At 48.5% G+C, this 144179-nt stretch overlaps 1 protein-coding gene, 1 non-coding gene and 1 pseudogene across 2 annotated transcripts; 1 reads left to right on the top strand and 2 right to left on the bottom strand.

The window, feature by feature from the left end:
* Window positions 1–32945: 32945 nt before the first annotated feature.
* On the bottom strand, window positions 32946–96537 carry SEC14L1 (SEC14 like lipid binding 1). The gene is made up of 17 exons (XM_039476295.2): window positions 96399–96537; window positions 94768–94871; window positions 93867–93959; window positions 55464–55613; window positions 55205–55336; window positions 52333–52461; window positions 50981–51215; window positions 49224–49333; window positions 45343–45532; window positions 44108–44196; window positions 42475–42545; window positions 41440–41611; window positions 40984–41118; window positions 38061–38195; window positions 35381–35632; window positions 33771–33949; window positions 32946–33278 (listed from the first exon to the last, which is right to left on the bottom strand). The coding sequence occupies exons 3-17, from the start codon at window positions 93927–93929 to the stop codon at window positions 33173–33175; spliced, it is 2148 nt and encodes a 715-aa protein (XP_039332229.1). The 5' UTR covers window positions 93930–93959; window positions 94768–94871; window positions 96399–96537; the 3' UTR covers window positions 32946–33172.
* On the top strand, window positions 84680–84811 carry LOC141581950 (U4 spliceosomal RNA; annotated as a pseudogene).
* Window positions 96538–136918: 40381 nt separating the features above from the next.
* LOC120367039 (small Cajal body-specific RNA 16) lies at window positions 136919–137102 on the bottom strand. Its single transcript, XR_005581539.1, has one exon.
* Window positions 137103–144179: the final 7077 nt, after the last annotated feature.

The following is a 144179-nucleotide window of genomic DNA, read 5'->3' as shown; positions in this document are numbered from 1 at the left end:
ATCTGAGCCAGGACATGGAGGTGACATAATTGACATGTGGCTGTGGCTGCAGCTGGGGACTTGGGAGAGACGCCACTGAGATGATTCAGAGGAGAAGGGCTGGAGACCAGGTTCTGGACCTGGGGTTGTCCACCTTTAAGGGGAAAGCAGAAAAAGAAGAGCTGGGAGAAGCCAAAGAGCCGGGAGGGAATCCAGGCAAGAACCGCACCGGTAATCACGGGACAGAAGGCGGAGAGAGTGACATGCCAGGAGAGCGGCAGCTCGCTGGGTTGGCAGAAGGGGCAGATGGTGAGTAGGGGGAGGTCATAGAGGAGGGATGGGGCGGAGGGGCTGGGAGTTCAGGAGAGAGAGGAAGTGGACCTGGGAGAGGAGACAACTCCTTGCTTTTGGTGCAAAGAGCCGTGAGCACCTATTTATGCCAGGAGAGACTGTCTAGGCTTGAAGCGGGAGGTGAGGGCTGACGGCACAGGGTTTCCAGGAAAGACAGGCTCAGCCTGGAACAGAGAGTGGTGCACAGCTTCCACGGAGATGGAGAAGGGGACACAGTCCTTCGTCTGCGATTAGATGTCAATGGAATCTGGGCACTGGGAAAGAGGGCCAGTGCCTGCCCTCTGGAGGCTTCCAGTCTAGTGGAGGCTGATGGGTGGGCGGCAGTTGCATAAAGATGGGGATCAGGCCTGGGAAGCAGCATGGGAGCCAGGAACACCCAGCCTTCTTCCCATCCCTGGGGTGCCCAGCACCTGGGAGTATGAGTGGTGACCAGAGGTGCAGGTGGGTCCCCCTGGTTAGCGGGGGAGTAGGGCAAGGCAGATAGAGTGGGGAGTCTTGAGTGACAAGCCAGTGTCCCTGGCACCCATCTGTGAGCATGGCAGACATGGTCCTGTCTCCACAGTGCTCCAGGCCCAGCTCAGCTTCTTCCCTGGAGGGACACCCCCAGAGGGGCACCCAGCCACATCTGGTAAAAGATGAGCTTCCGATGCACCCTCTGACCTGGCTCCTCCTCTGTAGCTCTCAGCCCCTGGAAATCAATTTAAAATTGTTCAGTTAAAGGTTTGGCTCCCTACAAAGGGCAGGTGAACAAGACAGACACAAATGATCCTTGGGCGTCCTGGACGAGGGGGAGGACACCCTTCTCCACACCCCCCAGGCTCCGGGCCTCGGTCCTCAGAGGCCACGGCAGGGGGCCCCTCCTTCCAGGACTGCTACAGCGTCGCCCTGCGGACAGCGCCCCTTGCAGTCCAGGCGCCGGGGAAGCGGTGGGGGCGCCGAGACCGGGTCGGGGGTCGCGGGCGCAGCCCCCAGGACCTGCGGAACCCGGCCCGGTGCGCAGACGCGCGCGCTCCAGCAGGTGGCGCTGTCGGCCCTGGAACGAGGCGGGTCCCGCGGGCGGCGCTGGCCGAGGGGAGCGGGTCGCGAGGGCGGGAGCGAGGGACGGGAGAGCCGGGCGCCTCCCTGCGCCCCGCCGGCCACCCCGGGAGTTCTCATTGCTGGCCCCTGCTCCCACTCCCGGCCGCTCCTGCAGCCGGGGTCCTGCACCCGCCTCGCCTGCGTTCCAGGTGACCTTTCATGCCGGACCAGCCCCAGCACCCGGCTCTCAGCACACCCGGGTCCCCGAGCTGGCCAGGTGGTTCCCTGGGGGCGGGTACCGTCGGCACAGGTGGGCTGGATGCCCGCACGCCTAGGTCCGGCCGGCTGCGGGTGGGTGTCCTGTTGGGCTCGGGTTCAAGTCCTGGCCGTGACACTTGGACCCCTCCACAGTCCGCCCCTCATTTCCCCCCTGTAATAAGATACCTGCAGGGCAGGTTAGAGGAGCCACTCGAACAAACGCACCTGGGAGGTAACTGGCTGTTAGCAGGAATAGTCCATGGACACCTGTCACCTTTGTGCTGAAGGACTCTGGGGACAAGCAGTCCTCATCCAAAACGTGGGGAGAGTGACCCACGTCACTCGGGGAAGAGGACTCGGTAGGGGCAGCCGTCACTGAGATGAGATGGAGAAGAGTCATGGGACCACCTATGACCCTGTGTCCCCAGAGCTACCTGCTGCCAGAAACACACGTACAAACACATACACGTATGCAGGGACACACATGCTCAAATGCACACATTCATATACATGTAACACACATGCACGTACACAGACACACGAAACATGCTCCTATGCACACATTCATATACACACATGTACACATACACACGTGTGTGGACACATGCATGCACATACATACTCATGTGCACATGCTCATACAGACATACAGACTCATATAAACATGCACACACACACACACACACACACACACACACACACACACACCAGAGCCACAGGGAGGCCCAGGGTTCCTGCCCGGGGCTTTGCGGAGGAGAGCGAGGGGCTGGGGCTGGGCAGGCTGTGCATGCCTCTGTGTCTTGCCAAAATGACCTGAAGCCCTTGTATCTCCTGGGTGCAGCGCTGTGTCTCAGTGGCGTTGCCTCCTCACCATGCGACCGACCTTTGCAGAGATGAACCGTGACACTCATCCCTCACCAGCGCGAACTCTCAGAGTCTGGCTGGACCCTCCACATTTTCTTCCCAAAGCTCTGACCACACTCCCTCATCTTTCCCCTCACCCTTCTTCTCCCTCCTTCTCTCTCCACCCTCGTGGTCTTCTCTGCTGTTGATCACCTCTGCCCTCCCCTCCCCATCCCCTCTAGTACCCTGCTCTGATTCTTGTCATTCTGCTCCTGGCTGAGTCCCCCAGCGGAGCCCACTCTCCACGCCTCACCACTCTGATCATGTCAAAACCCCAGCAGGCCACAAGCTTTCAAAGTGGATTTTTTTCTTTAATTTTTGTATCATACTAACCTCATTATGGGGATTTTTAAAAGTAATTAATTTATTTTTAACTGTGATGATTATTATTTTTGTAATAATGCAAGGTCTCACTGTGTTGCCCAGGCTGGTCTCGAACTCCTGGCCTCAAGCAATCCAACCACTTAGGTCTCCCAAAGTGCTGGGATCACGGGTGAGTCACTGCACGCAGCCTTCAAAGCGGATTCTTAGGGAACCAGTTTTATAGAATACTATACACAGGTGACGCTGAGGTTTGGAACTAAGGCTGTAAATGCATCCGGGGACCTCTTTCCATTAAGAAAATGCTTTCAATCCTGGAGGAACGTTTACTATGTAATGGGGTGACTGCCCTGAGCCCAAATGGGGTTCAGCCCCTGGCATGAGCGTGCAGGAAGAGATTGTGGAAGCCCAGCCACGTGTTGCCATGGATTTGGGGTGAGGGGATATTGCTGACAGACTGGCAGGGAGCTGGGTGTTGACCCTGTGCCAGTGTGTCCTCCCAGGTTTACCTGGTGCCCCCAGTAGGGAAGAGGTCAGCCTGACCACGGAGAGGACCAGCTCTTTCCACAAAACCAAGGACTAACCTTGGAACCCTGAGAGTCATGATGCGCCTTCATCTGTTTTGGAGACAGGGTCTCTGTCAGCCAGGCTGAGTGCAGTGGTGCAGTCACAGCTCACTGCAGCTTCAACCTCCTGGGCTCAAGAGATTCTATCTCTGCCTCCTAAGTAGCTGGGATTACAGGCATGTGCCAACACGCCTAGCTACTTTTTAACATTTTTTCGTAGTGACAGGTTATTGCTATGTTGCTCAGGCTGGTCTAGGAACTTCTAGGCTTAAGTGGTCCTCCTGCCTCGGCCTTCCAAAGTGCTGCGATTACAGGTGTGAGCCACCGCGTCTGGCCCATAGTGTGCTTCTAAGGACCTATGAGCCCCTCTGGCCTGAAAGTCCAACCTGAGTCTTATCAGACCTAGTTTAGCTCTAACTTCCACTTCCTAGGCCACATCGAGCCACCGAGTATCTATACCACTGCCAGGGGAAGCAGCAAGGTGACCCGAAGGTTGGCTGCCACACAAGTCCACACCACCCAACCCAGTCCCTTCCACAGTCAGCTATAAAAACAAAGGATGGCCAGGCTCGGTGGCTCACTACTGTAATCCCAGCACTTTAGGAGGCCGAGGCGGGCGGATCTCCTAAGGTCAGGAGTTGGAGACCAGCCTGGCCAACATGGTGAAATCCCATCTCTACTAAAAATACAAAAATTCGCTGGGTGTGGTGGTGGGCACCTGTAATCCCAGCTACCCAGGAGGCTGAAGCAGGAGAATTCATTTGAACCTGGGAGGTGGAGGCTGTGGTGAGCCAAGATTGCACCACTGCTTTCCGGCCTGGGCGACAGGGCAAGACTGTCTCAAAAAAATTTAAAAAAAAAAAAAGGGGGGGTGGCAGGTTAAAGGTGACTGAGATTAAACCACCAAATGCCATGTATGTGCCTTATCAGGATCCTGGTTTTTTGGTTTTTTTGTTTTTTTCTGAGACAGAGTCTTTCTCTGTCACCCAGGCTGGAGTGCAGTGGCGTAATCCCAGCTCACTACAACCTCCACCTCCCGGTTCAAGCAATTCTCCGGCCTCAACCTCCTGAGTAGCTGGAGTAACAGGCGTGTGCCACCACACCCAATTTTTTTTTTATTATTATTATTTTTTTAGTAGAGATGGAGTTTCACTGTATTGGTCAGGCTGGTCTCAAACTCCTGACCTCAGGTAATCCACCTGCCTTGATCTTCCAGAGTGTCGAGATTACAGGTGTGAGCCACCGCGCCTGGCCCAGGATCCTGTTTTGAACAAGCCCACCTGAAAAAGCCATTTGGGAGCCAACCAGGCAAACATGGACTGCATAGGATATGACATTAGAAAATCAGGGTTGTGCAAAGGCAGTTTATAAAAGTACAGAAAAAAGAAAATCAGGGTTAATTTTGTGAGCTGTGATGATGGCATTGTAGTTCAGTAAAAGGAAATGTCATTTTTAAAAGAAAAATGTCTAAAAAAGATTTAGGGGGAAATGTCACACAGACAGTAACTGACTCTAGACTATTTTAGAAAAGACCAAATGAAACAGACATGGCAGAATGTCAGCGATTGTTAAATATAGAGGCTGGATCCGGAGGCGCACGTAAGGCTACTTACTGTCTGTGCTTCCTGAGGCTGAGATTCTTCATAATAAAGAGTTGTTTTCAGGCTGAGCGCGGTGGCTCATGCCTGTAATTTCAGCACTTTGGAAGGGCAAGGGAGGGCAAATCTTGAGGTCAGGAGTTCGAGACCAGCCTGGCCAACATGGGGAAACCCTGTCTCTACTAAAAATAAAGGATATTTTAAACTAAAAATAACTGTTTTATACTAAAAATAAATAGCTGTTTGCAACTTTTTCTTTCTTTCTTTCTTTTTCTTTTTTTTTTTTTTTTTTTTTTTTTTTTTTTGAGACAGTCTTGCTCTGTCATCCAGCTGAAGTGCAATGACCCGATCTCAGCTCACTGCAACCTCTGCTTCCCAGGTTCAAGCTATTCTCCTGTCTCAGCCTCTTGAGTAGCTGGGACCACAGGTGCATGATGCCACGCCTGGCTAATTTTTAGTAGAGACAGGGTTTCACCATGTTCCCCAGGCTGGTCTCAAACTCCTGATCTCAGGCAATCCACCCCCCTCAGCCTCCCAAAGTGCTAGGATTACAGGTGCGAGGTGTCTGACCCAGCAGCGTCTCTTAGCAGCGTGGGCTCGCAGGGGGACGCTGTGTTACCCGGGGTGCCACTCATAGCCCAGGCATGCTGGGGAATGAACAATTCTGGGGTTGGCCCTTTGGAAATGCCAGAGGTGTCATGTGAAATCCTAACCTGGGGGCAGTGTCCCCAGGAAGGAGGCGTGATCCAGGAAGCTAGACTCTTTCAATTTAATGATCCAATGCAATTTTGCAATAGATACTAGAGAGTGAAGATTTTAAACTGTGACTGTTTTCATTAGCTTGCCTCTCAAATATCAGCAGAGCTTCTGGCGGGATGGAAGTTGATTGACGTTTGTTTGCATGGAGTCACCCCTAAAATCCCACCCAGCTTCAACCCTGGATGGTCTAGTGCCTTTTGTAGCAGAGGGAGTGGAACAAGCTGAGTCGGCCCCATGCCAGGCCCGCTTAGGAATGCCGGGGTGGGGGCACTGCTCGGCCGACCCCCAGGTCTGGGAATTCCCGGGCGGTGGTACTGCTCAGCCGACCCCCAGTTTGGGGAACACTGCGGTGGGGGCGCTGCTCAGCCGACCCCCAGGTTTGGGAACATCGGGGTGGGGGTGCTGCTCAGCTGACGCCTTACTTGGCTTTGCTGAGCAGGGTGGGCTTGCTAACAAAGGGGATCTGTCCAGAGGCTGGGTCGGGAAGAAGGGACGTCCAGCGGGGCTCCCTGGAGGGAAACCTGGTGTCCTCTGGGGCTTCCTCTCACCCCTACTCCCCCCTGCAGCCACCATCTTCCCAAAACCTGTTCAAAATAAATTCTCACCAATCCATGATGGAACTGGCTCTCCTGGGGACACATCAGAGCTGATAACCTCAAGGTAGATGCTGGAGAGAGGGGTTGCCCCTGCGGGCACCACCACAAATACAGGGCACCGGCCACGCCCAAGGGACTGGACGATGTGCTGCTCCCCCCACACCTGCGCCCCCACCTCCAAGCGACTCCATGCCCTCAGCAGCGGCTGGAGAAGGACTCTAGGCTCAGTAAACTCCTACAGAGACAGATGGCACTGCTTGGGAAAATGCAAACATGAGGCTCATGCTTTCATCCAAGTTGACATCCCTGTTACCCAAGCGCCTCAGCCCATAGGGGCTGATACCTCCCCAGAAGGCAGCATGGATTCGTATCATGCACGCGGTTGAGGCTGCACAGTTCTCCTCCCTTCCTCATGGAAGAGATTATTTGACTTTCAAAATGATACTATGTGGGCGTGGTGGCTCCGGCAGGTAATCCTAGCACTTGGGGAGGCCAAGGCAGGAGGGTTGCTTGGGCCTAGGGGTTCAAGATCAGCCTGGGCAACGTGGCGAAACCCCATCTCCACTTAAAGCGTGGTGGTGTCCACCTGTTTTCCCAGCTACTTGGGAGGCTGAGGCAGGAGGATCGCTTGAGCCCCGGAGGTCACGGCAGCAGTGAGCCCTGATTCTGCTGCTGCACTCTGGCCTGGGTGACAGAGCAAGACCCCTTTTTCAGAAAAAGAGAGAAAGAGAGAGAGAGAGAAAGGAAGGGAAGGAAAGGGGGAAGGGGGAGGGAAGGGACTTTGGAATTGGGATGGAGAAAGCGAGGGAGGTAGCGCTGGACCACCATGGCCTTTGCTCTAAGCTGGGACGTTCCCGCCACCGCTCCTCTCTTGGGCTGGAGCGCAGAAGTTGGCCAGGCTGCAAGGAGAGAGAAGAACGAGGCCAAGACGCATTCGGGAACCGGCTTCTGAAAAGGAGCCGCCGTGCAGGCCGCTTTCTGGCTCTCTGTTCTAGATCCTTCTGGAAGCCTGACTTATTCCCATCCCTGGGCCCCAAGATCTCACAATCACCATGTAATAAATATCCCCAGTCCCACGGACATCGCCTCTTCTTTTTTCGTCAAGCGAGTGCTCAGTTTCTCATGGCAGCTGCAGGAAATCACCCAGACCGAGGGGCTCACCGCGAGGCGAACGAAGCCTCTTTCTAGAGGCCAGAAGTCCAGAACTGGGCTCCCCGGGCTGGAGTCTAAGTTTGGGCAGGGCCGGCTCTCTCCGGGACAGCCGAGGGGAGGCTCATTTTCCTGCCTTTCAGCCTCCAGCGGCACCTGCAGTGCCCACCACAAGCACACGCTGGAACACAGAACTCACAGCGCCTGCTGTCAGCGTGAACCCGTCTCTCAACACAGCGCAACTGAGATGTGGGCCCAACTGCTCTTTGACATAAGGGCCTGTGCTGTGCATTGTGGCGTATTTGGGAGCCTTCCTGGTCCCTACCCATACAATACACCATTAGAAACACACAAACACACCACACACACACATACACACTCACATACACAGACACACAGTCCCACACTCAGACACATGCAGACACACAGATACATACACACACACACTCCCCCATATACACACTAACACACACACTCACACAGACTCACTCAGACACACTCTCAGACACATGCAGACACACAGACACACAGACACATGCACACACACACTCTCCCATATACACACACACTCAGACACACACGAACACGAACACAGGCACATCACACACACACATAGACACACAGACACACACACATGCACACACACTCTCCTGCATACACAGACACACACTCACACACACTTAGACACAGACACACATGCCCAAAAGCTGCGACAACCAAACACGTCTCCAGGGTGAGGAGCCCGAGATGGTAGAGAACAGCCCCTGCTCTCGGCGGCTTCAGTAAAGAGGGAGGCGGACGCTGTCGCATGCCGGACTCGGGGCTGAGTTCCTGGGAGCACAGAGGAGGGGAGAGAGGATGCCAAAGAGTAAGGGCTGCGTGGCCTGGGCGCTCACCCTGCTGGGTCCCAGTGGTCAGCGTGGGACATGGGGAGTGAGAGCAGGCGGGCGGTGGGGGGACCACCCGGCTGCTGGGGTGCTCAGGCCCAGGGCGCTTCCCTTAGAATGAGGCGAGGTTGGGCCCTGGTGACCCTTGTAGCTGCTGCAACCCCTGGCCTGGAGGAGGCCGCTCAGCTGGGCCTGGAGGGTCCACGTGGCTGCAGGCAGTGGGCCCTGGGCCGCTTTCCCTTCCCCTGGCCTGTCCGGGCACCAGCCTCCTGTGTCCTGGCCCCAGACCAGCTGGTACGGGGATAACCAGCAAGGCTGAGACCTTCATCTGGTTTTCTGCTCCTCCACCTGCCTCTTTCCTCTAAGACCAAATGGGCTTCCCTCTGGCTGTGAAAAGCCAGAGTGAGAGGAACAGCACCACAGCCAGCCTCTGTGACAGTTCCCAGGACACACACACACACACACACACACACACACACACACACACAGCCAGCTGAGGGAGGGACGGGGTCCCAGCTGCAGCTGAGTCAGCGGAAGATCCGGATCCATAGTGATCACCTATGGGAAGGGACTGAACCCTGAGCGTGTGATCGGAAGGGCCTTGAGTCAGGCCTGAATCGTCATTGTCCTCCTCCTCCTCCTCCCAGCAGCTGATATTCACAGAACACCCATTTCCAGGCCGGATGTGAGGCATGCGAGGTGTAAGCTGGCTTTATCCAGAGAGCAGCCACTGGAGATTTAAGGAGGTCTGGAGCTTCTTCAGGGTCGTGCAGCTGGCCAGTGGCAGAGCTGAGGACTGGAGCCCCAGTGCCCTGCCTGCAACGGCTCCCAGCAGGAAATCGTCCACGCCGGGCTGCCCTGCCTCAGTCCAGCCCGGCTTACAGTCATCTACAGTCAAGAGGTAGGACTGGGCACCCAGGACTCTAGGAGATGCTGGAGGAAGATAAGAAACTCCCATGGGGCCGGGCGCAGTAGCTCACGCCTGTAATCCCAGCACTTTAGGAGCCCAAGGCAGGCAGATCACTTGAGGTCAGGAGTTCGAGACCAGCCTGGCCAACGTGGTGAAACCCCATCTCTACTAAAAATACAAAAACGTTAGCTGGGTGTGGTGGCACACACCTGTAACCACAGCTACTTGGGAGGCTGAGGCAAGAGAATCACTTGAACTCAGGAGGCGGAGGTTGCAGTGAGCCGAGAACACGCCACTGCACTCCAGCCTGGGCGACAGAGTGAGACTCCATAAAAAAAGAAACGCCCATGGGCTCTGTGGCACACCCCCTGGGGAGGCTGGGGAGCCTGGCCTCGAGTAGAACCCTGCTGCTCAGTGCTCTCCGGTTGCCTTGTTTCGTGCCAGAGCCACTAACTCTAGGATTCTCAAATCAAATGCATGCATGAATTCACGCATCCTATCCTAGTACAGACAAACTCAATCCTGAGGGTACGTCTGACCCCCTAGTACACACACACCCTCCCTCCAGAACTCTCAAATAAATGCATTCGTGCTCTCGGAAAATTCCGCACTATGTGTAACTTCACGTATTAAACAGAAAATCAGAAAGCGATCACGAGAAATCTGGCATGACAGAAAGATTCTTACTGGGTGTTCTTTCAACAGCCTTTTCCCAGAACACATTTTAAAACAGGAGTTCACACACTGGAAAGGTGTTTATTGAACAGACTTGCGTCTGGCTGCCTCACGAGAGCAGCATGGTATACACTGGGGTGGGGGCCGAAGTGCTTGCCTATTTATTTATTTATTTATTTTTGAGACAGAGTCTCACTCTGTCACCAGGCACCAGGCTGGAGTGCAGTGGCGTGACCTCGGCTCACTGCAACCTCCACCTCCCAGGTTCAAGCAATTCTCCTGCCTCCTCCCCCACGCCCAGCTAACTTTTGTATTTTTTAGTAGAGACGGGGTTTCACCATGTTGGCCAGGATGGTCTCGATCCCTTGGCCACGTGATCCGCTCGCCTGGGCCTCCCAAAGTGCTGGGATTACAGGTGTGAGCCACCACGCCCGGCTGAAGTGCTTTTTTATAATCACAACGAAGACACCACGCTGAGTGAGATAAACAGGGCGGACACTGGCATTATTCGGAAGCAAGCCCTTTGTCATCTGGCCCCAGCATCCCAGGTCCTGATCCAGAAGCCTGCGTTCCCTGCCCCACCAGGACGTGGACCTTACATTACAGGAGAAGCTGCTCAGGTCATGCCAACGAGGGCAGGATCTGATGGGGTAGTGTCTACACCTGCCAAACCCTTGGGAACAGCTTCTGCAGCGGCCTGGAATTGAACTGTGCTCGGCACTTTGTGCCACCAAGGAGATTAACGTCTGTCCTGTCAGCATTCTGATCTCAGGGATGTCTGTGGGGGAATTCAACCTTAGGTGGATTCCAGTCTCACCTTTCAGCAGAATCACGCACACCACAACTGCTGCTGTATTTGCAAAGACGGAGCCCCAGTCTGGGAGCCTGCACTAGAGGCCCAGTCCCAGCCCCACCCCCGGGCTCACTGTGTGACTTCAGGCAAGTGTCTTAACCTCCCTGGGCCTCAGTTTCTTCCTCTCAGTCATCAGAGTGCTAGAGTCGATCAATGATTCTCAGCTACGGGCAGTTTTGCCCACACAAGGAGCATTAAACAGTGTCTGGCCAGGCATGGTGGCTCATGCCTGCAACCCCAGCACTTTGGGAGGCTGAGACAGGTGGATCACTTGAGGTCAGGGGTTTCAGACCAGCCTGGCCAACATGGTGAAACCCTGTATCTACTAAAAATTTAAAAAAAATAGCTGGGCAAGTTGGCGGGCACCTGTAATCCCAGCTACTTGGGAGTCTGAGGCAGGAGAATCGCTTGAACCCAGGAGGTGGAGGTTGCAGTGAGCAGAGATTGCAGGCGCCACTGCACTCCAGCCTGGGTGACAGTGCGAGACTCTATCTCAAAAAAAAAAAAGAAGCGGGGAGAGAGATCCAAGATGGCTGATCACTAGCAGCTCGGGATTGTAGCTCCCACTGAAAGCGCAAAGAAGGAGAGGACGCCACACCTTCACATGAATTCTTGTTGCTCACGCACCAGGAGATTCCCAGCGGAGGAGCCCCACGGGTCGCCAGCGCGACTCTTGTGACCGGCGAGGCGGTTTTGCCGGCGCCTCGGAGCGTCGGTTCTCGGTGCAGAGTCGGAAAAGCACCATCAATCTTAACGCCGCTGATTTAGTCGGTGCAGTGGGTTGCTCAGATTTCGGCGCTGAGAATCAGTAAGTTGGACGTCCACTCAGAAACCCAACTATAAAGACGGTAATTATAAAGACCACAGATGGATAAATCTACAACGAAGGGAGGAAAACGGTCAAAAAAGGCTGAGAATACCCAAGATCAGAACGCCTCTCCCTCAGCAGGGGATCCCAGTTCCTCATCAGCAACGAAACAAGGCTTGATGGAGAACGAGTGTGTTCCAATTACAGAAGCAGGCTTCAAAACGTGGATAATAAGAAACTTCTCTGAATTAAAAGAACTTGTTATAACACAATCTAAAGAAACTAAGAACTTTGAAAAAAGGTTTGACGAAATGTCAACAAGAATACAAAATTTAGAGAGGAAAATAAGTGAATTGATGGAGCTGAAAAACACAATACGAGAACTACGTGAAGTATGTACAAGTTTTAACAGCCGAATTGATCAAGCAGAAGAAAGGATATCAGAGGTCGAAGATCAACTCAATGAAATAAAACAAGAAGACAAGACGAGAGAAAAAAGGATAAAAAGGAACGAGCAAAGTCTCCAAGAAGTATGGGACTATGTGAAAAGACCTAATCTACGCTTGATAGGTGTACCTGAATGTGACGAAGAGAATGAATCCAAGCTGGAAAATACGCTTCAGGACATTATTCAGGAAAATTTTCCCAGCCTAGTAAGGCAGGATAATATTCAACTCCAGGTAATACAGAGAACACCACAGAGATATTCCTCAAGAAGAGCAACTCCAAGGCACATAATCGTCAGATTCACCAGGGTTGAAATGAAGGAGAAAATACTAAGGGCAGCCAGAGAGAAAGGTCAGGTTACCCACAAAGGGAAGCCTATCAGACTTACAGCAGATCTCTCAGCAGAAACCCTACAAGCCAGAAGAGAGTGGGGACCAATATTCAACATCCTTAAAGAAAAGAATTTTCAACCCAGAATTTCACATCCAACCAAGCTAAGCTTCACATGTGAAGGAAAAATAAAGTTTTTTGTGAATAAGCAAGCACTCAGAGATTTCATCACCACCAGGCCTGCTTTGCAAGAGCTTCTGAAAGAACCACTACACATATGAAAGGAACAAACAGTATCAGCCTTTCTAAAAAAATTATCAAAAAGAGCATCAATATAATGAAGAATTTACATCAACTAATGGACAAAATAGCCAGCTAATGACAGTATTAAACTCACATATATTATTATTAATTCTAAATTTAAATTGACTAAATCCCCCAATCCAAAGACAGGCAATTTGAATAAAAAACCAAAACCCATCAGTATGCTGCATCCAGATCCATCTCACATTCAAGGATACACAAAGACTCTAAACAAGGGATGGAGAAAGATTTACCAACCAACCAGAGAGCTAAAATAAATAAATAAAAAGCAGAAGTTACAATTAAGCAACAAAGATCAAAAGAAGCAAAGAAGGACATTATATAATGATAAAAGGATCAATGCAACAACAAGAAGAGCTAAAGATCCTAAATATATACGCACCCAATACAGGAATACCTAGACATACAGGACTTATAAAGAGACTTAGACTCCCACATAATAATAGTGGGAGACTTCAACATTAATATTAGACAGATCAATGAGACAGAAAATTAACAACGATATTCAGGTCTTGAACTCAGATCTGGAACAAGTAAATGTAATGAACATTTATAGAACTCTCCACTTTAAATACACAAAATATACACTCTTATCAGTACCACGTCATATCAATTTAGAAGTTTAAATGAAATCTTGGTTGGCTCCTTGTTTGTTATTCTCTTCCCACATTTTCTTTCATGTCTCCATTATTAAGGACAATTATAGGCATACCCATATTTAGACTGCATTCTAGCCTGGGCAATAAAGCAATACCCCCATCCTCTCTCCCTCTTTCTCTTTCTCTTTCTTCCTCTTCTTTAAAAAAAAAAAAGAAGAAGAAGAAGAAGAAGAAGAAGAAAAAGAAAAAAAAGTGTCTGGAGACATTGTTGGTTGTCACAGCTAGTGGCATCTGGTGGGTAGAGGCCAGAGATGCTGCTAAACATCCTTCAGTGCACAGGACAGCTTCCCCCACAAAGAATGACCCTGCCCAGCACATCAGCAGTGCCTGCTGAGAAACCTGCCATGGGCAAACCCAGCCCACTGCTGCCACGATGGTCAGGATGGCCCAACAGCACCAAGTTGGCCCCTGACTCTCCATGGGCAGGACTTGAACTAGAGAGGTGGAGAAGGCTCATTGCCAAGCTCACCACAGTCCTTGATGCCCTCCAGGGAGATCTGGTGATAGCCAGTAGGATTCCCTCAGAAATATCCTCCTGCTCTGCAGACACTGGAGAATACATGAGGCTCGGGTGGCTGAGCCCTGAGCATGTGATAGCCAGAGCTGGGAACTCTGTGGGACAAAATATCACATTGTGGCATCAATGTGACCAGGTCCTGGACCTGCCCTCTTTCCTCCATCCTGCCTTCTTTTTGGTTTCCATATGAGTCCGTTCTCACGCTGCTCTAAAGAAATTCCTGACACTGGGTAATTTATAAAGGAAAGAGGTTCAATTCACTCACAGTTCACATGGCTTGGGAGGCCTCAGGAAACTTACAGTCATGGCAGAGGGTGAGAGAGAAGCAAAGGCACATCTTACACGGCAGCAGACAAGAGAGAGTGAATGTGCAAAGGGGGAAGAGGCCCTTATAAAGACATCAGATTGCCTGAGAACTCTCTCACTGTCTTGGGAACATGGAGGAAACCACCCTCATGATCCAGTCACCTCCCACCAGGTCCCACTCCTGACACCTTGGGGTGATGGGGATTAAAACTGGAGATAAGATTTGGGTGGGGACACAAAGCCAAGCTAAATCGGATCCTTCCTTCTTCCCTTTTTCCTGTCCTTTCCCCTTTCCTTTCCTCATTTCTTCTCTTTCTTTGACAGACTCTTGCTCTGTTGCCCAGGCTGGAGTGCAGTGGTGTGATCTCTGCTCACTGCCACCTCCGCCCCCTGGGTTCAAGCAATTCTCTGCTTCAGCCTCCCTAGTAACTGGGATTACAGGTGCCTGCCACCATGCCTGGCTAATTTTTGTATTTTTAGTAGGGATGTGGTTTCACCATGTTGGCCAGGCTGGTCTTGAACTCCTAACCTCAGGTGATCTACCCACCTCAGCCTTCCAAAGTGCTGGGATTATAGGTGTGAGCCACCGAGCCCAGCCTGTTGGTTCTTTAAAGAGCCCCAGCCAGCAATTTGGAAGGCCAAGGTGGGCAGATCACATGGTCAGGAGCTCGAGTTCAGCCTGGCCAAGATGGTGAAACCCCATCTCGACTGAAAATACAAAAAATTAGCCAGGTGTGGTGGCAGGAGTCTGTTGTCCCAGCTACTTGGGAGGCTGAGGCAGGAGAATTGCTTGAACCTGGGAGGCAGAGGTAGCAGTGAGCAGAGATTGTGCCACTGCACGACGTGGGAGTGCAGAGGAGGGGAGGGAAGACGCCAAAGAATAAAGCCCCCAAGGCTCCTGCAGGTCGGCCTGGGTGCTCACCCAGCTCAGTCCTGGTGGTTAGCATGGGATGTGGGGAGTGAGGGCAGGCAGGCGAGGCAGGGGACTACCCAGCTGCTGGGGTGCTCAGGCCCAGGGCGCTTCACTTAGAATGAGGTGAGGTTGGGCCCTGGTGACCCTTGCAGCTGCTGCAACCCCTGGCCTGGAGGAGGCCGCTCAGCTGGGCCTGGAGGGTCCACGTGGCTGCAGGCAGTGGGCCCTGGGCCGCTTTCCTGGGCGTCTGCATCTCAAAAAAAAAAGAAAAGAGCCCCAGCCAGGATACTTGGAGACGGCCGGTCTGGTCTTTTTACCTCAGCTGGCTAACACTACAGTGTTCCTTGGATTGAGAGATGTTCAGTACCTATTTTGAGAGACAGAGAAACCAGTATTCTTTAGCTGATTTTTGTTTTTGTATTTTGGGTTTTTTGTCTGTTTTGCGTTTGTCGTTGTTGGTTTGAGACGCAGTTTCACTCTCGTAGCCCAGGCTGGAGTGCAGTGGTGCTATCTCGGCTGTCTGCAACCTCCACCTCCCGAGTTCAAGCCATTCTCCTGCCTCAACCTCCCAAGTAGCTGGAATGACAGGTGCCCACCACGACGCCCGGCTAATTTTTGTATTTTTAGTAGAGACAGTTTTGCCATGGTGGCCAGGCTGGCCTCAAACTCCTGACCTCAGGTGCTGCACCACCTCAGCCTCCCACACTGCTGGGATTGTAGACCACCGTGTCCAGCCTGCCTGTTCGTTTTCTGAGACAAGGTGTCTCGTTCTGTCACCTAGGCTGGAGTGCAGTGGCATGATCTTGGCTTACTGCAACCTCCACGTCCTGGGCTCAAGGGATTCTCCCACCTCAGCCTCACGAGTAGCTGAGACTACAGGCGCTGGCTGCCAAGTCTGGCTATAATATTCCATTGAGTTATTTAAGAATAAAAATCTGCATGCCTCTTTCAGATCCACAGTGCGAATCAGACCCTGCACAGGAAATGTCCATCATCTCCGGGCCCAGACATGGCACTGGCCAAAAACACGTGCCTGGCAGGGCCCAGCTGCTTTCCGGAAGAACGTCGCAGCCAAGCAGCCCCACTCCTCTCCAGCTCGCATTCTCTCTTCAGCTTTCTCTTACACTTTTCCAAACCACACAGCTCCTTGGGAGGAATGTTGAAGCATTTAAAAATGATGCAATAAAAATAAATCACTTGTTCTCGGAGGCCAGCCAGTTGGTTATTTAGCTGCGTGTTTCAACTGACTACATGCTGACACAGGGTGTTACCCAGGTCTCTGTGCCTGCAGACAGGGACAGGGTGCCTCAGAAAAGACCCTTGTCATATCCACCAAAGGACATCCGCTGCCTGCGGTGGCCAGAAACCCCATCCCACTGGGGCTTTGCAAGGTGATGGTATTCTTGGGATATTTCCACACTCTTTTTTTTTTTTTTTTTTTTTTTTTTTTGGAGATGGAGTTTTGCTCTTGTCCAGGCTGGAGCGCAATGACATGATCTCGACTCACTGCAGCTTCTGCCTCTAGGGTTCAGGTGATTCTCCTGCCTCAGCCCCCCAAGTAGCTGGGACTACCAGTGCACGCCACCGTGCCCGGCTAAATTTTATATTTTTAGTAGAGATGGGAGTTTGCCATGTTGGACAGGTGGGTCTCGAACTCCTGACCTCAAGTGATCCGCCCACCTCAACCTCCCAAAGTGCTGGGCTTACAGGCATGAGCCACTGTGCCCCGCCCAGATTCCACCTTCTCATAGCACATACCATCTTCAGACAGGGTGTAGTGTGGCCAGGGAAAGCAGAAAGCCCATTAGAGCTTTAGAGCAACCGAATTTAGCCTAGAGTTGTCAAGAGAGGTTTGGAGGCTGGAGGACACACTGCATCACCATCTTTGGGAAGCAGCCATACTCTAGGGCTGAGAGCGCTTGGGAGAAGGGGTGTGATGTGGGGTGGGGGTGCGGAGGGTGGGCCTTGCTGGGGGCTCGGGGCTTTGAGGGGATGCTCTAGGTAGCTCTGGGCCTCTGGGAGGGGGTACAGTCATGGACGCTGAGGTCTCAGAGGGTACAGACTGGCAGGTTCCACAGGCTCAGAGTGTGGCCTGATGGGGATCGCACTGTCCAGGGCACAGCCTGGCTGCTTCGGGTGTCCCATGGCCATGTGATGAAGCTGGGGACACAGAAGCTGGCAACGGAAGCCCTGGGTGGCTGACCTTGCTGGAACAAAGCCACCAAGAGCAGGAGGTAGCAGGTCCCCTTTCTCCTACACTCCTACCTCCTGTGAGGGCCTCCCACAGGCAGGGCAGAAGAGGCTGGGAGGCATGGTGGGCAGAACCCCAGGCCCAGCACACAAGCTGAGGGCAGAGGGCAGAGGGCAGGGCTGCTCAGGCCGGGTTCCTGCTACTGCCCGTCCTCTCAAGCCAGGACGCAGGCGCCTGGAGGGCTGAGCTCCTTCTCGCTCACGGCTGAGTCCACCCTCTGGGACCCGGGGACGCAGAGCAAAAGCTCCATAAACACAGACCCGAAGCAATGAGTAAGTGTGGAATAGAAAAACATCTGCACACAGTGAGGCCCTGGACACGCTCCTGGAGTAGAGAAAGTGTTCCCAGCTGGGCCCAGTGGCTCAAGCCTATAATCCCAGCACTTCAGAAGGCCAAGGCGGGCGGATCATGAGATCAAGAGATTGAGACCAGCCCGGCCAACATGGTGAAACCCTATCTCTACTAAAAACACAAAAATTAGCTGGGCATGGTGGTGCACACCTGTAGTCCCAGCTACTCTGGAGGCTGAGGCAGGACAATTGCTTGAATCCCGGAGGTGGAGGCCAGACTAAGAGGAGACGGGCAGCTGAGACTGATGTGGCTCTGGCTGCGCCCACATGGAAAGACCCCTGAGACATGTGGACGGGGTGGACAAGGGGCAGGCCCGCGCTGGGGGCAAGCAGTCATCACACACGTGGGTATGCCTCATGAGCCTAGGAGAGGCTCAGAGCCTTATTGCTAGTCCTCTCTGGGAAGTGGGGCAGGCACTGGTCAGGAGTCACAAGGGGGAGGGAGGGGGACTGGGTGGGAAGGGATGTGTATTTCTGCTTTACCTCCTTCATTCGGTTTGAAATTTTCACCATGAGGAAGTACTTTCTTATGATAGAAACCAATTACTTGGCCGGCACGGTGGCTCACACCTGTAACCTAGGACTTTAGGAGGCGAAGGCAGGTGGTTCGCCTGAGGTCAGGAGTTTGAGACCTGCCTGGCCAGCATGGTGAAACCCCATCTCTACTAAAAATATAAAAATTAGACTGGTGTGGTGGCGCATGCCTGTGGTCCCAGCTATCCAGGAGGGAACCTAGGAGGTGGAGGCTGCAGTGAATTGAGATGGCGCCACTGCACTCCAGCCTGGGCAACCAAGCGAGGCTCTGTCTCAAAACAAAACTACTTCAAAGAAAGGGAGGGAGGGAGGGAGGAAGGAAGGAAGGAAATCAGGGAAGGAGGACACTCAAATTACTAAACTAAAAAAGAGGAAATTGTCCCTCAAACCTAGCATTTGTAGTCACACATCAAGTGTGACTCACACAAGTCCACAGGCACAACCTGTAATTTGCATGTGGGGTGGTCTAGAAGCTCAGGGCCCTATCAAGACTTAAATGTTATCTTTGGAAACACAATACCACCATCATCCGAGAACACCCACCCGCAATTTTAAAAGAAAAGGGGGTGAGCCGAAGTTATTTACATCTTTGCAGTCTTTCAGTTTTGATTTACCAGGGGAGTATCAGGCAACCGTCAGGTAGTGTAACAATTGGTGGCATCTGGTGCCAGGGAGAGGCAGCCTCCTAATAGACAGAAAACACCTGAAGCGGGTGACCAGCCGCCTCCAGGTAAGATCTCAGGAGTTGCGTGAGTGGGTTCAAGCATGCGCACTGAGATGCAAAAGGCAGCGCTTACTGGGATCAGACCTTCCCCTGGGAACACTTGACCGATAAGGGAAAAAACGCTTCCAATGAGCATGTGCGGAACTTCAGGAAACAGACTGCGCATGCGGCGCCCCCCACGTGCTGGCTGCGCGTGCCGACAGCTCGCCCGGAGGGAAAAATCAAGAGAGACGAAGCGCAAACCTCAGAACCCCGTAAAACCCAAGTCAAGGGTCGGGCAGGGCACTTGGATCTCTCAAGTCACCAGCCTGGCCCTCTTCCAAGGGTACCGTACTTCCTTTCATTCCTGCTCTAAAACTTTTTTTTTTTTTTTTTTTTTTTTTTTTTTTTTTTTTTTTGAGATGGAACTTCATTCTTGATGCCCAGGCTGGAGTGCAATGGCGTGATCTGGGCTCATGGCAACCTCCACCTCCCTGGTTCAAGCAATTCTGCCTCAGCCTCCCAAGTAGCTGGGATTACAGGCACGTGGCACCACACCCGGCTAATTTTGTATTTTTAATAGAGACGGGGTTTCTCCATGTTGGTCAGGCTGGTCTCGAACCCCTAACCTCAGGTGTTCCGCTTGCCTCAGCCTCCCAAAGTGCTGGGATTACAGCTGTGAGCCACTGCTCCCTGTCTTAAAACTTTTTATTAATAATAAACTTTAACTCTTGCTCTAAAACGTGTGTTGGTCTCTCACCTTGCCTTACGCCCCTCGGCCAAATTATTTGCTCCAAGGAGCAAGAATCAACTTGCTGCAGATCCATATGGATTAGCCGCTGCTAACATGTATATATTTAGAGATGGGGTCTCACTATGTTGCCCAGGCTGGAGTGCAGAGGCATAATCATAGCTCACTGCAGCCTTGAATTTCTGGGCTTAAGGGATCTTCTGACCTCAACCTCCTGAGTAGCTAAGACTACAGGCACTCACTGCCATGCCCAGCTAGTTTTTAAAAAATTTGTTTGTAGAGACAGAGTCTCACTATGTTGCCCCAGCTGATCTCAAACTCCTGGCCTCCAGTGATATTCCTGACCTCAAGTGATCCTCCTGCCTTGGCCTCCCAAAGCACTAGGCTTACAGGCATGAGCCACCATCCCTGCCGCTTTTCTATATTTAAAACCAGCTAGGGTCAGGCGCAGTGGCTCACACCTGTAATCCCAGCAGTTTGGGAGGCTGAGGCGGGCAGATCACCTGAGGTCGGGAATTTGAGACCAGCCTGACCAACATGGAGAAACCCTGTCTCTACTAAAAATACAAAATTAGCTGGGTGTGGTGGCGCATGCCTGTAATCCCAGCTAATGAGGAGGCTGAGGCAGGAGAATCACTTGAACCCAGGAAGTGGAGGCTGTAATGAGCTGAGATCACACCACCGTACTCCAGCCTGGGAGACACAGCAAAACTCCCATCTCAATAAATAAATAAATAATAAGATGGGTGGATTGTTCTAACATTGATAGCCTGGTCGTTGCAGTGAATTAAAATTTTGCAAGATGTGGCCATTGGGGGAAAATGAGTAAAGAAAGGGTCAAAGGATGTCTCAGTATGATTTCTTGCAATTGCATATGGATCTACAGTTAATCACAATTTTAATTAAAAAATAGATACAAGGCTTTTTCTTCATTATCGTGAAACCTGACTCAATTGCTTCATTTTGGTTTTGCTGTTTAAAAGAACAAATACACCAGGGTAACATTAGTAGCAAACTTGTAATCACATAAAATCCACTTCCGGCTGGAAGATCTGGCTTCTGTGCAAAGACGCTGGAGTCCCTGTTTTAACTGACTCTGGGTCTTGTGGCAAGAGAAGCTGCTGCGACGTTGTAACCATCTGAGCACGTGGAAACGCACGCGGCCCAGCTCCTCAGCTGACTCCTAATTAGCTTCATCCTGTGGTTGAAAGACCAAATTCCACAGCAGTGGCGATTATCAAGAGGCGGCCGTTCACAGAATTCTAATAGGTCGCTGTCCATGCTCTTCTTGCATAGCTCAGATGCTCTCTATTTTGCTTTCAAAAGCAAAGGGCCTTTCATCCATTCCATCCATCGATCTCTCCATGGAGTCAGCAAAGAGCAGTAGTTCCTAAACCGGGAACACAGCAGCACGTGGGTCCTTCACTCATCGACACCCTGAAAACGTTCTTGAAAAGGTATCAAGCAAGAAGCCAACTGCTCCTCTTCCTGTGGTCCCAGCAAGTCTCAGCAGCGCCCCAAAGGCTGGAACCAGACAAGTGGGTCCACGCACCCCCATATCCTAGAGCAGGAACCTGGGCCACCCCTGCAGGAATCCCTGAGGATCAGGAAATCGGTTCAGCAGTGTGGCTCGTCACCCACCCCCCACTACAGGCAGGTTTCATCAGTGACATTCCCAGAGGTATTTCCTCTCCATTTCCAGATCACCCGCTGTATTAGTCCATTTCCACGCAGCTATAAAGATACTACCCAAGACTAGGTAATCTATAGACAAGGAAGGTTTAATTGACTCACAGTTCTGCACAGCTGGGGAGGCCTCAGGAAACTTACACTCACGGCGGAAGGGGAAGCAGGCGCCTTCCTCGCAACGCAGCAGGAGAGAGAGAAGGAAAAGGATGGGAAAAGAGACCCTTATAAAACCATCAGACCTGGTGAGAACTCACTCACTATCACGAGAACAGCACTGGGGAAACTACCTCCATGATCCAGTCGCCTCCCTCCCTCCCTCCACAGGTCGGGATTACAATTCAAGATGAGACACAGAGCCAAACCAACAGGATCGCCCGGCCCACGCAGCCTGGGACCTGGATGGCCCCTGACTTCTCAGTGTCGGGCTCTTCCTCCATAAACAGGCATCCAAGGACCCTCAAGGACTGTCGGTGGCTCCCTCCCTCTTTCCACCAAGCCTTCACCTGGTGGTTGGCCCCAAGGCCCCTGCAAGGCCCCTGCAAGGCCCCTGCCTGCTGCTGTCTCCTGGGTCCCTGTGCTCGCCTTCTCGGAGCTCCCAGCCTTCTTGCCACGTGTCTCAAAGTCTGGGGCTGTTTCCTCCCCTCGGGGTCCCGGAAGTCTCATCCTTGCACCTGTCCCCACCCAGGCAGGCAGCTCTGAAGTCCCCCCAGCTGGGGTCTCTCATGCTCCTAGGGCTCCTCTCCAATCCACTGCCTGCTGGGGGAGGGACGCATCTCCAGGAGCCCCACCTGTACCTGGCTGGGCCAGGCCACCATGAAGGCCCGTCTCACCTTGCATAGGTCTGGCAGACACCAGCTGGCCATGGCACCACTGAGCCTTCCTCCCCACAAGCTGGCCCGGGCAGCATCTGCTGTTTCTTGCTCTGGCCAGTAGGCAAAGAATCCCTCCTTGAGCCCCAGGAAGGGAGGGAAGGTCCAGACTAGCACCAGGAGATCCTGACAGCTTTGGGGCAGGGAGGGCACGCAGGGGAGAGGCTGACCGACTCCCTTGCACGGCTCACCGCTTCCCTGCTGTGTCTCCCAGGAGCAGGAGTGACTGCGGCAGGTCGTTCCCTCCATCTTGCTCCACGAGGGCAGGGAAACTGGACGGTTGATGCGCTGTCATATCCCCGTGCCCACCGTGGGAGCAGCTGAGAGGAGCTGTGGCCTCTGCTGGCTGGGATGGGCCTGCCAGGGAGGCTGCCGGCTGGCTCCTTGTCCCAGCTGTGGGCACATCCCCAGTCCTGCGGTCTGGCGGAGCACCCCATCCTCTGGGCCCCAGGTGGGAAGATGAGGTCAGCCGAGCAGGGCTGGGTTGTCCAATCAGAACTGTAGGAGGGCTGGCCCAGTGGCTCACACCTGTAATCCCAGCACTTTGGGAGACTCAGGTGGGTGGATCACCTGAGGTCAGGAGTTCAAGACCAGCCTGGCCAACATGGTGAAACCCCCATCTCTAATTAAAAATACAAAATTAGCTGGGTGCAGTGGTGCGTGCCTGTAATCCCAGCTACTCGGGAAGCTTAGACAGGAGAATCGCTTGAACCCAGGAGGAGGAGGCTGCAGTGAGCCGAGATTGTGCCACCGCACTCCAGCCTGGGAGAGACAGATTGAGACTCCGTCTCAAAAAAAAAAAAAAAAAGAAAAGAAAAGAAAAGAAATGCTCTGGCCTGTGACTGCAGCCTGAGAAGACTGGACTAGAAGCAGTTCAGCTTCCTGCACGTCCCAGGCGCCTACCCATGCCATGGCAGGACCTGCCCTTCTCCCTCGGGGAGGGAGGCCCTTCTGACCTCCCCCCTCCACACACCAGCACCTTCTGAGAATGAGACAGACCTGGGGCAGGTCGGTTCCATGAACATCACGGGGCCTGGCAAGGTGCCTTGTGCCTGTGCCTTTTGGGAGGCCGAGGCAAGAGGATCGCTTGAGCCCAGGAATTTGAGACCAGCCTGGCCAACATGGTGAGACCCCATTACTATAAAAGATAAAAAATAAAATGTAAAATAAATCTCATAGCATTGCACAAAAGTCTGTGCTGGGAAAGTGGGACGAAGGGAGGCTGGCCAAGCCCCACAAATGTCTTCACAGTCAAGCTTCCTGAGTTCTCCTCGAGGGGCTGGAGCATCCCAGGCAGAGGAAACAGCAGGAGCCGAGGCTGGAGGTGAGGAGAGCGGCGTGGCCACCCAGGGACCTGTGTGGAGTTCCCACTGCCAGGTGACACTCAGCAAACTCAGATCCTTTTGCAAATAACCAGGCACTTCGAGGAGAGAGATTAGTCCAGATTCCCTGGGAGCTTTAGACTTTCAGAGTCAACAAAGAATAAATTAATACATCACTCTCTGCTCCTTCAGAGAACACGTGTTTGCCTGGACCAGCTGCACCTCTGAGGCTGGGATGAGAGGGAGCAGCTGAGGACCCAGAGTGAGCCCGAATGAGTGACTCCAGGGGCAAGTGAGACTGGACAGCAGGGAGGGCGCCCGCCACCCATTATGACCCTCTGGCCTTCCCATCCAGCCACTTCCCACACTGTGGGCCCCCCGAGCCCTCCTTGCTCTGGGAACAGCAGGGAGGCTGAAGCCAGGAGGTTGTCAGGTATGCCATGAGTCAACCTGGGCAGAAACGTAAAATGGAGACAGGAGCAGGCGGGCAGGAGAGAAGACCTGGATGGCCGTGGGGCAGGTCAGGGCAGGAGTGGCCTAAGCCCATCACCGGGCACCTCACTGAGACTACGCGAGGGCTTTGTTAGCTCCCCCGCCCACCCAGGGCAGAGAATGTGGGCAGCCCAGGCAGGGCTGACCTGACGCCGACACCCTCAGCGCCCAACCCTTCCAGCTATGCCACGGGAGGCCCATTGAGCGGTGGGGAGAGAAGTGGGGAACAGGCCACGACTCACTGAGGGTCTCCAGAGGCTTCTCCCCACCAGCTGTGGAGCCTTCTGGAAGCATTCGGTCCACGTGCTCCTCTGATGCTGCCGGAACTAGGGGCTGGCACCTCCCACAGAGCAATCAGACAGCCTGCGTCTGGAGGGGCAGGTGCCAGGCCTAAGAAAGCAGCAGCCCTCCAGGAAGCTGAGCCCCGTGAGCAGCCCGTCCCACACCCCGACAGTCAGGGAAGCACTTCCTCCTCTCCTACAGAGCCTCCAGGCACCGCTCACGATGGCATCCAGGCACAGATCCTCCCGGGAACTCCACAGGTGCCGGATTCTGCCCCATCAGGGACGCAGAGGGCGGGCACAGCCCAAGCACCACTCCACACTGACGCCCACGGCAGGGGCTCAAGGAAGTGGTGCCCTCCCTTTAAGGAAGAGCTTATTCTTGTTCACCCAGAATAATGTCTGACCACACATCTGGGAACCCCGTGGCCCAGTCAAGCTGACAAATAAAAGTACTCAGGTAAGGCTGGGCGCAGTGGCTCACGCCCATAATCCCAGCACTTTGGGAGGCCGAGGCAGGTAGATCACCTGAGGTCAGGAGTTTGAGACCAACCTGGCCAACATAGTGAAACCCCATCTCTACTAAAAATACAAAAACTAACCGGGCATGGTGGCAGGTAACTGCAATCCCAGATACTCAGGAGGTGGAGGCAGGAGAATCACTTGAGCCCAAGAGGCGGAGGCTGCAGGGAGCTGAGATCGCACCATTGCACTCCACCCTGGTGACAAGAGTGAAACTCCGTATAAAAAATAAAATAAAGAAGGACCCAGGTAACACACTAATGGGCAATGCACACAGGCTGGAGGATTTTCCCCTGTGGCTCTGACTCCAAGGGCAGAGCTGAAGGGGCCAAAGCTGTCACTGTCCCATTTCTGAGAGCCTCAGCCAGGTCACAAGAGACACAGGGTTGTGCTGGGGAGGAGTGGCTCTTGGCAGAGCCGGGACCACCTCCAGAGGGCTCTACCTCGGGGAGCTGTTGCTTGGCTTCACTCTTGGGTGTAAACCAGCTGATACGGTTTGGATTCATGTCCCCTCTCAAATCTCGTTTTGAATTGCAATCCCGTGTTGAAGGTGGGGCCTACTGGAAGGTGACTGACTGGTGGCATTCTCATGAATGGCTTAGCACCATCTGATATGGTTTGGCTGTGTCCCTACCCAAATCTTAGTCCCCACCTGTGGTGAGAGGGACCCAGTGGGAAGTAATTAGATCATGGGAGCAGTTCCCCCATGCTGTTCTCATGATATTGAGTTAGTTCTCACGAGATTTGAGGGTTTCCTAAGGGGCTTTCCCCGCCTCCACGCTGTACTTCCCCTTCCCGCTGTCATGTGAAGAAGCACATGTTTGCTTCCCCTTTCGCCAAGATTCTAAGTTTCCTGAGGCCTCCCCTGCCATGCTGAACTGTGAGTCAATGAAACATTTTTCATTGGTAAGTTACCCAGTCTTGGGTATGCCCTTTTAGCAGAATGAGGACGGACGAATCCACCCTCCCTTCTTGGTAACAGTATAGCGAGTCAGTTATCAAAAGATCTGGTTGTTGAAGTGTGGCAACCTCCCCCTGCTCTTTCTCCTGCCTTCCACCATGAGTGAAAGCGCCCTGAGGCCTCTCCAGAAACAGATGCCGCCATGCTTCCAGTAGCCTGCAGAATGGTGAGCCAATGAAACACCCCCCTTTTTTTTTTACTGTATTTTAGGTTTTGGAGTACATGTGAGAACATGCAGGATTGTTGCATAGGTACACACATGGTGGTGTGATTTGCTGCCTTCCTCCCCATCACCTGTATCTGGCACTTCTCCCCATCTCTCTCCCCCCAACTCCCCACCCCCCACTGTCCCTCTCCTATTTTCCCATGACAGACCCCAGCATGTGATGCTCCCCTCCCTGTGTCCATGTGTTCTCATTGTTCAACACCCGCCTATGAGTGAGAACATGTGGTGTTTGATTTTCTGTTCTTGTGTCAGTTTGCTGAGAATGATGGCTTCCAGGTTCATCCATGGAAACCCCTTTCTTTAGAAATTACCCAGGCTCAGGTATTTCTTTATAGCAATGTGGGATCGAACTAGTACACCGGCCTGGCAAGGTGGAAAGGGCAGGGCTTGGCAGCCAGACAAGGACTTAACTTTCAATTTGGGACTGAACATGCACTCAGTAAAAATGAGATGGCTCTACACACGGAGCCGCAGGGTCCCCCTTGTCTCTGCAGCCCCTGTTCTCTCCATCAGGAGTGACCCCAGGTTTCTCGTCCCTCACTGGTTCTCAGAAGGAGCCCTGAGAGGGCAGAGAGCAGGTTCTTCTCTCTCTCATGTCTCTAATTGGACATAACATGGCTGGGGGCAGTGCAAAGAGACACGGTAAGGGCTCATGATGAGTTTTTTGTCACTGTCAAAAAACTGGGTCCTGCTGGCAGGTTCTTAAGCCCAAAGGCAAGGTGGGAGTGGGAGTCTGGCTGCTTCTGTTTGAAGGCAGGACAGGTCACAGACAGCACACCACAGGGGACAGAGCTTTCACTGGAACCACCTCAGATTCTCTCCTGGAGAAGAGAATTGACCAGGAACATGGAAGCTGCTGTCCTTGGCACAGCCACCACGCACACCGGACCAGACACTAGTCAGTGCAGGGCACATCCCCGATGGCATCTATGCCACAGGTCACAGCAGCCCCATGATTTGGATAGAAAACCTGAGCTCCTAAGTAAATAACCAGTTACTTTTCTCCAAGGCAAACTAACCTAAAGCCGTTAACTAAAACAAGAAACAACCGAACAATAACAAATCTTTTTATTGTAAAACAAAACACAGAAATGCACAAGCTGCACAGAGGACCCCAAAGCCAGGACTGCCCAGACCCCACACCACACCGCAGGCTCTGCCCTGGGAGGAGGCACCTTCCCTGACTGCTGTGAGGATTCCTTCCTTGTATTTTAAAATTTACAATAGATCTGCTGTAAGAAAAAGAAAGAACTGGGTGGGGCATTTCCTGCAAATTAAAGAGACTGAACTTTCTGGCTAGGCGTGGTGGCTCATGCTTGTAATCCCAACACTTTGGGAAGCCGAGGTGGATAAATCATTTTAGGTCAGGGGTTCAAGACCAGCCTGTCCAAGACAGTGAAGCCCCTTCTCTACTAAAAATAAAAAAGTCGGATGTGGTGGCAAATGCCTGTAGTCACAGCTACTAGGGAGGCCCAGGCAGGAGAATCGCTTGAACCCAGGAGGTGGAGGTTGCAGTGAGCCGAGATCGCACCATGGCACTCCAGCCTGGGTGACAGGAGACTTCATCTCAAAAAAAAAAAAAAAAAAAAGGATAAAGGGCCTGAGCCTTCTGACTTCAGTTTCCCATAATGCAGTCCAACGCTTCCTTGGCCTCTGTATTTTTGCAAATTGGCACCTGGATTCAGAGACTGGATCTACTCAGGTTGGATCATAAAACTCCGGTAAGACTGTCGATCTCTGAGACACAGGGCATCTGGTTGTCTTTTTGTGTGTGTGATCTTAGCAGCTGATGCTTAATACCTACGTCTATTTATTAATCGGGATTGCAGAATGATGTTATTCTATCAGTTTTATAGTCACTAAAAGTTGGAATAATTTTATAGGTACTAATCTTCATATACTATGCATTTAGGAAAGGTCAGGATAAATGCTTGCTTCTTATTTACCAGTTTTCAAAGTAATTGGTTCCTTATCATCCAAAATTGTTATATATTAAAACTATAAACTCATGAATCTTAACATTCAATGGTGTCCTGCAATTATCATCATAAGACAATGATAACTGGGACAAGTTGAACCCGTCCTGTTCCTGGCCAGTGAAAGCCTCTTTGAGTCTGCTACTGAGTCCTTTTGACGTGACCTGGCCTGTATCAGTGCCCTTTATACTCAGAGGTCAAGTTTTGCTGGATGCAAAATTTTTGGCTTACTCTTTCCTTGAAAAATCTGTATTTTCTTCTGGCAGAGAGCTCAGTCCTCAAAATGCCTGATTCCCAGAACGCCCCAAGGACTTTTCCTAAAACATCCTCGGTGCTCCTCCTTCGCAGGCCCCCGCTCTTTCAATGGCGCCCATGGGCTGGATCGCTTATTTTCAACAGCAACACTCTGGAAGGCTTTCCATCCCCCTCTTTTTTTGATTTATAACATCATCCTCATTTTCACTTGGCATTGTTTTTCACTTTGCATTCCAAGTTGTCTCGATTTCTGAAAGGATTCCTGCATTTCTAATTCTTTCTTGAGTTCTGTCACTTCATTTCTGAGGTTCTCTGATTATGCCTTTCACGTTTTGTATCATTTTCTTCATGGTTTTCAGTACATTTTAAGAATTGGTTTTAGGCTGGGTATTGTGGCTCACACCTTTAATCTCAGCACTTTGGGAGGCCGAGGTGGGAGGACTGCTTCAATCCAGAAGTGTGAGAGCAGCCTGGGAAACACAGCAAGCTTTCTTTTAAAACAAAATAAAACATGGGCAGGTGCAGTGGCTCACACCTGTCATCTCAGCAATTTGGGAGGCTGAGGTGGGTGGGTCACATGAGGCCAGGAGTTCAAGACAAGCCCGACCAACATGGCGAAACCCCATCTGTACTGAAAATACAAAAATTAGCGCTGGGCGTGGTGGTGCACACCTGTAGTCCCAGCTACTCGGGAGGCTGAGGCAGCAGAATTGCTTGAACCCAGGAGGCAGAAGTTGCGGTGAAGAGAGATCACACCAGGACAGAGTTAAGACTGGGTCTCAAAAAATAAACGTAGTTTTTAAACGTGTTTTTTGGGTCTGTTTTGCAGGCAGCCTTTCTGGCTTGCTCTCACTGTTGGTGGGAGTATTATTCTCTCCCTATTCTCAGCCTTCTACAGATTTGACTTTGCTCTCTTCCCGCTGCTCATTTTTATGGAAAAGTATTTCATAAGCATTCAGAATGAAGCATGCTTGAAGCGAGCTGCTCGAATGTTGCGGTGCTCCCTCGCTGTTATTTTGTGACATGCTTAAAACCTCGTGTCCGTTTGCTTTCATGGCTGCCCTGCCCATAACCCTCCCAGGCGCTGTGTGGACCTGGCCTCCATCCTGCTTGACTTTCTTCCACTCCAAGCAGTGGAATGTGCTTTACTTCCTCAGCGAGCGGTTCCTTCCAGAACTGAGCCCTGGCAGGTCAGTCCAGGGAGTCCAGAGGGCCTGGTCTGCTCCCCTCAATCCAATCCTGTCCCCAATGTGGCCTCTGTACCCAAGCCTCCAGGTGTACCCCAGCTGGCCTGTGTCACCTGCTGAGCCACCCACTGGTGTTCATGGGGCCTCATGGCTTCTCCTGCTCTCCCATCCATCAGAAGTCTTGAGTGAAACCTCCGCTTCCCCCCCCAGGCACGGATAACCTATGGGTCAGGTCGGTCTTGCAGGTATTGGTGGTTTACCCCAACATGCCTCTAGTTTAGGGTTTATGGGCTACTTTATCACCTAGTTTTATTGTAAATGATGTCCATAGGTTTTTCTTGCTGTTGTGCTAAAAAACATGTAACCAGCACTGCCACTTGAACCATCTGAAAATCAGTCCAGTTGTCCACGGGTTTGAGGTTTCACAGTCTAGTTGTACTGCCATCTTCCCAGCAACGCTGGCTTTCCAAAGCCCCAACTTTTCCAGCAGAACTGACTCAACTGGTTTGTTTCATGATGACATTGATAAGAATGCCTCCACCACAACTCCGGAACCGGAAGACAACCTACGGTTTGGGCTCTGCCGAAGTTCTACAGAGATGGGGAATTGCCGGGTGCGGTGGCTGGCGCCTGTAACCCCAGCACTTTGGGGGCTGAGGTGGGCGTTATCACCTGAGGTCGGAAGTTCGAGACCAGCCTAATATGGTGAAACCCCGTCTTTTAAAAAAAAAAAAAGAGATGGAGTATTAAAGGAAACATGATGTATTACAGAATCATCACACTGGCCGGACTTGGTGGCTCGTGCCTATAATCCAAGGACCCCACAGTGCCTGGTGAGTGGGAACACTGGCTTCTGTACCAAGCTGCCCTGAGCTGCTTTCCAGCCAGCCCTGTGCTTTGGCGAGCCAGCAGCCCGCTCTGCCCACTGGGCTACGACCCCCTAAAGGCCCAGTGACTGGCAGGGACGTGGAGATAAGGTAACACGCTTCCAAAGATCCAAACCTATGTTATTTTTTTGGAGGCACCTGATTAAAGCAATCCTTTCTATTTAGAAAGAAACATCACAGCAGGGATCACACCGTCACCGTGATGTTTGATCCGGCTGCATTTAAGGAAAACCACGTCATGTCTTCCTATAAAAGTGAGGATTACAAAAACTGGGTTTGCTTCTGCATCAGCGAACATACAGCTGTGACCTGTCTGAGGACGGTCTACTCACCTGTGAAACAATCCCACACAAGCGAAAAGCTTTTCTTCGACTCTAGAGTATCAGTACTCTGGCTTCCGAAGCTCTCTTCTTTCTTCAATCTCTAAATTCTCCCAAGAATTCCAAACTGTTCAAGGAAAACTGTTGTTTCACGATAAGAAAAAGCCATTCTTTTCTTTAAACAGTTCACATTTATTATTGATAACAATAAAAAAATCTTTTAAAGACTATCAGTATTGTATTACCAAGAGTGAGGTAATATGTTTACAAAACATTTACAGAATTTGATATGCAAATCACAAGTTTAGGAAGGAAAGTGAATAGAGAGACACTAGTAATAGAGGGAAAATCGAAGAATCGTTAGTACTAAGAAACGGGAAATGACAGCAGCATTTTAAAAGAGTGGCAAGGTACTAAAAGTAGAAACGCGATGCAAACGACATACTCAAACCACAGCTGCCCCAGCTTCCCTCCCAGGGAGAGTGAGACTGGATTACTCAGGAGACCTGGACCCTGTGAGCATTTGTGCAGCCGTGTGCTGGGGGCTCTTAAAGATGCACTCAGTTCTCTGGGGATGAAAGAGTGCCACTCCCGAATCAACTTAAAAAGAACAGATCTTCAGCCTGGGAGGGGCAGGGGATGGCTGCAATTCAAACAGTTCTATAAACATCTCTGGGCACATGAGGACTGTTGAATGAAGCATTTTCTTGGCAGCTGTCAGCAAAATCGCCATCTGAGACACAGAGAAAGAGAAAGAAAGAGAAAGCAGGGACCATCTTCAGGTCCTTGTGATGTGGGAACAGGAGGCACCAAACGGGGGCAGCACAGATGCGCTACTCGCCCTGCCGTACTTCCTGGAAGCAAGGCTTCGGGTACAACTGAGGAGCTGGATCTCTAAAAGCAAACACACCAACGTGGACCAAAGGCAGGTGACCGCGGAGGCCCAGGACAGCTACAGTGTGCAGGGAGCCCCTGGGGCTGACCTGACCGGGCGGGAGGGCTGCTGGGTCCCTCCCCAGCCCTCCTGATCCCTGCACAGGGCACACACGGCCTCCACACAGCCCTCCGGTGACGCGGCACCGACCCAATGCCTCAGAGCAGCGCTGAGACGGCACCACCAGGATTTCCACGCTTACCACGCACACGGGTGACAGCCAACGTGGGGTTTGGCATGAAAAGCACGGCCTCTGCTGCACAGAGACACACGCTGCGTGTCTACCATGGAGGCCGTCCCTATGCGGCTTCCAGACAGATTCTCAAATCCCCTGCTCTTCCCATGAAAAGCTGAAACCTGAGGGCCTGTACCAGGTACAGCAGGCTTTAAAAATCAGGAATTAAACAGAAAATGTAAAAGGCAAACAAATCCCACATTCTGATTTGCTTCTGTAGACTCCTCTGTTACTCAAACTAAGTTTCTACACGCCCCGTCCCCCCAGCCCCTCCTGCCGTCATGCACACACACAGCACATGCACGCACGCACACGCTTGAGTCCACCATTCCCTGTACAAAGATGCAGGGCTCCTACAGGCCACAGGCCACAGGCCACCCTGACGTGGATGTGGCAGATGCTGCTTAGCTATGAATAAAACCCTGTGGACGGTGTCAAATGGCAAATGTGACTTGCTGGTTCCAACGGCCTCTAGCGGCCGCAGGAGGACACAGAGGAGAGATGCCTACGCTGAGCTGACTGCAGGTGAGGGGGCGACGCGTGGAAAGAAAAAGGGTAAGAACCCTCCCCCCACCCAAGTTCACACACAGAAAAATCCAGCTCTAAAAAGTATTAAAAAGATTTGAAAAGGAGGAGAGAGGAAGTAACGTTGAATGATGGCAGCATTTTCCTGGAGTCCCCCGGAGTCCCCCAGAACCCCTCCTGAGCCCCCAGCCCCACTTCAGGACAGCACGTGGAGTGGGGGGGTCTGCCCACGGGACAGGGTGCTCCGCAGGCGGCCTCTGAATCCTCAGAGGAAGAAGGACCTCACGGGCCGTCCCTAAGTCCACAGACCATCTCGACAGTGACAGGAGGTGTGAGGGCCACGATGCAGCTTGGGGGACATGTGCTGGCAGCTTCTGTCCCAGGTGAGGAAGGGCCATCTCTCGAGGATGTCACAGGAATTCATTCACTAACGGACAATGCAGAGTTCGTTGGAAAAATTTTTTGCATCAATATCTGGGACCGCATCAATCTTTTAACTGGTATAAAAGCTACTGTTCTTTCAAGAGAGCCCTTGTGCTCTGGTTGGATTTTGTGCACAACGTAACAAAATCTATGGCTATTGAGTTAAGTTAGGATCAGAGTTAAAACTACCTGCCAAGAGAGTTTTGGGATCAAATGACTACGTTTACCATCCGGAGAGCTACTTGCTATCTAGAGGTGAAAGGAGTCTGTACAATGTCGCGCTGGGTGGGCGGGCGGCCGCAGCTGGCTGTTGGAGGAGGGGCGGTCATCCCCTCTGCACACTAGGCGCGGCACTACCTGGAGATCATGGAGCTGGAGTGGGACTGGCTGGAGGAGGTGGTGGCAGCACTCAGCTGCGAGAAGCCACTGTGGCTGGACTCCAGGCTGGTCATGGAGCCTCTGTAACAGCACAGGGAAGGGCAGGTGAGGACTACCCTGCCCGCCGCCCGCCGCCCACACTGCCTGCTGGACTTCACGGCCCACCCGGCTCTCTGCTCATCTTTCATCCCCATCAGCACTTGCAAACGGGGGGCGGACATGAATAACCACCGGGGGACCAGCTTCCCACAGCCTGCACACAGATGGCATCGTGAGCTAAAGCAAAGGCAAAGCTGCTCGTTCCTGACGCTCTTCCCTCTGCAGACATGCAGGGAGTCACAGTGCAAAGAAATGACCCCAAAGCCACTCCCGCTGCCCTCCCCCGCCAGCATCCCTGAGGCCCACCGACACTGCCTATCCTGCACATGGCACGGGACTGAAAGTCCCCCCGCCCCACCCAGCTCCCCGGCAGCGCCTGCGTGCCGATCCTGCACACGGCCCAGGGCCGCAGGCGACCCCAACCCACCCAGTTCTCTGGTGGCACCTGCTGTGCTGAGGCACGGGCGGCCGTACCTGAAATCCTCGGAGCCGATCACCTCGGTGTAGTACATGACTTTGCACTTGTGCGAAGACACCTGCAGGGAGGCGAGCACGTCGTCCACCCGGGGCAGGCTGCTGGCGGCGCACGCAGGCATGCTGTGGAACTTCCACTGCAGGATGTAGAAGCCCGGCCACCTGGTCACATGGGAGCCCTAAAACGAGGAAGGCAGTGGCAGCTGGCGGCGACACACTTCTCACCCCCAGCCTAAAGCAGGTCTGACAAGAGCCAAGGGGACCGTCTGCAGGATTCCATGTGGCTACAGGACCATCTCAACGCGATTCAGAACCTGCTGTTTTGCTTCACCAGCAGGTGGGAAAATGTCCACCTCTCTACTGAGTGTGGTCACTCCCAGGTGCTGGGAAGGCACAGGAACAGACTCCATGTCTGTGGCCCTCATGAGGCCACCCTCACCCCACCTCCACCTATGGAGGCAGGAGCCTGAAGGGATGGTAGCACCGAGCTGGAGGGAGGGCTCGGCACAGCTTCTCTGAACTGGCCTCACTTTCTCTGACATGCTGACAATCATCCAGCATGTTTGGGGCTAAAGGCACATCACCCTAAAGTGAGGCATCAATCCGCAAAAATCACTTTCTCCATTCGTTCTGAAATTCATGACTGTGGTAATATAGCTTAGAGGTTCATTTTTTTTCTTTTTTTTGAGACGGAGTTTCACTCTTGTTACCCAGGCTGGAGTGCAATGGCGCGATCTGGGCTCACCGCAACCTCCGCCTCCTGGGTTCAGGCAATTCTCCTGCCTCAGCCTCCTGAGTAGCTGGGATTACAGGCACGTGCCACCATGCCCAGCTAATGTTTTGTATTTTTAATAGAGACGGGGTTTCACCATGTTGACCAGGATGGTCCCGATCTCTTGACCTTGTGATCCACCCGCCTCAGCCTCCCAAAGTGCTGGGATTACAGGCTTGAGCCACCGCGCCCGGCTGAGGTTCATTTTTTTTAAACTGGATAAAGTATTCCTTTACTCTGCCTCTAAGACCATTGAAACAGTGACAAGGTTTACCTCTGAAAACTGAAAAGGCAGCAAAATGCTGCATCTATTATGAAGGCCGAAAGCACCCTCCCGCCCTCACCCCCGAGAATTACTGTGAGCGCAGGCACCCAAAATAACAGGCCACAATGTTAAAAGGAACTGAAAGCGTTTGAAACAAATTAGAAGGTTTGGTAATGAGAGTTAATAGCTCCCTAAGTACTCCTGCCTCTCACTTCTATTTAGGGTGATTTTCCTTTGAAAAAGGCAAATGCAACCCAGTGAAATGAGGCCTGGGGGAAGGTCCTCTGCAGCCCAGCTGGCCATGTGCACGCCATGCCTTCCCTTCCTGTCACATGCTGCTTTGGGGAAAAGTCACAGATTCTGTCCAAAAGCACTGCTAGGCTGGACCTCTTTCCTGTGAGACCCGATCGGCTTCCCGAGTCACTCTGCTCCTCCAGGCGAGATGCTCCTCTGCAGACGGCATCTCAAAAGCGACACAGGCTGCTCAAGGAGTGACGCAAAGACTCCCACTCAAGACAGAGTCGCCCAGCTGCACAGTCACGGACGCGCGATCAGACGTGCGCGTGACGTTACCTGCACGCTTTCTCCTTCTTTGCAGATCAGAGGCGACTCCACCATGCTGTAGTCGCGGCCCAGCTGCCAGACTTTGTCTATGAGCTGCACATTGTTCCCGCCTGGAGAGGTGATGCTGTGGGCCCCCAGGGAGTCCTTTTTGGGTGGCTGTGGCGACCTCTTGGAGTGATAGATGTTGAAGACAATGTCCCCTTTGCACACGTCGAAATCCCAAGTGATGACTGAAGAGGCATCCACAATCTGAACGAGAATCTGAAAAAGAGACGGTGTCAGGCAGCCACACTCCACGAGCACAGGCCGTGTGCTGGCGCACACCATCCCCGCCAGGGGCTCCAGGCCCAGGTGCCCACGCTGGGGAGGGAAAGGCTGAATGGGCACGGGCGGATGTCTTTGCCCAGAGTCACACCACCATCCGTCTCTCAACCGCTGGCTCCTGCCACATGTCGTGCACCAAGCTCTGCGCTCTTTGTGACCTGCACCTACAGGCCCAAGAGCCCCTGTACACCATCTTCAGACACACGTGAAGAGACCAACCAGGTCTTAGTGTAACACCAAACGCTGAGCTTGTACACGAGTGGTTCAGAGGACTGGCCTGGGCTGGAGAGCAGCAGAAGGCCCTGGAGAAGGTGAAAGCTGAGGAAACAGAAGGCGGGGGAGCCTCAGGACAGTGTTCCAGCAAGGGGAAAGAAGGGGCACGGCACCAGGCCTGCCGTGTGAGGCTGGCACGAGAGCAGTGGCAAGGCTGGTGAGTGGGATGAGCCCCTGGCATGGTGGAGGAAGCGGCGGGTCAGCCCCCCGGGTGCTGAGAACCAGTCGGAAACCTGAACATATACGGTGCCGACAGAGCTCCTCGGCAGGGAATGATCAAAGCTGGTTTTAAAGATTAGTGTGGGAGGAACGTGAGAATTAAAAGCAGCTGTGCAGAGTTCTGCATTCACTGAAAGCTCCGCCTAAGGAAGCAGCAGAACCAGGCCCACGGCCCTCTGCCCTGGCGCCTGCCCATCGGCCCACTGTGTGCCATCTCCGTGCCATTCAGCACTTGGCTGCTCTGCAAGCCGGGCTCCTTTTCCAACCCCACTACTGCCACTTCACCACCGAAACACCACTCTGGAATGCCCTTCCACAGCAGATTCAACGAGGTACAAGAGTCCTGTCTAAGGACAGCAGGCAGCACTACGCAGCACGGCCCACTCTTCAGCAAAGCAGCTCCCAGGCGGCTGCAGCCCGAGACCCTGGCCCCTGCGCTGGCAGGCACCTCTTTGCTGCACTCACAGCTGGGGTCTCTGCTCTAGCCTGCATTTAGGTTTGTTACCATCTCGGATCTATGCTTTATTTAATACCCAAAGCAGAACTGAGGTTTTGACCACGTGGATGTTTACAGATGCCCCCTGATTCACATGAAACACACTGCACCCCAAGTTCCTGAAACATGGATAGGAGTGACAGCACATACTCAACAATGAGTAAGGACCCAGCCTCCTGGAGAAAAGAAATGAAGACGGATAATCCTCAAGATGTTAGGAAATGTGAGATTCCCCTGTGTATCTACAAGTAAGGCATACCAAATCTGTCTCTGCTTGTTCAAACCATGGCAATTGTTCCCTGATCCACCTGCCAGGTGAGGCGCTCAGGAAGACAGTGCAGCAGAAGCCATTGGCCGACGGCTGACCCAGGTGCCGCCATGGCAGGAAGCAGGCTGGAGTCAGCACCACTGCCCAAGCCAGCACCGTATCCTCACCGAACACCTGCTCCGCATAGAGCCCCACCATCCTCTCCGGCAACTCTGGGCCACGAACCTGGCCCTTGAGCTGAGAAGGGAGACTCTGCTGCAGGCCCCTCCTGCTTCAGGTCACTCGTGATGCTACAGGGCAAACACAAGGCGTGCAAAGCACATGGAAAGCTCCTGCTTCTGCACCAAAAGTAACAGCAAGAAAGGAACACAGACTTACAGAAATCAGAAAATTCCCAAAATATCTATAAATAACCAAAACCCAGTCAAGAAAGTAGCAAATGGGCCGGGCACAGTGGCTCAGGCCTGTAATCCCAGCACTTTGGGAAGCCCAAGCAGGTGGATCACCTGAGGTCAGGTGTTCGAGACCAGCCTGGCCAACATGGTGAAAATGTTTCTACTAAAAACACAAAGATTAGTCGGGTATGGTGGCGGGTGCCTGTAATCCCAGCTACTTGGGAGGCTGAGGCAGGAGAATCACTTGAACCCGGGAGATGGAGGCTGCAATAAGCTGAGATCGTGCAACTGCACTCCAACCTGGGTGACAGAGCAAAACCCCATCTCAAAAAAAAGAGAAAGAAAGAAAGAAAGAAAGAAATAGTAGCAAATGAAACTTGTTCAGTATAACCAAGAAATAAACTAAGTTCAGGAGTTAAGTGCTTCAACAAGGAAAGATGAGTTATTCCTATCTCTGTGTTTGGTGTCTTTAGTAAAATGGAGGTCAAGAGATCCAATTTCCTTTCCAGGCACTCTGATCAAGCACTTTTCTATTCTGAGAGACCTGTTCTTCCACGTTGACATTTACTGAAACTAGGTATCAAGTGTCAACAAAAGCCTAAAGACAAAGACCAGAAAACTGAGCACTGTTCTCAATGGAAGACTGCCAGCAGCCCTGCGGGGGTGGGGGGACCGGCTGCCCAGGTGCCCTCCGGTGCAGGAAGGCGGGTGTACCTCATGCGGGGCTCCTTTGAAGACGCTTGCAGACTGGTAGATGGTCTCGGTCCAGAGCTTGAGGTCTTCATTCTCTAGCTCCTCTGCAGTCCGGTACAGAGATTTGGGGACCAGTCCACCCTCTGGCACTTCGCACTGGAAACAGAAACACAGCAGTGAAAGCTGTGCAAACACAAACCAACCCCACGATACACAGCCGCCAGCCAGCACCATCCCGCTACGCTCCACTCCTGGAAGTTGCTGAGAAAATGGAAAACACTGGCAGGGTCGTAAAATACTCTGCACTGCTGAGCGGTATGTTTTTAAACCACTTCAACATGTATTTCACTTTGCAAAAATGAGAACAAGTCCAAGCTGATTTACCACAGAATCACAGCAACATGCATGAGGCACTACACCCAATTACTAAAGATGGCTCCTTTAAGCATTAGGGGTATTTACGTTGCCCTGTAAAGGAAGAGCATTACTTTAAGAAGAGTTTTGCTCTCAATAGCCACAGGCGTTATTTTTATGCTATGAAATTATAGTCAAGATACAGCATCAATGAATGATGTTTTGTGTCTAAAGTCGAACGACTGGTCCATAACACCAGACAAAACCTAATGAAGAACTTCTTTTGAATTTGCCTGAAACAAGTTGAATTAGAATTTGTACATATCGTCAATCTCCTAATTAACCTTGATACAATGACTCCACACTCAAGTTCATAAAATCCAAGTCCTCCCTTTATCATCAGCCCTGGGAAGCAACTACATAGAAAATAAACGTCTCTGTCTTCAGCCTGCAGCACAGCATGAGTGGAGAAGAGTCACAGCAGCGAGAGCATGCTGGCAAAGTCCCAGCCTGGCCCATGGTTAATAAACTCTGCCAGCAGAGAGCAGACGTGCACAGCCTCCTTTCAACAACCAGCCCGAACAGCAGCTCAGGACAGCGGTGAAGAAGTCTCAGAAGGCCCACATTTTGGGAGAGCTCAATTAACCACAGAGACATTCAACACGGCAAACACACTCTGGAAGTCAGCATGTGACAACACAGCTGTGACTGGCAGTCGGAGTCAAGTCTCCTTGTGTGCCAGCTCAATTCTTCCCGTCGTAATCGCTTCGGGATGGTTAGCTCACATAACGAAAGGAGTTCAGAGGTTTCGACAAACGTGAGGCCATGTTAATTTAACCTCAGAGACACTTGCTAAATTCGGGTCCCATGACTTTTAGTATTACTTACTCGCTCTTTGCATTGCACTGTGATGATGCCTGTCACTTCCTGAAACTGGAACTGATAAAGTAAAAGCTACATTTGTTTTCTAAATTTCTCTAACCATTCAGAAAGTCCGAAGTCCCTTGAGTGTCCAATTCACTAGCTAAATATGTGAGTCAAACCCAGTGGGTACACATCTCAAACGGGTAACTTTATATGAAGGATGACTAGAGCCCTTGGATAAGAAGCTTCATTCCCTGCTGAGTTCAGCTGCCACCACGTGCCACGGGACAAGTCACTGGGACTTCCACAGGCTTTGGCTTCCTTAACACTCCTGTGGCACAACGTGCACCGTGGCTAGAAGGCTGGAAGGAGCCCAAGGTTCCGAGCTTTTCAGAGCACAGGGTACAGAAGTGGAGGCCTCTGCTTGATTACCCAGCAACTCCGTGTATTAAAAACCCCAAACATATTTTGAGAGCCATTTCTCTTCATTCTTCTACTTTAAAAATGTTATCCAGACCAGGCGTGGTGGCTCATGCCTGTAATCCCAGAACTTTGGGAGGCCGAGGTGCGCAGATCCCTTGAGGTCAGCAGTTTGAGATCAGCCTGGCTGACATAGTAAAACCCTGTTTCTACTAAAAATACACAAATTCAACGGGTGTGGTGGCGCATGCCCGTAAGCCCAGTTACTCTGGAGGCTGAGGCTGGAGAATTGCTTGAATCTGGGAGGTGGAGGCTGCAGTGAGCCAAGACTGCAACACTGCACTACAGTCTGGGGGACACGGGGGAGACTCCATCTCAAAAAAAAAAAAAAAAAAAAAAACACCCAAAAATGTTATCCAGCCTGGGGCAACATGATGAGGCTCCGTCTCTACAAAAAATACAAATATGAGCTGGTTATGGTGGCGCATGCCTATAGTCCCAGCTACCTGGGTGGTTGAGGTAGGAGGATCACCTGAGCCCATGAGGTCAGGACGCAGTGAGCTGTGATCTGTGATCACACCACTGCACTCCAGCCTAGGTGACAGAGCAGGACCCTGTCTCCACAAAAATAAAGGAGGGGGAGGGGTGAGTGAAACATTTTGAGAACTGATTCAATTTAACAGTATTTTTAAAAATACGGCCGGGCGCGGTGGCTCAAGCCTGTAATCCCAGCACTTTGGGAGGCCGAGGCTGGTGGATCACAAGGTCGAGAGATCGAGACCAACCTGGTCAACATGGTGAAACCCCGTCTCTACTAAAAATACAAAAAATTAGCTGGGCATGGTGGCGCGTGCCTATAATCCCAGCTACTCAGGAGGCTGAGGCAGGAGAATCGCCTGAACCCAGGAGGCGGAGGTTGTGGTGAGCTGAGATCGCGCCATTGCACTCCAGCCTGGGTAACAAGAGCGAAACTCCGTCTCAAAAAAAAAAAAAATACGACAGCTCCTCTAAAATGGTTTAAAGATCTGATTCACACAAAGCCCTGTGAATAAAGCGAGCTGCAATTGTATCTGATTCTACAACAAATTCTCATTTTTATTTAACCACGAAGAAATGTATAGTATCAACAATTACTTCAATGGTCCTCTTTAGCTTGATCCTGGATCAGAGAAATGGCGGCCAAAAGAAACGAAACAGAAACAAAACATCCCAATGTAAAGTTCTGAAAATCATCTGTGCAAATCAACACTGACCTCTCCCACCTGTCTAAGGAGCCAAGTGCGCAGTTCCTCCCCTCGCTACATACCATGCACTCCCCGCTCAGGAAATCTGGAATAATCTCTTTGTCAATGTAATCCAGCAGGCCTCCCGGACCCTGGTAGTCGTTTCCTGCATAAATGAGGAATTTCCTTCTGGTGTTGTCATCAATGAAGGGACTCACCTGTGACAAAGAGAAAAGACCATCGAGTCATATCTGATCTGAGGCCTGAATGGCAAAGATTAAAATGACAATAAGGTTATGAATGGGGGGGATTTCAAGTTTATATACTTTTTCTGTAAAGTCTGTTTGCATGGCATTAGGACACTCAGACAGACTTTGCTCTTCTTCCCCCTTCCCTAAACAATTTGAGAAATTTTTTATCTTTGCATGTTGTTTTTTTCTAAGTAGTTAAGGCTTTGGGTCACAGACACGTGTGTATGAATGCATGTGTATGTGCTTTCCAAATGGCTCACAGTGACTGCAAAAGGCATCTCAACCCACCAGCGTCCAGAGCACAGGAAACACCCTGGGTGCCCGCAGGATGAGAAGGCGGCCCAGCGTCTCGGGGTAATTGGCCTCCACCACCTCGATGATCCGCAGCAGCGCTTTGACGCCGGGTCTCCACAGGTGGCGCATGTTCAGCCCTTCCAGGTCCACCAGGCAGGTCCAGGAGCTGCGGGTTGTGCAGAGACGTGTTACACTCAACAGACGGCAGCACACTTAGTAAACCGTGTCTTAGGACCTTTTTCCTTTCTGGTCATTTATAGCTATTTCCAAATACACAATTATCAATTTCTTAAAATTACAGTGCTATGAACTCTGTTTATCTGTATTTGTACGAAACACACAGGATCAGTGTGGTAGGACCAAGCCTGAAACTGCAGGGCTGATTGGGAGCACATGGAAATCCCTCTCAGACGTGCTCAGTGAACCGGCAGGCAAAGCCACGGTGTGCTGTCCTCCACGTGCTAAACCACCCCTCACCTGCCATCAACAGGGCACACAGCTGCTATTTTAACACATACTGTGTCTGAACTGCAGTGAGCTATGCTTCAACAGCGAGGGGCAAGCAGTCTCAGGAGCTGAGAATACAGCAGTGAGCAAAGAGCCCTCAAAATCCCTGTTCTCATGGAACTTATAGCCCAGTGAACCATCTACACCCTTACCAATGTCAACCTTTGAATCACTGAACATTTTTAGAACTGTGGATTGAAACTGAAAGCGTGGTTTCAGAACAGAGTCATCTGGGTGAGGAGGAGAGGCACAAACAAGGAACTGACGTGCAGCCCTGGGCCCACGTGGACCACACCAACCAGGCAGGCAGGCCAGCCCACCCAGGCTGATCGACAGCAATGCTTGGGACAGGAAACAGTGACTGTCTGTCCCTCGCCACTGGCCTTATTACATGTGCACCTCCTTTCCTCCTTTTAGAGCATCTTGGAAAATAAGAAGCAGATTTTACTTCCAAAAACTAACTAGAAATATTTAATTTGTTTTCTCAGTAAGTTGAAAGGAAAAGCAAAATCCCACAGCTACCTGATAGGCCGTCCGAAGACTTTTGTATTCTCTTCACATCGTCTTAGCCCTTCTTCATTTATGGAGAGAACCTACACACACAAGAGGATGAAAATTTCCCATGATTAGTCTCAGGCTGAAACTAACGCGTCCAGCTATGGAAGAGGGACACAAGCAGCATGTTACAGGTTAAGTGTGTAAACCAAAAAAGTGACCTATGTAGGTTTTCTTACACATTCGCATGTGCTAACCACATCACCAACAACAAAAAAATGGGACCCTTGAAAGAGAACAAACACTGTCATGTACAGCAAAGGTAACAGCTATCCAAAGAGAAGTGCAGGCCAGAGGAATCACAGGATGCACAGGGGCCTCACACTGCGGCTCTGTCTTCAGAACGAGTGCATGGGAACAGTAGATAAGCGTCTGTGAGTGTGCAAACACTTTAAAACCACATGCCAGCCAAGAGAAAAGGCAGCCTTACAACAGACTTCAGGCATGGCTCAAGAGATCCTGTGTTTCAGATTAATAAACCCTTTCCCTGCAGATGAAGTCCATCCATATCTTCAGGTGTGAACATGTGCATGTGTGGATAAACACACATGGCGGTGGGGGCAGACTAACAGCAATACACCAGGGAACGCCAACAGTAAGCCAGGCTCAGCGGTGGTGCTTGTAAAGGCCCAGCTACTCAGGAGGCTGACATGGGAGAACCACTTGAGGACAGGAGTTTGAAGGTGCAGTGAGTGATGATCACGCCCATGAATAGACCCTGCACCCCATGGGGGTGCCTTTAAAAAAAAATGCTGGCCAGGTGCAGTGGTGCATACCTATAATCCCAGCACTTTGAGGCAGGTGGATCACCTGAGGTCAGAAGTTCGAGACCAGCCTGGCCAACATGGTGAAACCCCGTCGCTACTAACAATACAAAAAAATTAGCTGGGCATGGTGATGGGCACCTATAATCCCAGCTACTCCAGAGGCTGAGGCAGGAGAATCACTTGCACCCAGGAGGCGGAGGTTGCAGTGAGCTGAGATCACGCCATTGCACTCCAGCCTGGGCAACAAGAGCGAAACTCTGTGTCAAAAAAATAAAGAAAAAATAAAGCCCAAAGTGCGTACTTCAGGGTAACGGGGTCATAAATGTGCGTTTTAAGTTTGTTTGTTTTCAAATTAAAGGGCCATCTTCTTCTCTGGGAGGGGAGGCACAGCTACACACTGACCGCAGCAGCGGAGCGGGGGCGGGCCGGAGTCAGGGAGACGACGGGTCAGCAGGGCCTTCAGGATGGTGCAGAGAAAGACGCAAGAGCGCGCCTCAAGGAAGGGCCAGCGGAAAGAATGCTACCAAGAGGTCTGCTGTGAGCAGGAGCGTCCCAGGAGAGGGCAATTCCACGTGGGAGTGCATGGAAGATAGAACCACCGCCACGCAGCATCTCGGGGGAGACCCTGACTGCTGCACTGACGTGCCAATGAGACACACTTTCACAACTTCTGTGTCTTCTTTGCAAATTTTAAGACTACATTAACATATTTTCAGTTCTAACTACAAAAGCAATTCACGTTTGTTCTAACAAGCTGGTTAACACCCCCATCCTGCCGGCAGAAAGACAGTGACACCACAGTGGAGCCTGGGGTCTCTCAGCCCCGCACTTACGTATCTCAGCAGGGCCTCCTCCCCGAGCGCTCTCACCAAGCCTTTGGTGTCCATCTGCCCCAGCCTGAGCACGTAGAGGGGCCGCCCATCTGCAGGGGAGGGGAAGGAATGGGTTATCGGCACCGTCCCAGCTGGCACTGAGGATACGACTCTAAGACCCTCAACAGGAAGACGCCTGTTCGCCTACGTTCTGGGTGCGCTTGAAGGTCTTTCTGATTCTTAGAAGTGGCAACTGACTTCTGTGTGGGGTAGGGAGTGTGTGTACAATATTTTTCCCCAAAAGTTGTAAGCGAGAAAAACAAAAACCAACGGACAGAGAGAGTAGCTGTGCAGAGTCCTGGAAACAGAAGGCCGTGCCAGGATGAGGGGAACCCGTCCGGGGCTCAGTCTCCTCACTTTGAACAACTGGGGCTGCCCAAGAGCTCAGACTCTCAACAGCAAGGGAACATCAGACTAGCCAGACACTTCCGTGACTACAGACGACTTTCACATCTTCTTTCTTAGAAAATAGTTATTTTTCATGTCATAGATCACTACAAACTGAACGCAAGATTTTTAAAAGCCAGCTTCCCTCAATTCCCACTCCCGAAGAACGGTCAGTTCTACAGTGCTTCCCTCTCACTGATGCTTCCAATTCCTCCCTGCCCAGCTGGCAAACTCTGGCTTAGGAAGGAGTGTATTTCTGACAGTGCAGGTCTTCCTGCAAGGCGGGGTATGGAAGGCATTCAGGGGAACTGTGTTTCCGGTTCTCATTTAAATCGCTCTTCATTTGAGGTGCATCGCCACCCTTCATCCACGCCCTACTCCCAAGGCAGAACCGAAGTGCTCACTGCTGATGGAAGAAAACCTGGCTGAACCATTTTCAGCTATCGTAGGGTTTAAGTCATCGAAAATTCCCTTAATTAACACTGTGCTCGCTGTCTTTTCAACAGGTCAAAACAAACTGTACTGCACTGAAGAAGCCAAATCACTTGCCCAAGGATGGCGTGCGTCCGTGGGGAAGCAACAGGCCCAGGCCCCTCCTGGCTGCCCAGGGCGGGACGGGAGTGTGCCCGTAGTGGAGTGGAGCATCAGTCTGTTCAACGTGGGAAAAGATGCCCAGTTCTCAGAGTGAAGAGAAACGCGCACTCAGCAGGGCCCCACTCAACCCCATGGAAGGAGGTCTTAGAGGATCTCTTCAATGGCACAGCAAGACAAATGACGGAAACACAGACGGTTTCAACTCCATCCGGTACCTTTGTCGTGATGATGCCAGCCTCCTGCGTAGTAATCCTGAAGGACCTGTGGAGGGGTCCAGGTATCGAGAATGTAGTCTACCTGGTGCTGCTTCCGCCACGTCAAAGATTGACACATGATCTCTCTGGCTTTGTCAATATTAAAATCCCGCGCACGTAAGAACCGAAGAATATGCTCATCTTTTGGAATCTATTAAGAGAGAAAGATGTTTCTAAACAATGTTAAAAGTTGCAAAGGGCACTTTGGGAGGCCAAGGCAAGCGGATCACTTGAGCTTAGGAGTTCGAGACCAGCCTGGCCAATATGATGAAACCCCATCTCTACTAAAAATATAAAAATTAGCCAGGCCTGGTGGTGCATGCCTGTAATCCCAGCTACTCAGAGGCTGAGGCAGGGGAGGATCACTTGAACCTGAGAGGTGGAGGCTGCAGTGAGCCAAGATCGCACTACTGCACTAATAAAAAAGTTGCTAAGGGAGTAAGACTCTAAAATTTCCACTTTTCTCTGGGAGACAGGCTCTCTCATTCTGTCACCCAAGCTGGAGTGTTGTGGCGCCATCTCAGCTGACTGCAGCCCCCGACTAGAGGGCTTAAGCAACCCTCCCACCTCAGCATTCTGAGTAGTTGGGACCACGAGCACACGCCACCACACCCAGCTAATTTTTGTATTTGTAGAGATGTGGCTTCCCCGTGTTGACCAGGCTGGTCTCAAACTCCCGAGCTTAAGCGATCCTCCCACCTTGGCCTCCCAACATGGGATTATAGGCATGAGCCACCACATCTGGCCTAAAACTCCCACATATAATCAACAGTGAGCTGCATTATTATACTACTTTAAATGAGCTGGTACCAGAAAAATCTCCCTTACTACTCTAGAGAAAATCAGCATTATCAGTTTGAATAATCTTTATAGTAATCCATTTTGGTTTCCGCAAAGTACAGCAAAGGCATAAATGACACCCTAAACACCAAATGCTTCAATTCTATGAACGATCAGATCTATGAATTATGAAATACACTTTTCTGTATACATACTACATTTAAATAAAAAGTCAGAATAAAAGTCAGACACCTGGCTTCTGAATGGAAACCCTTGCAGTGCGAGTGACTAAGGAGAATTAAACATGGGCGATGTTGAGAAAGGCAAGATTTTTGTTCCAAAGGGTGCCCAGTGCCATGCCATGGAAAAGGAGGCCAGCACAAGACTGGACCAGATCTCCACAGTCTCTCTGGGTGGAAGACAGGTCAGGCCACTGGACCCTCTTACACAGATGCCAATAAGAACAAAGGCATCACCTGCAGTGAGGACACGCTGATGGGGTATTTGGAGAATCCCTCGAACAAAAATGGTCTTCACTAGTGTTAAGAAGGAGGCAGAAAGGGCAGACTTGAAAGTTTATGTCAAAAAAGCTACTAATAAGTAATAATTGGTCACTGCATTATTTATTACAAAACCGAAATGTCATGACTTTTTTTTCTGAGACGAAGTCTCACACTGTCACCCAGGCTGTAGATGCAATCTCGGCTCACTGCAACCTCCGCCTCCCGGGTTCAAGCCATTCTCCTGTCTCAGCCTCCCGAAGCTGGGACTACAGGCATGCGCCACCACACCCAGCTAATTATTTTGTATTTTTAGTAGAGATGGGGTTTCACCCATGTTAGCCAGGATGGTCTCAACCTCCTGACCTCGTGATCCGCCCGCCTCGGCCTCCTAAAGTGCTGGGATTACAGGTGTGAGCCACCGCACCCAGACTTTGCCATGACTTTTTAATGTGTACCATAATTTAATACATCTATCTCACACACCAGAATTCAGATCATGAATGATCATCAGAATATTTTTGTTGGGCAATCCTGATTCAACTAAGGCTAGCTTCCACTTAAAGCACTATGTTCAGTTTTTTGAATTTTAAGAATTCTGATTCAGAGGCCGGGCACAGTGGCTCACACCTGTAATCCCAGCACTTTGGGAGGCTGAGGTGGACGGATCACGAGGTCAGGAGATCCAACATGGTGAAATCCCATCTCTACTAAAAATACAAAATTTAGCTGGATGTGGTAGCGTATGCCTGTAATCCCAGCCACTCGGGAGGCTAAGGCATGAGAATCACTTGAACCAGGGAGTCAGAGGTTGCAGTAAACCGAGATCATGCCACTGCACTCCAGCCTGGTGAAGAGTGAGACTCCATCTCAAAAAAAAAAAAAAAAAAAAAAAAAAAATCAGTATGACAAGAAATGTAGCAAGTTAAACTTTACTTCTGAATTCTTTACTACTTAAGTTAGACTAAGTTATAATTTAGCATTGTCTTTTAAAAGCCATTTGAGGCTGGGCACAATGACTCTTACACCTGTAATCTCAGCCTTTTGGGAGGCTAAGGTAGGCAGATTACTTGAGGTCAGGAGTTTGAGACCAGCTTGGCCAACATGGTGGAACCCTATTCTCTACTAAAAATACAAAAATCAGCCAGAAATGGTGGCAGAGCTAATCCCAGCTCTCCAGAGGCTGAGGCAGGAGAATAGCCTGAACCCGGGAGGTAGACGTTGCTGTGCGTCCAGACTGCACCATTGCACTCCATCCTGGGAGACAGAGCCACTCTGTATAAAAAAAAAATTCTAAAACATAAAACTGTAGAACTACCATGTGTCTATGTGATTGGCAATGGTGCCTTTGCCAACTCATTAGAAAGATTAGACGAGATATACACAAAGTTAAAAATTATGAGTGATCATAAGACTTAAGATAATTAAAAACAAAAATAACAGATTAAAGAAAAAGTTAGAATACAAAAAAGCATGTTGGGCTTTCGTAACGTGGCGGTGTTGCTAACACACACAGGAATCTTTTCCAGATTCCAACACTGTCAATCAACAGGCCGGCTTCCTTGAATAAAGAACAAGGCCAAGGCCGTGTTCTGAGTGTCACATGGACTAAGTGTCTTCCTCCGTGGCCATGTGCTTACCAACTCAGAGGCTGGTCCATGAGGAGAGTAAGAAGGGAGTGGGAGCATGAGCTACTCACAACCCCAACTCCTGGGAAATAACTCAAAAGCATGTGGCCTACTGACGTGGCGTCATCTTCACTCAGAAGGGAAGTTACGTGACGTGGTTAAGAATGTAGCTTCCGAAACAAACGGCCTGGGTTCAAATTCTGACCCCACCACTCGCTATGTGAGACCCCAGGGAAGTTAGTTCACTCCTCTGCACCCCAGTTTTCTCACATGTAAAGCCAGGGAGAAAAACAGCACCAGAGAGAGCTGCTGACAGGGCTGAAGAAAGACCCTGAAACAAGTGTCTAATAATGGTCAGTATACAGCAAATGGCAGCCATCTGACTGCAGCGTTCTCTTGATGACTGGTGCTGAACAGTACTCGGTGATTTGGTCTCGAGTAACCAGACTGACAGAATTAGAGATTAGGCCGACTGCATGCAATGCCTAGTTTCCCTTTACTAGATGACGTCAACAACTCGCTTAGACACACACCAGGCTCTGCTCACTACATAAGGCTTATACAAATCTACACCCTTATGAGGCTGAAATTTCACTAAAATCCTGAAAATTAAGCTCAAACTTCTCTCATCTCTGATAAATCTCTGAACTCTTTTTACGGCTTCCAAAAATCTGAACGTATGAATACTTGGAACACAATGTTGCTTCGTAACCTGACACTGTCAGCCAGACCTTGCTCTGTGAAGTCTAAAAACATGCAGTTAATCATGCGTTATCACTAGCTTAAGGACGCAGATTCCACAGGGATACATATTCAACGACTTCTAGACTGGAAGGAACAATGACTGTGGAAGCCGGGTGACTACGGGCAGGAAGAGATTCCATGATTTCACGTAGCCCCGGCCCTGCACGCTGGGCGTGGAGCCAGCACTCACTTTGCCCTTGTGAGTCTCCTGGAGCCACTGGCGAAGTCTAATGAGGCAGCTCTCCTGCAGTGGAGTCAAATCACCCAAGTATCTCTTGATGTAGTCGGCATCTAGTTTGTCTGGAATGTAAGCAACATTGATTTACAACAAAAAACACTAAAGCTCTAGGCTCCCAAAGTCCTTCTGCTCAGCGGAGTTAACGTGTAGCCCTAGAGTCTAGAGGCAAATGAAACCGCAGAGATGGCAGATGTAAACCAGATCCCTAGCAGGCTTCAGGGACAGGCCTTGAGAGAAGTCACCGACTAAACCACAGGTAAACTTTCTGCCTCACTCATCTTTCCCTGATTACCGCTGAGTTACCTCTATCGCCAAATTACTATACTACTCATGGCTATAACAGACATTAATGACTGTTTTAATTCTAAGAGAAACATAACACAAAAAGAACTTACAAGATACAAAATTTAAGAAAAAACAAAAAAAACAAGCAAATCTAAATCTATTTTGAATAGAGCTACTGTGTTCAAGAATGTAAGAAATCTGGTGGCTCACGCCAGTAATCCCAACTATTCAGGAGGCTGAGGCAGGCAGATCACCTGAGGTCAGGAGTTCAAGACCAGCCTGGCCAACATGGTGAAACACAGTCTCTACTAGTAATACAAAAAGTAGCCAGGTGTGGTGGTGCATGCCTGTAATCCCAGCTACTCAGGAGGCTGAGGCAGAATCACTTAAACCCAGGAGGTGGAGGTTGCACTGAGCCAAGATGGCACCACTGTACTCTAGCCTGGGCAGAGTGAAACTCTGCCTCAAAAAAAAAAATAATAATAATAATAATAACGTAAGAAACTTTTTTCCTGATAAGGTAAAATAAACTAGACGAATGAGACAGCAAAGTAAGTATAACAAAAATTCCCAAGTTAAAAAATAAAATACATCCCCAAACCATCTGCCCACCCCCATCACTTGTTGAAATCTCACAAATGGCACAGTTTGGCTGTAGAGAAAAATGTACAGAAAAATAAACACCCAGCTTGGGCTACATAGTGAGACCATCTCTACAAAAAATTTTTTAAATTAGCCAGGTGTGGGCTGGGCACAGTGGCTCATGCCTATAATCCCAGCACTCTGAGAGGCTAAGGTGGGTGGATCACAAGGTCAGGAGTTCAAGACCAGCCTGGCCAACATGGTGAAACCCCATCTCTACTAAAAATACAAAAAATTAGCTGGACGTGGTGGCGTATGCCTGGAGTCCCAGCTACTTGGGAGGCTGAGGCAGGAGAATCAGTTGAACCTGGATGGCGGAGGTTGCAGTGAGCCAAGATTGCAACACTGCACTCTAGCCTGGGTAACAGAGCAAGACTCCATCTCAAAAAAAAAGAAAAACACCTTCCTTAGGTCAGGCATGGTGGCTCATGCCTATAATCTCAGCATTTTGGGAGGCCGAGGTGGAAGGGCTGCTTGAGCTCAAGAGTTCAAAATCATCCTGAGCAACATAGTGAAGACTCCCCTCTCTTAAACTAACAAACACCTTCTGGTATCAATAAAATAATAATTTGATATAACCCCTTTTCCCTATTAACAAAAACTCTAATAAGAAGTAAAATGAATGTGTTATAAAAGCTAGAGGGCAAGGCCCAGAAACGAGAGACGGGTCTTTTCTTTATGAGTTACCTAATGTCTCAAGGAACAGGCAAAGCAAACAGAGAGAAAATGGCCATGCAGATGTCCCCAGCCTTGCTCTCAGGATGAAGCCCCGCCAGACCCACCATCAGGGGTGCCCACCACGGGCTCAGGTGCGCTGGGGCTGCTGAGGGCATCGCCGCTCAGCCCCTCCTTGAAGGCGGCATCTGGGATGACAACGGCCATGGACGCTGCTTGTTTCTTGCAGGAGGATGAAGATGTCTCTGAAGAGGGCGTGATGGAAGGCGGAGTCCAACGGGGCACAAAGGTTACGCCTTCTTCTTCCAACTGGCGAAGGTAGTATTCAATGATTTCCTTTCCCTTTACAACAAAACCAGTTCAAAAGTGAGTATGTAGTCAACATTCAAATTATTTATCCCTCCCAAGATTTTTCTTTTTTTCTAGCCAAGAGAAGATGGTGAACCTCACAGGCTTTTTTATTGAGACAGGGTCTCGCTTTGCGGCCCAGGCTGGAGTGCAGCGGCATGATCACAGCTCACTGTACCCTCAACCTCCTGGACTCAAGCCACCCTCCTACTTCAGCCTCCCCAGTAGCTGGGACTACAGGCATGTGCCACCAAACCCGGCCAATTTTTGTATTCTTTGCAAAGACGGGGTTTCGCAATGTTGCCCACGCTGGCCTTGAACTCCTGGACTCAAGCATTTGCCCACCTCAGCCTCCCAAAGTACTGGGATTACAGGCATGAGCCATTGTACCCAGTCTCTCACAAGCTTTTAAAACACCAATAAAACTGAATTTCTACAAAATAAACAGGAAAATAAGGCCAAATGCTTTTGTGTTTTTATTTAACTTACTCTTTTCCAAGGTTTAGGAAATAATACCTAAAGAGATGGGATTTTTATATGACTATTTTTAAATGCTGATTTATGGTACTTGTACTCAATATATGATTTATGTCTCAATTCAAATTCTTTCCAATGCAGTACCCTGAAAATGAGCCTTCAAAAACCACTCCATAATCCCACACTGAAACATTTCAAAACCACAATTCCTTAACAGTGGATAAGCAACAGCACAAAAACGAGAAGGGAAGGTCTTCTGTGAAAGAGCTAATAATCCAAGGTGGGCAGCCTGCCCAGCAAGCCCCTCCCCAGGACCCAGGCCGCCTCGCCACCCTGCAGCAGAGCCTGGGCGCTGTACGCCAGCTGCTGCTGCCTCCCCGCAGTTTCCACCTCTCTCAGCAATCCCAAGCAGACAGTGCCATGGCTGGAGCTACAGACACCTCCCTCGTCCATCAGCAGCCAGCACAACCTGAACCCCTATACCCAAAGATGAGGCCGGCGGGAGGGATCACAGCGTCTTCCACCCAAGAAATGCTGCATATCTCTCGCTAACCAATCCCCAGCCTTCCAAAAAGACAGGTCATCTCAGAGACTCCTGCCCACTCCCTGCCATAAGATCCCAAAATATACTCACTTTTTTAATGTTGCTGGTATATTGTTTCATTGCAATTTTTTCCACTGTACTTTCAAAACCAAAGAAAGATTTAATATCTAAACTTGCAGACTGCTCAAAACAGGTCCAATCTTCATTTTCAGGGTGAACCTGCAGATAAAGAGAAAGCATTCTCACTGACTGCACTGTCAACAGAATGTCACTTGTCTGCTCCCCAGTTTAACCAGTAACCAGAAGAAACACTTCACTAACAATGCTACTACCATATAGACAGCAGACGGAAAAAAATGCCAAAATCATGTTCAAAATCACACCGAAGTCACGTTCTAAATCATGATGAGATCCAAGTAATTGTTCAAAAACATTTCAAAGATGACTATAAAAGGAGAGCTTCATTTTCTTTTCTTTTCTTTTTTTTTTTTTGAGACGGAATCTCGCTCTGTCTCCAGGCTGGAATGCATTGGTGCAATCTTGGCTCACTGCAACCTCTGCCTCCCAGAGCGATTCTCCTGCCTCAGCCTCCCAAGTAGCTGGGATTACAGGCGCCCACCACGCCCACCTAATTTTCATATTTTTAGTAGAGATGGAATTTCACCATGTTGGCCAGGATGGTCTCGATCTCCTGACCTCGTGATCTACCCGCCTCAGCCTCCCAAAGTGCTGGGATTACAGGCAGGAGCCACCATGCCCTGCCTATTTTCATTTTGGGTTCATTCATTCATTCAACGTACTCACTGAACAGTCTTCCGTTATGAACAAAAAGGTACTGGTCTTGGAAGCGTTCAACCACCTAACAGAGGAGACAATCAGCCATAAAAACAGTATGTAAGAAAATTAAACATAAGTAAGTGCTGTTGAAAAAAGAAAACTTGCCGGGCGCGGTGGCTCAAGCCTGTAATCCCAGCACTTTGGGAGGCCAAAGCGGGTGGATCACAAAGTCAACAGATCGAGACCATCCTGGTCAACATGGTGAAACCCTGTCTCTACTAAAAATACAAAAAAATTAGCTGGGCATGGTGGCGCGTGCCTGTGATCCCAGCTACTCAGGAGGCTGAGGCAGGAGAACTGCCTGAACCCAAGAGGCGGAGGTTGCAGTGAGCCGAGATCGTGCCATTGCACTCCAGCCTGGGCAACAAGAGCAAAAACTCTGTCTTAAAAAAAAAAGAAAAAAGAAAAAAGAAAACTTGGAGCAGGCTAAAAGAATCAGGGGTGAGAGTCAGGCGTGGTGGTTCACACCTATAATCCCAACACTTTGGGAGGCCAACGTGGGCAGATTGATTGAGTCCAGGAGTTTGAGACCAGCCTGAGCAACAGAGCAAGACCTCATCTCTACCAAAAAGAAAAAAAAAAAAAAAAGAAAGAAAGAAAAAATTAGCCAGGCATGGTGGCATGTGCCTATAGGTGCAGCTACTTGGGAGGCTGAAGCAGGAGGATCACTTAGGTCTGGAAGGTGGAGACTGCAGGGAACTGTGATTGTGCCACTGCACTCCAGCCTACGTGACAGAGCAAGATCCCACCTCTGAAGAAAAAACAAAAAAAAGACTGGGGGTTGGGGTGTCAGGCTGCAGAATTAAATGGGTGGCTGGGGCTGGCCAAGAAGGGGAGACCTGAGCCAAGACGGGAGGAGGTGAGACGAGAGACTAGGGAGGCCCAGCGAGCGCCTCGGAGCCAAAGCCCCTGGGGGAGGCTCACCGCATGACAGCAAGAAGGACAGGAGAGGCGTGATCAGGAGATAACTCAGGCCCCTGCAAGCCACCATACGGACTCCGGGCTCTTACTCTGGGAGAACTCTAGAGATGTTCCATGGTTTTGAGCCCAGAGAAGTGACTTGATCGGACACAGTTTAAATACATCACTTTGGATTCAGTGTTGAGGATACACTGCAGGGGAGGAGGGAGAAACAGCTATCTGGTAAGAGAGGGTTCTAAAAATCTGATAAAAAAAAGTTCTTGAAACACAGTAGTAAGCAGTGAAGATACCAAGACAAACACTCTCGGCGCTCATCTTAAAGGCACACGTCTTGGTCCTTCATTAGGTATCTCTAACGTATTACAGTGAGACTAGAAAAGAAGTGGCATACGCAAGTAATATTTAAGGCCAGGTGTGGTGGCTCACACCTTTAATCCCAGCACTTTGGAAGGCTGAGGGCAGGTGGATCACTTGAGGTTAGGAGGGCACTTGAGACCAGCCTGGCCAACATGGTGAAACTCTATCTTTACTAAAAATATAAAAATGAGCTGGGCGTGGTGGCGAGCACCTGTAATCCCAGCTACTTGGGAGTCTGAGGCAGGAGAATCATTTGAACCTGGGAGGCGGAGGTTGTAGCAAGCTGAGATTGTGCCACTGCACTCCAGCCTGGGCAATGAATGAAACTCTGTCTCTAAAAAAAAAAAAAAAAAAAAAGAATAAAAGAAAAGGAAAGTAATATTTAAAAACAAATCAATGGGAGGCCAAGGAGCAGATCACGTGAGGTCAGGAGTTCCAGACCAGCCTGGCCGATATGGTGAAACCCTGTCTCTACTAAAAATACACAAATTTAGCCTGGTGTGGTGGTGCGTGCCTGTAATCCCAGCTACTCTGGAGGTTAAGGCAGGAAAATCACTTGAACCTGGGCAGCAGAGGTTGCGGTGAACAGAGATCGCGCCACTGCACTCCAGCCTGGCAAGAGAGTGAGACTCTGTCTCAAGGCATCAATTAACTGCCACAACAACGTGATCCACTGCAGGAGACCACATCTGCCACCCTTCCCTCCTACACAGGAGAGGTGAGCAACAACATCTCATGACGAGCTGCCCTCTAAGACAACAAGAAGCACCGTTTAAAATGGTGATCAAACAATCCCCAGAAGTCCTGCACCAGCGGAACATCTTCCACCAAATGACAGGTTACTCACGGTGTAGCAGCAATGCTCGTTAATGATGACCCGATTGGAAAACGTTTCATTATGAGCCTCGATGTGCAAAGTACGTTCCCGAGAATTCAGTGAGTTTTTCTGGACAAAATAAACAAAATCAACTCCTGCGATCTTTAAAAAAAAAAAAGAAATAAAGAGAAAAAGCGTTTATTAATAACATCCAGTTACACAGAAGCTGTAGCGTAAGTTCGTGCTGTCTCTGAGGCCCGCGCTCCAAGACATCGTTTCCCTGCGTTACCTTCTTCAGCAGCCTGGGCGCATCCACGTCCAGCTTGCAGCGCCTTTCGATGACGTGAATAGCCCCATCTTCACTCTTGAATTCATTCACAGTGTCACTGCCCACGAACATCGGAATCAAGGGACATGTAGGGAACCTCCTTTCATAGGCCTATACATTTAGAAACAAACAAAGCAGAAGTGAGCCAAGACACAACCTGAGGCCCTGCCGCTGAGCGCATAATCCCTGGAACAGCATCTCTCGGGGCACGGCAGCAGCCGGCGCCACAACCATCTGTCTGTCTTCATGTCTGAAGCTCTCGCTAAAGAAGAAAAAGACACTCGATGTCCATGGATTGACTGGAAGATTCAACCTAGTAACAATCTCAATCCGCTCCATTACTAACACCATTCCTCACAAAACCCCAGCAGGATTTTTTAGTGGCTTGAGACAAGATTGTTTTAAAATTTACATGGAAAGACAAAGGATCTAGAATAACTTTGAAAAACAATTTTGAAAAAGATGAATAAATTGGGAGGAAATCAGTCACCCTGGTATTAAGGCTTATTATATAACTATGGTCATCAAGACCACCCAGTATTAGTAGAGGGGTAACTGACATACAGATCAATGGGGCAAAATATGCAACCTAGAAATAGACCCAAACAAATACACCCAACTGATTTTTTTTTAAAATATCTGCAGCTTTGCCAGGGAACCCCAACTGATTTTCAACAAAGATATAAAAGCAGTGGGGGAAAGAGAGGAGGCCAGCCTTTTCAACAGGTTACTGGAGCAATTACACATCCATCCACAAAAGCAATAATAACAACAACAATGAATCTTGACCTAAACCTCACACCCTACATAAAAATTAACTCAAAATGGGTCAGGGACTTAAATGAAAAACATAAAACTAAAACTTTTAGGGAAAAAAAAAATAGAAAATCTTTGGAATCCTGGGCTAGGCAGAGTTCTTAGAGGTGATACCCAAATCACATTCCATAGGAGGAAAAATAGATAAAAGGAACTTCATCAACGTTAAGAACATTTGCTCGGCTAAAGACCCTGTTAGGAGGATGAAAAAACAAACTACAAAATGGGAGGAAGTATTTACAAACCACATATCTGACAAAGGACTAGTGCCTAGAGTACATAAAAGACTCTCAAAACTTAACATAAACATAGCGAACCAGGAGAACACTCGTTTGGACTGAGCTCCCGCACCAAGCCAGCAGACCAAACCAAAATGGAGGCCCTCTTGCTAAGCTCCACACCACCAAGCCAAAAGTAACCTGCTTATCTGACTTTTCCAAGAAATCAGGAGAGGGAGAGAAGAGCAAATCCCCAAATGGGCCAATTTGGGCCAGCGTGATAAGGAAGTCCCCCCTCTGAAACCACCTATCTGCTCTCTGTTCTCTGTGTCTGCTTTCCTCACCCTTTTTCTGTCTACAAAGCCAACTTTCTCTGCTCAGTTCATGAGAACACTCATTCTATTTGACAGAATTCTACAGAATGAGGTGTTGCCTGATTCTGGGATCACAAAAGCCAATTAAGATCCTTACATTAAATTTGTTGTAATTTTGTCTTTTGACACATGATTGAACTTAAAAAATGGTTAAGATGATAAATTTCTTGTACTTTTACCATGATCGAAAAAATAAAACAAAACTCAGAGAGTTTTAAAAAGTCCAATTAGAAAATGGGCAAGAGACAGGAACAGATATCTCACCTGAGGACATACGGATGGCAAATAAGCACAGATGTTCATTAGAGAAAGGGGCCATTAGGGAAATCCAAATTAAAATCACAAAGGGGTATCACCGTACAACTATCAGAATGGCTAAAATAAAAAACAGAGACACCACCAAATGCTGGTCAGGATGTGAAATAAATGAATCCCTTACAAAACATTGGTAGGAATGTAAAATGGTGCAACCCCTCTAGAAAACAGGTATCTTCTTAAAACCTAAACACAATTATACAGCCTAACAACCGCACTCCTGGGCATTTATCCCAGAGAAATGAAAGCTTACGTTCACACAAAACCCTACATATAAACATTCATAGCAGCATTACTCATAATGAGACAAAAACTGGAAACTACTCAGAGATGTCCTTTGTGCGCGAGGCTAAACAAACTGTGCTGCATCCACACCACGGAACGCTCTCAGCAAAAAAAAGGAATGAACTATTGATGCACGCGAGGAACTGGAGGAATCGTGGGAGAATTATGCTAAGCTAAAAAAAAAAAAAAAAAAAAGCCTCAGCCCTTACATACTGTATGATTCCATTTGCGTAACATTCTTGAAAAGACAAAAGTATAGAAACCAAAAACAGGTGAGTGGTGGCCAGGGGCTGAGGAAGGGCTGGGGACAGGGGGGAAGCAGGTGTGGCTGCTTCTCCCACAGGAGAGAGCCTGGGAAATGCGCTGCATCCTGACCAAACGCATGCACGGCAACATTCTGATCATGATGGTGCATGCAGCTTTGCAAGATGTTATCACTGGGGGAAGTGGAGTAAAGACCACATGAGAACTTTCAATGTGATTCCTTGTGAATAATTAAGTTATTCAACATTATTCTTTGTGAATAATTTAATTTACTCTGTAGCTATCGACAAAGATTACCGAACTAAAGACACTGCAGAATTCACGTTAAAACCTAAGCAATCCAGAGGCCCAGGCGTGCAGATCACTTGAGCCCAAGAGTTTGAGACCAGCCTAGGCAACATGACAAAACCCAATCTCTACAAAAAATATAGAAATTAGCCAGGTGTGGTGGTACAAGGCTGTAATTCCAGCTACTCTGGGGACTGACGTGGGAGAATCACCCGAGCCTGGGAGGCACAGGCTGCAGTGACCTGTGATTGTACCACTGCACTCCAGGCTGGGCAAGAGTAAGACCCAGTCTCAAAAAAAAAAAAAAAAAAAATCCAATAGCTCACAGTGCACGTGAACAGGAAACTATAGGATCTAGGGGGATAAGGCAACGGCTCACACTGTAATCCCAGCACTCTGGGGGGCCGAGATGGGCAGATCACTTGATGCCAGGCGTTTGAGACCAGTCTGACCAACGGGTCGAAACCCCATCTCTACCAAAAATACAAAAATTAGCCAGGCATGGCAGCACACACCTGTAATTCCAGCTACTTGGGAGGCTAAGGTGGGAAAATCACTAGAACCCAGGAGGCAGAGGCTGCAGTGAGCCAAAATGGCGTCACTGCGCTCCAGCCTAGGCGACAGATCGAGACTCTACCTTAAAAAAAAAGGAAAGGGGCACATAGGGTAATAAGAATCTAGGCTTTAAGAAAGGAAGTCCAGTGCCTGCCCCTATGTTTGGCCCCATAATAAAGGAAGGTACTGCAGGATGACTCTTGCTTGATTGATAGATGTCACTCCTCTGGAAGGTCATATGGGTTGAGCATCCCCATCTCCAAAATGCCCAGGACCAGCAGTGCTTCAGATTTCAGACTTTTTTTTTTTTTTTTGGAATATTTGCATTATACTTACTGGTCAAGCATCTCAAATCCAAAATGCCTCAATGGGCATTTCCTTTGAGCATCATGTCTGTGCTCTTTTGAGCACATTTCAGATTTCAGGTTTTCAGATTTGAGATGCTCAACCTGTACTAAAAAGGGGTGGGTGAGAATATAAATTCCCATCTTAAGTTAATCACAACCAAAAAGAGCGAAGGAAGAAACTTATGATGTTAAAGACATGAATGGAAATGGCAGAAATGGCTTTGATCTTACTTCTGACAGGCACAAACGGTCTCAGAGCATCATCATACTGAAAACATACTCTTTCTGGCAGAAATTCCCTGATGTTTACCTTCAATAGGACTGCCCTTCTGAACAGAATACACAGATCACAAACACTGTCATGAGGCTCCCAGAGGGACTGGAGGATCACAGGAATTCCTCCACCTGGGTTTTTACAATAATTCCTTCAAAGTCACCCTCAGTTTTCTTGTCTGTATCTCACTTTCTCTCCATGATGCTACAAAGTTAAATCGATCTGAAAAGCATGCGCCCCACACCAGCTGCCTACATATAAAGGGCCGCGCTAGTCAGTACAGGAAGGAGCAGAGTAAAGGGAGTTAATGGCATCCGTGAGGGTCATAAGGATAAGCAAGTGCCAGGAGGCAGACGGGGAAGAACACACTTTGCATGGAAGGGCAGCGTGGGAAAAGCCTTCGAGAGAGAGGAGCACACACGCTGGGCCTGTTCACAGTCAGTGAGGCAGAGAGCGTTTCCAGGGAAGAACTCAGGAGTGCGACTGCAAGGAGACCTCAGGTGGCAGCAGGGACCCACAGCCCCAGGGGAGGGAAGTGGTGGGAGGTGAGGCCAGGGGTCGATGTGGTCCACGGGGAGGTGGCATAGACCATGCCTTGCCAGGCACAGACAGAAGGCCCTGGCCTTCTCCTCTCCAGGAGCGAGAACAGGTGGCCAGAGTCACATTTTCAGAAAATTAATATGAGAGTCATGCGCAGGATGGTCTGGAAACGATGCAAAACCCGCATGTGGTGGCCAATTATATTTGCTTTTTAAATGTTCTTACTTTGGAAGTTAAAAATATATTCTTTATATTTATCTACTCCCCTCTTCTACTCCAACATATTCTGAATCCTATTACTGCCAGAATCTTGAAAAATTGTGCAGTATGTCTCTTCATGCACTTTATGTAAACAACACTTAAGAAGTTTAATCACCTGCTCAGATCCCACCACAGTAAGTCCCATTCAAACCCATAAGAATTTATTAAGTACTGAACGCATGAACAATTCCTAGGAAAAAAATGTTGACTACCATTTGCTCTACACTGACACTGAAAACCAGCTAAACTGACTTGAACTGCACTCTATTAAAATAAAATAAAAAAAACAAACAAACAAAAAAACTGGCTTTGTACATTCCAGTACTAAGATGTACCAAGAAATAGAGACTTAGAAACATTTCAAACAAAATGAGTCTTTTTAAGAGACATAAAGGGCAGAGTGAGCACTTACTAAGAGGTAGTCTGAGCTTCTGTCCTATTTCAGTACATGAACTAGACCATTTTCAAAATACACACACCATCCTTCCAATTCTTGAAATAGAGTGGTCAGCATAAGGCGTCACCCATGCAGACTCACCTTGAATTTAAAACACACTAAAAACTTTCCCTTCCCTGTAAAATCATCCATCCATGTAGACTCTCATTTGCAGAGACATTCACTTTACCTTGGCATGCCCAGACAGATGGCATTTAAGGTATCCAGGCTAAGGAGCAGTTAACTCAGAGCTGCAGGGACCTCTCCAGAGCCCAGTCAGTATCGGGGCAGTTAGTAAGCACCTCCCTTACTCTCTCCAGGTTCTGTTCTCTGCTAGGCCACAGGGCAGAGACTTTTTATCTCACTTCTCTTTTTATCCTCAGGAGAATAAGGACTTCAGTGCCTAAAGCTGTTGTTCAATCAACATTTTTTGAAGTACAGAATGCAAGCTTACTCAATAAAAAGATAAATCCTGCCTTTTGTTTCTGCACTCTTTTACCCCAGCCCGTGTTTCAGAGATATGTTAAGGTCAGTGAATTCTGCATACTGTCAGCATACACAATTCTAATTGTGGAGGGTTCTGGAAGAGCACAGATGCAAAAAGTAGATGTAATTTTCATCTCTGGGATGGCTTAGGTACCAGAACCTGAGTTTTTCAGCATGAGCTACAAGCTACAGAAGTTTCTACAAAGTCTGTAAGCAGGCCCTGAAAAACAGAAGCATTCTAATTTTATTAAAAACATCAATCGATGTCCTGACTCCCCTAGCTCTTTCCATTGGAAGGGACGAAAAGCAATGACATCTCAGTTCATGATAAGCAAAGCTGGCAGGCAGATCTTGATTTCCAAATACCATTCGCTATTAAAAAGGAACCCATGTTTCTTGCAGAAATGGTTGATTACAAATGTGGAGCAAGGTAAGGTCAAGGTGAGGCAGAAACATTTCTTTTTTTTTTTGAGACGGAGTTTCGCTCTTGTTACCCAGGCTGGAGTGCAATGGCGCGATCTCGGCTCACCACAACCTCCGCCTCCTGGGTTCAAGCAATTCTCCTGCCTCAGCCTCCTGAGTAGCTGGGATTACAGGCACGTGCCACCATGCCCAGCTAATTTTTTGTATTTTTAGTAGAGACGGGGTTTCACCATGTTGACCAGGATGGTCTCGATCTCTCGACCTCGTGATCCACCCGCCTCGGCCTCCCAAAGTGCTGGGATTACAGGCTTGAGCCACCGCGCCCAGCCTGAGGCAGAAACATTTCTTACCAGGAGGCGACGGAGTGCTCAGTGATAGATGGGGACATGCCCAAGGGACAGAGGAACTAGCCTGAAGGAGCTCCACTCACCAAGTCTGGGATAATTAGAACACCAGAAAGAAAAAAGGTGGCAAAGCATTACAAACCACATAGTGATACTCAACAGGGGAGAAAATGTTACAGAAAAAAAAAAAAAATCTAATAAACACAGAAGTGAAGATGAGGAAATCACCATTTTCTAGTCACCAATGCACAATAACGGATTCAGACAAGGATCATCAACGAATGCTAATGAAGGCATTCAGAAGAGACAGAGTCTCAAATTATCATCCTGCAGGTTACAGATAAAGTTAACAAAGGGACAAAGGTGCCTTTATAATGGGAAGATCTCGTGCCCACCACCTTCACCAAATGGCTGAACTGAGCCCCAGTAACAGGACACCGGATGGCCTGGCAGATGCGCTCCCACAGGTGCTGCGGCTCTCAGGACAAAAATGGCTGACCTTTAGGTAACCATGAAGAAACCATCAGACAAGCCCAAATTTCAGAACATTCTATACAACCACCCTAGACTCTTAAATGAAATTTTAAAAGTCAGTATCTTGAAAGATAAACAGAAAAAGCAAGGAACTGTCTAGAACAAAGGCATCTAAAGAGAACAACCAAATGCAATGCCGCACGAGCTCTTGGACTGGAATAAAAATAGCTATATGACACCTGGGGACAGCTGAGGAAAAGCGACCATACGTTGCACATTAAATAACATTTTTATTTTTTGTTTTTTGAGACAGGGTCTCACTCTGTCGCTCAGGTTGGAGTGCAGTGGCAGTCTCGGCTCACTGCATGCTCCGCCTCCTGGCTCAAGTGATCCTCCCACCTCAGACTCCCAAGTAGCTGGGACCACAGGTGCACACTACCATGCCCAGCTAATTTCTGCATTTTTGGTAGAGATGGTGTTTCACCATGTTGCCCAGGCTGAATTCCCAAGCTCAAACGAGCCTCCTGCCTTGGCCTTTCAAAGTGCTGGGATTACAGGTGTGAGCCACCACGGCCAGTCTTAAATAACATTACTTTATCAGCATATAATTCTTTGCAAGTGATAATAATCACAGCTAGGTAGAATTATAACTGTTCTGAGGCAAAACATGTTTTAGTATCTCGGGGTAAAGTAAAGCAACTTACTTCCAAATGTTTCTACAAAATGTATGTGCATATGTGTTTGTGAGAGACACAGAAAAGCAAACGTGCTCATTTACCTAGGGGACATGTACACTGGTGTTCACAGTACTTTTCTAGAAGTTTTTTAAAAAATGAGCGTTACTCAGAAAGTTTGGAAAATCATTAATAGTTTGAAAAAGGTAGCTTTAGGTGAGAAAGTCCACATACAAAATAAAACCTGTGGCCGAGTGCGGTGGCTCACGCCTGTAATCCCAGTCCTTTGGGAGGCTGAGGTGGACGGATCACCTGAGGTTGGGAGTTCAAGACCAGCCTGATCAACAAATGTAAAGAAACCCCATCTCTACTAAAAATACAAAATTAGCCAGGCATGGTGGCACAAGCCTCTAATTCCAGCTATTCGGGAGGCTGAGGCAGGAAAATGGCTTGAACCTTGGAGGCGGAGGTTGTGAGTCAAGATTGCGCCATTGCACTCTAACCTGGGAGACAGAGTGAGACTTCATCTCAAAATAATAATAATAATAATAATAAATAAATAAAACCTGCTTTTATTACACAAAGTCAGAGCCTACACAGATTGATACAAACCAAGAAATCAACTTACAGTTTTCATTGTCTTTTGCAATAACTGATTAAATACAACTTTGCCACATTTTATATGTCAAAACTATACAAATTTTAGGTCTGTCTGCACCTCTAGCCAGGGTGGTGGCAGGCCTGGTGTGCAGCACGCAGGACGGGGCCTTCTCCCAGGGGCCTCAGCACTGGCTCCAGCATCTTGGGGCTTGGAGGGGCAGCAGCCTGGGGAGCTCACGCTTTTCAAGTGAAGCCAACAACCTGGACTTTTATGGAAAGCTTCTCTATTTTTAAAACCGCATTTGAGTCAAAGAGCCCACATCAGCAGGCCTTCACGTTTTATCTCTGCAGATGAAGAATGTGGGAAGAGCCCTTTTTCAGCTCTCACCAGGTTCAAATCTCAGCACCAGAGGAGCGGCAGCAGTTTCCAGGGATCTCTGCAAACCACCCACAGTGTCACCCAGCCATTGTCTATTAACGCCCAACTTTTACCAAACACACAATCATGAAAGGCCGAACAAAATGAACACTCCCAGAAGTAATTTCTTCAGAGAGGGAGAAATGTTCTTTGTTGTATCCTTTTTAAAGAAAAAATTACTTCTGTAAGACAAATAACTACTGTAATTCTTCGCTCATTCATTTTTACCTAGCAATTGTTTCAATAATAAAAACAAAACCAGGGCCTCCTCAACACCACCCTGGGAGGAAGCTGCTTCCTCCCACCCTCCCACACCCACTCTTCCTCTTTCAAAAGGGATTTCTGAGCCTGCAAGTTGGAAGGCTGGCAACAGCACTTTCAGTTTTTAACCAACCTTTGAATACAGTTTTGACATATTAAAAGCTAGTACTGTGCTAAAGAAAGCCGTATTTTTGTGAAGTCATTTCAACTTGAGAATTAATGAGCTGAATGCTGCACTCTGCCAGAAAAAGACATTTGAAAGAAATTCAATCTAAAGAGCCTACCTTTAAGGTGAACTACGTTCACACCCAATTTAGCCAACACACCAAGCCAGCTGTTTTCCATGCGACAACTGGGGTATTCTAAGGCATCAGGCATGACCCTCAAACTCATTTATACACAGAGCTGGTTTTACGCTGTGAAGAGTCAGTAAGTAAAACAACTAACGTGGCCTAAGTCTCTCTTACAAGCTGCCAGTGCACAAAGAAACAAGTATTCAACTTCTCAAGAAAATGTGTCCAACTCTGTAGGCAAAGAAAGAGGAAAAAAAAGAAAAAAGGAAAGGAGAGGAAAGGAGGGAAGGAGAGAAGGAGGGAGGGAGGGAAGGAGGGAGGGAGGGAAGGAGGGAGGGAGGGAAGGAGGGAAGGGAGGACGGGATGGTAAAGTCCCTCTGCGTAACGAAGTAACAGCTGTTTACAGAGGGCCTACCACATGCAGGCCCTATACTAAGGATTCTAAGGAATATAAACGTGGAAGGCGCAGGAACATGGCTATTTAGAGAGGCAAGACATAAAAACTCATAACTAGCTGAGCAGGGTGGCTCAAGTCTATAACCCCAGCACTTTGGGAGGCTGAGGTAGATGGGTCACTTCATCTGAGGTCAGGAGTTCAAGACCAGCCTGGCCAACATGGTGAAACCCCCATCTCTACCAAAAATACAAAATTAGCTGGGCTTGGTGGTATGCACCTATAATCCCAGCTACTCAGGAGGCAAGGCTGGAGAATCACTTGAATCCTGGAGGCAGAGGTTGCAGTGAGCTGAGATTGCACCACTGCACTCCAGCCTGGGCGACGAGAGTGGAAACTGTCTCAGAAAACAAAAGCAAACAAAAAAAACCTATGCAACTATATTGTTATGTAACTATACACAAGAATAGAGAAGACGACTGAGAAAGGAGGTGATTAGCACCAAACAAACTGTACTAACAAAAAAGCTGCTGAGCTGTTCAGGGGGAAACCACTTCAGGCTGGGATGGTTAGCAAAGGCTTTGCTGGGGAGGTGATGTCTCAGGCTGGGATGGTTAGTGAAGGCTTTGCTGGGGAGGTGATGTCTGCAGAGGGCTCTGAAGAGAAACTAGGAGAGAGAGGGGCACATTCCTGGCGGAGAGAGCATCAGCAAGAGTGAGCCAGGGATGGGCCGGCTCCAGAGAAGCCTCTCAGACCCACTTACAGAACGTCCATGAACAGCTTCAAGCACCATGGTCTGCTGCTGACACTCCAAGCGAATAAACACCTAAGCTAATTCTAGACCGTAAGAGTAACAAGGACCCAGGAAGACGACATTTAATCACAATCCAGTCCTCTGCAGGCTCCTTATCCCACCTGTTTCCTCACTGGAAGGGTACCAAGAGAAACGGCTTCCACTTAGTCTGCTGGTAAACCCAGGTTTCAAATTGCATGATATCTGTGAATACGTGTTCGTACCTAATAAGGCAGTTATAAAAACTAAAATTCATAAAAACTTGAGCCCTTTCAAAGAAAAGTCGGGATCCCAGTAGTTACAGCATACCCATGCATTTGTCCAAATACTTACTGACAGCCCAGAGCATCGCAGCTGGGACTGAAGACCGCTTCTGGCGAACACACAACGGTACATGGTGTGCACGCTATACCAGGAAAGAAGTCCCACATCTAAACCAAAGTCATCTGCCTCGGGCGCAGTCTTCAGTGAGACAAACACATCAAGTCACAACAGCAGGGTGCTAATCTGCACTTGGATCAAACCAGAAAATAAGGCTGAGGTGGGAGGATCGCAGGAGCCTAGGAGACGGAGGTCACAGTGAGCCATGATCATGTCACTGCACTCCCGCCTGGGTGACAGAGCCAAACCTTATCTCAAAAAAAAAAAAGAAAAAGAAAAAGAAAAAAGAACATACAATGACTATACTAAAATTAAAAACAGGCCAGGTGCGGTGGCTCACGCCCGTAATCCCACCACTTTAAGAGGCCAGGGCAGGAAGATCACCTAAGGTCAGGAGTTAAGACACCAGCCTGGCCAACATCTCTACTGAAAATACAAAAATAAGCCAGGTGTGGTGGTGGGCATCTGTAATCCTGGCTACTCAGGAGGTTAAGGCAGGAGAACTGCTTGAACCCAGGAGGCGGAGGCTGCAGTGAGCCAAGGTCACGCCACTACACTCCAGCCTGGGTGACAGAGTGAGACTCCATCTCAAAAATAATAAAATAAAATAAAAAACTAAAAACAAACGTAAAAATTTGACATACTCCAAGCCATTTATTCTAAGATCAAATACATATAAAGCTTAAATTATGAATTTCATCTTTAAAAACCTCAAATTCCAGCTGGGCGCAGTGGCTCATGCCTGTAATCCCAGCACTTTGGGAGGCTGAGGTGGGTAGATCACCTGAAGCCAGGAGTTCAAGACCAGCCTGCCAACATGGCAAAACTCCGTCTCTACTAAAAGTACAAAAATTAGCCAAGGGTGGTGGCGGGTGCCTGTAATCCCAGCTACTCAGGAGACCGAGGCAGGAGAATCGCTTGAACTCAGAAGGCAGAGGTTGCAGTGAGCTGAGATCGTGCCACTGCACTTCGGCCTCGGTGACAAGAGCAAAACTCCATTTCAAAAAAAGAAAAAAGAAAAAAGAAAAGAAAAAGAAAACCTTAAATTCCATGGCTCTGATGATACACTTTCTTCCAAGCTAACATTTAATATGGAAGAGTAAGTTCACCCTAAAATGTTGTAAAATTTAAGGAAAAGGCATCATGATAGGCATGAAGCAACCCAATAAAAGGTTGGGTTTCTTTTCTGGGGCCTTCTCATTCAGGTATGATTCTGATGAGTATCATAGACAGCACTAATTATAGCTGAAAGAACAGACGATAAACATGTTGCTCATATACCATGCACCAAAACATTTCCACTTCCAAGTATTTTGGCATTTTTCACCAGGAATAGGTTCTTTTTCCACCCCTCCGTCAATGCCTGCCCTCACAGTTGACCACACAAAGGTATAAAGCAGCTATGTTTACTTTTGATCAAGGAGCCATTTCAACCCACATACTACACAACAGACAGGGATGGGCGAAGACCGGGAGGGCTGTGTGATATTCTGCATCAACCCACCAGCAACTCTTTGCTCCAAGAGTTCCGGGCATGATATATTTTTGCTAGAGGCAGGAGAAAGAAACTTCAAAATCTCTTTCAAAATCCACGTTTTCGCCGGGCGCGGTGGCTCAAGCCTGTAATCCCAGCACTTTGGGAGGCCGAGGCGGGTGGATCACGAGGTCGAGAGATCGAGACCATCCTGGTCAACATGGTGAAACCCCGTCTCTACTAAAAATACAAAAAATTAGCTGGGCATGGTGGCGCGTGCCTGTAATCCCAGCTACTCAGGAGGCTGAGGCAGGAGAATTGCCTGAACCCGGGAGGCGGAGGTTGCGGTGAGCCGAGATCGTGCCATTGCACTCCAGCCTGGGTAACGAGAGCGAAACTCCGTCTTAAAAAAAAAAAAAAAAAAAAAAAAAAAAAAAAAAAAAATCCACGTTTTCTCTTAGGAAACAGCACGGCTCAAGGTATCCGTGCCACCTGGGCTGTCGGGTCTGTCTCAAGGAAAGGTCACTACATCCAGTGACTACCTGTGCCTTCCGCCCTCCAGCCTACGCTGAGTTTCACCTGTACTACCTTCACTTAACATAGGGGTCCCCAACTCCTGCTGGTCCGTGGGCTGTTGGGAACCGGGCCACAGGGCAGGCGAGCCAGTGTTCCTGCCTGAGCACCTGTCAGGTCAGCAGAAGCAGCAGACTCTCATAGGAGCGAGAGCCCTACCGTGAACTGAACGTGTGAGGGATCTGGGCTGCAGGCTCCAAAAGAGAATCTAAGGCCTGGTGATCTGAGGTGGAAGAGTTTCACCCGAAGACATCCCCTCCACCCACTCCACAATAGGTGGAAAAACTGTCTTCCTCAAAACCAGTCACTGGTGCCAAATAGGTTGGGGACCACTGCTTTAATAGAGCTTCACGTGACTTTATCAGCAGGCAACAGCGACACAATCCTAAAAGACTTGGGAAAAATTACCCCTAAAATCAAAAACTTCACATGTAAAAAGTTTTAATTCTACAGAGAGGTCACTCATCTGATTTATCCACACGACGATATTTTTAAACAGTGTTAAAAAACACACAGTAGTAGGGTTTTTTTCTGACCTCTTAAAATAATTCAAGTTAGTGACACCCACACTGTGTTTAACTCTATTCTGGAAGGCTGTGTTCTTGCAGATCTGAGTGGCAGGTGGGATGGAAGTGCTCTGAACCAAAATTACTGAAGACAGGCTCCTCCTCAAGAGCAAGAGAAGCTGCTACTAAATACAGCTCCATCAGCTTTAAGATTTTCTGCCATAAATTTCCCTTAACCCTTGAGTCTTAGAAACAAGGGGTACTACATGAACACTGCCCACAAAAAAACAGGTAACAAAGGGGAAAAGCCACGGGTACAAAGAAGCAGGCAAGCAAATCTCAGCAAAGAACTGGGACATTCCCACAAACCTAATCTGACAGCTCTGTGACACTCCCAACTCTGTCCCCCAACCACAGTGGTTGTGATTTTATACTGTTCATATGACAGCCATGTGTCCTGTCAAAATTGTTCCTGGTCCATACAGAAGACCAGGCATATGTCAATACTCCACAGTATCCAGCAGAGGATTACAGCTTCTAAGTTTCGAACCACTGCTATAAGCACATAACAAAGAATTATGCTCAACAGAAAAATAATCATCTACTAAAACATTAGCATGTCTACATTTGGCTAAAGCAAGACTACTATTCAGACCTAGCTTTGGATACAATGTTTTAATAGGAGGACAATTTCAGACTCTTCCAGTTAAAGACTAACACTATTCCTTCTCTCCCTGCTGAAACTAACATATAACATATATGCAACTAACCATACTTAAAACTGGTTTAACAAGGTCTTCTGGAATAATTTCTCTTTTTTTTTTTTTTTTTTTTTTTTTGAGACGGAGTTTCACTCGTTACCCAGGCTGGAGTGCAATGGCGTGATCTCGGCTCACCGCAGCCTCCGCCTCCTGGGTTCAGGCAATTCTCCTGCCTCAGCCTCCTGAGTAGCTGGGATTACAGGCACGCGCCACCATGCCCAGCTAATTTTTTTTTTTTTTTGTATTTTTAGTAGAGACGGGGTTTCACCATGTTGACCAGGATGGTCTCTATCTCTTGACCTCGTGATCCACCCGCCTCGGCCTCCCAGAGTGCTGAGATTACAGGCGTGAGCCACCGCGCCCTGCCTGAATACTTTTTCTTAAAATACTTTTAATGTATTCTTCTTCAAGAATTTCCAGGCAAGACCACCAGGAAACTTCTGTTAACACGATTTAATAGACTGGCATAGAGACACTGAGCTTTCACATAAAATTCAAAGTATAATCTAGTACGCCTAATTACATCTTTTGATTTTAATTTAAATTAGAAAAATAAGGCCTATTATAGTTCTATTGTCTGTTATATTTCTGAGATCTCAAGATGGACATCTCAGACATTAGCCTGGGGGCTCTGTGTTTTCAGTTTGCTCACTGTCCTGAAGATAATCATCTCAGACATTCCTGACCGACTCATCTGGGTACATCTGTCCTTCAGCACTGTCACGTGTGTTCCCTTGATGTCTCAGTAACTTTCATGGTGCCTCAAGGCCAAGAAATTTTTACCATTTATTAAGTTATTAGGTCCAAACAATTTAAAAAGCATTTTATGTCCCAATAACTTAGTAATCATTTGAAAAAAAAATAAACTTAAGTTGAAGAAAAAATGTCTTTGCTTCACTTTTAAATAACCAGAAGTGGTCAGGCGAGGTGGCTCAGGTCTGTAATCCCAGCACTTTGGGAGCTGAAGTGGGTGGATCACCTGAGGTCAAGAGTTCAAGACCAGCCTGACAAACATGAAAAAACCCCGTCTCTACTAAAAATACAAAAATTAGCCGAGTATGGTGGTGCGTGCCTGTAATCCCAGCTACTCAGGAGGCTGAGGCAGAAGAATCGTTTGAACGCGGGAGGTGGAGGTTGTAGTGAGCCAAGGTCACACCCCTGCACTCCAGCTTGGGTGAGACAGCGAGACTCTGTTTCAAGACAAAAAACAACAACAAAAAACAAACATAACTATTGTTTAAGAGACATCCTGTGGGGAAAAAAATGTTATCAATATTAGTCCGTCAATTTTAACAAGCATACTAATCAAGGCAGGAGGCAGACAAATGCCTAGGCAGATAGGGGCAAGGTCCCTGGTGAAATCCAACCTTCAAGCCAGAGACAGTCCTGGGTAAATCCTTGGACGGGATTGAGAACCCACCTTCCTATTCGGTTCACTTTCCTCTGATTGATTTCCATCCTTCACCTATTTTAAATGTACCCACCTTTTCGTAATTGGTTTTCTTTCTCCCCTCAACCCTGGGACAGAGATTCGCTCTTGTTGCCCAGGCTGGAGTGCAATGGCGCAATCTCGGCTCACTGCAACCTCCACCTCCCGGGTTCAGGCGATTCTCCTGCCTCAGCCTCCTGAGTAGCTAAGACTACAGGCGCGCACCACCATACCCGGCTAATTTTTGTATTTTTAGTAGAGACAGAGTTTCACTATGTTGGTCAGCTGGTCTCAAACCCCTGATGTCAGGTCATCCACCTGCCCCAGGCTCCCAAAGTACTGGGATTACAGACATGAGCCACCATGCCCAACCTCCTAACTGGTTTTCTACACTATCATGCCCACCTCTGAGTGGTGCCTTCTCCTTAACGTTTTTTGCACATACACAAAGCAATCAGTACACACTCCCTCTTCTGAGCCCATAAAAAGCCCTGGGCTCATTCCATCCTAGGAACTCTCTTGCCCTTGCATAGGGGGACCACCCCCATGTCCCCTCCCCACTAAAAACTGTTTCATCATTCAATAAAACTCCCCACCTTGCTCACTCTTCGAGTGTCCGTGTGCCTACTTCTTCCTGGTCATGAGACAAGAACGTAGACCTAGCTGGGCTATGGAGCCAAAAGTCCTGCACCGACACCACCCAGGATGTTAGCAACAGAAATCTGTAAGGTGGAAGGAGAAGGTATATGGAAATTCTCTGTACTAGCTGCGCAACTTTCTATAAACCTGTAATCGCTCTAAAAAAAAAAACTCTATTAAATATGAACAAAAGAAATAAAAGCAATCAAATAACACACTGGCCAACGGTAAAAACCAGTTGTGCTCACGCAATAAGAAAACTGGCCAGGTGCAACGACTCACACCTGTAATTCCAGCATTTCGGGAGGCCAAATCGGGTGGATCACTTGAAGCCAGGAGTTTGAGACCAGCCTGGCCAAGATGGTGAAACTCCTTCTCTTCTAAAAATACAAAAATTAGCTGGGTGTGGTGCTGTGCACTTGTAATCCCAGCTACTCAGGTGGCTGAAGCAGGAGAATCACTTCAACCTGGGAGGCAGAGTTTGTAGTGATCACGACACTGCCCTCTGGCCTGGGTAACAGAGGGAAACTCTGTCTCAAAAACAAACAAACAAATAAAAAACAAAAAGAAAACAGAAAGACAAGCTTCTTTTAAGAACCTAGAAAAATTCCTAACATTATTTATTCAACATTCACTCCCTTCTCCAACAGGCACGGTGCCGAGGACACATGAGCACAAGACAAGGGGCCTACCCATGAAGAGCTTTTACCTGGGGAGAAACACATCAGAGACATGATCAAACCAACATGTGTATATGGAGAGCCTAGTACACATGCACCATAATCAACTTCACAAAGATTACTGCATTTAATAAGTATAATCTTTCTTTTGTTTGTTTTTTTGTTTTGGGACCAAGTCTCATTCTGTCGCCCAGGCTGTTGTGCAAACAGCACGATCTTGGCTCACTGCAACCTCCACCTCCTGGGTTCAAGACATTCTCCTGGCTCAGACTCCCAAGTAGCTGGGACTGTAAGTGTGTACAACCATGCCTGGCTGATTTTGGATTTTTAGTAGAAATGGGGTTTCACCATGTTGGCAAGGCTGGTCTTGAACTCCTGACCTCAAATGATCCACCTGCTTCAGCCTCCCAAAGTGCTGGGATTACACCGCACCCAGCCCTTAAGAGGTATAATATTTCCATGAAATAAGTGTTTCTCCCATTTTAAAATGAGAAAACAGAGGCTAAGAGAAGTAAAGTAAATTTCCCAGGATTTGAACCCAGGTCTGCCCCACTCCAGTTACCACTGTATTTCAGAACACAGACTTTAGAAGAGGCAGATCCGGCTTCAAATCCCAGTTCCACCATTACGAGCAGTCCTTTGGGAGGTTATTCAATTTCATTAAGCTTCGATTTCTTCATCTTCTTCAACTTACAGCATTGTTGAAAGATTAAATAAGAAAACATAAAGTGTTTGGCTGGCCCTGACACAAAGTAACCAGGCACAATGGCTCAGGCCTGTAATCCCAGCCCTTTGGGAGGTCAAGGTGGGAGGATCACTTGAGCCCAGGACATCGAGACCAGCCTGGGCAGCAAAGCAGATCTTATCTCAAAAACAAATAAACAAAAGAATAAATACAATACTCAGTAAGTGTGGCTGCTGCTCCATACCGCACAGGAGCTTCTCAGGGAGGAAGGAACTGTTGGCAATGAAGTGAAGCCGCCGTCAGGTCCACAGTCCGGGAACCAGCTGAGCTAAGCACAAGATGAGGAGGGGGACCTTCCGAGCACAAACAGCTTAAAACACGAAACATTTTCATCTGACATTTATCTTTTCGATTGAACTTTGGATAATGCACCAAATAAAATCCACGTGGTCACCAAACTAAGACAATTATCTCACTCGTGACCCTAAAACCACAAGACGTAAATCTCACGAGACTTTGTTAGAAACCAGTTATTTTAAGTATGTAATTAGCCAACTCAAAAAGGAACTAGGTATAAATAAGAGCATATAGGTCTCCTTCCTTCTACAGAGAAAAGAGAAGGCCAAAGGAAGATAATGGCAGAAAAACGATCACGCTTCAGTTTAGGCACTGAGAATAAAACACTCCCTTTATAATATGAATTGTGAAAGGAAAATAAATCTTGGGGCCCCCAAATCAGTAAGTTAAAGAGAAAAGTCAAGCTGGGAGGCAAACCTGCCTCCATTCCACTCAAAGTCATCCCTCTGCTCACTGAGAAAAGTGCTTCTGAGTGCCTCCTTTGGCAAGTCTAATCGGAAACCTGAAAGAATGCCACTGTCTGTCTCTCCCGTACCTGTGACCTGGAAGCCTCCTCCCTGCTTGAGTTGTCCCGCCTTTCTGGACGAGCCAGCGTTCGTCTTACATACACGGACTGATGTCTCACGTCTCCCTAAACTATATGAATCCAAGCTGGGCGCGCCCACCTTGCACACATATTGTCAGGACCTCAGAAGGACACAAACCAGGGAGGCACACGGCAGAGCAATTAGAGCCTGGGCTCGTGTCAGTGGACCGCAGAAGGACCTCAGGGGGCTGTGTCCCAGGTGCACGTCCTCAACCCTGGCAAAATAAACTTTCCAAATTAACTAAGACCTGTCTCAGTAATTAGGGGTTCAAGGAATACAGGAAATGTATGGATTCAGTTACCTAATTTGTTGATTATCTAGGTATATTATATGCGATTGACAGGAGGAGAAAATATGGCTCTGAAGATAAACATCCGCCAGGTGAAAAGAGAACTTTCATCAAATATACGGGGAGAGGGGCTACTGAGTAACAAGATGCTCTCTGCCACAGGCTTCCGGCTACAGGTAGCACTGAAGCTGGCTTCTAATAGCATTAACGTTTTCCACAGAATAAAGAAACAGGATCTACTTGGAAGAGAAAGAATTCACGTCAGGAAGCAAATGCTCAGCTACATTGTGGCCTGAATAAATGTAAACATGAGAGTGTTGTTCCCACAGTTCTGGGAGGTCATCTACTGTTCTCAGGACAAAAGCCTTCTCTGCGGCACCAGACTCCACACTGCACCAGTATCTACCGCCTGGAGCTATTTTAAACTCAGCTTTCCTAGCAACTTCCTCCCACTCCCCTACCGCCACCACCCTCACCCGCACCCACCCAATCATCAGGTCTGTGACTCAGCTAGCCAAGTGTCCTTTCCCTCCACTCTTCCAGCACTGGAATTCTAGGACTAAGACACAAAGTGGGGAGGCATACGGCAGAGCCAATGAGAGCCTGGGCTCCTGTGTCAATGGACCTTGATTTGAATCCCAGCTGGACAACCCAGAAGCAAAGGCTTCCTATCCAAGCAAACAGAAAGCAAGCGGCCAACAGGGTGGAGTGCTGGGAAAAGGGTCACTGCCCAGCAGGGGGGCCAGCTCAGACCAGACAGAGGGAAAGGGGAAAAGGTGGTGGGAAATGGGGAGGCTTTTGATATTTACTTATTCTTTTTAAGACGGAGTCTCACTCTGTTGAGCAGGCTGGAGTGCAGTGGCACGATCTCAGCTCACTGTAACCTCCGCCTCCCGGGTTCAAGTGATTCTCCTGCCTCAGCCTGCTGAGTAGCTGGGTTTACAGCAGTCTGGCAGCATGCCAGACTAATTTTTGTATTTTCTTTTTTTTTAGTAGAGACAGGGTTTTACCATGTTGGTCAGGCTGGTTTCGAACTCCTGACCTCACATGATCCACCCACCTTGGCCTTCCAAAGTGCTGGGATTGTGCACGTGAGCCACTGCGCCCGGCCAAAGTTTTTCAAAAAATTGACTTTAATTAACTAAATTGGCAGTCCCCCTCAAACCAGAATTGGTTCAGAGTGACTCCCAAGGAGATGTTTTAAAGCAAAGACTGCAACTGGCCCCTCGGGGAATTAGAAAAGCCAAGTGCCTGAGCCTGTGGACTGATGGTCTCCAGGTGGGCACAGGTGCTCTGCCTGCTCGGGGCCCCACCTCGGGTCAGCTCACATCGCTGTCAGCAGGCGAGGCAGCCAGGTCAGAGCAGTCACTTGGTAACCAATTTCAATCTGCTTCCTCACTTGTAAAGCGGGATAAAAGAGCCTACCCACAAAGTAAGTGTGAGCAATAAATGAGATACTGCTGCACACGCACTCTCTAAATGTTGTTCTTAGACCTTTTATATGTTATTTAAGTATTCTGCAAACTGTGGTTCACTGGCAGGATCTCTGGCTGCCACTCAGGAGCCCAGGCTCCTCTCCAGGCCAAGCAATGTCATCGACACCCTGGGCTTGTCAAGGCCAAATAAAAACATAGAGATGAATCCCTACAACAGTTTCATTTGGGTAAAGAGAACTGCAATTTTGAGACGTACAGGAAGACCAGAGTGCTCTTCAGCATGTGTGAAGAACAAACAGAAGGTTGGCGGTTTTATTAGAAAGAGAAATGCCCCTCATCTACGTGGCCCTGCTGCGAGCTGCTCCTTTATCTTAAAGAAACTGGACAGCATATGAAGACTGGATACCACACGTGAACGCAAATGAAGAACCTGGTTAGCGTCTACTCTCTGCAAGTGAATAGGTCTGAGAGGCTTTCTGAATGAGCTTAAAAATACTGCTTGTTAAGAACAAGTTTAGCTCTGGTAACTGACCTTCACAGCTAAAGTATAAAACCAAAGGGGAGGGGAAGGGAGGAGGAAAAGAAAACACAGCAGAGCAGAGCAGAGAGAAAAGAAAGGAACAGATGGTTTTAAAACCTTGGTACTACCGAGAAGTTTTTGGGAGCTGGTAAATTCTGACTGATGAGCAAGTGACGGTGCTGAGAAAACCAGTCTTAGAGTCACAGCAGTTCATTTCAGCAGCAAGGAGGTAACACTGGTCTTAAAGCTACAGCGGGTCGCTTTGGCAGCTGGCCTTCAGGATCATCCCTGGGCAGACACTCTGTGCCCCAGTTTTTCTTCTCCCCTGGTCTCTCGACTCTAGTTGGGTGTAACAAGGTAAGTCCAACTCATATCATCGATTTTCAGACTGTATACTCACTGAGAGCAGAACCCAAGGAGCCATTGCAAGCTCCAGACCAAGCACAGTGGCAGGAGCTACATCAATCCCCCCCAGGAAATAACAAGAGCCCAGGGGGCAGAAGCTGCTGGAGCATCATGTCCTATCAGCAGGTGGCATATAGAACTCCCCTGTCCCCCTGGTACATGGCCGATATTCTCAAACTAAATAGCTTTACAAGTGTTTTAAAATTAAAAACATGATATACTTTTATGTGAGGATCCTACCACCACCTACAAAGCACTCTAAAATGTCCTTCATGAAAAGGAAAACATGACCATGAGAATCCACAACCTGTTTTATAACCTTTCTACCGTATGGTAATAATGCAGTCAAAACATACAACATGCTAACTTCCATAGCTCTAAATTACACCCAGAAGAAACTGAAGACACTGTCATTCCTATTTTCCATTCTCATCTCAGCCTTGCTAGTCAATATCAACTTCAATTAAACTGACTGTCAAATCAGTACTAATTTGATTCCTTGCACTGAAGGGTTGGCTGTATTTTAAAACACTCGAGCCACAATGAGGAGCCAACGGGGCAAAGCTACCATCTGTAGGATTATGACTGAACCCCTTCAAATCAGAATCCCGCCCAGATGGACGGATGCGGCAGTGCCCGTGGAGCCTCAGCTGGCCTCAAGACAGCCAGTCCCCTCCACCCGATGCATGCCAGGACCGGGGTCCGGTGCGGAGAGCCCCTCGTCCTGGGAAAGGCAGGTACCTGCTTGCCCGTCGGGCAATCCACGTTAGTGTGGAACCTGGCTCTAAACCGTTCTTAGACGACCTGCTTCTGAGTGGAGACTTTATGCACAGCAGAGCTGCTCCCTCGAGATAATCTACTGAAAGTCAGTCCTCAACACAAGGGTTTAAAAAAAAAAAAAAAGAAAGGCTGGGCACGGTGGCTCACGCCTATAATCCCAGCACTTTGGGAGGCTGTGGCCAGTGGATCACAAGGTCAAGAGATCAAGACCATCTGGCCAATACGGTGAAACCCCACCTCTATTAAAAATACAAAAATGAGCTGGCCGTGGCAGCGTGCCGCTGTAGTCTCTGCTACTCAGGAGGCTGAGGCAGGAGAATTGCTTGAACCTGAGAGGCGGAGGCTGCAGCAGGCTGAGACCGTGCCACTGCACTCTAGCCTGGTGAAAGAGTGAGACTCTGTCTCAAAAACAAAACAAAACAAAACAAAACAAAACAATACTTGAGTCAACCAGGCACTTGTGTTAAAACATAGGATAAAACAAGGATGTTTATTCCCTTCCCCTCCTTAACCTCTGGTTTTCAAAAAAAACAAAAAAACCACAGAGAGAGGATAATACATTATTTATTCCCCTCCCCTCCCTGACCTCTGGTCATTTTAAGGACCTGGCTGATTTGGATTCATGAAAGTAAAGCAAAATCTCTATGACAAAGAAATCTCTTATGAAGCTTGAGTAATGTACAAACCTTCCTTTTAAAAGAGAAATGTCTCCTTGAAACTTTAATGTTCACCAGTTATTTTTTTCCTTTGTAGAACTCAGTTTATTGATCACTTATTTTAATTTTAATTTTCTTTCTTTTTTTTTTTTTTGAGACAGAATCTCGCTCTGTCACCCAGGCTGGAATGCAGTGGCGCAATCTCAGCTCACTACAACCTCTCAACCCCCAGGGTCAAGTGATTCTCTCGCCTCAGCCTCCCACGTAGCTGGGATTACAGGCGTGCGACACCAGGTCCAGCTAATTTTCATATTTTTAGTAAAGACAGTGTTTCACCACATTGGCCAGGCTGGTCTCGAACTCCTGACCCCCAGTGATCTGGCCACCTCAGCCGCCCAAAGTCTTGGGATTATAGGCATGAGCTATCTCGACCAGCCAGTTATTTTTATTATAACATTACTTAAATAGGGCCGGGCGCGGTGGCTCAAGCCTGTAATCCCAGCACTTTGGGAGGCCGAGGCGGGTGGATCACGAGGTCGAGAGATCGAGACCATCCTGGTCAACATGCTGAAACCCCCGCCTCTACTAAAAATACAAAAAATTAGCTGGGCATGGTGGCACGTGCCTGTAATCCCAGCTACTCAGGAGGCTGAGGCAGGAGAATTGCCTGAGCCCAGGAGACAGAGATTGCGGTGAGCCGAGATCGCGCCATTGCACTCCAGCCTGGGTAACAAGAGTGAAACTCCGTCTCAAAAAAAAAAAAAAAAATTACTTAAATAGGTGCAAACAAACTAATTTCAAAAAGAAAAAAACAAAACCAAAAAAAAAAAAAAAAAAAAAACCTCATATAAGTATAAAATGTGAACAACATACATTTAATGGAGAAAATGACAATTTGTTGAAGACCAATTTCCCCTTCAAAATGAATATAGAAATGAACAGCAGGGCACAGCTTCTTTCAAACTGGGCAGAAGCTGTTTTATGACTCACTGCTCCCATTGCTCTATTTAAATCTTTATTTGTACAGCTCCCCGTCTGCAAAGTATGTACCCTGGGCTATAGCTGGCCCAAACACATCATTTACATATTAATTTCAACCCTATTCTTTTTGTATTTACTGTCAACCATTAAAATAGTATTATTTGTTGTCCACAAAAATAAAAGCCAACCATGTGCTCATAGAGCTCAGCTGTAAACGTGATATCCAGATGATTTCAACGCATCTATGTAGTTTTTCGATTAACAAAATAAAAGTACAAAGATAACCAACCCGTTAGAGAATTAAAGACATTCATTAGAAAAAATGGAGGTATACACATCTTTAAATAGATCTTTATACTTAAGACATCTGTTCTCCATCAATAAATCTTGAATGTCAAATGCTTTACATGCCACAATTACTTAAGCCCTAGGCAAATAAGAATGTCTACAGGGCTATGAAAGGTTTTACTTCTCTTTACTTTTCTTGAGTTTAATTTTGTGTTTAAAGCAATCACATGATGCTGAAAGCATCCAACAGAAACTAAAATATGCCATGATTTTCAAAAGCCATTCCTAAATTTTTGGTCTAATAAAGAGCAAATTGAGTATAAATCTCTGACAACAAAATAGCCGTGTGCATATTGACCCTCAGATTCAGCTGGACTTGGCAGAGTATGGTTTTACTTTCCAGAGTGTAAAAGATAAATCTGTGGACTTCAGAAAAGCATTTGGTGTTCTAGGGAATTGTAGCTGTCAGCTTTTAAAGATGCCAAGTGTTTGCCCACATAAAAGAATGCAATGAGCTATGGAAATATTACCTGGTTTCATGAACCAGAATAAAAACTCCAGAGTCAGTAGGCTGCCAGTAAGAGTTTGTTTAATACATCAGGAAAACATTGATCACTATTTATTAAATATCTATTGTGCAGGTTGTACTTCATAGACCTTGAAACACTCACAATTTAAATCACACTCTGAAGAACAAAGAAAAGAAAGCCAGGAGTAATAGTATATGACTTGAACACTTAACAGGGGGCAGGATTAACTGTAGAATTCTCTATCTTCTCTACCACGTCCCTTCCCTTAGCACAGGAGTTCACTCTTCTATTTAAGTGGGTCACCACTCAGCTCATCATTCCACACCGGCTTTTACACGCAATTCTTTCTTAAGAAATTAATAGCAATAGCAATCATGAGATGTAAATTAAAGCTGTATTTTCAACCGATGCAATAAAATAATGGTTGAATTCCTCAAGGAACTTGTCTTTTGGATCTGTCATCTGTCAAATATAAAAGACAAGAGGCCGGGCATGGTGGCTCAAGCCTGGAATCCCAGCACTTTGGGAGGCCAAGGCGGGTGGATCACAGGGTCAGGAGTTTGAGATGAGCTTGGTCAATATGGTGATCTCTACTGAAAAATACCAAAATTAGCCAGGCATGGTGGTGCATGCCTGTAATCCCAGCTACTCAGGAAGCGGAGGCAGGAGAATCACTTGAATCCAGATAGTGCCACTGCACTCCAGCCTAGGCAACAGAGTGAGACTCTGCCTCAAAAAAAAAAAAAAAAAAAAAAGTTATAACAGAAACCACCCTCCTTTCCTCCTCCTCCAATGCACATCCACACCAGTGGTTCTCCAGCCTGAACAGGCTTAAGAATCACCTGGAAGGCTTGTGAAGCCACAGACTGTGGGACCTACCTCCAGAAATTGACTCAGTGAAGAATCAGAATTTGGAGCTCTTAGAATTTACATTTTAAACCAACTCTGTGTGAAGAAAATTATAATGAAGATAATAGGTGTATGGAGAAGAGCTTTCTAAATATTAATCCTGCAACACACCAATGACCATTTAAATCAATTTACTTCTTAAAATATGTACCTTGTAGCTTTTAGTTCTGGCCTTGATTTTTAATACATGCACAGGGATTAGAGTAGGAAAAAGAAAAGAAACACATATTTTGTGATTAGGCCTACCTCATGTTATAGAATAACTTATTCTTTAAGAAAACAAGAATTATGTAATAACCAATCTCTTGGGTTTTAAATTTGGAGAACTCCTAAAAAGAAAATCAGATTACCATTCTACCGGAGTTAAGAAGTTTACTTAAAATAAATTTATGTTCTGTAGGAGAACCAAAGAAATAGCATTTTTTATACACTTTGCATTCATCACTACAGGACAAAAGCAACTCAAAATGCTAAGTGACACATATACCAGGACATGCTCTTCAGGCAACTAAAAGAATTATAAGCTTCAGTTCACTGAACTATTTCACTCACAAAACATGATTTGCATCGAATTCTTTTGAACCATAAATAGTAAAGACATCTGAACAAAAGAATATGTTTCCATGGGACTGTTTGTCAAATTTTTCATTATGTCATGGGACTTAAAAAAAAAAAAATCACTCACAGAGTAGACGTGACTCACCTACACTCCAATCTTTTTTCTTTGAGACAGAGTCTTGCTCTGTTGCCCAGGCTGGAGTGCAGTGGTGTGATGAAGCTCACCGTGACCTCTGCCACTGGGTTCAAACAATTCTCGTGCCTCAGCCCTCCCCGTAGCTGGGATTACAGGCACACACCACCACGCCCGGCTAATTTTTGTATTTTTAGTAGAGATGGGGTTTCACCATGTTGGCCAGGATGGTCTTGAACTCCTGACCTCAAGTGATCCTCTCATCCCAGCTTCTCAAAGTGCTGGGACTGCAAATATAAGCCCCTGCGCCCAGCCAAGAAGTCTATTTTTGAGGGCAAGATGATTTGATCATCACCCTGGAACGCTGGCAATTGCAGGGAGGGTGGCAGTGAGAGGCAGAGAGACCAGTGGAGTGTCAGGGCCCTATAGGGGCTGCCAGCGCACAGAGAGGGCCCTCCACCAGGAGCAACGGCACGCAGCAGCTCGAGTCAGCCGGGTGAGGAAGCGGAAAGGTATTCCAGGCAAGTATGTGGTCAAGGCACCAAGGCCATGACAAAAAATGGTATTCTTAGGAAACAGCAAGAAATTCGACATGATTAGACTAGGCGATGGATGTGAGGGGCCTGGCCATAGAAAGGAGGCTGCAGGGACATGCAGAAGGCCAGTGACAAAGGGTTACTGGAGCCAAGCTCAAGCTGGGAACTTCATCTTAAAGATGAGATGCTGCGCGCAGTGGCTCACACCTGTATTCCCAGCTACTCAGGAGGCTGAGGCAGGAGAGAGACGAAGGCTGCAGTGAGCTGAGATTGCGCCACTGCATTCCTGCCTGGGCAACAGAGCAAGATTCTGCCTCTAAAGAAATAAACAAAGATGAGGTGCAACCACATCACTATTTGAGGCTTGCAGGTGGCACGGTCAGGTTTACAATGTACTCATCTCTCTGGCAGCAGTCCCAAGGAAAAGCAGAAAGGTGAGGGGGGTACTCAGGGTCCAGAGGCTGTTGTGGGGAGGAGTGGTCCAGGGCTGAGCCACCAAGGCTAGAGAAGGGCAAAGTGAGAGCCCATCCAGGAGACATCTCTGCCAGCTCCCATCTGCACACCAGCAATACTGAGGGGTGAGGAGGGAAGGCTGCCAGGGAGGCCTGGGTTTCTGCTCTGAGGGTAAAGTACCTGCAGGGCCACACATCAAAAGCAGCAGCTCAGGGGAAAGAGAGAGCTTCTGAGTGGCGTTTTATTGGTTGGTTTTCACTGGGGTGGGTGGGTGAGTGTGGGTGTGTGTCTGTTTCTGTCAGGGTGTGTGTTTTTGGTGCAGGCAGGACTGTTTCGGAGGCATTAAATCTGCCTGGGCCAGTGAGATGGAGCTGTCTAGCAGGCAACTGGCTCAGAGTCTGGAAGCTCCTGGGGAGCATCTAGGCTGAGGATAAAGGTCTGAGATCTTTATAAAGTGAAAAGTGAAGCCACAGGTTTAAATGAGGCTGCCCAGGAAGTGCTGCCCAGGAAGAGAGCCAGATAGCTACACCTAAAACAGCATTAGCTACTCATTAAAACACCTATTATTGCCAGAAAATGCAAAATATACAACTGGGGGTCACCAGACAGCAAAACCAGAGGAAAAGGAACAACAGTGGCATTTTACATTTGACACACCCTCTCATGTACACAGACACACATCTCTTAGAAACACGTAGAGCCTCGCTCTGTCACACGGGCCAGTGGCAGGACCACGGCTCACTGCAGCCTCAAACTCGTAGGCTCAAGCCATCCTCCTGCCTCAGTCTCCTGAGCAGCTGAGACTACAGGCATGCACCACCACACCCAGCTATTTTTTTTTTAGTTTTTCATAGAGAGACAGGGTCTCACTATGTTGCCCAGGCTGGTGTCAAACTACAGGCCTCAAGGGATTCTCCCACCTTGGCCTCCCAAAGTACTGGGATTACAGACGTGAGCTACCACACCCAGCCCTCCCACATGCTTTAAATTCTCTCTAGATTACTTACAATACCAAATACAACATAAATGCTATGCAAACAGCTGTTACATGTGTTTTATTTGTATATTTCATTACTATATTATTTTTGTTGTTCCTCCTGAACATTTCTCATCCACGGTTGGTTTTCTCTGTGGGTGCAGAACACGAGGGTACAGAGGGCTGCTGTTCTCTTGACATTAAATTGTACCTTTCAAGAGAATTACACTGCAGTTCATGCTCCTTGTTACAACATGCAAAATAACTCCACTAGAACTACACAAAAGTGTCTGCCTCTCTAGCATACAGGTCAAAAGTCAAGAGAGATGAATTAATGATAACATCTGCCAAGCAACACTCTCTCTACAGTGAACAACTCTGGGGAAGCTTCTCCAGGCAGCCCAACAGCCCTATCCAGAGCTCTAACAAAAGAGACAACAGAAAAGAACAAGGACAGACTGACCAGCACAACTGGACACCTTGGACACGAACACCATCCGCCTCCTCAGCCCCAGGCCAAACTGCTGCCAGGCACCTGCTTCGTGTAACACGCAGAAACACTATCAATAAATTAATCCCTTTCACCTGCTTTCAGTACTAAATAGGAGGATTCATTCAGTGCGCTAAAAAGTAACTATAAAAATAAATAAATAAGGAGTAATCATTAATAGAATGACCTAGTTTAATTTGGGGAAAAAATATTTTGCATCTTATTTGCAACTCAAAATTACATAGAATAATCCTAGGAAGAAAGAGGGAGCAGCTGGTTTTAACCATTAGTTTCCATCTCTAGCAGCAAATGTTTAAACAGAACTGCCAGCCAGGCACGGTGGCTCACACTTGTAATCCCAGCACTTTGGGAGGCTGAGGCAGGTGGATCACTTGAGGTCAGGAGTTTGAGATCAGCCTGGCCAACTTGGCGAAACCCTGTCTGTATTAAAAACGCAAAACTTAGCCAGGCATGCTGGTGCTAGCCTGTGCTACTGGGAGGCTAAGACAGGAGAATCAATGGAACCAGGGAGGCGGAAGCTGTAGTGAGCCAAGATCGCGCTACTGCACTCCAGCCTGGGCGAAAAAGAGCGAAACTCCGCCTCAACAACAACAACAACAAATAATAATAATAACAATAATTTAAAAATAAACAGAACTGCTAAAGAGTGGCTGAATGGATTGAATTTAGGTCTGCACCTTCTCCTTGTGCCCACTTGCTGTAACGAACAATGAAATCAGCAAAGGTTAAGGTAACTGAACAGGACAAATGACCCAGTTTCTCTAACAAATCAATGGCGTGAAAGGAAACAAAAGGAGAGGGAGAGTGTTAGAGAATAAAGGAGACCTGGGAGACATAATAACCAAATACAAATGGTTTTATTTGAAGCAGGACCCAAGCAACTTATAAAAGACATTTTTCAGACCAGTGAGAAAATATGAACATGCACTCTGAATTAGAGGATGTCAGGAATTATTAACACTCTGTTAGGTGTGACAGCAACACAGTGACTGTGTTTAAAGAGGAAACAGGCTCTCTGCACAGTGGCACTATCACAGCCAATGAGGTTTACCTGAGGCATGATGATGGCTAAATGAAAACTTCCCAATGCCACATGCAATAGAGTTGGCATTGGCCATTTCTTTCTCTTTTTTTTTTTTGAGACGAAGTCTTGCTCTGTCACCCACGCTGGAGTACAGCAGCATGCAACCTCAGCTCACTGCAACCTCCCCCATTTCTGAATTCAAGCAATTCTCCTGCCTCAGCCACCCAAGTAGCGGGGATTACAGGTGCCCGCCACCGTGCCCAGCTAATTTTTGTATTCTTAGTAGAGATGGGCTTCACCATGCTGGCTGGGGTGGTCTCGAACTCCTGACCTCAAGTGATCCACCCGCCTCGGCCTCCCAAAGTACTGGGATTACAGGCGTGAGTCACTGTGCCCAGCCAGCACTGGCCATTTCTGACAGTCTCTATGGCGACTGAATATCTTGATTTAAAAAAAAAAAAAAAAAAAAAAAAATCCACCTTAGTAATCTTAAGCAAGAGGAATATAATTTTACGTTTAAAAAAAATAAAAATAAAAATTAGCTGGCATGGTGGTGTGAGCCTGTAGTCCTAACTACTCAGCAGGCTGAGGCAGGACTCTTTGAGCACAGGAGTTCAGGGCTGCAGTGAACTATAATCGTGCCACTGCACTCCAGCCTAGGAGACAAAGCAAGAACCTGTCTCAAAAAAATAAAAATAATAAAAGCAAAAGGTTAGAGATAGATGCTGAAGTCAAGAAATTAACAAAATACCTGAAATCTGCTTTAATACACAGGAAAGAAAAAAGTAGGGAGAACTGATAAAAATATTGGCAAGATTTCTTTTTTCTTTTATTTTTAAAGAGGGTCTTACCATGTTGCCCAGGTTGGTCTCAAACTCCTGGCCTCAAGCCATCCTCCTACCTTGGCCTCCAAAAGTGCTGGGATGACAGGTCTGAGCCACTGAGCCAGACCCAGCAAGATGCTGATAACACTGAAAGTGGGTGATGGGTAAATGGCATGTATTATGATTCTCTCTACTTGTGTATGCTTGAACTTTTCCATAATACCAAGTTTTGGGGTTGCTTGTTTTTACAAAACTAGGTGAATCAGAGAGCCAAGAAGCTGAATCTGATCCCATTTTATTTCTCCTTGAAATATTTTCCTACGGCACCACAAGTGCCTTCACTCCAGCATATTAAAAACACTTGGATACAGCTCGGAAAAAGCACAGAAAAAAAAAAACAACAATTGGAATGCATAATGTTGAGAGAGGAAGTGCAAGGGAAAAGGTCTGGCTCTGTACAAACTAGCACATAAGGAAAGCTCACGCTAACTGTCCATTTTCAAAACCAAGGAAATCTAATTACACCCCAGCTTTGATTAACTGCCATAGGACTCACACAATGGCATTCATAACTTTACAAATGAGAACAACACAATCTCCCACTAATTGACCAGGTCCCTTTACACATCATCAGAGAAACTGGAACATTTCCCTCCATGTCCAGCCTCGAACAAAGTTGGGTTTTAAGTCAGCTACCTGCAAAAGTAGACTGCTTATTCATTTGTGTAAAAACAAATTCTACCGCACGGTAGGCTGCTAGAAGATCTAAGAATACCTTGATTAATGAAAAACATGTATTTTAATATCACACCTAACCATCAGAAACTAAAAAAAAAAAACAGAATGAGAAATACAAAAAGGTCCAAGGAATGAAATCTAGGATGAGAGAAAGAAGATGTGCTCTGAGCCGATGAACGACGGACTAAAAATATTTCCTAATAACGAAAACAGTGCTCAAAATCTGATGTGCACGGGGTCTCAGTCAGAGAAAGAAACAAACTTAGAGAAAAGGGGACAGGCAGCTCAGAGAATATTCAGGCAAGGAACGGGTGGGTGGAAGGACAGTTTCTGATGGGAGCTAGCTGCCACAAAGACAGAGGAAGACCAAAGCGGGACCTGTACTCTTGCCCAACCAACCAGAGGAGCAGTATGGGCACCTCAGAAAACATTCTCCCTCAGGGATGCTGCACTCCACGAAGGCCCGCCCCCACCTAGGAAGAGCAGGATCTTCTCACCCTGAAGTAAGATACGTGAGTCACAAGTCCATCCTGAGATCCCTCACATCTCCCTGATTTGTATATCAAATTGGAACAGATGGAATAGTTTAATATAAATGCCTATTTGATCCAACAGAGATATACATTCAAAGTGATTTCCTGACATATAAACTGGTTCAGTTCCCCTGGAATTTGGAGGTGGGGAAGAGCAGGGTACCTGGAAGGGAGACGGGGAGGCTGTGGTCCCACCAGGTCCCCCTTGCTCCTCTCACCCCTGTTGTCTGTTTCACTCCAGCACTCCTCACAGCAGTCTGACACTAGTCACCGGCCTCGTAGGTTACAGAGCTGGTCTGTGGCAGGCACGGGTTTGTACCTGGCCTCAAAGCAAATCTCTTTCTCTTCCTTCCTCTAGTCTTAGTGGGAAGACATGAGGCACCTGAGAGGAAGGGGGAAAAAACCCAAATGCCAGAGTAGAAAAGAAAATAAAAGCAAAAGGATCAGGAGAGCGCAACAAATTCTGCTGCCCTGGGGCTATTTAATCAACCGCAGTCACCCCAAGTGTACTGCCTGTGGGTCAGCCCTGCCCCACCAGGAAGTGTTCAAAAACAAAAACAAAACCTATACACTGGTAAACAGGTTTCTGGTTATTCAGTCTGGAAAAGCACACCACTTAAACTGCCATGACAGTGTTTGCCAACAAGGTTTTGCAAAATTTATGAAAACACTTTTTAAAAAACACAAATTAGCCAACTTTATCATAAAAAGGCTTTGTTCCCCGGTGAAGCACTAGTTAATTGAAAGATCATAGCGTGTTACTTCTGTTCTATGTAGAAAACACAAATCCCTTGTCTGAAAACAGGATCAGAGATGTATTTTATTTACTTATGTATTTTTGAGACAGGGTCTTGCTCTGTAACCCAGGCTGGAGTATGTGTGGTGTGATCATAGCTCACAGCAGCCCTGAACTCCTGGGCTCAAAGGATCCTCTCTCTTCAGCCTCCTGAGTAGCTGGGACTACAGGCACACATCACCACAACAGGGTTGCTATGTTGCTATGAGACAGGAGCTTGCTATGTTGCCCAAGTTGGTCTCGAACTCCTAACCTCAAGAAATCCTCCCACCTCACTCTCCCAAGTTCCCAAGTAACTGCACTACAGACAGGCACCATCATGCCCTAGAGATACATTTTAGATGTGAATTTCCACCATTCACCAGGTCCTCATCCTCACAGTGGTGTGAACAAGTCACACACATCTGCATGCCCAAAGACTATGTACTTAGCACCTGCACTTGGGAGAACAAGAGACATAACAGGCAAGGTCACCGCCCTGGAAGGACACACAGTTGGGAGATCAACAGTCAAGAGCCTTTGTGAACAAAGGAAACTCCCATTCCAAGTGTGAGTACCTAATACCGACTACAATGTCAAGAATGTGTCCGGGGAAGGGAGAGAAACATGAATGGCATCTTCAGAGGCATCAGGGAGGCAGGAAGGACAGGATGGGTTAGATCTGGAGAGACAGATGGGGAAAGGCAAGCATCTGAGACAAAGAAGTATGAAAAGAATAAAGAAAAGAGGGGCAGGAAACGGCACTGTGTGTTCCAGGCCAGCGGGAACAGGAAAGAAACAAACGTTCAAGTTCAGGCTGGGAAGTGTGCATGATTATGAAGTAAGGTTAAACAGGCCAGGCAGGACACAGCCATAAAGGGCCTTGCCGGAAAAAGCACAGGAGCTGCGACGTGCAAGGGCAGGTAACAGTAAACCCTTCAACACAGGACAGACACAATGGAAAAGTATGTGGCAGGGGAACGCAGAGTGACCTAAAGGATGAAAGATTTAAGTGTGCAAAGGTACAAGAAAGTCCGGTCTTTCCCTGCAGAGAGGGGCAGTGCTGGGACAGACAGGGACAGGACCATGTGCCTTGATTCCTGAGGACAGTCTAAAGGGTGTGTCTGCTGAAGGGACAGAGACACTGAAGGGGTTCCCAGAGAACACCAGCACTCCTGGAGCACGGTGAAACCGGGACGAGGGAGAGGAAAGGAGAGAGCAAAGAATGAGGTGACCACATCTGCTGTGTCATGGAAAGCCTAGGCAGAATCGGCACTGGACGAGGTGACGAGGTGACGACGTGTAGGGCGCACGGGAGCAAGCGGAGCCTCCTCTATCGTGTGTGCCTGCCGGTCACAAGGAGGGCAGCTGTCCTCAGGAGAAGAAAGACTGGAGTCAAGGTCATCGTCTGGCCTGTGGCCATCACCACAGAAATCGGGTCCGGAAGGCGGCCTCTCCAGCTCGTCCCTCTCTCCCACAACTCTCCTCACGGGCTCCAGACCTTGGCCTCTCCCACGCTGCCCTCCTACACGAGGTGGCCTCCCACCTCTTTCATTTTCCCTTTGAAGCCTTTATTAGGGCGCCATTAACATGGGGGGAGAGGGAGCGGCACTTGAAAATATTTAACTTTTAAAGCTTGTGTTTTATGTTAGAAATTTCAAAAAGAAACACTTTGACTCAAGCACCCTAGAATCATACCTCCCATTCCAAGTTCCTTATCTGTGGGACCTTATCACTTATGCCCCCGGGAAACTGTAAATCATTTAAGGCACAATCAGAGTGTCCTTACTGATCCATTTCTCTCCCCACAAGCCAGGAAGAACAGCCCTTTTTGTTAAAATGGATCAAACTGTACACCTGACCTGACCATACCACTATATGTAAATTAAAACTCAATTTAAAAAAAATCAGTCCCCCACATCTTTGTCAAAACACAGGACGTTTGCAACCACCGCCTCAGAAGGTTCCCTGGTGCACCTTCCCTGTCAGGGGAAGGGAAGACCCTTTCGTCTGTGTGTGGGCAGGAAGTTCTGTATTTCTCTTTCACGAAATGTTTCAGGTGCACAACTTGAGAATCAGATCGCTGCACTACCTGTGTCAGTTTCACCAGCTCGGAGTCTCAGATTCCTTGCCCTCCAAGGGAGGGCTGAGCTAGGTGGTTTTTCCAACTCAAAGCTCTGACATTCTGTTTCTAGGCTGGTAGCTAACAAAAGAACATGCCTCGAGTGCCTAATGAAAACCACCACTTCGGCCGGGTGCGGTGGCTCAAGCCTGTAATCCCAGCACTTTGGGAGGCCGAGGTGGGTGGATCACGAGGTCAAGAGATCGAGACCATCCTGGTCAACATGGTGAAACCCCGTCTCTACTAAAAATACAAAAAAAAAGTAGCTGGGCATGGTGGCACGTGCCTGTAATCCCAGCTACTCAGGAGGCTGAGGCAGGAGAATTACCTGAACCCAGGAGGCGGAGGTTGCGGTGAGCCGAGATCGCACCATTGCACTCCAGCCTGGGTAACAAGAGCGAAACTCTGTCTCAAAAAAAAAAAAAAAAAAAAAAAAAAAAAAAAAAAAAAAAAAAAAAAAGAAAACCACCACTTCATTTTTGCTTTTATAAATACCACTTGAGTGAGTTAATGAGAACTTCAACATGATTTTTTAATGGTACTGACCTCAAAACAAATGGTAAACTTTCATTAAATCAAGTGAAATGCAATTCACATATCTGACCCAACTGTGTTACCTCTTTATACTAGGCACTTTTTACCTAAACAATTTTCTGGCAATACAAACAAGGACATGAAGCTGAAAGAGGGGCGTTTCTCCCACTCTCTCTTCACAAGACTCACAGAAACCAGGAGTCGGACCCACCTCCCGCGACTGCATGCCGGGCACCTGCCAGCCACTGACACCATCCTGCGTTCCACTGACGTACATTTGCTTTCTGACATGCTCACAAATTCATCAGCTACAGTTCCATTCTCACCTCCACTGTAACTATACCTTTTTCCTCACTCTGAATGAGGAACTGTAAAGGGCATTTTCAGGTTAGCTTATTATACTATTGGTTTTCCTCGATAAGAAAAAATAAAGCAAATATTGAGGATTTTATACTATACAATTACACTAAGAAACGGCGGCAAAGGACACCACACAAAAGTCACTCTGCTTTTGGAAGGAAAAAGGCAACATATTTCATTTTCAGATTTTTTTTTTTTTTTTTTTTTTTTTTTTGAGACGGAGTTTCGCTCTTGTTACCCAGCCTGGAGTGCAATGGCGCGATCTCGGCTCACCGCAACCTCCGCCTCCTGGGTTCAGGCAATTCTCCTGTCTCAGCCTCCTGAGTAGCTGGGATTACAGGCATGCACCACCATGCCCAGCTAATTTTTTGTATTTTTAGTAGAGACGGGGTTTCACCTTGTTGACCAAGGTTGGTCTCGATCTCTTGACCTTGTGATCCACCCGCCTCGGCCTCCCAAAGTGCTGGGATTACAGGCTTGAGCCACCGCGCCCGGCTCATTTTCAGATTTTAAAATGTTTTCTTTATACTACAGGGTGGCAAAATATACACCTATGTGTGTACATCTGTGTGTCTCTTTTTTTTTCCTAACAATTCAAAAGAAAATATCCTGAAGCTGGTGAAGCAAAAAAAAAAAACTTTCTAGCTAGTAAGTTTTAAATTATAAAAAAGAAAAATTAAAAAAAAGAGGAGAGAGAAAGAAACAGAAGGGAAATTAACCACGACCTCAATAGTTTTAAAATGGTTTAATTGTAAAAACTTGGTGGCCGCTCAGAATCTGAATTTCAAGTTCTTCTGTAAAGTCCTGCAGAAACTGGCAAGGCAAACGTCACAATTTTGAAAATAGTGAAGTAAGGGAAATAAGGAAGTCTGAACGTTAAACAATCCAAACATCCCTTTATTAAATCTAACATTTGGCAAAGAAACCAGCCTTCTACCTCAAACTATCAGGGTTGCATTAAGCTTTTTAAGTCACATCAGTGTTCTGGAAAACATCCACCCCCTCACCCTCTGCCCTGTCTCCACCTGGGCCCCATGGGCAGCCACTCTGCTTCCCCAGCGCTGCCCAGGCCCACCACCCACGCCACCTTCTCCCCAGCTCACTCAACAAGGGTCAGGCCTCCCACCCAGGGCAGACAATCCACAGGCTAGCCAACATCCTCAAACTCAGGGCCAGGGCAGCGGTGAGTTGGGAATGAACGAGATCAAGCTTCTCTCAAGTAAATGTGACAGGAATTGGTCACCAAGAAACTGAAAGAATGCAACAAGAAATGCCACAGAGTTGAACTGGGGCCAGACGGCTTTCTGACAGCTACACAAGTCCTCAGGCTGAAGCCACAGGGAAGGGAAACCAGGAGTGAGTAGAGCAGCCAGCTGGTGTGGGGGAGAAGGCTCCAGCACATGGAGCCAGGCACTGACCCACCGGGCAAAATCCTAGAGAAAGCTGTGGCTGAGGCCCCCAGAGCAGCCAGAACCTCCCTCCACCACCAGGCTCTGGAGTTCAGCCCACCCCAGCTCAAATTCCCAGATTCCTGTGCAATTCCTATCACACTGTACATGTTCCCACTCACAAAACTCCTTCCCAAGCTGGCTGGAGTGGGTCTTTGCCCCATACAACCAAAAGCCAAAACAGCACAGATAACATACAAATGGCAAACATGGTAAGTCAACAACATAAAATACGGACAGTCCTAGTTACACATATTTCTTTTTTTTAAACAGCCATAACAAGGAATGAACCTAGTTACACATATTTAAGAGAAATACAGAACTTCTTATCCACACACAAACCAAAACCTCACACTTGACAGAGAAGGCGCACCAGGTGACCTTTGGGGGGATGGACGCAAATGTCCTGTGTTTTGAGAAATGTGTGGGGGATTCTTTCATTAAAACTGATCAAACTGTACACCTGACATGTGACCATTTCACTGTATGTAAATTATACTTTAATTATAAAAATGGGATCAGGTGCAGTGGCTCAAATCTGTAATCCCAGCACTTTGGGAGGCCAAGGCAGGCGGATCACCTGAGGACAGAAGTTCAAGACCAGCCTAGCCAACGTGGTGAAACCCCATATCTACTTAAAACAAAACAACAACAACAAAAAAACATAAATTAGCCGGGTACGGAGGCAGGAGCCTGTAATCCCGGCTACTTGGGAGGCTGAGGTAGGAGAATCGCTTGAATCCGGGAGATGAAATTGCAGTGGGCAGAGATCAGGCCACTACACTCCAGTCTGGGTGTCAGAGTGAGGCTCCATCTCAAAAAAATTAATTAGTTAATTTAAAAAAAAAAAAACCGTTGCATGTAAATTGTTCCCTTAAGAGGACTTTTTGTTTTTCAAAACTATTGATCTAGGTAAATCCCACAAACATACACTGAGCAGAAGCGGCCAGCTGCCAAAACACCTGCATTTCTACTTAAGGAAAGAACAGAAACAGGTAACAAACAGTCCCCTGTGTGTTCTGAGTCAAACAGCGACTCACTTGCACAAGGGTGGACTTCTTCCTGAGCTGCTTATGTTCCGGCTCCTGACCGTGGTGCCAGTATTCCAGGTGTGTACAGTCTGACAAACATGTTTTCAGCAGGTGTACGCTCATGAAAGACACATTCTCCTGTCTGTATTCTATTTTCTAGTATGTATATCTTAATAATAACACAAAAGAGAAGGAATACCCTACAGTCATTTAAAAATGACTAGAAAAAGTTTGCTTTGCATCTAGTAAAATGCCTATTTTCAGCCAAATTCTTCAGGTAAATAACAAAGATAATTAAGACTTTACCCCAGGTGTGAAATTCTAACTGAACTGATGGATTTATTCAACAGAGTCATTTGAATCATGTAAGTAAAACTCCAACCCACGGTGCTCAGTTCCAACAGTACCTAAAGTGAAGTCACCCACAAGCAGAGCGCTCCTTCCACATTAGCAGCAGAGACCACACTCCACGTCCCTCTGCTACTCTAACAAAGGAAAAAACAGAACATAATCCCGCAGAAGAAATGCTTAGTTGGAATCCCACTCCCATGTTCAAAGGGAGGATTAACTCCAATTCACACATTACCCTGAGGTGCATTTTTCTTAATGCACAGATTTTTATTTTCGCAGGCTTATGTTTTAAAAACATTTTACAGACTCTAGATACAGTTCATAAGCATAAAAACAGAATAAGTAAAAGTGACAAAATGGAGACAAACCATAAATGTTAAATTTATAGACCATCAAATTCTAACGCTGTTCTTGAAAAATAAGAAGCCAAAGAATAAACTGAAATGTCAAGTACTTACAGCCATAATTAATTCAAAGGGGTATTTGTACACCCTCACTGGTGACTGGTATTTTTGCACCATGATTGTAATATAATAGCAATCCTCTCACACCTGCAAAACATAAATATATGTGATAAATAACCACAATACGGAAACAAATTATTAGTAAGTCTGCACCAACACATCATACCAGGTTCTAACGACAGAAAGAGACCACGATGAGTCATAATTCTATGCACACAAAAATGAAAAGATGATATTTAAATACACGAGGGCAGAGGGAGGTAATCAGACAATAAAAACTGGACAAAGCCCCAATGCAATGAGAAACAGTACTGGTGTGAGAGGGACTCCAGTCCCCTCATGGGGATTGCTGGGCCTCTGCATTCATTACATGACCTGACCTGAGTCCTTTCTGGCAATGAACTGTTATGATTCTGTTATTCTAATAACCAATATAATTAGTGCTCGGATCATTGTCTCTTGAACCTCTATTAGAAGCCAAATAAAAATGAACTCATGTTAAGATATTAGCTCTGGTGAAACAATACTACTGTATCTCAGATTATGGAATACTCCTCAGAAGCTAGCTTCAAAGGAAACGTGTCAATTTCTATTTCCTAACTGTGTGCACTACAGCTTCGGAGACCTGTCTTTAAGTGGCAGAGGTGCCAAGCATTCTGGCTTAGGAGGCTCCACTGAAATCTCCAGCCCCAAACAGCTGCTATCTGTAAGTCATCAATTAAATGTTCACACCTAATTCACACTCAAGGAGCCCCCTCTTAGGGGTGCATAAATAATCATTCTCTAGCGCCAGCCTAGCCTACAACGATTGCTCTGAAAACACACTTGGACTTGACAGTCCTCTGGGACTGTCCTCCCCTTTTCAAAAGTGAGGAAAAAAATCAAATGAGCCTACCTGTCTTGCTGAGGATAATCATTAAGAATGATATTTTATGCTGAACATGGTGAGAGGATATTCAAACGTACAAACTGAATATCCTCAAGGCGCCCAAAGTCTAGCTGTTAAAAAAAAAAAAAAAAGACAAATTACCAAGACATATTTTATTTCAGAAACTTCCAAGATTCCGATTTTTTTTTTTTTTTTTTGAGACAGGGTCTCTCTCTGATGTCCAAGCTGGAGCACAGTGGCACAATCTCTGCTCACTGCAGCCTCCACCTCCTGGGCTCAAACGATCCTCCAGCCTCGACCTCCCAAGTAGCTGGGACCACAGGCACGCACCACCATGCATATTGTTTGTAGAGGGTTTCCCCATGTTGCCCAGGCTGCTCTCAAACTCCTGGGCTCAAGGGATCTGCCCATTTCAAACTCCCAAAGTGCTGGGATTATAGTCATGAGCCACTGTGCCACGTCTAAAATTCCTGTCTAGATTTGGAACTTTGGTATGTCTGGCTTATCTCTCAGAGGAGCAGGTCATGGTGGAAAACACCACCATCTGACAGTGTGAAAACGGCTACAGAATAACTCTGGGTGCCCTCGAGTGAGCCATATGACTTCCCCGGGACTCAGTTTCATCTCTGTAAAATGAAGTTTTCCGAGATGATCTTGAAAGACTTTCACCTCTAAAATCGTGAGAATAAGAGCCAATCTCCCATGTTCTCCAAATCCAACTTGAAGCTTTCTAATATTAATCTTGATTATGGGACTGACACAGTCCCTGATATGCTGGGACCATGTTCCATTTACTTTTGCAAACCTTACAGTGTTGATACACGGTGGGAATCCAATCATCTTCTAAAAATTTTATTGGGAAAATTAATTTTAGGGTACTCTCCCAGGTAAGAGGAAGATTACCGGGCACAAACAGGGAGGGAGGAGGCAAAAAAGCGTAATGCTCATTTAAGAAACTGTAAGATCCATTCAGGATTCCACCGCCTGGCAGAACCCAAAGTGGCTACACTCACTGAAGAACCTGCTAATTCACGAGCTTGTGAACTCCAGAAATAGACCACTGAGATGCTCTGGTCCAGATAAACGCCCTACGCGGGTATCCGGAGAACGACCAAGTGGCGTTCCGGACCCCGGCCGCTTCTATTGCATGACAATCGCTGTTTAAACAGGAGCCAAACGCCAGACCCACCGAACGCATCCCGAGCAGGCTCCAGCGGCGGCCCGCGCCCGGGGCCGGCCGCTCAGCAGAGGTCCCGCGTGGCTGCTCCCCACGGAGCCCCAGCCTCGGCCGACAGGAGAGCGGGGCGGGCACTGGCTCCGGACCCGAAACTCCGCTCCCAGCCGCTACGGGAAGCTGGGGAACTGGCGGGTTGGGGGTGGGGGTTGGGGTGGGCGCGGGGGGCGGCGAGGGGCGGCGAGGGGCGGCGAGGGGCGGGCGGGGGCCGGCGAGGGGCGAGCGGTGTGGCGGCCCGTTCCGGGCGCCCGGCTGAGGGCAGCCGGGGCCGGGGAGGGACGGGCGCAGCCGGCGGGCGGCCGGGGGTTCCGGGGGGCCCGCCAGGGAGGCGCCGTATTTCGATAAGACCGGGACCTGGATCGGGGCGGGGGCGCACTCGGACCCGCCGCGGCGACGCGCCTACCTCTTGTCAGAAAGGCCGGGCCTGGCACGCGGGGTGGCGAAGGGCGTTCATACCGGCGGCTCCGCGGGGCCGTCGCGGTTCGACTGCTCGGCGGCCGCAGCTCCACCGCCGGTTCCGGGGAGGGGGCCGGGGGGGCGGGAGGGAGGAGGGGCGCGGCGAGGGCTCCAGTGGTTGTTACGGGTGACGGGGTGGGCGGGGCCGGGCGCCGGGAGGGGCGCGCGTGCGCAGCTGCGACCGACGGAGAGGGCGATGGTTGCTAAGGAAGGGGAGGGGTAGGACAATCTGGGCCCAAACTGCGCAGGCGCAGATTCCAGATCCGCGGGCGTGGGAGGAGCTTGGAAAAGGCGCCGGCCCGGAAGCTCCACTGGTTGTGCCCGAGATCCTCGCGGCCCCTCCCAGTTTTGCGTCATTGTTGGGGACGGGAACGGGGCGGGGCTTCTCGAGTAGCGGGCGGGGGCGGAGGCGGAGTGAGACCCGGGGTGCTGCGCCCGTGCCGGGGTCGGGTTCCGCTGAGCGGGAAAACGGAAGTCTGCGGGAGGTCAAAACCACCCCTGCCCTCCGGCCCGTCTGCTGCTCTGAGGCCCGCCTCCGCTCGCCCGGGCAGCTGCCCGCGTTCTTCCTCATTTCTGGTTGATTTTTCAGGAGCGGCAGCCTCTTCGAGCGCAGTGTTCCGACCGCACTGTCGCGAGTAATGGGGAAGAGGCGGACCCCGTTGGAGCCCAGCGGCACCCTTGTCAACACATCCAGCGGCTCTAGTTTCGGGCCGCGGGCTCGAACTGAGACACGAGCCGGAGTCTGCCGTACAGAAATGAGGGGGCCTCGGCGGGGCTGCCCACTGGCTCCCGAACTTCAGCAGGAAAGGGCAGTCCAGCTCCAAGTTTCAATCCTAAGTGGGCACCACTGAGACATTTTGGGGTCCTTAAGTGGAGCTCATGACTAGAAAGGGGCACCTTGGGTGACACCCCACACAGCAAAGCTCGTTTTATAACCAACACGCAGCTGCACCGTCAGTGTCGCTATTGTTCCATTCACATTAGTCACCCTGGGTGGCTGGACCTGTCATGGTGCCCTTGGATGGAACGTTTTTAGACCTGTTGAGGAATTGCCATCAGAGCCAGTTTCCCAGACACACAAGCAAATCATTCATGGCCTCGTCACCCCTCTGTTCCACCTCAAACCATCATTTTCCAGCTTGGTCACCCATATTATTCACTGTACTCAGTCTGACTGGCTTTTTGCCTGTTGGTAGAAATCCCATCCACTTTCTAAAGATGCTTTAAGGCCTGGCACAGTGGCTCCTGTCAGTAATCCCAGCACTTTGGGAGGCTGAGGCGGGCAGATCACCTGAGGTCAGGGGTTTGAGACCAGCCTGGCCAACATGGAGAAACCTGGTTGCTACTAAAAATACAAAAATTAGCCGGGTGTGGTGGCAGATGCCTATAATCCCAGCTACTCAAGCGGTTGAGGCAGGAGAATCACTTGAATCTGGGAGGCCGAGGTTGCAGTGAGCTGAGATGGGGCCACTGCACTCCAGCCTGGGTGACAGAGCAAGACTCCATCTCAAAAAAAAAAAAAAAAAAAAAAATTGACCTGATATGTATTTACAGGAAATACAGAATAAAGGAACATGCTAAATGTGACCATGAAAAACAGTTGGCAAAGTACAGACCGTGGGAAACACTACAAGACAATTTTATATATATATATACATACATACATGTATATATTATATATATAATATATACATACATATATATGTGTGTGTGTATATATATATAATATATACATACATATATGTATGTATGTATATATATATATATTTTTTTTTTTTTTTTTTTTTTTTTGAGACGGAGTTTCGCTCTCGTTGCCCAGGCTGGAGTGCAATGGCACGATCTCGGCTCACCGCAACCTCCGCCTCCTGGGTTCAGGCAATTCTCCTGCCTCAGCCTCCTGAGTAGCTGGGATTACAGGCACGAGCCACCATGCCCAGCTAATTTTTTGTATTTTTAGTAGAGACGGGGTTTCACCGTGTTGACCAGGAAGGTCTCGATCTCCTGACCTCGTGATCCACCCGCCTCGGCCTCCCAAAGTGCTGGGATTACAGGCTTGAGCCACTGCGCCCGGCTTTTTTTTTTTTTTTTTTTTTTTAAGATGGAGACTTGCTGTCTCACTGTGTCACCCAGGCTGAAGTGCAACAGCATGATCTCGGCTCACTGCAAGCTCTGCCTCCTGGGTTCAAGTGATTCTCCTGCCTCAGCCTCCTGAGTAGCTACCATTACAGGAGTATGCCACCACGCCAGGCTAATTTGTGTTTTTAGTAGAGATGGGATTTCTCCATGTTGATCAGGCTGGTCTCGAACTCCTGACCTTGTGATCTGCCTACCTCAGGCTCCCAAAGTGCTGGGATTACAGGCATGAAGCAGGGTGCCTGGCCCACAGACCTCCTTCTTGCCTGGGTACTAGATTGCCTTGGTAGGACTAACATTAGCCACAAAATTAGAAATTATGCGTCAGGAGTCATGTAGCTGGAGGCAACAAGATTCTGACCCTCCCTCAACTGCTCCTAAGATCAGTGCTTCAGACCCTGCACTTGATGGAGCAGCCGGCACCACCCAGATGGATAAACTGGCCCATCTGATCTTGTGGCCCCCACCCAGGAACTGACTCAGCACAAGAAGACAGCTTCAACTCCCTATTATTTCATTCCTGATCAATCAGCACTCCCGGCTCAATGGCTTCCCTCCACCCACCAAGTTGCCCTTAAACACTCTGCTCCCTGAATGTTTGGGAAGACTGATTTGAGTAATAATAAAACAACAGTCACCTGCACAGCCAGCTCTGTGTGAATTACTCCTTCTCTATTGCAATTCTCCTGTCCTGATGAATCAGCTCTGGTCTAGGAAGCGGATAAGGTGAGCCCTTTGGGTGGTTATACTGTCATCCTGAGAAGGGGTTATTTGTCAAGATGAGCAGTCTTTTGTTACAATAAATGCTTTTTCATGAATTTATTGAGGCAAACAGTGAAGCCATGTATTGGTTGACAGTCTAATACTCCTGAATGAGAATCTCCTGAATCAAATAGTAAGTCATGTTGATCTAGAAGGTCTTAGGTCTCCGTCCTGATGCCTAAGCTGTGTGGATGCAGGTGGTCTTATTCCTCATGATCAGAAATATAGGTAAGCCCTGAGATAGTCTGAACTCAGATCTCATGTTGAATTGTAATCCCCACGGTTGGAGGTCCCACCTGGTGGGAGGTGTTTGGATCATCAGGGCAGATCCCTCATGAATGGCTTGGGCCACCTCCTTGGTCATAAGTGAGCTCTGAGTTCACACAAGATCTGGTCACTTAAAAATAGATGACACCTCCCCCTACTCTCTGGAATTTCCTCCAGCTTTCACCACATGACTCGCCTGTGTCTAAAAGCTCCCTGAGGCTTCATCAGAAGCTAAGCAGGTGCCAGTGCCATGCTTTCTGAACAGCCTGCGGAACCTCTTAAATACTATTCCAACGTATAATGATATTAAGAAATTGTTGCTTTCTTGTGGCCGGGCGCAGTGGCTCACACCTGTAATCCCAGCACTTTGGGAAGCTGAGGTGGGCCTGAGGTCGGGAGTTCAAGACAGCCTGACTGACATGGAGAAACCACATCTTTACTAAAAATACAAAATTAGCTGGGAGTGGTGGCACCTGCCTGTAATCCCAGCTACTCAGGAGACTGAGGAAAGACAATTGCTTGAACCCAGGAGGTAGAGGTTGCAGTGAGCCAAGATCATGCCGCTGCACTCCAGCCTGGGCAACAAGAGTAAAATTCTGTCTTAAAAACAAACAAACAAGCCAGGCACGGTGGCTCACGCATGTAATCCCAGCGCTTTGGGAGGCCGAGGAGGGTGGATCATGAAGTCAAGAGATCGAGACCATCCTGGTCAACATGGTGAAACCCCGTCTCTACAAAAAATACAAAAATTAGCTGGGCATGGTGGTGCACACCTGTAATCCCAGCTACTCGGGAGGCTGAGGCAGGAGAATTGCAGGAGGAGGAGGTTGTGGTGAGCCGAGATCACGCCATTGCACTCCAGCCTGGGTAACAAGAGCGAAACTCCATCTCAAAACAAACAAACAAACAAACAAACAAACAAAACAAAAAAAAATTAGCTGGCCTTGGTAATGTACTTGTCATCTCAGCTACTCAGGAGGCTTAGGCATGAGAATCACTTGAACCTGGTAGGTGGAGGTTGCAGTGAGCCAAGATCATGCCACCGCACTCCAGCCTGGGTGACAGAGCAAAACTCTGTCTCAAAAATAAATAAACAAATAAAAATAAAAAGTAATTAATTAGTTAAATAAGAAACACATTCCCCATCCCATGGACAGAACTAAAGCATCCTCGGATAATGCTCTCACCACCTTCCACCCGCCACCAACACCTTTAGGCAGCGCTGCCTCTGTGTTACCAGGCAAGCACATCAAGTCCAGGGAAGCAGCCGGTTTAGGCACTGAGTTCTGCAGCAGGAAGCGCAGCCTGCATCTGATGAGATTTCGGGTGACAAAGGAGTGCCCCAAGCCTTTCAGCTTCCCACTCAGAGAAATAAAAATAGCCAACCCAATCATACTTCTTTCTGGCTTGTTTCACAAAATACAGTCCTCGCTTCACCAACGTGGACGCAGCTGCACGGCACTTCCTTTCCTTGGCCGGATCAGGACTTAGGTTGGCAAGTCCAGCAATGAGTCCCCCAGCTGTGCAGCTGAGTGTGGGTCACACAGCTGGAGGAGGGACTGGGCTTGCTGCCTTTAATTGACCCCCAGGAAGGAACGTAGTGCTAACAGGGGGATAGACCAGAGCCACTTAACAAGGAGGAACTGGGTGAAGAATAAACAATCAGGGCTGGGCTGCGTGGCTCACGCCTGTTAATCCCAGAGCTTTGGGAGGCTGAGGCAGGCGGATTACCTAAGGTCGGGAGTTCGAGACTAGCCTGACCAACATGGAGAAACCTCGTCTCTACTAAAAATACAAAATTAGTCGGGCATTGTGGTGCATGCCTGTAATCCCAGCTACTCAGAAGGCTGAGGCAGGAGAACCACGAACCCAGGAGGTGGAGGTTGTGGTGAGCCAAGATACCCATTGCCCTCCAGCATGGGCAATAAGAATGAAACTCTGTCTCTTAAAAAAAAATTTTAAATAAATAAATAGTCGAGCAGCCTCAATATATTTAGTTAAAGCAATTGTCTCAAGGCTGACTATGGAAAAGAAAACTGTCCTCCACATTCTTCACCTGCGCGCAGAACTGAAGACACACGGGGTGATCAGAGGCCAGAGCTCTCCCGCTTCCTCCTTGATGTGGGTTAAAGGACCATTCAGACCCCCAAATCTCCTGTTTCACCACGAGATTTGAACTCAGAGGGTTTCAGTTCAGTGCTTTATTTGGGATGCATCCCATCACCAGGCATCCCACAGCTCTGCCCCGGAAGGTTCTGTAGACAGTGTGACCTCCAGCTGACTGTACATGTGCTCGCTTCACACTGCACTGAAAATTCCACCTCTCATCCCTCCCCACGCTGGCAGGGGCTGTGTGTCTGATTGAGCCACCTCAGTAGCCCAAAGCAAGCTTTTAGGGTTTTTCTCCTCCAAAGAAAAAAAAAATTCTTTAATTGGATGTTGATGGAATTTGATGTCAGAAAATCTCACTGGGTTGTTAAGCTTGGATGAGAAAATGTTGATGAAAACACTCAGTAAATGGTTAGGCTCTATGCAAATGCTTCCACTACCAGGAGTCCTGCAGCTCTGCCTCCAGAATGTTCTGTACACATAGATTCTTATGATCATCCCGCCTACCCCTCTAGTTGGTTGCCAGCAGCGTCATCTATATTTAGATAAATCCTTCCCCGTCTTAAATTTCCCCCAACAGAAAAACAATATGAAAATTGTTCAAAAGACCAATATGAAAATATGATTAAAAGACCAATGCTCATTTGTACGGCTCTTGGCAGAGACAGGCTGAAAGAATACAAAGGAATTTATTGGCAAACCATCGTCTATAATTATGAGCTACATAAGCTAAATGGACTCCAACGGGCTGGGGGTGCACGGGGAGATGGTCATCTGGCTTAGCTGGGCACAACAGTCTCGGACACCCCTTGATGTTCAGAAAGCTCACTCGACTTTAAAATGCTCAAGTGTGGCCAGGCGCAGTGGTTCACACCTGTAATCTCAGCACCTTGGGAGACCGAGGCAGGTGGATCACCTGAAGTTGGGAGTTCAAGACCAGCCTGACCAACATGGAGAAACCCTGTCCCTACTAAAAATACAAAATTAGCCAGGCATGGTGGCACGTACTTGTAATCCCAGCTACTCAGGAGGCTGGGGCAGGAGAATTGCTTGAATCCAGGAGGCGGACACTGCAGTGAGCCGAGATGGAGCCACCGCACTGCAAGAGCGAAACTCCATCTTAAAAAAATAAAATAAAATGAGGCTGGGTGCGGTGGCTAACGCCTGTAATCTAAGCACTTTGGGAGGCCGAGGTGGGTGGAACATGAGGTCAGGCGCTCGAGACCAGCCAACATGGTGAAACCCCATCTCTACCAAAAATATAAAGATTAGCTGGGCATGGTGGCATTTGCCTGTAGTTCCAGCTACTCAGGAGGCTGAGGCAGGAGAATGGCTTGAACCTGGAAGGTGGAGGTTGCAGTGAGCCGAGATCATGCCACTGCACTCCAGCCTGGTGACAGAGTAAGACTTCATCTCAAAAAAATAAAATAAGGTAGATAACAAAATAAAAAATAAAAATACAAAATTAGCAGAGCCTGATGGCACACACCTGTAGCCCCAGCTACTCAGGAGGCTGAGGCAGGAGAATCACTTGAACCTGTGAGGTGGAGGTTGTAATGAGCCCAGATCGTGCTCCCGCACTCTAGCCTGGGCAACAGAACAAGACTCTGTCTCAGAAGAAAACATAATAAAAATAAAGTAAAATAAAACACTCAAGTGTGAATGCATGACTTGTCCTAAAAGGCACTGTGCCTGCCAGCTCTGCACCCCCACCCGCCCCTGTGGCCTCAGGTCAGGCGCTGTGCTTGTGCTAAGATGTGACCCCAGCTGCCCACAGGACATTAGTGGGTAGCTCTAGTGCGCCTCAGAAGGCACAGCCACACTGACGCAAAACCAAGATCCTGCGTGACCTTCCTCCTTACCCCAGGGGTACACGGTAGCGCTCTGAACTTTTCACCACACAAGGCTCAGGAAGCACCCACAGTTGACGCACTGTTGCAAGAAATTTCCACCAACTGGCTGAGGGCAACAGAAATTCATTTTCTCGCTGTTCTGGAGGCCGTGAGCTCTGGAGGTGAAATCAAGGTGCTGGCAGAGCTGCGCTCCTTTCTGCAGCTCTGGGAAGGTCCTTTCTGGCTTCTTCTGGCTGCTGGTTGCCCTAGGTGTTCCTTGGCTTGTGCCCATCTCCCGCCAGTCTCTGCTTCCACCTTCTCCCCTGTGCGTCTCCACGTGTCAAATCTCTCTCCTTTCTCTTATAAGGCCACTAGAATGAGATCATCGTGGATTTCCGATCCATCATAAATCCATGATGAGCTGTCTCAGGTTCCTTAGCTTAATGACATCTGCAAAAACACAATTTTTTTTTTTTTTTTTTGAGACAGTCTTGCTCTGTCGTCCAGGCTGGAGTACATGGCGAGATCTTGGCTCACTGCAACCTCCGCCTCCCAGGTTCAAGTGATTCACCTGCCTCAGCCTCCTGAGTAGCTGGGACTACAGGCGTGCACCACCGTGCCCAGTTAATTTTTGTATTTTTAGTAGAGATGGGGTTTCACCATGTTGGCCAGGATGGTCTCGATCTCTTTACCTTGTGATTTGCCCACTTCAGCCTCCCAAAGTGCTGGGATTACAGGCACGAACCGCCACGCCCGGCTAAAAACACAATTTTACAAATGAAATTGCATTCCCAAGTACCAGGAGTTAGGACTTGGACACATCTTTGGAGAGCTACATTCAACCCTCTACAGCTGGTTAGAAAACAATCCCCTGGCCGGGTGCGGTGGCTCAAGCTTGTAATCCCAGCACTTTGGGAGGCCGAGGCGGGTGGATCACAAGGTCGAGAGATCGAGACCATCCTGGTCAACTTGGTGAAACTCCATCTCTACTAAAAATACCAAAAAATTAGCTGGGCATGGTGGCGCGTGCCTGTCATCCCAGCTACTCAGGAGGCTGAGGCAGGAGAATTGCCTGAACCCAGGAGGCGGAGGTTGCGGTGAGCCGAGATCGTGCCATTGCACTCCAGCCTGCATAACCAGAGCGAAAACTCCGTCTCAAAAAAAAAAAAAAAGAAAAAGAAAACAATCCCCTTAGCTGAGTGGGGTGGCTCATGCCTGTAATCCCAGCACTCTGGGAGGCAGAGGCAGGCAGATTACCTAAGGTTGGGAATTCGAGACCAGCCCAGTCAACATGGTGAAAACCCATTTCTACTAAAAATACAAAAATTAGCTGGCTGTGGTGGCAGATGCCTTTAATCCCAGCTACTTGGGAGGCTGAGGCAGGAAATCACTTGAACCTGGGAGGCAGAGGTTGCAGTGAGCCAAGATTGCGTCACTGCACTGCAGCCTGGGTGACAGAGCGAGACTCCATCTTAAAAAACAGAAGAAGGAAAACAAACCCCTTGCAACCATAAAAAGAAATGAGTTCATGTCCTTTGCTGGGACAATGGATGAAGTTGGAAGCCATCATCCTCAGTAAACTAACACAGGAACAGAAAACCAATCACCACATGTTCTCACTCATATGTGGGAGTTGAACAATGAGAACATGTGGACACAGGGAGGGGAACATCACACACCAGGGCCTATTGGTGGTGGGCGGGGGTGGCGAGGGGAGGGAACTTATCGAGGACGGGTCAGTAGGTGCAGCAAACCACCATGACGCGTGTATACCCGTGTAACAAACCTGCACATTCTGCACAAATATCTCGTTTTCGTGAAGAAGAAGAAATGAAGAGAAAAAAAGAAAAGAAAAGAAATCCCTGTTGAAGGGAAGGGAAGCACCCCTGTTCACTCTCCTGCCAGTGGTATCAGCCTTGTCAAGCCCAGAGCAGTGAAAACGGCACGTGCACCCCACAGGGTCAGCCTCCTGGACCCTGAGGGTGCCCATCCCTGCCCGACTCACCCACAGCTACTGCCGGCAAAGCGGGTGACACTAAGGGAAGGGCAAGGCTGGCCTGCTCGTCACGTTGTAGACTCTGAGCTTTGAGAAACCAGAGAACAAAGGATGTCGCTGTCCTTGGCAGGGCTGGCTTGGTCCGAGGTTCCTGTGCACCCGGAGAAGAGCTTGACTTGGCTCACGTGGCACACTCAGGCACACAGAGGGCTTCCTGGGAACCAGCCTCTGAGCAATTCCAGGAGCATGCAAGGAACCATGATGCCGACAGCCTGAGCTTATTCCACACCCAGGGAGATGACGCACAAGGACGTCTGGGTGTTTAACCCGACACGTCATTCAGAATTAGGAGCCAGCTCACAGTTCCTGTCTCCCCATAGGATGTCTCAATTCAGGGCCCTATTTAATTCAGTTTCAGTTTCCTTGAAGAACGAACATAGATCCCTCTATCTTCTACCGATTGTATCGGGCCCAGGCCCTGTGCTAGGCATTTAACAAGCATCACCATGATCGTCTTCGCAGCCCATTTTGCCCATGGGGACACCAAAGTACAGAGAGGGTAACTGACGCTCAGAGCAGAGAATCCAAACCCCAACACAGACTCCAGTGTTCATGGAGCTCTTCCTATCACATTCCCATCCCTTCTTTTTTTTTTTTTTTTTTTTTTTTTGAGATGGAATCTCACTCTGTCGCCCAAGCTGGAGCGCAACAGTACAATCATAACTCATTGCAACCTCCAACTCCCAGGTTTAAGTGATTCTCCTGCCTCAGCCTCCCAAGTCGCTGGGATTACAGGCACACGCCACCATGCCTGGCTAATTTTTGTATTTTTGTAGAGATGGGGTTTCGCCGTGTTGGCCAGGCTGGTCTCGAACTCCTGACCTCTGGTGATTTGCCTGCCTGGGCCTCCCAAAGTGCTGGGATTACAGGCGTGAGCTGGCACACCCGGCTCCATTCCTTCTGTTGAACTCACAGTTCTTCAGTTTTTGGCTTTTTGTTCTTCCTTCCAGGTCATCAGTTTCAAGTTTAGTCCATCGTGGTGTCATGGTGAAAAGCCCATTGCTGGCAAGCGCATAGGCGGGTGGGGTGACCAGGGGCCTCCAACACAGGAAGGCCTGAGTGAACGCCCGACAGAGTTAGGTGCTGTGTGTCCTGGGATACCCTGCTGAGCAGGCAAACCACAGACATATTTGGCTCTAAAATATTTCCATATGGTCCCTGTGTAGCAGTTGGATTGGCTTGACTCATGCATTCTTTAAATAGCAAGTGGCAATAACCTGTATGATTCTTAGTGTTCCATGTATTCTTCTACCCGTTTATTGTTCTGAGATGTATGGCACAACTCCTGAGTGCCTTGTGCATGACGTAATTGGGGAAAGGAAGAAAAGACGCTGCAACTTTGAAATCTAAGGATTAAGTTAAAATTTTAGAATGCTGAATGAATTGAAAGGTGCCTTTCATTGGTGAAAATAGGAAGAGTTTTTTCTTTCTCTTTTCTGTCTTTAAATCTACTTATCCTGACTGGGTGCAGTGGCTCACATCTGTAATCCCAGCACTTTGGGAGGCTGATGGATCATTTGAGATCAGGAGTTTGAGACCAGCCTGGCCAATGTGGTGAAACTCAGTCTCTACGAGAAATACAAAAATAAGCCGGACATGGTGGTGTGCGCCTGTAGTCCCAGCTGCTCGGGAGGCTGAGGCAGGAGAATCACTTGAACACGGGAGGCAGAGGTTGCACTGAGCAGAGATCACGCCGCTGCACACCAGCCTGGGGGACAGAGCAAGACTTTGTCTCAAAAAAAAAAAAATAGTAACAGTAAATCCACTTATTCTTATGTTCCAGCAGCCAAGGTGCTAGGTCAGTTTGGATCTCCATATAATGTAAAGCTTATTCTCTGATGGAAGACACCAGATGCCCCACCTTAATTTCTGTGTCACTTGCTTTAAACAGTTGAGCTACAACATGCTGAAAGTGATCGATGATTTCTCCTGCAGCCAGTTCCAACCTGCTGAAAGCAGCACTGAGGAAATGCGTGAACTCAGTAAACCTGAGCTGCCTCTGACAGTCTCACTCACTCCAGCCTTCTAATTTGCAATGCTGGAATGTGAGTCACCTTTAAGATCACTTCATTTGTCTTGGCCAACCCCTTAAATATTTAAGTCGACACCGAATAATGTCTGATAAAACCTTAAGGCTTTTCTCAGCAAAGGACAAAGCTTAATTTTGAGCCACTACAGCTGAAGAAAGGGACGTTATTGGCCAAGACAGGGGCCCCAGTTCAGCAGCTTGTCTCCCGTGACCCAGTGACAGACACACAGCTAAGGAAATGTGGGCCTCGTGACTATCAGGTGGGGCCTGTTTGGTTTCTGACATTCCCAGAGAACAATATCCTGAAGCAGAAACAAGATGTGGTTTCCGATTTTTTTTTTTTTTTTTTTTGAGACAGGGTCTCACTTTGTCACCCAGGCTGGAACGCAGTTGCATGATCACAGCTCACTGCAGACTTGACCTCCTGGGCGAAAATGATCCTCCCCATTCAGCTCCGCAAGCGGCTGGAACTGTAGGTGCAAGCCACCACGCCTGGCTAGTTTTCATATTTTTTTGTAGAGACAGTGTTTTGCCATGTTGCCAAGGCTGGTCTCGAATTCCTGGGCTCAAGTGATCCACCTGCGTTGGCCTCTGAAACTGTTAGGATTATAGGTGTGAGCCACCACCCCTGGCCAAGACATGGTTTTTGTTTGTGTGTAGGCTGTGATTATTTTCCACAAGGAACAGAAGCTTTCATAGAGGAATACATCCACGTGGCTCTTGCCAAAATCCTCAGCGGGGCTTCGAAACGCAGCAAGGATAATTTTTAAATGTTTTTATATCAATGAAAATTTTTAAATTATAAATTAATATGCCACAGAGGACACACAGATTGTCTACACGGCATCTGTCTCGCCACGTCTTCCTTCCCAAGGCCCCGACTTTATTCAGGCATCCACCCCACTCCACGTGCCGGGGGAGCCGGCCCCTGCCCAACCAGCAAGTGGACCTGATTCTGACGAATCCCCCTGCCAGGGACTGACTTCAGAGTGGGCCTGGGTGGCTGGGTGTGGTGGCTCACACCTGTAATCCTAACACTTTGGGAGGCCAAGGTGGGCGGACAGCTTGAGCCAAGGAGTTTAAGACCTGGGCTACATGGTAAGACCTCCGTCTATACAAAAAAATATAAAGAAAATAGCCAGATGTGGTGGTGTGTGCCTGTGGTCCCAGCTATGCAGGAGGCTGAGGTGGGAAAATCACTTGAACCCAGAAGGTGGAGGTTGTAGTGAGCCAAGATCTCACCACTGCACTCCAGCCTGGGCAACACAGTGACACTCCATCTTCCAAAAAAAAAAAAAAAAAAAAAAAAAAGAGTGGGCCTGGGACCCAGTTCGAGGGAAGGGCTCCCACACTCTTAAAAAGGTGACACCAAAAAAGAAAGCCCCTGTTTCTGTGTCTGGATGCTGTGTGATTTCTGGGCTGCTGCAGCCATGCTGTGCCCATGAGGAGAGGCCACCTGTGATGGAGGAGATGCAGGAACAGCAGAGAGGAGAGGCAGGAAGACCAAAGAGGGCCTTGGGTGGCGTTGCTGCTCTGGCCAGGCCCAAGCCCTCCTTCTGCTAGCCTTCAGTCGCGTGTACTTAGGGTGAGTCAGGGTTCTCTGTTGGTGGTAGCTACAAGCAACAAGAGCACGTGCTCATTTTAGAAATACATCTAATGAAGAAATGCATGAGGAAGAAAATAGGGTGGGCACCATGGCTCATGCCTGTCATCCCAACACTTTGGGAGGCAAAGGCAGGAGGACAGCTCCTATGTGACCCGAGAGTTCAAGACCAGCCTGGGCAACATAGTGAGAGCTCGTTTCTACAAAAAATAAAAAAATAGCTGGATGTGGTGGTGCACACTTGTAGTCCTAGCTACTCAGGAGGCTGAGGGAGGAGGATCACGTGAACACAGGAGGTGGAGGCTGCAGTGAGCCACGACTGTGTCACTGCACTGAGCCTGGGTGACAGAGTGAGACTGTCTAAAAAAAAAAAAAAAAAAAGGAAGAGAGAAGAAATAAAAATTCCCAATAATCTCACCGTCCAATAATCATCACAGTTTATGTTTTCTTGCCTGCCCATCTCTCTTAAACAACTGATTTGGTGGGACTAATTGCAATATATGATGTGAAAACAGAAGCAATCCACCTACTGTGTGTTAAAAAAAATCAAATATCATAATTATTGAAGGCAGAAAGCAAATAGCTCCCAGAATCGCATTCCCTGAGTGTTGGACTCAGCAACCTGTCATCTATTCTGGGAATGTTTGCCCCAGCGTATCAGTGTTTTCCAGTGTGTGGGCTGCTACTGACTAATGCACGTGTACGCCTTTGAAGTCCGGATGAGCAAACGGTGGTGTTCCTCAGGCTTAGCTGAACGTCCGGGCTCTGACAGCGGGAAGACAAGAGGAGCAGAAAGGAGAGGGAAAGGAGGGTCCGCTCTTTTCTGCAGTGTTGGCCTGGGCAAAGCAACAAAGTAGGGAGAGCCTAGGCTTTGAGCACGAAGGATCGGAGTTCGAGTTCCCGATTCACCGTTTAAGGCTGTGTGGCATTGGGAAGGCCCCTGAACCACTCTCAGCCCGTTTCCTCATCTGTAAAATGGGAATAATGCCCAGCAGAGTAGTAAAGGTGAAAGACAGTGCACATGGGCTGGCCACTGTGGCTCATGCCTGTAATCCCAGCACTTTGGGAGGCTGAGGTGGGTAAAGCACCTGAGGTCAGGAGTTCGAGACCAGCCTGGCCAACATGGTGAAGCCCTGTTTCTACTAAAAATACAAAATTTAGCTGGGTGTGGCAGTGCACACCGGTAATCCCAGCTACTCGGGAGGCTGAGGCAGGAGAATTGCTTGAACCAACCTGGGAGGTGGAGGTTGCGGTGAGCCGAGATTGTGCCACTGCACTCTAGCCTGGGTGACAGAGTAAGACTCCGTCTCCAAAAAAAAAAAAAAAAAAAAAAAAAAAAAAAAAAAAAAAAGGATAGTGCACATGGTATGGCCTCAATAAATAGTGGCCATTATTCAAAATATTTGCCAACTTCTGAATCCTTTTCTGCCTCTCCTACCACCTCTCCACAGCTCTTTTCCCTGTCCCCTGTTGTCCTTGCGCTGTCTGCATTAGCCAGGGGGTTCTTAGCTGCAGACAGCAGGATCCAGCCTAACCAATTCAAGCCAGAAGTGCTTTAGGAAGGGTTAGAGAGAGATCAGAGATACAGGCACTAGGCAGGCTTCCAGGGACAACCAGCTCTCAGATCGCACTGAAGAACTGGCTCACCAACGGAGCTGCCACCTCACCCGCGTCAGGCAGCTGCCAAGTCAGGATGCTGTGGCCTTGGTTCCTGCCTCCAGAGCCAAGCTCCCTCTGCCACAACCCACAACAACAAAACGATGCTCTGTTCCCTGCCTCTCTCTCACCTTAGTTCTGAGTCCAAGTCTCCTGTAGGGACGAGCAATTAGCTGAATCTCAGTCACATATCGGAGCCCCAGCAGGGCTGATATTTCTGTGTTGGAAAGGTGAAGTTTACACTCAGAATATGGAGAGAAGGGGCCGGGCATGGTGGCTCACGCCTGCCATCTCAGCACTTTGGGAGGCTAAGACAGGTGGATCATCTGAGGTCAGGAGTTTGAGACCAGCCTGGACAACATGGTGAAACCCCATCTCTACCAGAAATACAAAAGTTAGCTAGGCGTGGTGGTGAGCACCTGTAATCCCAGCTACTCAGGAGGCTGAGGCAGGAGAATCGCTTGAACCTGGGAGGCGGAAGTTGTGGTGAGCCGAGATCGCACCACTGCAACAAAGTGAGATTCCATCTCAAAAAAAAAAAAAAAAAAAAAAAAAAAAAAAAGAGAGAGAGATGTGGTCTCACTATGTTGCTCAGGCTGGTCTTGAACTCCTGAGCTCAAGTGATCTGCCCACCTCGTCCTCCCAAAATGCTGGGATTACAAGTGTGCACCACCACGCCTGACCATGATTCACATTTTTAAGAAGATGCTTGTCAGTCTAATCTCCGAACAATGACATCTCAGGCAGTATAAGAAATGAGCTGAAAATGTTTTCAGTGCAATCAAGGAAAGTATTTTTAGTTGGGGCAAATCCAGAATGAGGGTCAGGGTAGCCTGGGAAATGTCCCGAAGGTCAGATTCCTGAAGTTGTTCCTGATGTTCCAAGCTGCTGCCTTTTCTCTGGCACTGGATCAGAATGTATTTGCAAAGGCTCTAATTCTTCTCATAGTGACAGCTTTGGCAAGGGTGGGTGGAGCTGGTAGGTGTAAGCAGGTGGGTTTATGTAATCCAGGGATTATGTACACAATAGAAGTATGAACCGCTGGAGAGTAAGGGCATTTGAGACAAGCCAGCCTGGGGCCCTCTCCTTATCAGTGAAAACATTAATTGCCCGCAATTAGAGATGATATTTCGCATTCACTCAGCATAAATTATTTCATCAAATACATACTCTTTTATCCTGTAGGTGGATAAGATAAATTGCTTCTCATCCTGCCAGAGAGCTTATCACCTCCTTGACAACAGCCAGGTCTTCTCTTTCACAGGGATACCAGCTCCTTGGTGGTGTTCCTCCACCTAACCTTGTTTAATTTCACGCCAATAAGACCAGGTGTGATTTGAAAGGCATCCTTCCAACTCCTGAAATGTATTCCTTCCAGGGTAGAACAGAATTTGGAATTCGCCCATAATCCCTAAGGACAGGTGGCCTAACGATTGTCCAGGCTGTGTATTTTTTTTCTTTTTTGAGATGGAGTCTCACTTTGTTGCCCAAGCTGGAGTGCAGTGGCGCGATCTCGGCTCACTGCAACCTCTGCCCCTGGGGTTCAAGCAATTCTCGTGCCTCAGCCTCCTGAGTAGGACAGGCATATGCCACCATGCCTGGCTAATTTTTTGTATTTTTAGCAGAGACGGGGTTTTGCCAGATTGCCCAGGCTGGTCTCGAACTCCTGAGCTGAGGCAATCCGACCGTCTTAGCCTCCCGAAGTGTTGGGATTACAGGCATGAGCCACCGCGCCCAGAAGTTTGTTTTCCCAGATGTTAAGTGAGCTTTTGACCCTGCTTGAGAAGTCAGCAAAGTCAGGGCTTCCTTCATCCGGCTGAAGAAGGTGGGATGGTTTCTGGAAAGTACTAGCTATTTCTTTCCTATGCTGAGCCTCTTGTGACACTTTGCCAGTCAAAGCCTGAGCTCCCTGCATAATCCCAGAGGAACGTGGTACAGAGGTGACGACAGACAGCAGCTTCTAGGTGCACCACCCGCATGCGTGCCTGCCACGAATATCAGAACAATTACAGGAAGGAGACTTCCGAAATGCATAATTATAACCTTGACTTAGGAAAGAGTGACCTTCTCTGGCTGGGGCCAAGGCTTTCCTTATATTAAGGGCACTCCTGGACCAGCAGCTAGAGTGCTCTGTACATTGGACATGGAGGCATCTGGAATGATATTACATAACAGAACATGTCCGTTGACCTTGGAATGTACAAGGCTCGGGGACAGTCCTCCACTGGGTGGAGACTAGGAGGCCTCATTAATGAGTCATCTTTGTTCCCTTTTCCATGCTTTATAATTAGGGTGACATACATTTTAGTTGGTCCAGGACAGTTTCAAGCGATTCTCCTGGCTCAGCCTCCAGAGTAGCTGCCACCATGCCCAGCTAATTTTATGTTTTTAGTAGAGACAGGTTGGTCAGGCTGGCTGGTCTCGAACTCCCAACCTCAGGTGATCTGCCCACCTTGGACTCCCAAAGTTCTAGGATTACAGGCACGAGCCACTGCGCCAGTCCATGAAAGACTTCTTCCTTTCCTCTCCTTTCTCCTCTCCTGTCCTCTCCTTTGACGGACTGTTGCTCAGTTGCTCAGGCTGGAGTGCAATGGCGCAATCTCAGCTCACCGCAAGCTCCACCTCCTGGGTTCAAGAGATTCTCTGGCCTCAGCCTTCTGAGTAGCTGGGATTACAGGCACCCATCATCAGGCCCAGCTAATTTCTGTATTTTTGTAGAGACAGAGTTTCACCAGGTTGGCCAGGCTGGTCTTGAACTCCTGATCTCAGGTGATCCAAGCCCACCTTGGCCTCCCAAAGTGCTGGGATTTCAGGCGTTAGTCTCCGTGCCTGGCCATGAAAGAATTTCTTATCCCTCTGCTCCACTGAATGTTTCTTCCTGCAGGAGATGGCCAGGTTAGCAGGGCTGGATTTTCTTGAGCAATTCATTGGTGACAGGCCAACTCCATGGGGAAAATTCTCATCTAAGGGTTGATCTGTGAAGTTACATTATAATTCCTCAGCCCTGTCTTAAAGCTTTAGGGCACATTGATTAGGCTGTCAAACGTTCATTCCACTTGTGAGAATAGCTTATTGTTCTCTTTTTAAAACACCAATCTCTTGGAAAGATGTTGATCGGGTTTCTCCATGTGCCCCAGAGGTGCCTCTGTAGAGCTTACTTCAGTTGCATTGTTTTGTTTTGTTTTTTTCTGTTTTTTTTTGAAAAAGAGTCTTGCTCTGTCACCCAGGCTGGAGTGCGGTGGCATGATCACAGGCATGTGTCACCATGCCTGGCTAGTTTTTGTATTTTTAGTAGAGACGGGGTTTCACCGTGTTGGCCAGGCTGGTCTCGAACTCCTGACCTCACGTGATCCTCCTGCCTTGGCCTCCCAAAGTGTTGAGATTACAGGCCTGAGCCACCATGTCCGGCTTTCTGTTGCATTTACTGCAGGAAAAAAAGACAGACGGGAAACTGTTGGGCAAATGGAACTTAACAGATAGTCAATTATGGCAAATGAAGAGGATGCCTACCATTTAATTTTGTAAATATGGGGTGTCGCCCTGGAATCATGGTCCAAAAATCCTCCCACCCATGGCCCCAGCCCACTCTCCTCACCTCTGCAGCAATGGATGAGACGGGACTTCTGCAGCCCCAGTGACCCCTGACAATCCTGTCAGGTAGCTCCTTGCAGACATGAAAGAGGGTTGTGGAAAAGTTCATGAAATTCCAAGTTTGTTCCAATATCCTGTTACTGATCAAAATGTCCCTTCTAATTCCAAATCGGAAGCCCTGACTTTTTAGCAAATTCGTCTGTACTACTTCTCAGACTTATAAGACACAATATGCAAACAATGATAAAAACATGAGACTTTGAGTTTTACTCTGCCCCAAGAGCCAAGGGCCGAAGAGCAGGCCCATCAGGGCTGTCTGTTCAGACAGGAGCAGGTGCCTCCTCCCAGGCTCCCACTCCAGAACTTTGAGCCTCTTCCAACCAGAAGGTTTTTTTTTCCCCAACCTCTGCCCTCCACAGTTCCACACCATTCTTCCTTGTTCATTTCCTCTGTGTAACACTGAGATTTAAGGGTCAGAATTAATTTCTCCTTCTTCTGGGTTCTGGCTCCGGGTTTTGCTCATATCATTACTAAAGTTCTCATAACAGCCTGCCTTATTTAGGGATTCCTCAGGCACACAAATTTCTTACAACAGCAAAAGGCCCCAAAATGTTTAAATCAATGTGAATTTTTACAGAGTTTAAAAATATGTATGTCAGGGGCCACGCGCAGTGGTTCTCACCTGTAATCCCAGCACTTCAGGGGGCTGAGGCAGGCGGATCACAAAGTCAGGAGTTTGCGACCAGCCTGGCCAGCATGGTGAAACCCCTCTCTACTAAAAGTACAAAAATTAGCCGGGCATGGTGGTGGTGCCTGTAGTCTCAGCTACTCGGGAGGCTGAGGCAGGAGAATCGCTTGAACCCGGGAGGTAGAGGTTGCAGTGAACCAAGATCATGCCACTGACTCCAGCCTAGGTGAGAGAGCGAGACTCCATCTCAAAAAAACAAACCAAAAAAATGTATGTCAGCCAGGTGTGGTGGCTCATGCCTATAATCCCAGCACTTTGGGACGCTGAGGCAGGAGGAACGCTTGAGCCCAGGAGTTTGAGATCAGTCTGGACAACATAGCAAGACCCCATCTCTACAAGTAAAAATAAAAATTCACTGAACCTGGTGGTGCACACCTGTGGTTCCAGCTATTCTGGAGGCTAAGGCAGGAGGAACACCTGAGTCCAGGAATTGGAGCCTGCAATGAGCAGTGATGGTGCCGATGAACTCCCACCTGGGTGAGAGCGAGACTCTATAGCAGGCGTCCCCAAACTACGCCGCATGCGGCCCCCAGAGGCCATTTATCCGGCCCCCCGCCGCACTTCAGGAAGGGGCACCTCTTTCATTGGTGGCCAGTGAGAGGAGCACAGTATGTGGCGGCCCTCCAACGGTCTGAGGGACAGTGAACTGGCCCCCTGTGTAAAAAGTATGGGGACGCCTGCTCTATAGTCTCAAAAAGAAAAAAAAAAAAAGGAGAGTCAAAACTTCGGTATTCTTTTCTTTACCAGACAATAAACTGACTTCAAAAAGGCCTCGATAAAGAGGATTTTAAATATAGGTCTTCTGGCTTCATCCCGCCAAGTATTCTGAGACACTTGGAAAACATCTCCCACGACCTCTCTCGGTGCTAATTTTGTTCCTTTTCGCTCAGGAAACGGTGATTTGTATCCTGTGTTTTGAAAGCAGGAGAACGTGCTGCTTTGGTTTCAATAACTCACAGTGTAGTCAGTGTCTAAAATACCCCTTCTCTTGGAGGGGGAAGCATCAGGGAAGAATAGTCGCCACCCAGACTGAAGGCCCCAGACCTCCACCCCTTCTCACCCGCAACCAAGAGCAAGGCCTGAGCCCCAAAGGGGCCTGAAGCAAGTGGAATTGTGGTAGAAAACACCCTTGCCCAAACTTCAGCACCAAAAGGTAAAGCAGAAGGGCTTGGAGCTTTGAACAAAATACACAGCTGCGGATGCAGGGACCGCGAGTTATAGAAAACACCCACGTTTGTGTTCACCAGCTTACTGGTAACTCGTGCACGGCCAGAGGCAGGCAGCAGCAGGACAGGGCAGTTTTCTCAAGCACGTGACTAAAGGCAAAACAAGAAAACGGCTCTGCTGTCAGGAACTGAGAGGAGTCCTGTGTTCCTGCTATGGCTGGGAGCCTCCAGAAAATGCTCCTGGGATTTAATGCTTAATGGTTTGTTTCAAGTGTGTGCCTGCCTTTTTTTTTTTTTTTTTTTTTTGGGAGATGGAGTTTTGCTCTTATCAACCAGGTTGGAGTACAATGGCACGATCTCGGCTCACTGCAATCTCCACCTCCTGGGTTCAAGCAATTCTCCTGCCTCAGCCTCCTGAGTAGCTAGGACTACAGGCATATACCACTGTGCTCAGGGAATTTTGGCATTTTTAGTAGAGACAGGTTTCACCACGTTATTCAGACTGATCTGGAACTCCTGACCTTGTGATTCACCCACCTTGGCCTCCCAAAGTGCTGGGATTACAGGCATGAGCCACTGCACCCAGCTGCCTAAGTACTTTTAAGTTTATCTGTTTAATTGTTAATCGTTAAGGAACACTATGAGCTTCTCAGGGCTGTCCTGAGAGGTAGATCATTATAAAGATGTGGTCAGTATAGACTATTACTGGGATTTCATTCTTCTCATTTAAAAAGCAGTATGTGTATTCCTAGGAAAACTTCTGAAAATGTAGATTAGAGAAAGAGATTAAGGGAAATCCCACCACTTAGAAATTATTAACTTTCTAAGAAAAATTATTAGTTTTATCTATCTAAGAAATTGTTAATTTTTCTAAGAAAAATTCTTAACTTTTTATTATATACCTGTGATTGGCAACATAATAGCCTCCCTATATTAGTCCGTTCTCACACTGCTGTGAAGTCATACCTGAGACTGGGTAATTTATAAGTAAAGAAGTGTTTTGTTTTTTTTTTTTTTTTTTTTTGAGACGGAGTTTCGCTCTTGTTACCCAGGCTGGAGTGCAATGGCACGATCTCGGCTCACTGCAACCTCCGCCTCCTGGGTTCAAGCAATTCTCCTGCCTCAGCCTCCTGAGTAGCTGGGATTACAGGCACGCGCCACCATGCCCAGCTAATGTTTTGTATTTTTAGTAGAGACGGGGTTTCGCCATGTTGACCAGGATGGTCTCGATCATCTTGACCTCGTGATCCACCCGCCTCGGCCTCCCAAAGTGCTGGGATTACAGGCTTGAGCCACCGTGCCTGGCGCAGTAAGGGGGTTTAATTGACTCACAGTCCTGTATGACTGGGAAAGCCTCAGGAAACTTACAATCATGGCGGAAGGCAAAGGGGAAGAAAGACACCTTCCTTCTTCACAGGGCAGAACGAAGGAGAAGTGCTGAGCGAGCAAAGAAGGAAAAGCCCCTTCTAAAACCATCAGACTGCCTGAGAACTCACTCACTATCACAATAACAGCATGAGGGTGACTGCCCCCATGATTCATGACCTCCCACCTGGGTTCCTCCCAGAACACTTGGGGATTATGGAAACTACAAGTCAAGATGAGATTTGGGTGGGGACACAGGCAAACCACACCATTCTGGCCCTGGCCCCTCCCAAATCTCATGTCCTCCCACATTTCAAAACACAGTCGTGCCTTTCTCCCAAAGTCTTAGCTTATTCCAGCACTAACCCACAAGTCCAAGTCCAAAGTCTCATCTGAGACAGGGCAAGTCCCTTCTGACTATGAGCTTGTTAAACTGAAAGCAACTTAATTACTTCCTACATACAATGGGGATTCAGGCATTGGGTAAATACACCCATTCTAAATGGGAGAAATTGACCAAAACTGAGGGGCTACAGGCCTCAGGCGAGTCCAAAATCTAATAGGGCAATTATTAAACCTTAAAGTTCCAAAATGACTCCATGTCTCACATCCAGGTCACATGATGCAAGAGGTGGGCTCCCACGGCCTTAGGCAGCTCCCCGCTGTGGCTTTTTAGGGTACAGCCCCCCTCCCAGCTGCTGGCTGCTGGCTACTTTCTTAGGCTGGCATTGAGTGTCCGTGGCTTTTGCGCCACTGTACTCCAGCCTGGGTGACAGAGTGAGACTCTGTATCAAAAAATAAATAAATAAATAAAACAAGATTTCTAAAGAACTTTGGTCTCCACTCTCCACAATCTTTTTTCTTAACCGGAACATTCCCTTTCTACCAATCCCAGGTCTTTAGACAAACTCAACCGTCAACTAAAAAATGTTTAAGTTCGGGCCGGGCGTGGTGGCTCAAGCCTGTAATCCCAGCACTTTGGGAGGCCGAGGCGGGTGGATCATGAGGTCAAGAGATCGAGACCATCCTGGTCAACATGGTGAAACCCCGTCTCTACTAAAAATACAAAAATTAGCTGCGCATGGTGGCACATGCCTGTAGTCCCAGCTACTAGGGAGGCTGAGGCAGGAGAATTGCTTGAACCCAGGAGGCGGAGGTTGCGGTGAGCCGAGATTGTGCCATTGCACTCCAGCCTGGGTAACAAGAGCGAAACCCTGTCTCAAAAAAAAAAAAAAAAAAAATGTTTAAGTTCACCTATCATCTGGAATCCCACCCCTGAACTTTGAGTTGTCCCGTCTTTTTTTTTTTTTTTTTTTTTTTGAGATGGAGTCTTGCTCTGTTGTCCAAACTGGAGTGCAATGGCATGATCTCTGCCTCTCAAGTTTGAGCAATTTTCCCACCTCAGCCTCCTGAGTAGCTGGGATTACAGGCGCCTGCCACCACACCTGGCTAATTTTTGTAGTTTTAGTAGAGATGGGGTTTCACCATGTTTGCTAGGCTGGTCTCAAACTTTTGACCTCAAGTGCTCCTCCTGCCTTGGCCTCCCAAAGTGTTGGGATTACAGGCGTGAGCCACTGCACCAAGCCCCAGTGTATTTCTTAAATGTATCTAATTGATGTCTCATACCTCTCTAAAATGTGTAAACCAAGCTTCACCCTGACCACCATGGGCACATGTTCTCAGGACCTCCTGAGAGCTGTGTCTCTGGCCATGGTCGCTCATATTTGGCTCAGAGTAAATCTCTTCAAATATTTTACACAGCTCAACTCTTTTCATCAACAATCGTCACCCAGGGCAAATGGTTATTCCCAGAGCCACTTCCATAACCAATGGCTGCAAGATCCAGGCTCTCTACAGGGAGGCTGAGGACAGTGACCCTTGGAAACAAGCATTTTCTTGTTGTCCAACAATGCAAGCCACTTCCTCCCTCCGCAACCAGGAACGCGTTTCCTCTCTGGAGCTCGGTCAACTGGCATAATTGCTCTAGCAGAAAAGTCACCTTTCAGAGCTTGGTGTTTTGAGACCGGAATGCTTCTTATGTGTTCCTTGGAAGACAAAGAATGTTCCTCAATGAAAACCCAGTAAACAACTCCACGTCTCTATTCTGGGTAACATGACAAAAGTTAAAAGGAAGCAGTTGGCCTGGAGTCAGTTCCAACTATTGTGTTGTTTGCACAGAAAGCACAGAATTTAAAAGCACAGGGAAGTCCAGTGGATTCCAAGGAAAATGTTTGCAAGCCCACCAATTATGATGAATTATGACACCATTTTCAAAAAAAGAGGATATCAGCATTTTATGCATTTAGTTAATGTGACAGCTAACAGTTTGCTAAACTGGCTGGGTGCAGGGGCTCACACCTGTAATCCCAGCACTTTGGGAGGCCGAGGTGGGTGGATCATGAGGTCAGGAGATCGAGACCATCCTGGCTAACATGGTACAACCCCATCTCTACTAAAAATATAAAAAATTGGCCCGGTGTGGTGGCACGTGCCTGCAGTCCCAGCTACTAGGGAGGCTGAGGTGGGAGAATTGCTTGAACCCTAGAGGCGGAGGTTGTGACTTCGCCTCAAAAAAAAAAGCCAAAAAACCAATCTGCTAAACTGTGACGAGGCTGGGGACTCTGGGGGCTGGAAATGAGTAGATGCTAAGTACTGGTGGACTGTTTTGTTCCTTTTAGAGCATATGGAACAGTATATCCTTCCAAGACTGGGCATTAAACAATAAAAGCTACAGAGAGCAAAGATAAAATATACTTTGAGCTGCATGTGGTGGCTCATATCTGTAATCCCAGCACTTTGAGAGGCCAAGGCAGGCCAGAACACAAGGTCACGAGCTCGAGACCAGTCTGGTCAACATAGTAAAACCCTGTCTCTACTAAAAATACAAAAATTAGCTGGGCATAGTGGTGGGCGCCTGTAATCCCAGGTACTCGGGAGGCTGAGGCGGGGGAATTGCTTGAACCTGAGAGGCGGAGGTTGCAGTGAGCCGAGATCGTGCCACTGCGCTTCAGCCCGGGCGACAGTGTCAGAGTCCATCTCAAAAAAAAAAAAGAAGAAGAAGAAAGGAAAGAAGATATACCTTTGAACAGTTAGTTTCAGTTCATTCTCTTTCAGAGTGTTAAACAAAAATTATAGGAGGCCCTTGTTTTGGACTAAACTCCTGCTTTAGGCCCCAAAAGACCAGACTAAAATAAAAATGGACTCACCCATGCTCAGCAAACCAGTACTGAGTTGTTACCGGACTTCCCAACAAATCAAGAGAGAGACACAGCAGCCGAATTTCCCAAGCAGGCCAGTTTCGAATCTCTACTTAGCCTGCTAATGAAGTTCCCTCTCTGTTATTAACCCTTACAACAAAGAGTAACCTGGTGGGCTCTGTGGCCCATGCCTATAACCCCAGCACTTTGGAAGGCCCAGGCAGGAGGATCATGTGAGGCTGGGAGTTTGAGACCAGCCTGGGCAACATAACGAGATACCATCTCCACAAGAAAAAAAGAGATGCAACTATGATAAAAAGAGTAGCTATGGGCTGAGTGCGGTGGCTCACGCCTGCAATCCCAGCACTTTCGGAGGCGGAGGCGGGCAGATCACGAGGTCAAGAGATCAAGACCATACTGGCTAATGCGGTGAAAACCCCAGCTCTACTAAAAATACAAAAAATTAACCAGGCATGGTGGCACGAGCCTGTAATCCCAGCTACTTGGGAGGCTGAGGCAGGAGAATCACTTGAACCTGGGAGGCACAGGTTGCAGTAAGCCAAGACTGTGCCACTGCACTCCAGCCTGGGCTGGAGACTCCATCTCAAAAAAAAATTTTTTTAAAAAGTCGCGCTAGTATTCCCAGCACTTTGGGAGACCGAGGAGGAGGATCACCTGAGGTCAGGAGTTTCAGACCAGCCTGGCCAACATGGTGAAACTTATACAAAAATTAGCTGGGCGTGGTGGCACACGCCTGTAATTCCAGCTACGTGGGAGGCTGAGGCGGGAGGCAGATGTTGCAGTGGGCGGAGATCACGCCACTCCAGCCTGGGCAACACAGTGAGACTCTTGTCTCAAAAGAAAAAATAAGAAACAGATGACATGATGACATGTAGATATACATTCATCTTTTTTTTTTTTTAGATGGAGATGAATGTATCTACATGTCACCTGTTCCTTTTTTCTTTTCTTTTCTTTTTTTTTTTTTGAGACAGAGTCTGGCTCTGTCGGCCATGCTGGAGTGCAGTGGTGGGATCTCAGCTCACTGCAATCTCTGCCTCCAGGGTTCAAGGGATCCTCCTGCCTCGGCCTCCTGAGTGGCTGGGACTACAGGCATGCACCACCAGGACTGGCTAATATTTTTGTATTTTTGGTAGAGACAGGGTTTTGCCATCTTGCCCAGGCTGTTCTCTAACTCCTGACCCGCAAGCAGTTTGCCTGCCTCTGCTCCCAAAGTGCTAGGATTACAGATATGAGCCACCACACCCGGCCTAAACATTCACCTTCTATGCTGGGGTCACATCCCTCTGGCCCTCTGTTTTGGTGGCCCGTGGGAAGGACCCACACAGAGCATGGCACTGCCGCCTCCCACCTGTCTAGAGGAGACGCCTGCCCCAGGTCAGGAGCAAGGCCTTCCTGCCCACCAGGTGTGGGTTATGACATCCACTTTTAACAAAGAAACTCAGGACTCCAGATGAGGACAGTGAGGAGCTCAGACAACCCTGAGCTGCGTCATCACCATGGGCTTTATTGAGCACATTTATATGGCACCACTGCACACTCGGCCAGTTGGAAGAAAGCCACTCAGATGGGGAGATTGTAAGTCTGTGTGTGTGTGTGTGCACGCACACACATATGAGTGGGTGTGCATGTGTACGGCGGGACATGGAACAGGGGGCTGAAAACTGACACAAACATTAACACCAGCTGGGAGTGGTGGCCCACACCGGTACTTTTAACACTTTGGGAGACAGAGGCAGGAGGATCACTGGAGCCCAGGAGTTTGAGACCAGCCTGGGCAACATAGTGAGACCCTATCCTGTTTTTAAATAGATCGATGATAGATAGATAGATAGTCAATACCAAATTGTGTTCAGAGACTGTGGGCTAAAACCAGCCAGCACAGCTCCTTTCTCAAAGGGACTTTCGGGTGTCTGTGATCGTGTCAGCGAGCTCCAAATGAAGCTTGAAAAGCAGCTCAGCCGTCAGCACGTGGGAAAGCTCTAGCACACCCCTGTGGAGCAGGCTACACTGTCGTCAGCAAGAAAGTCAAGGAGGGCACCTTTAAGTCACCGGGAATCCCCGAGCCCCTCGGTGGGCGAGGAGGTCACGACTGATTCAGCTACCTTCTGCTGTGGGCGGGATCTTCTGGTGTGGTCTGTGGCCTGTGTGTCTCACTTCTCTTCCTGTTTTCTGGGACTTTCTCAATCTCTCTCTCCCTTTCTTTTCATCTATGTCTTCATTAACTGGCATAACATAGAATAGAAATACATAATAGATTTTTTTGTACTGAAAATACTTTTAAATATTTTTACATTTTTCATTAGTTTAAAACTACATGAAGGAGACTCTTCTTCCAGAGTACAGTGGCGCCACCTCGACTCACTGCAGCCTTTAGTAGAAACTCTGTCTTTAGTAGAGACAGGGTTTCACCATGTTGGCCAAGCTGATCTTGAAATCCTGACCTCATGATCCACCCACCTAGGCCTCCCAAAGTGCTGAGATTACAGGTCTGAGCCACCGCGCCTACCCTGTTTCTTTTCGTTCCAACCCAACACTCAATAGCTGTGTGACCTTGGTAAGTGATCGGTCCTGGGCCTCTATCCCTTTCTTTAAAGTGGAGATAACGATGCCAGCCTCAGAAACTCTTCTGAGGATTACGTGAGATGAAAGTAAAGCCCGGAGCCCGGAGCTTGGACCCCAGAGCCCGGAACCTGGCGTGGGCTACGTGGTTCTTAAGGAAAAGTGAGCTTTTGTTTGTGGCTCTTTGTTCTTTCCCCTGTGGGTTCCCCTGTGACAGAATTTGCCCCAGACTCTGAAGTTACTAAAGCTCTTCATTGATCAGCTGCTTCTCTCCAGTCCTTAAGTGAACCTGATGGTATATTACACCCCATGGGGGAAGTGTGAACTCTTTGAGCTGATGGGCAAATTACTGCGTTTCTGTAAAATGCCACCCTGGTGGCCGGATACAAGTATTCATGGGGGGTCAGCAAGGTGGGCAGAGAGGAAAAGCCTGGGGCTGTAGAATACAACCTGCCTCTCTCTGTGAACCAAATAATTACCTTCTTCTCTCCCTCCCTCCTTCCCTCCTTCCTTCCTTCCAGGGGATCTCACTCTGTTGCCTAGACTGGAATAATAATTACCTCCTTCCCTCCCTCCCTCCTTCCCTTCCTTCCTTCCTTTCAGAAAGGAGGTCTCACTCTGTTGCCTTGACTGGAGTGCAGTGGCGCCATCAGGGCTCACTGCAGTCTCAACTTCCTGGGCTTAAGTGATTTTCCCACTTCAGCCTCCTGAGTAGCTGGGACTACAGGTGCTACCACACCCAGCATTTTTTTTTTTTTTTTTTTTTTTTTTGAGACGGAGTCTCGCTCTGTTGCCCCAGCTGGAGTGTAATGCTGCGATCTCGGCTCACCTCAACCTCTGCCTCCCAGGTTCCAGTGACTCTCCTGCCTCGCCCCCTGAGTAGCTGGGATTACAGGCGTGCGCCACCATGCCTGGCTAATTTTTGTATTTTTACTGGAGATGGAGTTTCACTGTGTTGGACAGGCTGGTCTCCAACTTGCTACCTCAGATGATCCACCTGCCTCAGCCTCCCATAATTTTTTCTTTTTCTTTTTTTTTTTTTTTTTTTTTGAGACGGAGTCTCGCTCTGTTTCCTAGGCTGGGGTGCAATGGCATGATCTCAGCTCACTGCAACCTCTGCTTCCTGGGTTCAAGCGATTCTCCTGCCTTAGCCTCCCGAGAAGCTGGGACTACAGGCGCACGCCACCACACCCAGCTAATTTTTGTATTTTTAGTAGAGATGAGGTTTCATCATATTGGCCAGGCTGGTCTCAAACTCCTGACCTCGTGATCCACCCACCTTGGTCTCCGAAAATGCTGGGATTACAAGCGTGAGCCACCATGCCCTGCCAGAACCAAGTACTTTCAACGTCCCCTGACCAGGGAGAAGTACAGGGTGATTTCCTTGATTCATGGCAAAATGAGGTAGAGAAACTGATATCCAGACTGATTTTTTTTTTCTCTGAACTCTTATCTGCTTAAAAACCGAACCTCCCAAAAGAATTCAACTGTCACAAATCCCCTCCCTGGGGCTTTTTAGGGAGATTGTCTCTTCTCACTGGTCACTCACCAGGATAAGCAATCATCTAAACAGCTGTTGTCACAAGACTAACATAAATCCCAGCTGTTCTCCTCCGGCCCATTCATCCTTCCTAAGAGTCCCCCTCCATGAAGATGGTATATGAGTCCCAAATCTTTACCACTTAACCTTGGGTCACATTTTTCTGTGAACTCTGGTGTACCTGAAAAAAAATTTTTTTTTTGAGACGGAGTTTTGCTCTTCTTACCCAGGTTGGAGTGCAATGGCGCGATCTCGGCTCACCGCAACCTCCGCCTCCTGGGTTCAGGCAATTCTCCTGCCTCAGCCTCCTGAGTAGCTGGGACTACAGGCACGCACCACCATGCCCAGCTAATTTTTTGTATTTTTAGTAGAGACGGGGTTTCACCATGTTGACCAGGATGGTCTCGATCTCTTGACCTCGTGATCCCCTTGGCCTCCCAAAGTGCTGGAATTACAGGCTTGAGCCACCATGCCCGGCCAATTTTTTTTTTTTTTTTTTTTTTTTTGAGTTTGAGTTTCACTCTTCTTGCCCAGGCTGGAATGCAATGACACAATCTCAGCTCACTGCAACCTCTGCCTCCTGGGTTCAAGCGATTCTCCTGCCTCAGCCTCCAAAGTAGCTAGGATGCACCACCCCTGGCTAATTTTGCATTTTTTGTAGAGACAGGGTTTCTCCATGTTGGTCAGGCTGGTCTTGCACTCCCAACCTCAGGTGATCCACTCGCCTCGGCCTCCCAAAGTGCTGGGGTAGGCGTGAGCCACCGTGCCTGGCCTCTACCAGAATTTAATTAGATATGGCCAATCTATTATCTTCTTTATGCCAGACATGTCATATTGGGGAGCAAGACTGTACTTCCCATGAGATGCCACGAAGTCCCAGCCTTACAGGTAGGTACGTATCTCTTCCCACAGGCCAGGCACACCAGAGAGGTTTGGGAATCTCGAGAAAATACGGGCAACCCTACGCTGATGGGCACTGCAGGGAAAACCTGGCGGGGAGGGGGCATTTACATGGCTTTTGGCTTATGGCAGGCGTCCCCAAACTTTTTACATAGGGGGCCAGTTCACTGTCCCTCAGACCATTGATTGGAGGGCCGCCACACACTGCGCTCCTCTCACTGATCACCAATGAAAGAGGTGCCCCTTCCTGAAGTGCGGCGGGGGGCCGGATAAATGGCCTCAGGGGGCCGCATGTGACCCGCGGGCCGTAGTTTGGGGACGCCTGGCTTATGGTCTCAGAAAATACTGGTGATGAAAGGCAGTTAGAACAAAAATTCGAGGACAATACTGTTGCTCTGGAATCTCTTAAACTCTTAAGACGGATGTCAATTCTTTGACTTTAGGAATCACTAGAGTTAGGGCAAAAATTAGAGGCTTAATTATCTCTGTTGGAAACAAGGCAAGGCCAGGCAAGGTGGCTCATGCCTGTAATCCCAACACTTTGGGAGGCCGAGGTGGGTGGATCACCTGAGGTCAAGAGTTCAAGACTAGCCAGGCCAACATGGTGAAACCCCATCTATACTAAAAATACAAAAATCAGCTGGGAGTTATGGCAGGTGCCCATCATCCCAGCTACTCAGGAGGCTGAGGTAGGAGTATCACTTGAACCTGGGAGGTGGAGGTTGCAGATTGCACCACTGCACTCCAGGCTGGACAACAAAGCAAGACTCCATCTCCAAAAAAAAAAAAAAAAAAAGGAAACAAGGGAAGAGACCCTTTCCTTCTACCCGCTTTCAGAATTTCTTTCTCTGTCCTCTTTATAAGTGTATACATCTTTTAAGTGGTTAAATGAGTCTCCTCACAGTTTCCCAACTCAAGTTATGTTTCCCCAAGGACCTGAGCCACCCCTCTGAACCGTAATCAAGGAAGTTAACTGTTTGCCGGAGGGGAAAGGTGATCCCAACTTCAGCCGTCACCTGACTCTAAATGGAGCCCACTTCCGCGGTGCATGGGTGTATCCGCGTAGCTGTATCAGAGCGGGAGTTGTCTTTGCAGTTCTTTCAGGGGGCTGCCTGTGGTGCTCATCGCATTTTGGCTTAATGCTTATTCAATCATAAAATTGTTTTGTTTTTACCTTAGTGGCGAGGCTCTCTGGGTTGGGGGATTTTGTTTTTCTACTGTATTTCTCCAACATGTGATTGCAGTGTTGTTAAGCAAACAGCAAAGAGGTCTTTGGATGTTGATCATTGCCTCTTGCTGCACATATGTAAATAAGAGACCTCACAGAACCCACCTTGCATGACATACAGACTCAGGTGAATAAACTACGAGGGGGCTGTTGGGAACACTTTCCCTAACACGGGAAACAGGCTTACAGGAGTAATATCGATGTGTAAATACGCCCCAGCAGGAGTCAGGATGATGCATGTGTTCTGCAAAGTCAGGCCACACCTAAGTCCCACCAGCCCTGAGAAAGGACAAAGTGGTCCTCAGACCAGCAGTATCAGCATGGCCTGGGAGCTTGTGAGAACTGCCGAATCTCAAGGCCAGGCTAGCCCCACGGAACCAGAAGCTGCGATTTGACAGGATCCCCAGGCAAGTCCTTTGCGAACTGGGAAGCGCTGAGCTGGACAACAAATTCACTTATGTTCCTAGACCAAAAATGCAACGAGGTGGGCCTTCGGAACCAAGACACACAGGGGATTCAACCAAGGCAGTTACTATGTCTGGTCAAACAAGAGGGGCTGGGCACAGAGGTTCACACCTGTAATCCCAGCACTTTGGGAGGACAAGACAGGCAGATCACCTTTGGTCAGGAGTTCAAGACCAACCTGGCCAACATGGCAAAACCCCGTCTCTACTAAAAGTACAAAAATTAGCCGGGCATGGTGGTGGGCACCTGTGATCCCAGCTACTTAGGAGGCTGAGGCAGGAGAATCCCATGAACCCAGGAGGTGGAGGTTGCAGTGAGCCGAGATTATGCCAGTGCACTCCAGCCTGAGTAAGAGAGTAAGACTCTATCTCAAAAACAAAAGAAACAGGAACTATAAGCTTAAGACTAAACCAGGCTTGGGACAGAGCCCTTTCTACCTGGTATAATTTCATACATTCCTTTCTTCTGTGTAGAGACTGACAAGACTGGGAAGGCGTTTTCTGGGAAACCTGTTACTCACCCACCCAGCTGCCTGTCGGGACCACCAGCCGGTGACTCTGGATTTGGCCTAACAACAATAAGCCAGCTCTTATATTTTCCTATAAAATATCCCCACCTAAACATGAACTTCTGAATTGTACTACAGCCTGGCCCTTGCATACAATATTGTAACAAAACTTTAATGCAATTGTCTGAAAGGTCTTCTCTCACTCATCTAAGAAAAAGTCGGAATGGATAAATCAATTTGACCTTATGTAAAGTTACGCTGAGAGGCCACCAGAAAATGCGAGAACTATTAGCAGGGAGTTCAGAGAAAGCCCAGCTAAAGTAAAAGCAAGCCAGGCCAGTCGTGGTGGCTCACGCCTGTAATCCCAGCATTTTGGGAGGCCGAGGTGGGTGGATCACTTGAGGTCAAGAGTTCCAGACCAGCCTGACCAATATGATGAAACCCTGTCTCTACTAAAAATACAAAAATTAGCTGGGCATGGTGGTGGGCGCATGTAGTCTCAGCTACTTGGGAGGCTGAGGCAGGAGAACTGCTTGAACCAGGGAGGTGGAGGTTGCGGTGAGCCAAGATTGTGCCACTGTACTCCAGCCTAGGTGACAGAGCGAGACTCTGTATAAAAAAAAAAAAAAAAAGAGAAAAAGCCAGCTAAGGAAGGAGAAATTAACAGGAAAAACAACACTGCAGAGTGCACTGGAGTATGAGGCCGTGGGAAGCTTCTGTGCACGCATACTAACGTAAACACCGCGTGTACCGGGACAGTGGTGCGGAAGGGGAAGCAGAGGGTGATGAGGATCTACCAGTAAGGAAGTCAATCTGCGAGGACCAAGATGACTCAAAGAGAAGCAGCGCAGCCCGCCCGCTCCTCCAAAACAAAGCTGGCCAAGCTGCAGGAATGGGAAGCGGCATCCGCTGGGGGCGCCAGGGCAGGGAAGCTTAGCCAACTCCTAGAAGCCTTTTAGTTACATGAATTTTTTTTCAAGTAATGCATGTATCACTTTGGGGGAAAATTTTTTTTTTTTTTTTTTTTTTTTGAGACGGAGTCTCGCTCTTGTTACCCAGGCTGGAGTGCAATGGCGCGATCTCGGCTCACCGCAACCTCCGCCTCCTGGGTTCAGGCAATTCTCCTGCCTCAGCCTCCTGAGTAGCTGGGATTACAGGCACGCACCACCATGCCCAGCTAATTTTTTGTATTTTTGGTAGAGACGGGGTTTCACCATGTTGACCAGGATGGTCTCGATCTCTCGACCTCGTGATCCACCCGCCTCGGCCTCCCAAAGTGCTGGGATTACAGGCTTGAGCCACCGCGCCCGGCCCGGGGGGGTAAAAATTTAAACAAAAAAATGTTTTTGTTATAATGTTGGGGACATGTTAACAAAACAAAACAAAAACACCAAGTCAGAGGAAGTGAAGCCTTTATTTCATTTTGACCTCTCAATACCTCCTCTTGATCTTCCCTATTAGCTTTTAAAGGGGTGAAGTACCTTGGAACAAAGACAGTACATTAGCGAAGGAGACTCATGTGCCTTAGGATTTTTTTTTTTTTTTTTTGAGAGTCTCACTCTGTCACCCAGCCTGGAATGCAGTGGGGTGATTTTGGCTCACTGCAACCTCCGCCTCCTGGGTTCAAGTGATTCTCTTGCCTTGGCCTCCTGAGTAGCTGGGATTATAGGCATGTGCCACCAGGCCAGGCGAATTTTTCTATTTTTAGTAGAGACGAGGTTTCACCATGTTGGCCAGGCTGGTCTCAAACTCCTGACCTTAAGTGATCCGCCCACCTCGGCCTCCCAAAGTGCTGGGATTACAGGCGTGAGCCATCATACCCGGCCATGCCTTCAGATTTCAGGGGCTTCATGATGTGCCGTAGATTTTACGGGGGATTTGCCCATAACTCATCCTGATAGAAGATGACAACCGAGCAGAGTGAATAGGCTCATGTCAGAAATTTAACTTTCAGAAATCAACTCAATGGGACCAGCCACGCACAGGAGGTGAAATGTGGCTTACAGAAACTCGCTTGGGAGTGAACACTAAAACCCGTTTTGGTTTTGTTAAAAGGGATTTGTCATTCAAAGAAAGTGGAAGTCTTATTTTAATTCAAGAAAATAACTAAATGTTTTGCTGCTGGGGCTGCAGTTCTAACAGGCCATTGCATAACCACTGTTACATAACCCTCCACAGCTGACAGTCTGTGAACACGTGACCTTCCAATGACTTACATGGAGCTACTTTGATTACCATTGCAATAAAGAGAACTTGTTTTTGGCTGTAGCTGCATAATTGATGTGAAAAAAAAAAAATCAGAACAATCATTTTAAATATATTCATCACATGTAACCACATAAAACCCAAACAGGCTTCTGTGAGAATATAGTCTTTGTGGTCTTGTTGATAGCAATTTAAACACTGATATAAACGAATAAAACATCTACTCTGTTGAAAAATCAGGTAAGTCCAGGGCTCCCAGCCTCAAGAAGCTGGTGTACAGGTAGTGTTCAGGGAAGCCAGGGCACAGGCCAGGAAGCAAACAATTCCAAAGTCACAGGGTGAGCTCCATGAGTGAGGCAGGCACTGGAAGAGGACAGATCCTTGTCACAGAGAAAGACGGTCTCCAGCTTCATCACCGCAGTGAAGGACACGCGATCTTTACGTTAACAGTCTATACCAGAACTCTTCCAAGTATCTTATTTTATTTTTTTTATTTATTTTTTTTGAGACGGAGTTTCGCTCTTGTTACCCAGGCTGGAGTGCAATGGCGTGATCTCGGCTCACCGCAACCTCCGCCTCCTAGGTTCAGGCAATTCTCCTGCCTCAGCCTCCTGAGTAGCTGGGATTACAGGCACGTGCCACCACGCCCAGCTAATTTTTTGTGTTTTTAGTAGAGACGGGGTTTCACCATGTTGGCCAGGATGGTCTCGATCTCTTGACCTCGTGATCCACCCGCCTCGGCCTCCCAAAGTGCTGGGATTACAGGATTGAGCCACCGCGCCCGGCCTTTCCAAGTATCACTCATTGCAGGACATGTGGCTTAATAGGAGCCAAAAAGATAGTGACCCCATTCATGGACCTGGGATCCTCCCAATTTGAGACAGTCTCACTCAAGTGATTCTCCTACCTCCGCCTCCCCAGTAGCTGGGATTACAGGCATGCTCCACCACACCCAGCTAATTTTGTATTTTTAAGAGAGACAGGGTTTATTCATGTTGGTCAGGCTGGTCTTGAACTCCTGACCTCAGGTGATCTGCCCACCTCAGCCTCCCAAAATGCTGCGATTACAGCTGTGAGCCACCACATCCAGCCTTATCCTACATATTCTAATGACCTGCTTCCTGTCTCCCTTGTCCTGAAAGTAAGTTCTCTGAGAGGAGGGAGTCTGTTTTGCTTCTGGCTATAGTTTAATGTAGCCAGCAGTACTTGTTCAACTAAAACCATCAGAAAGCTGTTAACCAGGCACAGGACTCTATTTAAGATTACACTTTCTCCGCCCAGCAAGTCCACTTTCACTTTCCGAACAGCTAACAATCAGCAGTCTCAACTGTGCTGGCTTTGTGCAAACTTTGTTTGGTCTTGACAGGTACCTGTCAATTTCATGTATGAGCAACATTCCTGCCAGAGACACTTTTAAACCCTTAATGCACATTGTCTGGGACTTCAAATACGGGTAATGTTAAACTGGATTCCTTACAAAGAAACTCCCGATGTTCCCAGCAGCAGGCACTGGGAGCCCGTTGGAATGGAGAAATATATTAGAACATGCTCTTACCTCCACATTCGGTGCCTGTGCTTGGTTCAGGACGTGCTAAATGCTTCCCAGGAAAGCATTTATCAGGAACGAAGACACCCGGGCTGATTCCACTGGGGCACCTAGATAGATTCCTAAGAGCCCAGCCCCACAGATGAATCTTCTGCATAACTTTTTGGTGTCAGAAAATCTTGGCTAAATTACAAAATCAAAATCCAAACAAAGAAACCCAAAAGCCAAATTCTGTACCAAGTTACAACAGAGAACAGTCTGGTGTAGGATTACATCCTCTAGTGGACGAAGAGAGAAGTTCAAAATCTTGACTTGTCAACTATTCTTTAGTTCAATTTCTGTACCTTTTCTGATACAGGTCTTGCGGGTCCTGTAGCGATTTTTTTTTTTTTTTTTTTTTTTGAGATGGATTTTCGCTGTCACCCAGGCTGGAGTGTAGTGGCATGATCTTGGCTCACTGCAACCTCTGTCTCCTGGGAGGCACCGACTAACAAAGGTGATCTCTTGGGTGCTTAGGGACCTCCTTTGGGGTGATAATGAGGAAAACTCTCCTGAGTATCAACAGCTCTGCCCATTTTCCACACTATAATAAGATGTTATTGCTGGCAGGGGGTGGGGAGGCGGGGGGGGGGGGGGCGGGGCGGCAGCGAGGATCTAATCCTTCCAATCAAACTCCCACACCAAGACTGAACTGACTCTCTGAGGAACCATGCACACGGGCAGTGGCTGTTTGCCCGGACTCATATTCTAAGGACAGAAAAGGCACCCCCAGCCCCTGTGGGGAAGCCGGCCTTCTGCACACAGGAGAGACACCACACAGAAGAATGAGTCAGTAACTGGGCATCAAAGTGGTTTATTCCAGGAATGTCAACTTACACTTTTTTTCCCCAGTACGTATCACATCCTAACACAACATATTACTCTGGGCAATTAATACATTTCTTCCTCTAAAGACAAACATGCAGAGGAGAAAGAAGGGAACTGTTTATCGTGGGGTATACACTCTTGTGAGTGGCCCAAATCGTGCAAACGAAGAGGTTAAAAAATAACAACAACAACAACAAAACAGCCTACAGTCAGGCCGTGCCTGGGCTCTCCTGGCCTGGAGCAGGAAGGCATCTTCCTGTGGCCAGCAGCATCTGTGAAGACCTCACACCTTTCTCTACTGCAGCAGCCCAGGGAGCTTCACAGCTGAAAATGCTTTCAAAGTCTCAGGAAAAAAGGTAAATGACAACAACCCAGCTTCCAAGTGCTCCCAGGCCCCGGCCCTCTCCTGAATGCTCTACAGGATGTGCTCATTTAACCCTTGAGAGCACCAGTCTGGGCCAGTGCAGTGGCTCCGCCTGTCATCCCAGCATTTTGGGAGGCTGAGGCAGGAAAACTGCTTGAGGCCAAGGGCTTGAGACCAGCTTGGGCAACATAGTGAGACCCTGTCCCTTAAAAAAAAAAAAAAAAAAAAAAAAAAGCACCAATCTGGTGGGAGGTATGGTCACCTTCACTGTCCCCATCTTACTGAAGGAGTAATGGAGGTACAAACAGGGAGTGACCTGCCCAAGGTCCGGCAGGCTGGTGGAGAGCTGGGATCTGAAACCCCACGCGGACAACGTGGTGGCCTCTGTTTCTAACTGCTGAGGAGGGACCTGCTGGGTTGTTTAAACCCACCTGCTGTTCCCGAAACTTCCCATGGGGCCAGGCCTTCCTTCTGCGGCTGCAGCTCCTTTACGTGATTAGTGAACGATTGCAAACGCGCCGCGGCTTAGCTCAGAGTACTGAAATCGTATTCTTGGCTTTGGGCAGACACTAGCTGGGCCACATCCTCCGGGAACAGAGCTGAACAAGATGAGGTCTGGGTGAGAGATCATTAAGTCAAGAGGCTTGAAAAGTCAGTCCAGAAAAATGAACATCAGGAGGAAGACAGGCAGGGGTTCTGGGTCTGGCAGTACTAGGCTGGAAGTCCAAGGAAGCCGTCTGGTTTTTTTTTTTTTTTTTTTGAGACAGAGTCTCACTCTGTCGCCCAGGCTGGAGTGCAGTGGTGCGATCTTGGTTCACTGCAACCTCTGCCTTCTGGGTTCAAGGGATTCTCCTGCCTCACCCTCCTGAATAGCTGGGATTACAGGCACATGCCACCATTCCCAGCTAATTTTTTTGTATGTTTAGTAGAGACAAGGGTTTCACTGTGTTGGCCAGGATGGTCTCGATCTCCTGACCTCATGATCCACTTGCCTCGGCCTCCCACAGTGTTGAGATTACAGGCGTGAGTCACCACGCCTGGCCCAAGAAGGCCTTTCTACACCACATCAAAAGCACGGCTCTGAACCTAACCAGACAGCATGAAACGGTCAGATGTTTGCACAAACAAGGCAGCTGAAAACACAGGCTGGTGAAGACACACATGCATCTGTTTCCATAAATAGATGACGAGTCCTTCCAATGCCAGCCAACAGTACCCAATCTCTGTGACAATAATGACCCCTCAGTTATTTGTACAACTAGCAGGGAGTGGTGGTGGCAGTCCTGCTGCCACCGAGAACCCTGGGTCGGGGTGGAGAGGGACAAAGTTATGGCTCCAGCAGGGTGGTGCTGGTACCAAGCCCTCCAAGGGAAGGAGCTGCGTTCTCTAAAGAGGGCAGGGCCGGAAGCACCCTTGGGGACATGGGACCCAGGCTTGCAGGTGGAGGAGGCAAGAGCCCCAGAACAGGACTGAACAGGGGCGGCTTCCAGGCACTGCCATGCAGCACGTGCCCAGTTCTGAGGCTGGCAGTCACTCACTGGCAAATTCTATCCAAAGTCAAGTGTTCTCAGTTCTCAGCATCATGTCGTCTGTGTGTCTCTCGAGGTGAGAGTCTGGTTTTTATACCAAAGAGAAAATGACTTTTTTCATATTTCATTTGTATCGCATTTGCAGTATATAAATATATCTCTATACAATTCTTTGGTTCCCTATCTATCTATACAATTTTTTGGTTCTCTCTCGTTTTTTAGGAACGGAAGAAAGTACCAAGTTACACTGAGCTGTAATTAAGGAACATGATAATTTATGACACATTTCTTTTTTTTTTTTTGAGATGGAATTTTACTCTGTCACCAAAGCTGGAGTGCAGTGGCGCAAACCCAGCTCACTGCAACCTCCACCTCCTGTGTTCAAGTGATTCTCCTGCCTCAGCCTCCTGAGTAGCTGGGATTACAGGTGTGTGCCACCATGCCCGGCCAAGTCACTCTTTTCAAAACAGCTGGAAACAACACTGCCTGCTGTGAATGTTAGAGGTAGAGGCTCCAGACACACTGCCGGTGGGCACAGTAACCAGAGAGAATGTGAAAAGTCACCCTGGGGTCTGACTCTGTTTATAACCATACACAACAAGGTCTTAGCAGTCACCATCCAAAAAATACGTGGTTAAACCAAACAAACCTGGACGATCCTAGGCTAAAACAATTCCTTTCCAGGCACACTGACCCAGCAGAGCCAAAACCAGATTTTCACCCAGTACACACGCAAATCTTCCAGGAAACCGACCTGCAAAGAAAAGTGTATGTATCAGTTCTTATTCTACTTTACCAAGACTGAGTAAAACTGTGAGCACCACGAAATCCTCTCTAAAATCCACCTTCCACCTAGAACATGCCATGGGAGGTACCTCAGGATTCTGCCCTGCAGGGACTGGGCCTCCACCCACCCCTCATTCTTCCAAGTTTACAGGTACCACTGAGCCAAGGGCTGCTCACCTCCTACTCAAAGACATCACAGGGACCTCCTGACCCATCTTTCTCCAGGCTGTCATCTCTAGACCACCATGTCACCTTCAGAAACCTACCTGCTTGTTAAAAAAATCACTTGAACTTTGACATTCACGGCCTCTACCACCCGGCACCAATCTACGTATTCCAATTTCACTCTCCCTCCCTTCCTTCCAGCCACATACTACCCAGTACAGCTCTCACCAGGGAGCTCCCCACATCCTCCCAAACACTTCCATGCTTCCTGCCTTTTGTCACGTTTCAGCAGCTGGAAACCACCTTCACTTCCCTGACAGAGTCCCATCTCTGAAGGGTCCAACAGAAAACGTTCCTTCCTGTTGTTCCACAGTGCTTAGTGACATAGCTACATTCTAAGCCCCTAACACCAGAGACCATACTTTTCTTCATACTCCCTCCAAGGCATTTGACTCAGTGTTCTGACCCCTGTAGGTACTTAATTGTGCTGATGATGTTACTTCTCAATCTGTGTGCTGACAAAAAACAGGCAAAGACAAAAGGAAGAGGCTGGTTCATGAAGCAGCAGGCTAAACTCCAGCTGAGAAAATCAATATTACATTCCATAAACAGGCTGGGTGTGGTAGCTCACGCCTGTAATCCCAGGACTTTGGGAGGCCAAGGCAGGCAGATCACCTGAAGTCAGGAGTTCGAGACCAGCCTGGCCAACATGGTGAAATCCTGTCTCTACTAAAAATATAAAAATTAGCTAGGCATGGTGGCGTGTGCCTGTGATACCAGCCACTTGGGAGGCTGAGACAGGAAAATTGCTTGAACCCAGGAGGCGGAGGTTCAAGCTCCTGGCTCAGCCTCCTAAGTAGCTGGGATTACAGGAATGTGCTACTGCACTTGGCTAATTTTTCTATTTTTAGTAGAGATGGGGTTTTACCATGTTGGCCAGGCAGGTCTCGAACTCCTGACGTCTGGTGATCCGCCAGCCTCAGCCTCCCAGTGTTGGGATTACAGGCGTGAGCCACAGCACCCGGCTTGAATTATGCCCTCTTAAGTGTGATCATTTAACTTTGTCTCCCTAACTGGGCTGTAGCTGCCTAAGAACAACGGCCATGACTGTTTGCTTCACCTCTGTATCCCTAACATTAACATGATGTCAGGCCAATGTATCAACAAATGCTTATTGAGTGAAAGACATGGCAGTATCATTGTTTATGAAGTTTTGAAAACCAAGTGATCTCTGATAGTATCTACAACCATGCTCTTTAAATGTAGGTCCTGTTTGCAGTATCATACATGATCATCAAACTGCTGCTAGAATGCTCACACCTGTTACTGCAAATTCAAAACCCAGGAAAGACTTCTGGGAATTTACTTTAGGTCAGGGTTGGGCTGCCTGGTACAATGCTGCACCCACAAGTGGGCAGGTTCAACAACACAGGAGCCTTTCCCCAGACCATGTGTCTTGCACACTTCATCTCCATGCGTGACATACCTGGATCCCTGGCTGAAGTTCCTTCGAATGCTCTAATCCACGAGGAGCAGGAAGAAAATAGTGGTTGCTAAGGCCTCAGCCAATAGTCGGTGTATATTTCTCATTTTCTGTTGAAACCTTGGGGAAAAAGTAACATAATGTGCTTTAAAAGGACAACAGTCATTCGATGCTCACCACACTCCTAGAAACCCGGGCTAACCCTGCCAGGGATCCCAGTGCTTTTCTGCTGGCTACGGGGCCTCCCTACAGCTCCTTACTCCAATTTCGGTGGCTGTGTACGGGCCAAGTTCCCTTTTGTCTCCTCCCGTCCAAGCTCCAGTTGCGATGGGACGAGCCGTCCCTGAAGTGCTGGGAGACGACTCGGGGGGGCTCTGGTCTCTGGTCACCCGGTCAGTGCCACCAGTCCCTGGCTGAGCTCCCTTACCGTCCCGGGGCGGGCCCAACTCCGCAGGCTAGGGCCGGTGGCAGCGGAACTGTGGTCAGGGGCGCCCTGCGTCATCCCGCGGTCCGCGAGTCCGCGACCACCAGGAGGCGAGAGTGGGTTTCCCCTCCAACAGCACAAAGCACGTGTCTCCAGTTGCTCCCCACTCCCCTGGGCGGAAGTGGTTCCGCCAGCAACTTCCGGCCGGAAATGAGACCTTACCATAGAGATAGCAGCTAGAGGGTCACCCTAAGTTTGGATCTGGGTCATCCAAGGCGGATTTAAAGGGGTCGCAGCCCGCGCGAGGTGATGAATGGGGACTAATATCCTGGGACAGAGGGGAGGGCCCTGGAACGAGGGAAGCAGAAGGAACATCCCATTTCTTGAAAGTATTATCCCTCTCTCCTCATGCAATCCTCTGAATTAAGTGCAAAGAACACTCCTGTCTTGCAGATGAGAGAATGGGCTCTCCGGAGATGCTTGGTTACTTTCCCAAGCACAGCCGGCCAGGAAGTGGCAGAGCTGGGTTCACATCTAAGTCATTTCTGCTCCAAACCCAATGCCCTTTCCACCACCCTGGGTGGAAGGAAGGAGAAAGCGTAAGAGGAGAGGGGCTACGTGAAGAGGCAGGCCTACCCGGCCTATTGGGACACAGCTGGAAAGCCTATTCCTCCAAAAGACCTGGTACCTTCCAGACAGTTCAGTGTCCCTGTGGACACATAAAGCAACGAAAAGGAATCTTGCTCTGAGTCTAATCTCACAACCAAGGACGAATTGCTGGACCTTGTGTCAAAGGCGTTTGAACCAGAGCAACTCCATCTTGATTAGAGGCTATGTCAAATAAGGCTGAGACCTGCTGGGCTGCATTCCTAGGTCACATCGGTCCTAAAGACCTTGCTGATGGAACAGGCTGCAGTAAAGAAGCCGGCCAAACCCACCCAAACCAAGATGGCTATGAGAGTGACCTCTGGTTGTCCTCACTGCTACATTCCCACCAGCGCCATGACCATTTACAAGTGCCATGGTGACGTCAGGAAGTTATCCTACAGGGTCTAAAAAGGGGAGGCATAAATAATCCACCCTTTGTTTAACATATCATCAAGGAATAACCGTTTTTTAAAAAGGCAGGTGCAGTGGCTCATGCCTGTAATCCCAGCACTTTGGGAGGCTGAGGCAGGTGGATCACTTGAGGTCAGGAGTTCGACACCAGCCTGACCAACGCAGTGAAACCCCGTCTCTACTAAAAATACAAAATTAGCTAGGCGTGGTGGCCTGTGCCTGTAATCCCAGCTACTTGGGGGGCTGAGGCAGAAGAATTGCTTGAATCTGGAAGGCAGAGGTTGCAGTGAGCCAAGATCATACCACTGAGGCTGAGCCTTGTGGGTCACACCTGTAATCCTAACACTTTGGGAGGCCAAGGTGGCGTATCACCTGAGGTCTGGATTTTGAGACCAGCCTGACCAATATGGAGAAACCCCTTCTTTACTAAAAATACAAAATTAGCTGGGCATGGTGGCGGGCACCTGTAATCCCAGCTACTCAGGAAGCTGAGGCAGGAGAATCCCTTGAACTCAGGAGGCGGAGGTTGCGGTGAGCTGAGATTGTGCCATTGAACTCCAGCCTGGGCAACAAGAATGAAACTCCGTCTCAAAAAAAAAAAAAAAAAAAAAAAAAGAGTTACTGGGTCTGGGCCTGGCAGAAGTGGAAGTGGAGAAGGAGGAATTATTGCTTAATGGTTACAGAGTTTCTGAGATGATGAAGTTTTGGAAATAGTGGTGATGGTAGCACAACATTGTGAATGTAGTTAATTGTCCCGACCTGCAGGACGACAACAGGGGCCCGAAGGGAGGGAGTGGGGATGGATGGGCAGGAGACGCGAGAAATGGAGACAAGACAGGAGTCTGATCAAGTCTCGTTTATTGTTGCTGAGCTCACAGCTTAAATAGGCCAGGCAGCGGGGCGGGGCAAAGGAAGCTTGCAGTTGGGAAATTCCGGCCAGGTGCGCCAGGTGCCGCTACCAGCCTCGTGCCGTCCACGGGCTGGACCTGAATCATCAGGACTTGAGCCTCCCACAAGCGGCACCTGGGCTCTCTTGGCCCCAGGATTTGGCCTGTGCTGCTGCCCACAGTTAATGCCACAGACTATACATTCGAAAATAATTAAAATGCTAAGTTTTATATTATGTATATTTTCTCACAATAATTATTTTTTCTTTTCTTTCTTTTTTTTTTTTTTTTTTGAGACAGGGTCTCACTCTGTCACCCAGGTTATAGTGCAGCAGTAGAATTGTAGCTTGCTGCAGCCTTGACCCCTGGGCTCGAGGGATCCTCCCTTCTCAGCCTCCTGAGTAGCTGGGACTACAGGTGTGCACCACCACATGCAGCTAATTTTTTTAATTTTTATTTTTTGTAGCAAAAAAAAACAACAACAAAAAAAACCAGAGGGCTTCTCTCTGTTGCCCAGGCTGGTCTCAAACTCCTAATCTCATGTGAATTCTCCCGCCTCAGCCTCTCAAAGTGCTGGGATTACAGGTGTGAACCACTGCACGTGGTCTTCATTCACCAACTTTTTGATATGAAGTGAAAACCTTTTATTTTCAGCGTGAATCTCTCTTTGTCTGGATGTCTTAAAGACACCTGTAAAATAACACCAGTGAAAATTTGTCTGGATTTTTATTGACTACACCTCCTTCATGAGTTGTCTTACATTCAACAATACATAACTTTAGCTTTATTAACTCCGAGATACTCAACTTTAAATTTCGTTTTGATGCAGAAGCCGCAATTCTGTTTTGTTTTACCCTATTTCGTTAGTCTACATAAGAATGAAGTAATTGTATAATTAGCTTAACTGGAATAAACAGGTTTGTAAACAACACAATGGCTTTGGGCAGGCATTGGGGTCACCTGGTTTTTTTTTTTTTTCTTGAGCAAAAGCCAGGGTCCCCCAGGAAAGTAGCCTCCAGTTTGTGTGTGTGTATGTGTTTGTGTGTGTGCGCGCGCATGTGTGTACTCACCCCGCCAGTACCACTTGGAGTGAGAGAGGGTCATTTCTCAAAGGAAGCAGGGGTGGAGGTACAGATTTGGGAAGGTGTCCTGGGCAGGTAAAAACTAGAGGCATCTACTCCATGGCCCCAGCTCTGCCCCCTGGTGGTGGCTCTTGGTGGCACTGCTGACCACAGGTGATGTCAGAAACAAGCCAGCCAGCCTTGCACCTGGCAGGTCTTCTAGGGGCTGCCTGTCTGACCTGAAGGATAAAGTCCACGTGATTGCCTTCCCTCTCTTTTTCCATTTCTGCTTCATTAGGAAAAACCAAAACTCAACAAATCACCTTTAGCTCTCCTGGCCCTGTTGATCTGACCTCCTGTTTCATTTGTCCCCACACAGACCCCTGCTCTGGCCATTCTGCCCAGCTCAGCTCCCAGACACGCCACCAATCCGCACTTCAGCCAAGCACACCTGCCCTTTGAAGCCAGCTCTGGTCGCAGGTGACAGTTTTTTCTCAGATGCTCTCCGGTGCCAATTCTTTGACATATCCTGTGTCCCCTGGGGTATTTGTTACACACCCTTCAATGAACACATCTGGTCTCTGTGGAGTGGAGCTGTTCTCTCTAAAGGCAAGATGTTGTCAGCATCCTCAGCCTTATGGGGAAGACGAGGTCTGCAGCGGGAGCCTTTGCCCCCACCCCAAAGATGAGAGAAGATATTACCCTAGGAGAATCCCTCAGGGCTGAGGAGGGCTGCAGGAAGCAGAGATGCACTTCTTTCTGGCCAGAGGCTTGCTACGACACAGACCCTGCTGGCAGGTCCTGGCACTGGTGCCAGAGAGAATGTGGTGAGAGGCTGGGTGCGGTGGCTCACACCTGTAATCCCAGCACTTTGGGAGGCCAAGGCAGGTGGATCATGAGGTCAGGATTTCAAGACCATCCTGGCTAACACGGTGAAACCCGGTCTCTACTAAAAATACAAAAAAATTAGCCGAGCGTCGTGGCATGCACCTGTAGTCCCAGCTACTTGGAGGTTGAGGCAGAGAATCGCGTGAACCTAGGAGGTTGCAGTGAGCTGAGATCACGCCACTGCACTCTAGCCTGGGTGACAGAGTGAGGCTCCGTCTCGAAAAAAAAAAAAAAGTAAAGAAAAAAGAAAGAGGCTGACACAACCAAGCTTTTGTTTTCTAAGATGGGGTCTCACTCTGTTGCCCAGGCTAGAGTGCAGTGGTAGGATCTTGGCTCCCTGCAACCTCTGCCTCTCGGGTTCAAATGATTCTCCTGCCTCAGCCTCCTGAGTAGCAGGGATTAGAGATGTGTACCACCACACCTGGCTAATTTTCTGTGTTTTTATTTTATAGAGATGGGGTTTTACCATGCTGGCCAGGCCGTTTTCCAACTCCTGACTTCAGGTGGTCTGTCTGCCTTGGCCTCCCAAAGTGCTGGGATTGCAGGTGTGAGCCACGGGCCTGGCCTCGTTTCTTAGAAAGAACAATTTAATAGGGGCTTATGAACAGAAGCCATGTCTGTGTCACAGAAGACAGTGGGACAAGACACTGGATCCCTGGGCCATTATCCCCAGACCTAGGGCTCATGTCCCACAGGGAAGGGGTTGTTCAGAAGGGATGTATGAGGGAATTAGGGCTGGATTTACAGTAAGCAGCTGTCCTTAGACAAGGAACAGTAGACGAATTGGAAATCTTAGAGGCCTTCGCAGAACAGGAGCTAATCAGAAGCCAACATGGCAGAGTCACATCCAAGATGGAGTTGCTTTGCCCTCTACAGCAAGGAGTGCAGGAGGCCTCCAGAGGCTGGAGAAGGCAAGAACACAGATTCTCAGCTGGAGTCTCCGGAAGGAAGCAGCGGAGCCAGCACCTTGGTTTCCACCTTGGAGTGCAATGGCGCGATGTCGGCTCACCACAACCTCCGCCTCCCAGGTTCAAGCAGTTCTCCTGCCTCAGCCTCCTGAGTAGCTGGGATTACAGGCATGCGCCACCAGGCCCAGCTAATTTTTTATTTATTTATTTATTTATTTTTATATTTTAGTAGAGAAGGGGTTTTACCATGTTGCCCAGGCTGGTCTGGAACTCCTGACTTCACGAAATCTACCTTCTGCCTTGGCCTCCCAAAGTGCTAGGATTACATGCGTGAGCCACTGCACCCAGCCTGTGCTCATGTTTTAAAGGCTCAGAAAGGTTAAGTGACTTGCCTGAGGCCACCCAGGAAACAAGAAACAGGGTCAAGATTTTAAGCTTCTAAATCCCTGATTGCCTCCTGTGGTCTGCTGGAATCAATGACGTCCTCAAAGTCATCCCAGTGGCCATTTTTCCAAGTTAGCCATTTCTTTATACCTGTAATGCATTCCTCCCAACCTCTACCCTCTGCCTTCTGGCACAACAACTTACTCAGGGTGTGTGTGTGTGTGTGTGTGTGTGTGTGTGTGTGTTCTAAGATGGAGTCTTGCTATGTTGCCCAGTCTGGTCTCAAACTCCTGAGCTCAGGTGATCCTCCTGCCTCAGCCTCCCAAGGTGCTGGGATTACAGGCTGCTCAGGGATTTGGCTGCCGGGATATCTGACCAATTCCAGTAATAGCCAGTGCTGTCCATCCAGATCACTTCCCCGGGGCTGCTGTTTGGGGTGAGACTGGGAGGCCTGGGGATTTTTGTGATTGCAGCTCTCCCCAGGTTGCAGACTCACCTGGGCAGCTGAAAGCAGACGTCTTTCGTTACACTTTCTGTAAAAGGATCCAGCTGCGAGCTTAAGCCTCTCCTTATGGTGCCTGGATTTATGCTCTTGCAAAGGGGGCTGGCGGGCATACACAGGCAGCCCCAGAGCCGACCCACATCCTGATTACAAGCTTTCAGCTGCTTCGTTACTATTCAACCTATTTATTTAGCCGGGCACTTTAAGAGGCCTCTGTGATTACTGTCACTCTGCGGGACAGCCAGGAGCCAATTTTCTGAGGATGATAGATTTCTTCTCCTTTGTTGCTCTCAAGCTGTGGGTTCCTTTTGTGTCCTGGAGCAAATCACAAGATGCCATCTTCTGGGACTCCTGGGAAGGGAGTTTTGAAAGGGAAATTGTCAGCTGGGCACAGTGGCTCATACCTGTAATCACAGCACTTTGGGAGGCCGAGGTGGGTGGATCATTTGAGGTCAGGAGTTCGAGACCAGCCTGGCCAACACAATGAAACCCCGTCTTTACTAAAAATACAAGAATTAGCCAGGCATGGTGGTACACACCTGTAATCCCAGCTACTCGGGAGGCTGAGGCAGGAGAATTGCTTGAACCTGGGAGGTGGAGGTTGCAGTGAGCCGAAATTGCACCACTGCACTCCAGCCTGGGCGACAGAGTGAGACTGCAAAAAAAATAAAAAATAAAAAGTGGAATTGTTCTGGGCTGCCCCGTTAGCCACTTATGCAAAATAGCAGGGAAGTTTCAGGAGCCTGAAGAGGCTGCAGTGACTACCCCTTAAGACACAAAGGAAGCCTTGTGAGGAGGAGAAAGAGGTGGGAAGGCTGGGGAGGGCAGTAACAGACAGACAGCCTGGAGCTTCTGCTTGGATATCCTCAGAGCTGTGGTTCTCAATGTTTGCACATCAGAATCATCTGGGAGCTCTAAACGATACTGAAGAC

This window comes from Saimiri boliviensis, chromosome 17, assembly GCF_048565385.1.
Source record: "Saimiri boliviensis isolate mSaiBol1 chromosome 17, mSaiBol1.pri, whole genome shotgun sequence".
Taxonomy (NCBI): domain Eukaryota; kingdom Metazoa; phylum Chordata; class Mammalia; order Primates; family Cebidae; genus Saimiri; species Saimiri boliviensis.
This window is presented reverse-complemented; position numbering and strand designations above follow the sequence as displayed.

Bases quoted from the DNA above. Each gene is read 5' to 3' on its own strand.
- SEC14L1 (XM_039476295.2), bottom strand. From the start codon at position 93,929: ATGGTGCAAAAATACCAGTCACCAGTGAGGGTGTACAAATACCCCTTT. The intron at 52,462-55,204 runs GTGAGTAACCTG...CTTTATCTGCAG, and splicing joins ACGAGCATTGCTGCTACACC to GTTCACCCTGAAAATGAAGA. The intron at 41,119-41,439 runs GTGGGTTGAGAT...TCTTTGTCACAG, and splicing joins TTCCTGTGCTCTGGACGCTG to GTGAGTCCCTTCATTGATGA.